This window comes from Chrysemys picta, chromosome 14 (genome assembly GCF_011386835.1).
Source record: "Chrysemys picta bellii isolate R12L10 chromosome 14, ASM1138683v2, whole genome shotgun sequence".
Taxonomy (NCBI): domain Eukaryota; kingdom Metazoa; phylum Chordata; order Testudines; family Emydidae; genus Chrysemys; species Chrysemys picta.
In genome coordinates, this window is record NC_088804.1 from 219,810 (window position 1) to 341,705 (window position 121,896).

The window sequence follows — 121,896 nt, forward strand, 5'->3', positions numbered from 1 at the left end:
CTGTGCATCGAGGATCCCATTTCTCCCCCAAGAGACCCACACGCCCCAAGGAGTAAATGGCTCCTACCTCCATGAGAGAGCAGGGTCTCCCATCTAAGCCTCTCTGACCCCCAGCATTGCTTGCTTGGATGGGACGAGGTGACCTGTCCCCACTGCTCCCTGACGTGGCTCAGCTGCAGGCTGTGCCCGTCTGGGAGGCTGTGCCAGATCCCAGGGCCTGGCAGACAGCTGGGAATGAGGCTCCGATTCATTTCACACCCAGAGACCCCATAGATGGGCCAAGGGGAGAATAAAGGGCAGGAGGTGAAGCTAGCCCTGAGCCTCTGTCCCACCCCCACCTCCTCAAAAGTGGAGATTTCCGAGCTTCAGTGGGGCTAGGGGTGGGGCCCTGACACAACGGCCTTTCTGCACCATATGGGGCAGGCAGAGCTCTGCCTGGGCGCAGGGGGAATGGGATGGGGGTATATCAAGGAAAGGGGGGAGGGGAATGGGTGTGAGGGAAAGAGCTCCTGTCCCAGATGAAGGAATTTGGGGGCAGAGGAAAGGACCCTGCTCCATAGAGAGGGGAGAGGGTTTCTGTGAGTGCCAGGGGGCTCCATTTCCCCTTCCACTAGCTCCCCATTTACAGAGAGTCAGAGCAGTACCTGCAGCAGAGAGCGGGAGTTGCTGGTGGCCTCAGAGGCACAGGCCCTGCAGCGCCTCGGGCACCTGGCGCAAGTGCCGCATGATACGGAGCTGGCGCATCACATTGGCCGTGACGTCCTCCTGCTGCAAGGGAACGAGAACCTGTCTGAGACTCAGACGCCTCCGAGGAATCAGGGGGGATTAACGGCCCCTGGAACCAGCAGCATTTCCACCCAGCCCCTGCCCACCTCTGAGGGATGGATTCCCCCTCCGGAACCCCAGTTTGGAGTCTTGTTGTCCTTCCTAGTGACCTCCAGTGGCAACCCCCCTCCTTGTACGGGGAGCTCCTGCCACTTCCCCCTCAGTGCCCCTGACAGCTGTTCCACCTCCAATCCACAGCTCAAGTTCTCAGACCCCTCTCCTCCAGCCCCACCCAGGTTGGGTAGGGAGGGGACTGTAGCGGGGGGGCAGGAGGGATTCTAGCAACAGTGAAGTGGCATGTGGGGAGGTTGAGACCTTTCCCCAAGTCACCCCAGCCACTAATGCTGAAGCCGCAGGATGGCAGCCCTGGTGAATGGGACGGATCGGCAGCCCCTGCTGACTGAATCCTCCTGTTCTCTCCAGCAGGGCCGGCTTTAGGAAGGGCGGGGCCCAATTCGAACATTTTTGGCGGGGCCCCGGCAGGGATGACTAACAAAAAAAACAATGTAAAAAAAAGCCTTTCATTTCTTCCATGTATTATTTACTTTTCATAACTATATAAATAATAAAATTATATATTATGTACATTGCATCATATATGCTGTTGATCGGTTATTAATGAGCTCCATTTCACATGTGTGGGTCCCCGCCATTCCCTGGGGGTGTGCTAGGGTGACCAGATGTCCTGATTTTATAGGGACAGTCCCGATTTTTGGGTCTTTTTCTTATAGGATCCTATTATCCCCCACCCCCTGTCCCGATTTTTCACACTTGCTGTCTGGTCACCCTAGTGGTGTGCACATGTGTGGGTCCCAGCTGCTCCCTGCCCCCCTCATTAAAGCAGGTGTGCAGGGTTACTACCCTGGGAACTGCAGGGCACCAGTGGACATGGGGCTGGCTGGAGGCAGGGCAGGGGCTCACTGGAGGTAGGGTCTGGCTGCAGGCAGGGCAAGGGGTGTGGGGCTGGCTGGAGACAGGGGTGTGTGGGGCTGGCTGGCTTTGGGCAGGGCCGCAGGGGGTGCGGCAGGGGTTGCCTGGAGACAGGGCAGGGGGGCGGGGCTGGTGCGGGCAGAACAGGGCGGGCGGGGCTGGAGGTAGGGCAGGGGTGCAGCAGGGGCTGGCTGCGGACAGGGGGTGCAGGGCTGGCTGGAGACGGGGCTGGCTGCGGGCAGGGCAGGGGGTGCGGGGCTGGTGCGGGTACGGGGTGCAGCAGAGGCAGCTGAAGCCCCGGCCCTTTAAATAGCCCCCGAGCCCCCCGCTATCCCAGGGCTCTGGGGGCTATTTAAAGGGCCCAGGGCTCCCCTGCTTCTACCACCCCGGCCCTTTAAATAGCCGCGGGAGCTCTGGGGAAGCAGCGGGGCTCCAGTGACTATTTAAAGGGCCGGGGCGGTAGAGGCAGCGGGAGCCCCGGACTTTTTAAATAGCCCCCAGAGCCCCGCAGCCCTACCCCAGGGCTCCAGCAGTGGGGGTCTGGTGGCAATTTAAAGGGCCTGGGGCTCCGGCCCCTGCTGGGAGCCCTAGGTCCTTTAAATTGCCCCCTGGGGAAGCCGGGCCACCCTGGTACAGCACACCGGCTCTTCCCGGTACACCGTACCGGGGCTTGGGCCCTGGGCCCGATTCAGGGGAATTGGTTGAATTGGCCTAAAGCCGGCCCTGGTGGGGGTATGGCCACAGAGCCGCAGGGAGGGGAACCCTGAGGTGTGGGGGCTGGGTGGATACTGGGAGTTCCTCCTGAAGGGACGGGGGTTGGCCAAGGTCACTCAGCCCCGGGGTGTGGGAGGGGACTGGCTGAGGGCACTCAGAGCCCCAGGAAGTGGGGGGGGCTGAGGGGAGGGACTGTCCGGGGGGAGAACTCGCAGCCCCAGGAGGTGTGGGAGCGTCTGAGGGGAGGGACTGGCCATGGGCACTCAGAGCTCGGGGGGGGAGGGGGGGGGCTGTCCGGGGGGGCACTCACAGCCCCAGGAGGTGGGTGGGGGAGGGACACACAGGATTTCAGGAATTCCCTGGCAGTGAAGAGCTGCTGGCGGCAGGGAGGAGTCAGCCGTGACAATCCCCACTTGGGATCCCTGGCTGGGCTAGTGGCTATGGGGGCCCGTGGCCAAGCTGCAGCGGAAGGTGACCTGAAGAAAATGCCTCGGCCTCCGGCTAGGAAGGGCCTGGGCCAGACAATGACCCACCGCGCAGTGTCCCAGCTCCCTGCCCCACACCTGCGGGGCACGGCCCCTCCTCTGTAGGGAGGTTGGCATGTACCTTAGTGCTGCTTCCTCCATCCCCAAAAGCCTCTCCCAGCCAGTCTCTCCTGCCGTTCAATACGCACATTACCCTGCTGTGCCATACCGGGGGGGGAACCCTTCGGGGATGGGGGGGCTGTCACACAGCTGGGCAATTTAACCCAGCTGGGCCGGGGTGTCTGTCTCCCTGGAGCTGGGGTCTCAGCCCAGGTGTCTCTCTGCCCTTCCCCCTAGTCACCCCTGGGCGAGGTGGGAGCGCCCCACGTTGCGTTCCAGCCCCACATTCGCACCCACAAGTGCTGGTGGGTTCCAATCCCAGCTGAACACGCCCACCCGGCCCTAGTGCGGAGCAGAAGGGCCCAGCGCTGCCCCACAGACCCTCTGGCTCTCCGAGCCCGCTCTTACCCATCACCGCAGCACATCTGGCCCAGGCTGAACGCTGCTGCTCTGTGCAGAGAGGCTGGCACTTCTCGCTCCTGCCGTACGAGGGGCAGGTGCTGCTACCGACTGCTCCCCCTAACCCCCGCCCTGCTGCGCTCTGGGGATGCTGCCCTGCTGTGGAGCTCTCAGGTGTCTTGAACTGGAATTTGTTTGGAGAGAAACTGCTAAGGAGCCTTATCAGCCCCGAGCAGAGAGTACCTGGGAGCCTGCCTGGGTCGGGCGGGTCTGGTACAGCCTCCCCCCAGATAAGGCTCTTCCCTGGACCTGCCACCCATTGGAATCTGGAACGATTCCCTCCGAGGTAACACCCGGGGCAGCCAGGGCAGGGCAGGGCACAGCCTGCTCCCCGGGAGCTTTAGGGCTTTCAAGAGTCAGAGGTGCCAGCAGAGCAGGTTGTATGTTAAAGCAGCGAAGAAAGTTGGGGGGGCAGAGGAATTGGGTGCTGTGGCCCCCCCCATGCCTGGGGCCTATTTGAAAGGCAGCTGTCACACTGTCCCCTTTATCGGGAGTGCCCACTACACCCATCTCATGTAGTCCTCGGCACGAGAAGGGGAAGCATGTTCCCAGCTGAACGGCGTTCGTCCAGGACTCACCGACCCCTATTCCAGGATGCGGGAGTGACCTGAGAGAGAGGTCACCATGTAGCCTGCAATTATCAGTGGCTTCTGGATTCCTCTGGGAAAGGGTTAACCAGGGGCTTAGTTTAGTCCACACTTGGCTTTCTCGGCAGTGCTGGACTCTGGTGGCAGGGAGGGGTCCAGCTCGCACCCTTTCACCTGGCAGGGAAAGTGCCCTAAAGGTTAGGATGTTCTCACAGGCTGTCGTAGTTACTGGGACCTTGGCAGGGAGGATTGGTGGCTTGTGGGGCATCGGATACCTCCCCTCCTCCTAGAGCTGTGCAGTAACCAGAACATTACCCCTGCGAGGAGAGGGTTTCGCGGACTCTGGGATCTTGGGAGCCAGGGCTTCTCTCAGCAGCCTGGAAGCCCAGCCCCCCATCAGCCTGTCAAGCAGGTGGGCAGGCGGGCGAGCTGGCAGGGAGCCAAGCAGTTTTCCGTGCGAAACCTGCCTGCTTTCTGTCTGAAGGTTTGTCCAAATCGACGTGTTCCCACGAAACGTTTGGATTTTGACAAGCTGGCAATTTCTGATGGAAAAACAGTTCCACTGGCAAATTCTGACCAGCGCCTCTCCTGACCGCATAGCTCCCTGCATCTTTGCTGAGCGTGGAATCAGAATGGACTTGACACCGGTGGTTGTGCCCTGGGATGCCATCTCAGGCCAGCTCCCCCAGTGCTCCGGCGCTCACATTCTCGTAGTGGTGACGTCTGACCCTGGGGAGATGAAAGGCCTCTGCAGGTTGTTTCCTGCAGTGTGAGCTTTGGCTGCAGGCTTCTGTCCCCAGCCATGGCACGAAGGAATCTGTCTAGCCAGGCTGGGCGTCCTCCCTCATCTGTGGTCAGAGGTCACACGGGCCCTTCCAGTGACAAGGTGGCAGCATCTGGCCCTGGGAAAACAGACATCTGCTGTGTGCTCACCCCAGAGATTTCTTTCTTTCTGCAAACTGAAGAGGCCTCTGTCCTGTAGCCTCAGCAGAGGCTGCGAGGAGGCCAGCAGGCCCTGTGGCCCCCCGCAGACTGGGGGAGGCCCTGACCAGTAGCTCTAAAGGCCAGAAGACCCCACAGGACAGGTGGGGAACGGGACTGTGACGTTATGTTGTTGTTCCATGGTTCCTTTCTCCTCAGCTGAAGAAGAAACTGAGCCCTGAAGCAAGGCACCAGACTGGCTTGTCCGTGCGGCTGACCCAGTATTCACCAGAGCGGGGAGAAGGAACAGTGAGGCTGGTGGGTTCCTTCTTCTAAAAAGAAAACAAATCAGAGCATGTTTTTACATCCGGCTTTTGACTCCCCGGCCAACGGGTGTGAGCATCCCAGGTAGAAAAGTCAGCCTGTAATGCCCGGCTCCTGCTGGCTGCCCCGATGGAGACTCCACTTCCCCTCTCCTCCCCGTAAGGCAGGGGAACTGCCAGCCACTGCCTGGTACTGTCTGCACCCAGCAGCAACACTCCTCTGCCTCCCGCCGCCCTCTCCTCTGCTGAGGTCCCCCGTGCCCTGCCCTGGCACCCTCTCTGCTATGGGGTCAGACACGCGGGGAGAGCAGGGCAGGTCTGTGCCCTCAGCCCCGGGGCTCTCGCACAGAGCTCTGCCCTCAGGCCCAGCCCTGAACATCACGGCGTCAAAGGAGCTTCTCCCACTATCACGGCAGCTCCTCCTGTTGGTGCCCAAAGCCCGGGACTCGCACTCAGCCCCTGAATGCAGGGCCGGCTCCAGGCACCAGCCGACCAAGCACGTGCTTGGGGCGGCACCTGGTAAGGGGTGGCCAATCTTGGGGTGGTGGGTAGTTTTTTTTGTGGGGGGGGAGTTTGGTCGCTGGGGGTGGGGTGGGTTGTTTTTGTTTCGTCGGCTGGGCGTGTAGGGGGCACTGGGGGGTGGGATTCGGCAGCAGTGCTCCGTGGGGCGGGGGTGGCACGGCGGGGCGCTCCGCGGGGGCGGGGGCGGTGTTTGGCAGCACAGCTCGGCGGTGGGGTGTTTGGCGGCGCGGCGCTCGGTGGGAGATATGTGTGGCGGTGGGAGGGTTCAGCCGCACGGCGCGGCACTCCGCGGAGGGAGGGGGGGTGTTCGGTGGCGCTCGGTGGGGGGGGGTTCGACGGCACGGCATTTGGCAGCGCTCCGCGGGGGGGGGGGGGTGTTCGGCTACGCGGCGCTCTGCGGAGGTGGGGTGGCGTCGCGGTGCTGAGGGCGTGTGTTATGGCGGCGCTATGGAGGGCGGCACTCTTTTTTTTCGCTTGGGGCGGCAAAAAAATTAGAGCCAGCCCTGCCTGAGAGTTGGGAACGTTGCAGCACGGCCCAACCCCGGCTGCTGGGAGAGGAAGGCCACCCCACCTCCCTGGCCGGGAGAGCTGCCATGATCCCCCCCATCCGCCAGCCCCAGTTGTTCCCTATGAATTTAAAGATGCGTTAGGCTCCTTGATTTCCTCGGCAGGAACAATGTTCTCATGAGTGTGTGCGCGCGTTCCCCTCCCTGACAAGCATGCAAAGCTGATCCGTCCACGGCCGAGTTCTCAGAACAGTAATGTTCTTCTCTCTCTATTGAGCCCTGATGTATTAGAAGGTAAAACTCCTGTGAAAGGTGCGCTAGTAATGTTCAAAGCCGGCCGGCAATGCAGGTACTGCCACCAGGCTGCACGGTGATTCATCTCAGAGACATCTCATTAATTTAGCAAATACTGCCTGAAAGGAAGAGAGCGTCGGCCACCCAAACTGTTCACACAAATAAAATCCATATCAGACGCCGCTCACCTTTCCGAGGCGGCTTTGCCTTCCCCTCCCCTCTCCTCTGAAATGTGCGTGGATATAGGTGAGTAAGCAAAGGTGCACTCACACACAAACACACCGTGACACATCTATAATCATACAGTGCATCACTCTGTTCCTAGGATCTCAACAAAGTTCACCTCCGCTCATTAAAGGTGACATGCTAAACAATTGGGTTTGAGCTCTTATTTTTTTCTTCTTTATGGTGGATAAAGAAAGCATGAAAAGGCTTTTTTTTTTTAATTGTTTCTTTCTTGTTTTTCACTTTAGACATACCCAGTCTTAGCTTCCCTGTATCTGTTGGTGGGCTCCAGAGGGAGTTTTCTAATCCCTCAAACCAAAGGAGCATGACCACTGAATATTTATCAAAGAGAGCTTTTCTCCCTACTGTGTGTTCGGCATTTGAGTGAAATGGGTGCCAACCAGAACAACCGACCTCCTCCCCATGCACCTGTTTCAAGCAGCCTGACCAAAACCCCCTTCCTTCCTCCCTTGATCACTCAGGTTTCATATCCTTGGTACTTGTGAGAAAGCTGTGCAAATCTGTGATCACACTGAGTGTACTGTGCACGTCTTAGTATACTTCTCTGTCACCCTGTTTGGACTGTAAGTTCTCTGGGGCACAGACTGTGGGTGATAGTTTTGCTTCTCTGGCACAGTAGGACGCTATAACAAGAGACAGGTTTCAGTGTGGTAGCCATGTTAGTCTGTATCAGCAAAAACAACAAGGAGTCCTTGTGGCACCTTAGAGATTAACAAATATATTTGGGCATAAGCTTTCGTGGGCTAGAACCCACTTCATCAGATGACTTCATTAGACTGACCTCCCACTTGGTAAGACAACTCCCATCTTTTCATGTGCTGTGTATATACCTGTTAGTCTCTAAGGTGCCACTAAGGACCATCCCAAACCGCCCCACCATCCGCTCCAATGCAAGGCATTTCTTTACAGCGCCTTCTCTGATATACACACACAGCAACGTGTGTGTGTGTATTATTAAAAAGCCCTCTTGATCGGGCACACTTCTCACCCTTGGGAGAGGACAAGGGAACAAATATGTGATGGGTGTTAGTCATGTAGCGTAATGCACCACTGGAAGGTGCTGTGATACTGTGGTGGTGAACGTGGTATAATGACCTGCACAGAACAGAATAGCACGGGAGTGACACTTGAGGTATGTCTGTACAGCCCCAGCAAAAGTAGGGCCCAGCTGATAATGGTCTTTCAGCACTACCACGAGAGAAACGTTAAATAATAATAAACCGACCTCGTCAACCCAGTAGTTCTGTCGTCACCCATAGAGCCAGCCACGAAAAAAGAAGGGTGGACAAGATCTGCATTTCTAATGTAAAAGCAAATCAAACCCCACAGGGCTTTAACAACAACTACCCTTTATTCAGCAGAAAGAAGCCAAAAGGAACGTGCCCTGTATTTGGTTCCGAGCACAGGTCCCCGTTTGAAGGATGTGCTGACCTCAGGATAGCCGTATAGGTTTGGTTGAGGGCACAGGCCTGGGCGTCAGGACACCTGGGTTCTATTCCTGACCTGCTCTTTAGCTTTGGTCACTTCATTTCTCCGTGCCTCTGTTTCCCCACCCACTTTTTGTCTGTGTAGACTGTAGGCTCTCTGGGGTGGGGCCAATCTCTCATCATGTGTTTGGACAGCGCCTAGCACCAGGGGGCCCTGGTCTCGTTTGTGGCCCCTAAGCCCTACCGAAATGCATTACCTAGGGAGGTGGTGGAGTCTCCTTCCTTGGAGATTTTTAAGTCCCGGCTTGACAAAGCCCTGGCTGGGATGATTTAGTTGGGAATTGGTCCTGCTTTGAGCAGGGAGTTGGACTAGATGACCTCCTGAGGTGCCTTCCAACCCTGATATTCTATGATTCTATGATTCTATGACTGTCCTCTGCGCACAAACCCTAGCCTCTCCCCTGCCCCCCACATCTCCCTGAGCCTCCCTCCTGCCTCCCTTAGCCTCCTTCCTGTCCCCATCCCCCTGTACCCCCCTCAGCCTCCCTCGGCTCCCCACAACCCGGCCCCCTTAACCTTCCCCCACATTCTTCTGCCCCCTGCCCCCACATGCCCTGCACCTCCCTCAGCCGCTCTTATATCCCACATGATCACCTCCAACCCCCTCAGCCTCCCCTCTGCCCCATCCCCATGCCCCCCTCAGCCTTCCCCCTGCCCCCCACACTCCCTGGCCCCCTCAGCCTTCTCCCTGCCCCCCACACCCACTACCCCTGTCAGCGTTCTCCCTGCACACTCTGTCTCCCTCATGCCCATATCCCTCTGTCCCCCTCAGCCTGCCCCCTATCCCTGCCCCCACATCCCCCTGCAACCCGCTCAGCCTTCCCCCGACATCCCCTCACAGTCCCCATGCGCTGTCCAGGCCCTGAACCATGGCCTCAGCCAGTCTGCCTGTGGGCTCGGCTTCAGCCTCCTGGAGCCCAGCGGGAGGTGGCAGCCAGCGTCAGGAGGGCAGCCTGCCTGCCACATGCAGACAGAGCGTGGGGACGGGGCGGCCCTCGCGCAGGCCTCAGCCCCGCTGGCAGCAGTGGGAGATGGCGCCATTTTGATGAAGGGACAATTGGCGCCTTTGGCCACGTTTCCATGGGACAGGTGAGAAGCTCCCACAATCCCGAGTCACAATCAGAGCGCGAGGGCGGCCGCGCTGCTGCCCCTGTTGTGCATGGGGTCAGCCCAGCACGCCCAGCTGATGGGGGTGATCCTGTCACGGAGTGTGGGGGGACTCAGGGCCCTGCACCCCCGGCTTCCTGCGATTCACCATGACTCTCAGCCAGCCAGTAAAGCAGAAGGTTTATTTAGACGACAGGGACACAGTTCAAGACAGGTCCCGCAGGCACAGAAAACAGGACCCCCTCAGTTAGGTCCATCTTGGGGTCCTCGGGCACCCCAGCCCCCTTGGGAGGTCAGAGCCCTGTCTGCCTCCCAGCCATTCCACCAGCCAGCTCCTGAAACTCTCCCTTCAGCGACCCCTTCCCACAGCCTTTGTTCAGTTTCCCGGGCAAAGGTGTCACCTGGCCTCTAACCCCTTCCTGGGTTCTCATGTTATATGCTCAGGTATTCTCCGGTCAGTCTTCCATCCCCCAATGCAGACTATCCCAGCCACACTCCCCTGTCAGCATTCAAAGACCACAGTAAGAACAGTCCCAATTCGTTACAGATGCGTAGCCAGAATCAGCCAGAATCCACTGGAAGCTGCTTTACCAGTTTGTTGGGGCAGCCAGACTTATGGGGCCGGCTGCAGCTGGCATTCGGGGTGTGCGGGCGGGGGGGAGGAGGCAGCATGAATTGCATGTGGGAGATTCATTCGTTGTTTGTGTGACAGCACAAACTCCCCCTCGTCCCAAAACCTGGTCCCCAAATGAGCAGACTGGAGCACATCACACTAAGCAAACTGGTGCCACGTGCAACAAAATAAACAGGTCCCATCTCGTGTCCTTTGTTGCACATTTCGATGGCGTGTGCCAGGTGCTGGCAGGTTGCAGGGTCGAGAAGCGTGCATGCGGGTGAACCGCCTGGGTGCTCTTTTCCAGAACTATACGGACGTGGAGCTGTTCCCTCTAATGCACCAGTTCCTGCCCCCTGTATCCCAGCCAGAGAGCTGGGACACAGAGAGCAGCTGCCTTGACAGTCGCTGAATGAATCCAGTTTGATCCTCTTCCCTGTGGGACAGATGCAGCAGCAGCGCAGTCTCGCTCCAGCCCATCCCACTCAGGTATCTCCTCACCCGGCCGTGACCGGTCGGGACAATGGTGGGAGCAGGGGTTCAGTCTCTGTAACCTCACGTGCTAAGCAGGGGTTAGTGATACCAAATGGAACTGAAAGTCCGAGGGGGGTGGGGAGAGGGGTTCCCACCGGGTGTGTGGGTTTGGTGAAAGGTGCCTACAAAACGTTGGGTCTGCCCAGTGCTTAAAGACAGAGCTGACCGGACTCAGCTGGAAGTCCTGGTTTCTTCTCAGTGATCCCTAGAGCTGAAAACACTGTTAAGCCGGTTTGCCTGGGCACCATAGAGCCGGTGCTGTGGTGAAAGACAGTACAGGGGGGAGCAGCAGGGAGGTTCCCCCTAGCCAGGGAAGTCACTAAGAGCTGGACTCACTCCGGGCTGGAGGCCCCTCACAGCATGGCATCGCAGCTCCAGGCAGAGACGGCAGCATGGAGCAGCAGCGGTGCAGAGCAGAGGCAGAGGCATCACTGGCCCACCCCTTCTCTCCCTGGGGCAGGAGGCGAACCCCCACCCCGAACATCCCCTGAACTCTCAAACTCTGCTGAGCTGCGCCCGTAAACTGGGTGAGGGCTAGCAGAGGGAAAATGGGAGGGGTGTGCCAAAGGGACATTCGTCCATTGGACTCTCTCATCCCAAGCTGGGAAACTGAGGCAAGGGACTGCTGCCCAATGGATTGTAGGGTGGGCATTTCACTCACAGTTCACATACTGCTGAGTCACTCTTGTGGTGGTTTCCCCAGTTCATGCTGCGTTTCTTTCTCCTCTAAATAAAAGTTCTCGTGTGTTAGACACAGACTCAGTGCTCGCGACGGGGGAACAGCTGCCTGTTAAGGGGCGTGCTGGTCAGTTTCCCAGATTTCTGGAGGGGCGCTCCAGCTGGTTCTGCTTTGCAATGCTAAGAGGAACCCCGAGATCCTGATTCTCGTCCTTGTCACTGCCAATACCACCTGGCACAAGCGTTACACCCCCATCGCGTTCTGCACAACCCCCGTTCCTGCCATCTCCTCTGGCTTGATCCTCTCCATTTAGTGCGTCCTTCGTCTGGAAGGCCGATGGTACGGTAATGCCGCAGAGTCCCACTGAGAAATTAAATCCCTGGCTCACACCTGCCCGGCTTCAGAAACGTTGGCGTTCTCGGGGAGGAGGGAGGGAGCCCAAGAAATCTGGTATCTGCAGTAAATAAAGGCTGGGCAGACGTTCCGGAGGGGGCTTCCTCCCTGCCCACAGGCCAGGCTTGAGGCCAGCGGTTGAGAAAGCAAGATAAGCTGGGTGTGGAGTGGCGCTTTCCCCATAAAGGCATGGAGCCCCGGCTCTGGTTTCTGATGTGGAAGTGGGACGCTTCAGGTTGCTAACTCGCCCGCTCAGCTGCAGCGTTGGGATGGGTGAGTTTTATTGAAATGCCCAGTATTTCACACAGCCTGGAGATGTAGGGCCAGAGCCTGGTGGTGGGCACCAGAGCCCCAGGCGGTGTAGGCACGTGGGGGAGGTGCAGTGGCAGGGCATGCTATGTGGCCCCTGTGGGACACCATGTGCCCTGAGTGCCCGGGCACAGGAAGGAACGTGCCCAGACAGACACAGTAACTACCGCATAGAGAGGGGCAGCCTGCACTCCTCTCAGTGCCGCCCCTCAGCCCGGGCAGGTGCACAAGGGGGAGGGGAGCCCTGGTGCATCCTCTGCTTTCCCGACCCTGCCTGGCCGAGGCACAAGGGATGGGGGCGCAGTGAGGTACATGCTGCTTTTCCTTTGAAACGGAGCAGCATTTCCCCCAGCAAGTGCATGCTGCAGCATGAGCCTGGCTAGCTAGGAGTCTGGCAGTGCCTCCTGGTGAGTAAAGAGTGCCCCCGGGGCCATGGGGTACCAGGATCCTGGCGGGGATCCCCTGCCCAGCTCTCTGCTGGACCCTAGGCAGGAATCCTCCCGCCCTGCCCCAGGTACCTTTGGGCATTGGGGCCAAAGTACTTTAGAACACAAAGGAAACTAGCATAAACCATGTTTTAAAAATGGGGAAACTGAGGTATGGTGCAGTGTAATGAGTTTTCCAAGGTCACAGGTCGAACTCAGGCCCTCTGTGTCTTAGACTATTACAGTGTGTGAATGGCTGCTAGCTGGCAGCATCCCCGCTCCTCTGGGGCGTCAGGAGAAGGGGAGGCGTGTTTTCAAGGATTAGTGACTCCAGATTGTTATTTCACTTCAGTTCCAAACATTGTAGTTCTGGCTTGTCAGACTCACTGAAATCCTTCTCCTTTAAAGCTTTAAACCCTTTGCCTGCCATGGGTTACGCCTCTCTCCTCCCTCTCACTATGATACCTGAGATTGCTGGCAGCGTGTCACAGTTACTTGGGCTGTGACATTGTCTGAAGAATTTGGGGTCCAGGCAGCTCCAAAAAGAAGGTGTTTCCAATGAAATCTGTCTGGGGATCATGTCTGGGCAAAGTGTTTCCATTGCAACAGTGTGTTTCGGTGTGTCGTTTACACGGTGTTCTCTCTCTCTCTCTCTAATTCATTTGCACGTGTAAGCAGAGTCAGGATGAGCTCTACCCTGACATCTGGTGGTGAATTATGGTGAGTGTGGAAAAGAACTCCAGGGGCTGATCTTTGCATAGGCACACCCACCCGCCTGGCATGAAACAACAGCAACTCAAAGTGGTTACTTTGGCTGGTGTGGGATCCCCAGTTTTCTCTGTTATTGGGACAGGAAGAATAAAGTTTTGTTACCCTGATTCTGTGAATCAAGGCCAGTGAAACTGTTGTTTGACAGAAGGACTGAGTGAGTCCTTCACCATTACCTAAGTAGCACTTGCTTGACAAGGGGCATGGGTTACAAAACCTAGTGAATAGAGAGAGAATGGGGACAGGTGTTTGCATCTGATGGTATCCTTCCCCCCCCCCCCCCCCCCCCCCCCCCCCCCCCCCCCCCCCCCGAGGGTTGAAACACCAATTGCATTAGTGCCTCTCTCCACTGTTGAATATCAGAGCTAACTTTGATTCCATTAGAAGTCTAGTTACAGGCTGCTGAGCTGAATTCACTTTGGGCCAATGGTGCACTACACTGGGGCTCCCCTACTATGAGCTGAACTCACAAAAGAGCTGAAGTTATTAAGAGCTGAGATCACTGAGGCTGTGTTAACTAGTGGGGGAACCTGAAGCTATATTGCTAAGCGGCTGGTGGAGCAGCTAGCAGAGTGGAGCCTTGCGGGGACGGTTGGAGTGGAGCTGAGCGACTCACAGGTCGGTGAGCAGAGCAGAGCGGCTGGAGGAACAGCTAGCAGAGCAGAGCGGAGCCTTGTGGGAGTGGCCCAAGGTCGGCTGAAGTGGAGCAGAGCTGACCTGCTCACAGGTCGGTGAGCAGAGTGGAGCAGCTGCCAGAGCAGTTCGTGGGACGGCGGGAGCAGCTCACGGGGCAGCTGGTGGAGTGGAGCGGCTCGTGGTGAAGGCTGCGGCGGAACCCCGTCGGCCTCGGATCACGTAAGGTGCCCCTTAACACCCTGCGTGCCCCCCCCGAACTCTGGGGCTGCACTGACTAGGGACAGAGACTTTGGGGGGGTTGTTGGACTTTTGGGACTTTGGTGATCCTTGGGTTGCTGGTTTCAAGAACCCAAGGGAAAGGACACAGCCCAACTTGCTGGGGGGGGGGGGGGGTTTGTGTTATGAATCCTGTTTGTGGTGTTTTTCCAATTTAATGCTGATGTCGTTTACCTCATGTTATTAAACATTTTCTGTTACACTCAGACTCCGTGCTTGCGAGAGGGGAAGTATTGCCTCTTAGAGGCACCCAGGGGGTGGTATGTAATTGTCCCAGGTCACTGGGTGGGGGCTCGAGCCGGTTTTGCATTGCGTTATTGAAACGGAACCCCTAGATACAGAACCCGACCCTTGTTGCTGCCAACTTAGATGGGCAGAAGGGTTACACACGTTTGTATCACGGTCACTTTTGGGGTTAGTTGTGGACTTTCTAACTTTGCAACACCACATGAATACAATGATGGCTGACAGAAAGCACGGTGCCGGACTCCAGTGCGGCTTTAGCCTGTTCTGGTTTGACACACACACACACACCCTGCCCGGCCCGCCCCGCCCCGCCCCACCCCGACTCACCCCACAAAAAGCTGCCATTTTGCAACTGTTATGGGCCGGCAGCAGCTATAATCAAACTTGGGACCTCTGGAACTTCACACGTGAGCCTCTGCTGTAGGGTTCTTAACCTATTTACCATTGGGGGCTGCATATGCAGTGCTCTGCGTTCTGTGGGCTGTAGCTACACAAGATGTAATACCAGGGCCGGGATAGATATACCTGGGTGGGAGGGCGGGGGGTGAATGAGCCGGTTTCTGGCCAAGAGTCTGGATTGCTCTGGGCTGCTGATCCCGGCAAGGTCATTGTGAATCCCTGCGCTGAGTGCTGAAGGTGGCCTGGGAAAAGCATGTGTGGGGAGGGGGAGGGGTGTCTATGTTAATCCCGGCTGAAATAAATGGCCATGCCCTTGCTAGGGCAGCGCTTACAGTGCACCCCTCAGGGACCCAGCTCCATTTTGAACTCTTTTTGGCCAGGACTGTGGCCCCTGGCGACTCTGCCCACTTTAAGCCTGGCCTGAGCTGGGCCCACAGAACAGCTGCAGTGTCAGCAGCGTGTCCCCCTCTGGGCTGCTGGGCTGCAGTGCAGGGGGCAGCATGCCTGGCGTGGGGCACACAGCAGCCCTGGGCCCCCAGGGCCGGCTTTAGGCCGATTCAGCCGATTCGGCTGAATTGGGCCCCGCGCCAAGAGGGCCCCGCGCTGCAGCTGTCCGCCCCGCCCCCAGCTCACTTCCCCCTCCTCCCCTCCCCTGCACGACGAAGCAGGGGCGGGCCAGGAGCATGAGGTAAGCTGGGGTGGGGGCGGGAGAAGGGCTCCGGGGACGCGCGGCGCGTTCCCGCAGGCCCCAGCAGCTCTGGCCCGGCTTGGCTCCAGCCCGGGGCCCGGCTCCGGCCCGGCCTGGTCCCCGCGGCTCGGGTCCCCCCCATCCCCCCCGGTGCGGCTTCCGCGGCGCGGCTCGGATTCCCCCCCCCCCCGGCGCAGCCTCCCCGGCGCGGCTCGGGTCCCCCCCGTCCCCCCCCGCGGCGCGGCGCAGCACGGCTCGGGTCTCCCCCCCCCCTGTCCCCGCGGCGCGGCTCGGGTCTCCCCCCCCCCCGTCCCCGCGGCGCGGGTCTCCCCTCCCCCCGTCCCCGCGGCGCGGCTCGGGTTCCCCCCCCCCGTCCCCGTGGCGCGGCTTGTGTCCCCCCCCCCGTCCCTGTCCCCGCGGCTCGGGTCCCCCCCCCGTCCCTGTCCCCGCGGCTCGGCTCCCCGTCCCCGCAGCGCGGCGGGGCTCGGGTCCCCCCGTCCCCCCCCCCCGCGGCGCGGCTCGGGTCCCCCCGTCCCCCCGCGGCGCGGCGGGGCTCGGGTCCCCCCGTCCCGTCCCCCCGCGGCGCGGCTCAGGTCCCCCCCGTCCCGTCCCCCCGCGGCGCGGCTCGGGTCCCCCCGTTCCCCCCCCGCGGTGCGGCGGGGCTCGGGTCCCCCCGTTCCCCCCCCCGCGGCGTGGCGGGGCTCGGGTCCCCCCGTCCCCCCACGGCGCGGCGGGGCTCGGGTCCCCCCGTCCCCCCACGGCGCGGCTCGGGTCCCCCCGTCCCCGTCCCCCCCTGCGGCGCGGCGCGGGTCCCCCCGTCCCGTCCCCCCGCGGCGCGGCTCGGGTCCCCCCGTCCCCCCCCCCCCCTGCGGCGCGGCTCAGGTCCTGGGGGCGGGGCTTGCAGCAAGCCCCGCCCCCAGGAATCGGGCCCCGCTCTTGCTAAAGCCGGCCCTGTGGGCCCCTCTCACCTGGCACTCATCTGAGGGGGGCAGAGCCCTGCCGGAGGCTGCCCAGCTGCTGTCTCTGTGTGGGTGAGCGGGCACTGCCCCTCCGGCTGGTGGTAGTGACTGTGGACGGGGGGAGCTGGGACAGAGGGAGTTGCTTCAAGCAGCACTCCCCTTGCAGCGGTGCAGCGCGGGGAGAGAGGCAGCAGCTCCTTCCCCACCACAGGGAGCGCTCCAGCCGGCCCTGACCCACCCGGGAGCCAGGCAATCGGAGCCGCAATCTTTGAATGGTTTTTACCATGCAGCTGGGTCCCAGCTGTGTGCTAATCGGACCGGCTGTAGAGATGGAGACAGTGGCCGGGCCGGGGGAGAGGTGAATGGTGGGCTTCACCCCGTCTCCAGAGACTTGGGCCCACCACCCCCATGCTGAGCCCCTTTGAACATCCAGCCATGTCCTGCGGTGCCTACCTGGGCGCTGAGCTCTTCTGAAAATCTGGCCCAGTAGTTGAGCCCTCTGAAAACTCTGGCCTTAGCGTCTAAGGGTAACATTTTCAAGAGTGGCTAAGTCACTTAAGTGCCTAAATCCCAGTGACTTCTAGTGGGATTTAGGCACTTGTGAAACTCTCTCCTGGTATCATGTCCAGTGGTTTCTGTCCCCTGCAGGGTTCCAGTCCAGCTCTCTCGTGCTTCTGTCTGCGCTGTCCATGATGGCGCTCCTTTGCGTAGCCCCCGTGCAGGGCAACGGGGCCCAGGCCCACAAGAAGGTCGAGAGGGGTGAGTAGAGAACCTGTCGGAGAGCTTCTATCATCTGCCATATCCGAGATCAGGGCATCGTGGGCCTGATTCTGTTCCTCTCCCCCATGCCGGGGTCACCCCTAGATCCACTTATCCACTGAATGCACCTTCCAGCCCCCCCGCCAGCACTGGGCCCAAAGAAACGCTGAGTTCTCCAAGGGGATCGCAAGGCCGGCCTGCGCTAGTGAGCCCACTACTCCCATTCGCAGGCCTCCAGCGCCTGGGAATGGGCCAGCCGGGGTGGGGGAGGTGCTGCTCGACTGGCTGTTTGCTTTACACAGCTTCGTTATCCCTTTCTCCGGTAACGGCTGCCAAGCCGCCGGCAGTGACTGAAGAGCGCTGGTGCCAACCGCAGGGCAGCGTTTGGGAACCAGGCACCCCCCCCAAATTGGCTGGGAGTTCTACCCTTCTATCTCACCAACTCCTATACTAGGGCTAGCCCCGGCTAACAGCTGGGGATCTCTCGCTCATGCCTAGAAGCCTTGCCCCCAGAGTCCAGGCAGCAGGGAGAGCCAGTTCCTCCTTGTCAGGGGTTTTCATTCCCTTCTCCCCACACCTCCAGCGGCTCTGGGAGCTGCTCAGGGGCTTGCCCAGGCAGGCCAGGGGCCGAACCAGCTCCAGAGGTGGCCCTGAGCCCCTGCCCCCGCAGTGCTCAGCAGCTCCTCCCCCTCGGCTCAGCTATGGGGGAGGGGCACACAGGGGGATTGTCTGGGGGGTAGGGGAGCTGGGGGGCTCAGGCTCGAGGGAGGACCCTGGGGAGGGGAGGGGCAGTATAACCACAGTGCTCTCATTCTACCAGGATAGTTCGGGACAATTTCCGCCCCAAAGACAAGCCCCTCGATAGGATGTCTGGAATTTTCAAAGGCACCACAGGGAGTTGGGTGCCTAAATCCCACTGAATTCCAATCACAGTCGGGTGTCAAACTCCCTTAGGCTCTTTGAAAACTCCCATTTAAATTGTCACTGATGGATTTCATAATTGACATTCGCTGAGATGGATCTGGCAGCGTCTCCCCCACCCTCCCCAAACGATTTCTTCAGCAGTACGGACTCAGGAAGGATACAGAGCCTTGGTTTACACTTGATTCATCTCTTCAAGGTTTCTTCAAAACCAGCAGAGCAAGAAACTATTCTTATTTTATTTTATTGGTAAAATGAAAGTGTAAGATCTGGAGCCGGATTCTGTGGCCAGGAATGGCCGGGGCGGATTCTGTGGCTGTAGTATTGTGAAATACACAGGACCTGCCTCTAAAACCCAGCCTCCAGTTACCCCAGGCTGATTTGATCGAGCTAGCTAGCGCTCACTCCCCCACCCCCACCTGCCCCCTTAACCTGATGTTCATGGCATTTCAGGATTCCCCAAAGACTGCAGCAACATTCCCAGGGACAGTCCCAGCGGCATCCATGTCATCCAGCCGGCAGGCTCTCCCCCTCGAGTGGTGTGGTGTGACATGGACACCGAAGGCAAAGGCTGGACCATTGTCCAGAGAAATTCTCACAACACAGATATCACCTGGAAGGAGTCCTGGAGCACCTACAAGTACGGCTTTGGGAACGTGCAGCAGGATTACTGGCTGGGCAACGAGTACCTGTCCCTGCTCACGCGGCATACAGAGTCCTGCTTCTCCAAACACAGCAGGAACCAACAGCAGGGATTAGCCTCCCTGCTCTCAGCTCCAAGCCTTTTTAGCCAGCTCCTGGCCCAAAAGCTCTCTATGCTCCTCCCACGATCACACCATGCTCACAGGCTCTGCTCGGCTTTCCTGCTCTGCCTCCGTGTCCTGGCTGCACTGCCCGGCTTGTCTCTGTCACACACGCACCAGCTCAGAACGATACTCGGTGGCATCCTCTGCCCACCTGGGGCTAGTTTCTGGGCACACGCCATCATGGCTTGTTCTACACGAGGCCCCCTTACCTGTTGCTTCCAGCTGTCTTAAATGAAGAGTGCATCCTCACAGCTGTGTCAATGAGATTTTAACTCCACCCATAACATGGTATAATCCAGCTCCTAGCAGTGTATTTATCTGTCAGGCTGACGTCCTCTGAGCATCTCTGAGCATTTCCTGCCTGTTTGGCTTCAGTCACTTCAATCAAAGTTCATTGTGACCAGATGCTGAACACCATAAATGCTAACAGCCAGGGGCAGGAGCACCCCCGCCCCCCCCCCCCCCCCCCGCCCCCGAACAGGGAAAGAACAGGCTAAAGAACAAGTCAGCTGGGCCGGATGAAGTTCACCCTCGGGCAGGGCTCCCAAATCGTGGGCTGTAGCCCAAAGATGGGCCATGACGTAGTCCTGGCTGGTCCACTGGCAGGGGTGAAGATGGGGGGGAATGTGAAGGGGCATTGCCCCCCCCCCCCAAACTGCATCTTTCCAGTCCCCTCCTGACCATGGCCCTTCAGTGCATCCCCAGGACACAAGGCCCTGTCTAATTGGCCTTCCTGACAGAGCCTGCGTGGAGAGCGTGCGTAGGGGGGAGTTTGGGGTGCAGACGGGGGGAGGGGGTTGCTATTTTGCAGTTGGGAGTATCAGGGACCCCGCCCCCCCCCCGTGCACTAAGCTGTTCCCTCCATCTCGGTTGCTGGTGGTGAGGTGGGGGTGTGCTGTTTTGCAGTGGGGGAGCGGGGGATCCCCCTGCCCAGGGCACTGACCTCTCCCCTTCCCGCCTCCCATCTCCGCTGTCCGTGCTGGGAGCCACCCCCACCCCCCACTCTGCCCATTGCAGGCTGTGCTTGGTGCCCTCCCCAGCCAGCCATCCCTCGCCAGGCTGGAGCATGACGCTGCAAGCGGGGACATCCTCAGCCTGTCCCGGGCAACCAGCTCGCTCAGCCGTTTTGCTGCCTGGGGGCTCCCTGCCAAACCCAGGGTTCCCCTGCACCATTCCCCCCAACTTGGGGTCCCACCCACACCCCAACTCCCCCCTGAACATGGCTACCCCAAAACAACCTGAACTCTTCATACGCCACAGCCCACCCCCGCCCCTCCCCATGAGCCACCTGGCAGCAATGCTCTCCATCGGACCAAACTGCTCTCCATGTCGCCCTCCCACCCCACCCCCCAGGGCCAGGCTGGCGCTCTCTGGGGCTGGACCCCGGCTGTGACTGGGGTTTCATCACTCCTGCTTCACAGATGTATACAGAGCACTGTATAACCAGAGTTGTCATAACTATAAAGGGAAGGGTAACAGCTCTCCTGTGTACAGTACTATAAAATCCCTCCTGGCCAGAGACTCCAAAATCCTTTTACCTGTAAAGGGTTAAGAAGCTCGGATAACCTGGCTGACACCTGACCCAAAGGACCAATAAGGGGACAAGATACTTTCAAATCTTGGTGGGGGGGAAGGCTTTTGTTTGTGCTCTTTGTTTGGGAAGTCATTCACTCTTGGGACTGAGAGGGACCAGACATCAATCCAGGTTCTCCACATCTTTCTGAACAAGTCTCTCAGATTTCAAACTTGTAAGTAAACAGCCAGGCAAGCCGTGTTAGTTTTTACTTTGTTTTCTCAACATGTAAATGTACCTTTTACTAGAGTGTTTACCTCTGTTTGCTGTACTTTGAATCCGATTTCTAACGCAGCGTTTTGCTCTGGCCTATTGCTCTTTAAGTTTGATTATCCTGTAAAGTTATTTTCCATCCTGATTTTACAGAGATGTTTTTTACCTTTTTTCTTTAATTAAAAGCCTTCTTTTTACGAACCTGATTGATTTCTCCTTGTTTTAAGATCCAAGAGGTTTGGAACTTGATCCACCGGGAGTTGGTGGGAGGAAGGAGGGGGATGGTTAATTTCTCCCTGTTTTTAGATCCAAGGGGGTTGGATCTGTATTCACCAGTGAATTGGTGAAAGGTTTCTCAAGGCTTCCCAGGGAAGGGAATCCACTTGGGAATGGTGGCAGTGGACCAGATCTAAGCTGGTAGTTAAGCTTAGCAGTTTTCATGCAGGCCCCCACATTTGTACCCTAAAGTTCAGAGTGGGGAAGCAGCCTTGACAAGAGTCTAGTGACTCTCTCACCCTGGGCTCTCCCCAGTATAGACTCTTGTTCACACTAGTCAAATGATGTTCAAATGCTGAGAAGGAGCAGGGAAGAGGCACAGAAATGACTTGTGGCCTGGCCAGCACACCTTCGAGCAGGCAACCCGAGGGGGCTGCAGCTAGTCAGCTTGACGAAGCAGTTCCGAGGTCTGTCATTAAGGTCTATAGTCACCCAGCAGGAGGAGGTAGCTGCATTTCAGGTTTTTGCTCTAGCAGACAAAGGTGTAAGGAGAGCTGGCAAAGCTGATGTTAGAAACATTGACATTGGAAATCCATGTAAGTGTAGAAGAGTGACGGAACCAATCGTGCGGGGACGTGGGAATTCACTCTCACCTGGCCTCTGGGGATGGAGGCAGCACGTGGCTGGCACTTCTCGCTCCTGCCGTACGAGGGGCAGGTGCTGCTACCAACTGCTCCCCCTAACCCCCACCCTGCTGCGCTCTGGGGATGCTGCCCTGCTGTGGAGCTCTCAGGTGTCTTGAACTGGAATTTGTTTGGAGAGAAACTGCTAAGAAGCCTTATCATCCCTGAGCAGAGAGTACCTGGGAGCCTGCCTGGGTCGGGCGGGTCTGGTACAGCCTCCCCCAGATAAGGCTCTTCCCTGGACCTGCCACCCATTGGAATCTGAAACGATTCCCTCCGAGGTAACACCCGGGGCAGCCAGGGCAGGGCAGGGCACGGCCTGCTCCCCTGGAGCGTTAGGGCTTTCAGGAGTCAGAGGTGCCAGCAGAGCAGGTTGTACATTAAAGCAGCGAAGGCAGTTGGGGGGCAGAGGAATTGGGTGCTTTGCCATTGCACTTGATCAGCTCAATTTGAAAATTCTTTCAAAGGAAATCCAGATGTATACATCTGACTGGGGTACATGTACACACATACACACGCACACTCATATGTGCACACACTCGTGCACATACACGTACACACATACATACACACATGTACACATACATATATATATATATACAGACGTACACATACACGCACACACGCTGTCCCTGGAGCGCCCCAGGATGCGACTGACGGGGTGGCTGGCTATTATGGAGGCAGAAGGGGGTTGGGAGAAAATAATCAAGAAGAACTTTTGCTGAAAATACAAACCTAAGCTGGAAATCTGTGCAGGGCTGGGCTCAGCAAAAATGATCTTTTGAGCTGCTCTTATTAACCGTGGTCCTGTACTTCCTGGTTTGCGTCGGACCCAGGCAGGAGACTGGGCTGCTCTCAGCTGTAGAAGCCATTGGAATGAGCCAGGTCGGAATGAGCCAGGCCCTCAGAGCCTTCTGCCACCAATCGCCCCAGCAGTCACTGATCCACACCAAACCACGTCCTTCCAGTCAGGCAGTTTCATATGCAGACATCAAACCCTTGGTTTGCCACTCAGACACCACGGTGATGGGCACAGTAAGGACCGAGAGACGCTAAACAGGCAGGCAGACAAGGAAATAGTGGCCCTGCCTACAGGTGTGTGTGTGGTGCAAACAGATGAACACCAGTTGCTGGCTGAAGGCACAACCTTAATTCCCGCATCTCCTGTCTGTCAGCTATAGTTCGCTTGGCAGCCTGAGCTCCGATTTCTAACGCAGCGTTTTGCTCTGGCCTATTGTGGTTCTCATGTCCGGGGGCGCCTTGGCCCCTGGTATCAGGAGCGGTGCTAAGGAGGCTGCTTTTCAAAGGTCCTTAAGTAGAGTTGCCAACTTTCTACTTGCACAAAACCAAACACCCTTGACCCAACCCCTTTCATGCCCTTCCCCCAGGCCCCACCCCCACTCACTCCAGCCCAGCCCACCTCCCTCAGTCGCTCGCTCTCACACCCTCACTCACTTTCACTGGGCTGGGGCTGGGGGTTGGAGTGCAGGGAGGGGTGAGGGCTCCGGTGGGGATGCGGGCTCTGGGATTGGGCTGGAGATTAGGGGTTTGGGATGCCAGAGGGGGATCCGGGCTGGGGCAGAGGGTTGGGGTGCGGACTCTGGGAGGGAGTTTGGGTGTGGGAGGGGGCTCAGGGCTGGGGTAGGGGATTGGGGTGCGGGTGGGGGTGTGGGGTCTGGGAGGGATTATGGTACAGGAGGGGGTTCCGACCTGGGGCAGGGGGTTGGGGTGCCGAGTGTGAGGTCTGGGAGGGAATTTGGGTGTGGGAGGGGGTTCCGACCTGGGGCAGGGTTTCTGGGCGTGAGCTCCGGCCAGGCGGCGCTTACCTCAGCCAGCTCCTGCTCAATGGCACACCGGTGCTAATGCAGGCTCCTGACCCCTGGTCTCCCTCCGCTGGCAGGCTCTGAGCAAGGCCTGCCCAGAGAACATAGATGACGAGCTCTTGATCCTGCTGACAGCACCCCCCAGCACAGACAAACTCCAGCACATCTTGGAGGTGAGCAGAATGGGGAGGGGCAGCAGGGGTTTTACCTTAGCCCTGGGGACTCCTAGAAAGAAGAGACTGGAAAATCCATGTTTCTATTGGATCCTTCCGACTATGCATTTGTGATATAAACTCACTGGGTGACCTTGGGGTAACTCACTTCCCCCTTACGGCATCAGTCTTCTCCACTATCAAATCTACACTGGGGAAGAAGGACAGAAGCCCCGACAACCACCGTCACCTCTGGGTGTCTGGTCTTCGGAGCTGAAACCAACTGGACTATCTGCCCCATCTCCTAAACTGCCCTGTCTTTCCCTCCTAGGGCCTTGTTCTTAGTGCTCAGCCTGGCCCCTTCCCAGCTTGTCCCTGACCTTTAAACGACTCTCCCAGCCCCTCCCATGCCTGCTTCCCTTGGGGTCTCTCTCCTGGCTGAGCACAGGATGCCCTTCTATCTCTCAGCAGGCCTGGGTCCTAGTCACAGGCTGCATCTTGTCATGTGACCCCCACACTTATTCCCTTCACCCTGGGGAGCTGCATCACCTGGGCCAGGTGCAGTTGAGCTCCAACCCCTTTCCTGGCCATCTCACCCTGGGACAGGTTAAAACTGGTAACCTGTGGGTAACAGTAACTGGTTGCTCGCAAAGGTGCTGAAGACACAATGGAAGAGGAAATCCTTTGGCCTGGATTGAAATTATTCCGACTGAAAGTGAATGAGAGAAAATAGGTCCAGAGTTCTCTTCCTAGCAGCAGAAAATGTAGCGATTGATAGAGGTTCAGGTCAGAAAGGACCATTATGTGCATCTAGTCGCCCCTCCTGTATAACTCAGGGCCTAGAATGTGACCAAGTGGTTCCTTCAGCCAACCATAGCATGGGACTGAACCAGAGCACGTCTTTTGGAACGACATCCACATGCAGGAGAGCCAGCTGGCTACCAGAAAATCTCTCTTCTGCAGTGAGGTGGGGTTAAGGGACACGGGGGAAAAGACATGGAGGCTGTGACTAAACTTAGAGCAGCAAGGCCAGAAAAACCAGGGTTAGGTCCCAGGCCTGGCTATCAGATCTGCAGTTTTCTATTCCTGGCTTTGGGACCATGAGCGAGTCTCTGCACCGCTGGGTGCCTCGGTTTCCCCAGCTATCAAATGGAGCTAATCAAGGTTTTGTTTGTTCTCCCCATTTTACAGGGTGGGAAACCGAGACACAGTTGGGACCTGTCTACACTACAGGTCTGTCGTGCGTTTGTAATCTGCTGACCCCGACATATTGTTCAGAGACTATGGACAACACAGCTCCTAAAGGTACATTTGTTCTGTGCTTATCCCCTATGTACCAGCAGGGCTGGACAGCATTTCTCACTGTGATGTGGGGAGCAGGTCCTGGGTACTAAGGGTCTGAAGAAGCTCTCAAGGACTAATTCTTTAAAATAATTGTTATCAATGAATTGAGAGAAAACATACAATCACTGCGGATAAGATTGGGGGGTGACAAAATACAGGCAGAGTGGTAATTCCTGATGGGGAGAGGGCAGTGATACAGAGCGATCTGGCTCATTCGGCCAGCTAGACCCATTCAAAGAAAACAAGTTTGAGCAGAGCCCAATGCAAGGTCCTATGCGTGGCAACAAGGCACGCCGGCCACACCTCCAGAATGGGGACGTGTATCCAGGAAAGCAGTGACTCTGAAAAGGATTTAGGGGCCAGAGTGGAGAAGCCACTCAACATGAGCTCCCAGTGTGATGCTGTGGTGAACAGGGCTAAAGCCATCATTAGACGTAGGAGCAGAGCCGTGAGTAGGATAGGGAGGTGACACAGCAGCAGTGAGACTGCTATTGGAATACTGCCTCCAGTGTTGGTGTCCTCCTTTGAAAAAGATGGTCCTAGAAATTGGAGCTGGGGCAGCAAAGAGCCACCAAATGTTCTGAGGGCTGGAGAAAAATGCCTTCTAGTGAGCTATTGAAAGAGCTCAACCTGTTTAGCTTATCAAAAGAAGATTGAAGGGGACTTCATTGAAGTGTTGAAGTGCCTTAATGGAGAGAAAATACTGGGTATTAAAGGGCTCTGTAGTCTAGCAGAGAAAGGCAGAACAAGACCCAATGGCTGGAAGGTGAAAAGAGACAAATGCCTATGACAAATAAGGCACAAATATTCAACAGCGAGGATGATGGAACACAGGAAGAAGCTACCAAGGAAAGTGGTTGATTCTCCGTCTCTTGATGTCATTAATAAAGACTAGATGCCTTTCCGGAATGTGTTTGCCCCAAAAGTAGCTATTGTGGTAGACAGGAGGCCTGTGATATGCAGGGGGTCAGGTTAGATGCTCTAACTGTCTCTTCTGGCCATAAAGTCTACTCATTTCTGAGAAACCGAGTGTAGCATTGGGAGCAGCCTCTGCTGTTTTACTGTCTAGCCGGCTTGCTTCCTAGAATGAACACTCATTGAGCGGGGTGATCCACAGGGAGTAGCTCAAACCTCCAAAGTGTCTGCCCTGTGGCAGGACATTAACACTGCAGGGGAGGGGTGGGTGTGGCAGTGACATCACAAAGGCCTTTTGCAGGACCTCAGCCTATTGGCCAAAGGTGCAGGGGAGGTGGTGACCTCACAGAGGGATGCTGACATCAGCCAGGCAGGACAAGGGCGCAGGGCCAGGGAAACCTGAGAGACCCCTGTGGCTTTGCTTCAGCACGTCTCCTTCTCGAGGTCTCTCTTTGAGGTCTGAGAGAGTATTTGGGTTCATGTATGTGAGCACCAGGAGGAACCACTTTTGAGTTTTCTCCTTTCTTTTTCCTGATTTCACTAGAAAACTGACGTCCCTGTTTAGAAGGTAAGAGCCTCCGAGAGGTTTGGAACCTGTTCAGTCTGATGCATCTGGCGCCAGCTGAATTTTAGGCATGGAAAACACTAGCTTAAGGTGGCCAAATTTTATTCCCCACCTGGGATTTTGTCCCTTAGAATCTCTGGGGACATTAAGGTTTGTCCTTTTTCTTTTACCTTTTCCTCCATCCCTCCCTCCTTTCTCTTCATCTCTTACTTCTTTTGTCCTTTCCCTGTTCCCCTCCCACCACCAGGAGGGGTGTGTGTGTGTCGTGGGGGGTGCTCTACAACTCCCATTGTGGGAGGTCCACCGAAAAATGTGGGGCTGAAATAGTGCTCAGACAGTGATCCCCAGCGGTGACCTGGGCCATCCTTTGGGCTCTCTGGAGAGAACCCTCATCCTCCCGCCCCTCGGTCTCTACCCTGATTGGCTGAGCAGGGGGTTATTGACAGGGAGGAGACTCAGGTCCCTGTTGTTTTCTTTTAAGACCAAGTAAATAGTCATAACCAGTCATATGTTCAACAGATTTTGCTGCTTCTCTGCAGTTCATTATTTTCTCTACCATTCCAGTTCTCCTAAAATACTTGCTGAATAATTACTATGAACTCTTGCTGGTCTGGAACTCACTTGAGAGCACTTTATTCAGGTCATTCAATGTCTGAAATTCAAGATCCGATGGTTAGTTTGAAAATCAGGGCTCTTGGGTCCTAGTCCCAACTCTGCCACGGACTGGCTGTGTGACCTAAGACAAGTCAATTCTCCTTTCTCAGCATTAGCTTCTCCCTCTTTCAAGTAGGGATAACAATCTGCCCCTACCTAACTCCCGGCAGGTGGAGGATGGGGATCTATTGGAGACTGTCACTAGGAGCAGTGCATAAGATGAGGTGTCCTATCATGTTTACTCAGATCAGATTATGACATAATAGAATGGCTGAAATAGTCTATTTTATTTGTATTTTATTATGTTGCAATTGTTAAGAGCAGCAACTACTTAGCTCAGACTGAAACATCTCATCTAATTTTTGAGATCTAAGTGTCTCCTCTTTGTGTAGCTCAAACCTCCAAAGTGTCTGCCCTGTGGCAGGACATTAACACTGCAGGGGAGGGGTGGGTGTGGCAGTGACATCACAAAGGCCTTTTGCAGGACCTCAGCCTATTGGTCAAAGGCGCTGGGGAGGTGGTGACCTCACAGAGAGATGCTGACATCAGCCAGGCAGGACAGGGGCGCAGGGCCAGGGAAACCTCAGAGTCCCCTGTAGCTTTGCTTCAGCAAGTCTCCTTCTCGAGGTCTCTCTTTGAGGACTGAGAGAGTATTTAGGTTCACGTACATGAGCGCCAGGAGGAACCTCTTTTGAGTTTTCTCTTTTCTTTTTCCTGATTTTACTAGAAAACTGACGTCCCTGTTTAGAAGGTAAGAGCCCCCTGAGGTTTTGAACCTTTTCAGTCTGATGCATCTGGCGCCAGCTGAATTCTAGGCATGGAAAACACTAGCTTAAGGTGGTTGAATTTTATTCCCCACCTGGGATTTTGTCCCTTAGAATCACTGGGGACATTAGGGTTTGTCCTTTTTGTTTTACCTTTTCCTCCATCCCTCCCTCCTTTCTCTTCATCTCTTATGTCTTCTGTCCTTTCCTCTGTTCCCCTCCCACCACCAGGAGGACTCTGTGTGTGTGTCATGGGGGGTGCTCTGCAATGGGAACAGGGACAATTCTCCAGTGTTCTGCACCCCCTGCTGCTGGCCGAGTTTCTCTGTCCCTTGGCAATAAGACAGACTCTTGTTTTCACAGCCAGTCGATCGCCCAGTGCTATCACATTGCCTGCTGGCTGGGCAGGGTAACTCCTCAGGTCACCACCACCCTCTCCAGCCTGCCTTGGCTTTGGGGAGTGAGGAGAAGGGCGAGGGATGACACTGAACATCCTCCATCCATCGCTCCATCAGCAGAGCAAGTGAGTGGCATTAGGGTTCCCTATTGGCGTCCCCTGTCTGTCTGGGGAGAGGCAGAAAGAGGGGGAAAGAATCTCTCCCAAAGGAGATTGGATTTGCAAACCGCCCCCAGGAGTCCCTCGCTCTCAGACTGGGGAGGGACTTCTCCAGAGCCGTCTCCAGTGTGTTTGGAAAGGTCCCAGCAATGGGGCTCCCAACCCTTCCCTTGTGGGAGACCATTCCCCAGGCTGAGCGTCTCTGAGCTGGGCCAGACCCTGTGAGCTGCTGAGCATGGAAATCAATGGGAAAGGCGGGGGCCCTGGCCTTGCTCTGCCTCGGGACTTTGACGTGGGGAATGGTTTCCCAGGAGAAGTCCGGACTCCTGGGTTCTGTTCCTTCTCTAGCCTGGGGGGGAGTGTGGCCTGGGACGGCAGGAGGGAGCTGCTTGTCCAAAGTGACTGAGCCCAGTGATGGAAAAGGAGGAGACTCCCTGGGCATTGCAGCCCCAGGGGTGATGAGGGGGAACGCTGGAAGCAGATCATGCAATGAACTCCTGCCAGTGCGTGTAGATTGCATTACGTGCACCGCTGTGGGGGGGAGGAAGAGCTGCTCTGGCTGGGGCAGGGATGGGGAGGGACCAAACAGGCTGGTTAGTGAGAGGCTGCCTTGACCCCAGACTCACGCTCGCTCCCCGCTCGGTTCCAGGATGGCCAGGCTCCTGAGGATGTTCAGGAAGAAGGCTCTGCAGGTGGCCCCAGAGCCTGAGGGAAGCAGCTGCCATCTTCCCCAGAGCAGAGCGACTCCTCCGTCCCCACTGGCGGGGAAGGAGCTCCCGGCCAGGCCAGGAGGTGGAAGTGCCCAGCCTTCTGGCGGAGAAAACCCGCTCCCAGCGCAGGCGCCGAGGTGGGAGAGGCCAGGTCGAAATGGAGCTGGGCCAGGATGCGGCTGGGCAGGCAGGACCCAGCGCAGGAGGGGAGCTGGACTGGGTGACTCTGGGACATGTTGTGTGGGCAGCAGCGGCCCCAGGAGCCCAGCCCTGATTCCCAGCAGGAGGCATCGCCCTGCCCGGTCACTGAGGACCTTCCAGCCTCCCCAGAGCAGGAGGTGGAGGATCCCTGTCCCACCACCAGCAGCTCGGCCCGCTCCCCATGGGACAGCAGCAGTGCCTGGGACTCGGGCAGCAGCGAGGCCGATGGGCGCCGCAGCTTTGTTCCAGGTGAGAAGTCAGGCTGGGCTCAGGGAGAGGTGAGGGCGGGGCCATGAACTCCCTGGGCCCAGGCCCTCGATCAGTGCTATTGGGGCGGGTCCCCAGCCCAGGGGTCTGGCCTGAGCCACATGAACCCCACTGACACTAGATGCTGCCACTTTGGTCCTTGGTGCTCCAGTTGGGGGGAGGCACCTCTCAGGGAGTCCAGGACAGTCTGGGGGGGGGTCTCTTTGCTATGGGCTCCTGAAGGAGTTGGGGGCTGAAGGCATCACTGAGAGGGGGGAGTGTGGGGCCCGATCTGCCCTGGGTCCCGGTGGTGGGAAGGGGGCACATTGCCCCCACCGTGCCCCTGTCCTTCCCCCGAGTGGCAGCAGGCGTCACCCTGTCCCCTTCTCTCCCTGGTGCAGGGACCGCCAGGGACTCAGGGGACGAGGAGGAGGAATGGGTGGACGTGGCCACAGAGGAGGCTGCTCTCAATAACAGCCGAGAGCAGCTCCAAGGCGGAGAAAAGGTACAAACGTACCCCAGCTGTGCTGGAACCGAGACTGTCCTGCCCCTTCCCAGCACCTGACCCCCTGCAGAGGGTCTTGTCCCTGATGATCCACCAGCCCTAATGGGGACCTTTCTCCTCCATGATCTGGGACCCCAGAGGTGGGGGTGTCTGTCACACACCAGCCGGGTTTCCTCCCCCCACAGGCACTGTCCCAGTTCCTGACCCTGCTTGTGGTGGAGTGGTGGGTGATTTGGACAATGGGCGGGTCCCCACTATCCCCCATTCAGGCCTGAGTCCTGCAGCTGCTGTGTGGGGGCAGGGAGGTCCCTGGCTAACTGGCTCTCTCTCCCCTAACCCCACTCCTGGTGGGTGCAGGAGGAGGCCCAGCAGCTCGTGTTCCTGCACGCCATCCACCCCGCGTCTCGCTGCACAGCAGAGAGGGCAGGACACATTGGAGCCGCACTGCTGCAAGGCGGCTGTGGCGGAGAGGATTGTGGTGAGCAAGACACAGTGCCCAGCAGCTGGAGGAAAGACAGAGACATGGGAGGGGCAGGGGTCTCCCCAGGCCAATGGATGGGGGATTGTTGGTGCTGGAGGGGCAGCAGAGGGCAGGGATTGCTGGGGCTGAAGACTGGGGAGAAGAGACGGGAGAAATTCGGAGAGTGGTCACTATTGGGCAGGAATCGGAGGAGCGGGAGGTAGGTGGGGGATCCTGCTGGCTGTGTGGGGCCCTGGCTGTGTAATCTCCTCACTGAGAAGTGTCAGTGTGGCCCGAATCTCACACGCTCCTTTGTCTCCTTTGGGTCTCACAGGAGCGCATTGAGGAGCTGCCTGATAACTCTCCACCCGGCGCCATCCTCGCTAACTCCCTGATTGCTGTGGGCAACCTCAGGTACCGAGACCCTCCGGCCCGGTTCCCCTAACCCCAGTGCTGCTCAGGCCCAGGGCTGGGAGTCACTGCCCCTCCCACTCCCAGGTCACTGCCCAAGGGTGGCTCCTCTGGCAGAGGTGCGGGGAAGGTTCACTCTCTCCTGGCTGGGCTGTTCTTTTCACTCCAGTAACATTGCAACGGCTTTGGGGAGAGGCTCACTCCCAGGATCAGATACAGGAGGGGCAGCAGGGTGCAGGGAACAGGGGCTATTCCTGCCCTGCCACTGTCTGTCTGAGAAACCTTGGCCTTATCATTCCCTGGCTCGGTGCCTCAGTTTCCATTCTTGCCAGTCTGTGCCCATTTCCCTGCAGTTTCACCTGCGTGTTGGTGCCAGTCCCATCCCCGCACTGCACAGTCTAATGCCGGCTCCTCTCTCTTGCCAGCACCATGACGCCTGCCCTGGAGCCAGAGCTGGAGACACACCTCCTCCGAGCTGCCCTGCACGCCTTCACCCTGGGCATGGAGAAGGACACCACCCAAGTGCAGGTAGATCATGCTAAAGTCATGGATTGAAGAGCCAGCTGTCATCCTGCCATGAATCCTTGCTAATTGCCTGCAGTGGGATGTGAATGAGAGAGGCCAAGATATGTGTTTGGGGTCTCACCAGTGCTTCCCAGAGACCCGTCTTCCCATCCTGTGGCAGGTGTAGCCCCAGTTTCCCTAACTCTGACCCATGGCTCTCCCTTGCTTTCAGGATCTGCCTAGGGTCTTGCCAGACCTCCTGGACGCCATGCTGGGGAACCTGCTGGCAGAGTCCCCAGACACCGACAGGCTCCAGTACATCTTGGAGGTGAGCCCGATGAGAGGGGTGGGGGCAATTTTACCTTCACTCTTAGATCCATTTTCCAGTCTGTCCTCCTAGCCGGGCCCCCAGTGGGCATCCTTGGTCAGGGCAGTCAGTGCAATGCCTCCTTTCCCCAAAGCACATTAACTACTGGATCGTGTCCAGGGTGCCGCGAGAGAGAGCCAGGGCCGTTAAGAGCAGCACGGCCCTGCTCAGATTCACCATCACCCTCCCTGAGTTTGAGATAAGTGACCCCTGACCCCAGCTTCCTGACTCCAGGCGTAGGTGATCTGGCTCCGACGGGCTGTAGGATCTGCTGCTGCAGGGGCTGTGGGTTAGGAGTGTTCCTCTTGGGGAGGCAGAGTCAGAGCAGAGAGTGAGCCTGGCTTGAGTCAAGTTCTCTTGTCCTAGTTAAGTGGTGACTCTGGGCTTTTAAGGGGACTGTGCTCCAGGTTCATGCCTCCCTGTCATCCTGGAGCAGCTGGGGAAGCATGTCCTCATGGAGGGCCCTGCCCACAGCCCTGTGCTCCAGGCTTCCTTGGGGGCAGAGGAAATGAAGGGTCTGGCTCTAGCCTCCTGCAGAGGGGATGAGGGGAAGGAGAGTCCTGGCCCGGGGGGGACTGGGAGCTGACAGGAAAATGCTGATGGAGTCCCCTCTCCCTCTCCCGTCCATTAGAACTCAGCGGAATTCCCCAGGATGGGTCATCACATGGCACAGCTAGCTCTGTCCGTCAGTGACCCAGCCAAGGACATCAGCCGGGAGGCCAGGGAGGGGGTTTACCGGCTCTACCAGCTGCTGCTGCACCAGAGGGGTAAGGAACCCAGCTGGGAAATGGCACCTGCTAGAAGAGTGAGACTGGGACCCGAGCCAATTTCTCTCAGACTGACCCCGGCTGGAGGATGAGTCTCTCTATCTCTTTCTGTGTTCCACACCACGCCCTGCAATTCTGTTGGGCCGGGCACGCAGCGAGGACTCTGCCCACTGTGCAGCCACCAATGGGATTGGAAGGACACAAGCCCTGCAACCAGAAGGACAAATGTGTGTGTGTCTCTCTCCCTGTCACCTACTCCCTCCTGGGGGAAACCCAGCAGCTGATGGGGGACAAGGTGAGCAGCTGCATTAGACTCAGGAGATTGGGGCGGGGCCCAGGCCTCATTCCCATCCTGTGGCCATTCGCTGGCCTGGCACAAGGAGCCTGGTGGGGAATGAAAGGGAGAGCAGGTGCTCCTGGGAAGGGAGATGAATTCACCTCCATGAGCAGGAACGAGCCAGCTTGTCCCCGGAGCAGCTCCACCCAGCTCTTTAGTCAGGCTAATTAATGTCAAGCTTTGCCTCATCCCAGACAGGGATGTTCTTAGGACAGGGTGCTATCGCTCTTGGGAAGGGCAGGAGAGTCCCCCAAGTGCCCTCTGCGAGACTCTCCTGTCCCACAGGGCCGCACCCAATTCCTAGTGGTCTGGTGTCTGTGTCACCCGAGCCACCACCCAGAGTTGCTCCCATCACTGGCAGCCTGGGAGGCCAAGGACTAACGGGTGATGGCGTCTGACCAGGCAGGGCTGAGGCACATGGGCAGGGGACGCTTGTCCTGCTGCTGGCAAGGCTGGACCCGTTCTGGAGAGAACAGGAGGATTCAGTCAGCAGTAGGGTTACCATGTCTAATAAATAAAAAAAGAGGACCCTCCACGGGCCCTGGCCCCGCCCATTCCCCGACCCCCTAGCCCCGCCCCAACTCTGCCCCTTCCCCACCCTAACTCAGCCCCCTCCTCCCTCCCACTCCCAGCCATGGGGAAAGGGCTGCCCCAGCGCTACCGGCTTCACGGTTTGCCGGGCAGCCCCCAGACCCTGCGCCCCCGGCCGGCGCTTCCCCAGAGCAGCTGTAGCCCGGGAAGGGAAGTGCCTGGCCGGCGGCTGGGGGTCCGGAGGCAGGGGGGGCTGCCCGAAGCCGGTAGCGCTGGCTCGGGCAGCTCGGCTCTTAAAGTCTGAGAGGGGAGGAGCGGAGCAGAGCAGCCGCGGGAGGGGAAGTGCCCGGCCGGCATTTTCCCGGACATGTTTGGCTTTTCGGCAATTCCCTCCGGACGGGGCTTTGATTGCCGAAAAGCAGGACATGTCCGGGAAAAAACGGACGTATGGTAACCCTAGTCAGCAGGGGCTGCCGATCCATCCCATTCACCAGGGCTGCCATCCTGCGGCTTCAGCATTAGTGGCTGGGGTGACTTGGGGAAAGGTCTCAACCTCCCCACATCCCACTTCACTGCTGCCAGAATCCCTCCTGCCCCCCCGCTACAGTCCCCTCCCTACCCAACCTGGGTGGGGCTGGAGGAGAGGGGTCTGAGAACTTGAACTGTGGATTGGAGTTGGAACAGCTGTCAGGGGCACTGAGGGGGAAGTGGCAGGAGCTCCCCGTACAAGGAGGGGGGTTGCCACTGGAGGTCACTAGGAAGGACAACAAGACTCCATCCTGGGGGTCAGGAGGGGGAATCCATCCCTCAGAGGTAGGCAGGGGCTGGGTGGAAATGCTGCTGGTTCCAGGGGCCGTTAATCCCCCCTGATTCCTCGGAGGCGTCTGAGTCTCAGACAGGTTCTCGTTCCCTTGCAGCATGAGGACGTCACGGCCAATGTGATGCGCCAGCTCCGTATCATGCGGCACTTGCGCCAGGTGCCTGAGGCGCTGCAGGGCCTGTGCCTCTGAGGCCACCAGCAACTCCCGCTCTCTGCTGCAGGTACTGCTCTGGCTCTCTGTAAATGGGGAGCTAGTGGAAGGGGAAATGGAGCCCCCTGGCACTCACAGAAACCCTCTCCCCTCTCTATGGAGCAGGGTCCTTTACTCTGCCCCCAAATTCCTTCATCTGGGACAGGAGCTCTTTCCCTCTCACCCATTCCCCTCCCCCCTTTCCTTGAACTACCCCCATCCCATTCCCCCTGCGCCCAGGCAGAGCTCTGCCTGCCCCATATGGTGCAGAAAGGCCTGTGATATGCAGGGGTCAGATTAGATGCTCTAACTGTCTCTTCTGCCCATAAAGTCTACTCATTTCTGAGAAACCGAGTGTAGCATTGGGAGCAGCCTCTGCTGTTTTACCGTATAGCCGGCTTGCTTCCTAGAATGAACACTCATTGAGCGGGGTGATCCACAGAAAGTAGCTCAAACCTCCAAAGGGTCTGGCCTGTGGCAGGACATTAGCACTGCAGGGGAGGGGTGGGTGTGACAGTGACATCACAAAGGCCTTTTGCAGGACCTCAGCCTATTGGTCAAAGGTGCTTGGGCGGTGGTGACCTCACAGAGAGATGCTGATATCAGCCAGGCATGACAGGGGCCCAGGACCAGGGAAACCTCTGAGTCCCCTGTAGCTTTCCTTCAGCAAGTCTCCTTCTCGAGGTCTCTCTTTGAGGACTGAGAGAGTATTAGGGGTCACGTACGTGAGCGCCAGGAGGAACCACTTTTGAGTTTTCTCCTTTCTTTTTCCTGATTTTACTAGAAAACAGATGTCCCTGTTTAGAAGGTAAGAGCCACCGAGAGGTTTGGAACCTGTTCAGTCTGATTCATCTGTTCCACAAGTTCTTCAGTCCAATCCACTTCCCTAACTAATTTCCTTAATTTTTTAAAGTTAGCCCTTTTGAAAAAAAAAACCCTAGTCACAGATCTATTTTTGTTTACCCTTCCATTTAGTTTAAACTGAATTAGCTCATGATCGCTCAAACCAAGGCTGTCCCCTACAACCATTTCTTCTAAGAGATCCTCACTACTCACCAAAACCAAATCTAAAATGGCATCCCCTCTTGTTGGTTCAGCAACTACTTGGTGAAGGAATCCATCAGAAGAGGTCTCTATCCCTATCCAAATTAGACTCTTGTTCTAACAGACAGCAACCCCCCCCACCCCCGCCGAAAGGCAGAGATAGAGCCCAGGAATCGAGATGGTGGGGAAATTTCATTGAAACCGTTTCTGACCAAAAATCCTATTCAAACTAAACCAGTTTGTTTCTTGAAATCATAACAAGTGGCAATGAAAATTCTTTGTCACAATGTGTTAAATTGTCTCGTGGCACTCAAAGAGGAGACACTTAGATCTCAAAAATTAGATAAGATGCTTCGGTCTGAGCTAAGTAGTTGCTGCTCTTAACAATTGCAAAATAATATAATACAAATAAAATAAACTATTTCAGCCATTCTATTATGTCCTAATCTGCTCTGAGTAAACATGATAGGACACCTCATCTTATGCACTGCTCCTAGTGACACTCTCCAATAGACTAGGGTTACCATTCGTCCGGATTTACCCGGACATGTCCTCCTTTTTGTGCTAAAAATAGCGTCCAGGGGAATTTGTAAATCACTCAAAATGTCCGGGATTTCCCCCCCCCCCCCGGCAGAGCAGAGCGAGCGGCTGGGAGGGCTGCAGGAAAGTCACGGGCTGGACTCCGGAGCAGCTGTAGAGGAGCTCCTCCCCCGCCCCCTCCCTGCATTCTGAGCCGGCAGCTCCTCCTCCCCGGCAGCCCCGCGCCCCGCTCCCGCAGCACTGTGCAGGGCCAGGGACCGGGTTGTGTGTTGTGCTGGGGAGCGCAGCCACGTGTCCGGCTCGCACAGAGCCCAACACCCTGTTCTGAGCAGCAGGGTAAGGGGGCCAGGGGGCAGGAGAAGGGGCAGGGAGGTTCTGGAGGGGGCAGTCAAGAAACGGGGGGGTCGGGAGTTCAGGGGGGGCTTTTTGGGGGGAGTGGAGAAAGTTTTGGGCAGTCAGGGTACAGGTAGGGGGTAGGGTCCTGGGGGGCAGTTGGGGGGGTCTTAGGAGGGAGCAGTTAGGGGACAAGGAACAGGGAGTCTTAGGTAGGGGGTGGGGTTCTGGAGGGCAGTTAGGAGCAGGGGTCCCAGGAGGGGGCAGTCAGGGAACAAGGAGCGGAGGGGTGGGGGGCTGGGAGTTCTGGGGGAGAGCTGTCAGGGGGCAGGAGTGGGGAGAGGGATCAGAGCAGTCAGGGGACAGGGAGCAGAGGGGTTTAGATGGGTTGGGAGTTCTGGGGGGGGCTGTCGGGGGGTGGGGAGTGGTTGGATGGGGCGTGGGAGTCCCAGGGGTCTGTCTGGCGGTGGGGGTGTGGATAAGGGTTCGGGCAGTCAGGGGACAAGAGGCAGGGAGGCTTAGGTAGGGGGTGGAGTCCTGGGGGGCAGTTAGGGGCAGGGGTCCCAGGAGGGGGCAGTCAGGGGACAAGGAACGGGGGGAGGGTTGGAGGTTCTGGGGGAGCGGGAAGTGGGAGGGGCAGGGGCGGGGCTAGGGTGGGGCTCCTCCCGTCCTCTTTTTTGCTTGCTGAAATATGGTAACCCTACAATAGACCCAGCAGTCCTTATTTCCAGGCCCCTTCACTAACCACTGCTGCACACTCCCTCCCACAGCTGGCAATTAGAACCAGGCCCTCATGTCCGGTCCCCCTGCTTTGAGAGGGAGTGTGCTCCGCTGGAGTGATTGGAGCAGGGAACTGGGAGTCAGGACTCCTGGGTTCCATTGCTGGTTTCCTATTGACCTGTGGGACTTGGGGTAAGTTGCTGCCCCCTCTAGGCTCTGTCCCCAGCAGTCAAATGGGGATTTCATACTTTCCCACTATTGGAAAGTGCTGGGAGAATCCCCCAGCAAAAGCTGCTCTGACAGTGCTAAGCAGCATCTGTTTGCTTGTGAGAATGTCCTATGGGACTGTGTCAAAAGCCTTATTAACACCAAGATAGATCACATCTACTGTTTACCCACCTCCACTAGGCCCCTAACCCTGCCAAAGAAGGAGGTAGGATTGGTCTGGAATGATTTGTTCTTGACAAGTCCATGCTCACTAGTCCTAAGAACCAAATTGTCCTGCAGGTGCTGACAAACTGATTGTTTAATAAGCAGAGGCTGCTCCCAATGCTACACTCGGTTTCTCAGAAATGAGTAGATTTTATGGGCATCGGAGACCGTTAGAGCATCTAATCTGACCCCCTGCATATCACAGGCCTCCTGTCTACCACAATAGCTACTTTTGGGGCAAACACATTCCGGAAAGGCATCTAGTCTTTATTAAATGACATCAAGAGATGGAGAATCCACCACTTTCCTTGGTAGCTTCTTCCTGTGTTCAATCATCCTCGCTGTTGAATATTTGTGCCTTATTAGTCATAGGCATTTGTCTCTTTTTACCTTCCAGCCATTGGGTCTTGTTCTGCCTTTCTCTGCTAGACTACAGAGCCCTTTAATACCCAGTATTTTCTCTCCATTAAGGCACTTCAACACTTCAATGAAGTCCCCTTCAATCTTCTTTTGATAAGCTAAACAGGTTGAGCTCTTTCAATAGCTCACTAGAAGGCATTTTTCTCCAGCCCTCAGAACATTTGGTGGCTCTTTGCTGCCCCAGCTCCAATTTCTAGGACCATCTTTTTCAAAGGAGGACACCAACACTGGAGGCAGTATTCCAATAGCAGTCTCACTGCTGCTGTGTCACCTCCCTATCCTACTCACGGCTCTGCTCCTACGTCTAATGATGGCTTTAGCCCTGTTCACCACAGCATCACACTGGGAGCTCATGTTGAGTGGCTTCTCCACTCTGGCCCCTAAATCCTTTTCAGAGTCACTGCTTTCCTGGATACACATCCCCAATCTGGAGGAGTGGCCGGCATGCCTTGTGGCTACGTATAGGACCTTGCATTGGGCTCTGCTCAAACTTGTTTTCTTTGAATAGGTCCAGCTGGCCGAATGAGCCAGATCGCTGTATATCACTGCCCTCTCGCCATCAGGAATTACCACTCTGCCTGTATTTTGTCACCCCCCAATCTTATCCGCAGTGATTGTATGTTTTCTCCCAATTCATTGATAACAATTATTTTAAAAAATTAGTCCTTGAGAGCTTCTTCAGACCCTTAGTACCCAGGACCTGCTCCCCACAGCACAGTGAGAAAGGCCGTCCAGCCCTGCTGGTACTTACGGGATAAGCACAGAACAAACACACTTTAGGAGCTGTATTGTCCATAGACTCTGAACAACATGTGGGGGTCAGCAGATTACAAATGCACGAGAGACCTGTAGTGTAGACAGGTCCCAACTGTGTCTCGGTTTCCCACCCTGCTCTAAGTTTAGTCACAGCCGCCATGTCTTTTCCGCCATGTCCCTTAACCCCACGTCACTGCAGAAGAGAGATTTTCTGGTAGCCAGCTGGCTCTCCTGCATGTGGATGTCGTTCCAAAAGACGTGCTCTGGCTCAGTCCCATGCTATGGTTGGCTGAAGGAACCACATGCTGCCCCTCCCCATTCTGCTCACCTCCAAGATGTGCTGGAGTTTGTCTGTGCTGGGGGGTGCTGTCAGCAGGATCTAGAGCTCCTCATCCGTGTTCTCTGGGCAGGCCTTGCTCAGAGCCTGCCAGCGGAGGGAGACCAGGGGTCAGGATTATGGAACCTGGGGTGACACCTGCCAGGATGACAGCTGGCTCTGTAGTCCTTGCCCAGAGCAGCTCTCTGCAGAGGGCCTGTTGCACAGCAGTGTAGGGAACAGCCAAGCTGCTAGGGATGGGAGCTGGGCTTCCTGGCAGAGTCCAGCACCCAAAGCCCAGCATCTGCAAGGAAGGGATTCCCCACAGAGGGGCAACATCATCTCCCACACACAGGGAGTCTCCCCCTGACACTTGGTTCATCCTATGGCCTGTTCCCATCTCTGGGAACCAGAGGCCTTCCTGCTCCTGGGACAGAGGAGCAGGTTGATGATCTACCTGGATGTGAGCGTTGGCCTTCCCCATGCCCAGGGTCTAGACTCCATTCAGGGCAGCGCACAGGAACTGCGATTCCTATTCTGGATCTAGTGGCAGCTTCAGTTTGCTGGCAGGAGACTGTACATGAGACCTTGCAGTTGCGGGGGTGACACAGGCACTAACATGTGCATGGGAGTTTGAGCAACAGGGCAGAGGCCTGTGTGGGGCAAGGAGGGCAGGGATTTGGGAAGCAAGAGCAGAGGATCAAACCCTTTCTTAATGTGGGTCGGGATGATCCCCATTTCAAAGACAGAGAAAGTGAGGCACCAGGTGGGAGAGTGACCTGGCCAGGATCACGTTACCGCTCAGTGGCAGGACTGCAAACAACCCGTTCCCTGATCTCCTCACTGGATGCTGCTGCCCCTCCTGTATGACCCCTCCAGCCATCCTCGCCCACAGGCCATCCCCACCACTCTCCAATACCAGGCTGTTTCCACAATGGAAGCAGGCTTGTAACAGAGTTCACTCACCGATAGGTGCCCCTTCCTTCAAGGCCTGGGGTCACAGATTTCTTGGGCTAGCACGCCCGCCAGCAGGTTTTGGGCTGGGAACTCAGCCCTTCGGCCAGGCGACCATCTTTTAGTCCCACTCCTTCCTGGGTCGCGCTCATCCCAAACTAAAAGTCAAAAAATTTCTTTAACTGAAACAAGATCCTCTGTCCCTTGGGGGCTTTTCCTCAGCCTGATTTTGGCTCGGCCTGCCCTTGCTGGCCTTGGTAGCCCTTTCTATGGCCCTGTACATCCCCTTCCTTAGAGACCGTGGGAGAACCAGTCCTACCCTGGATTCTAGGTTCTGCCCCAAGGCCATGTACCGAACAGCTAGGCCTGCTCCTGTACCTTTGTTGCGGTTTCCCCTGGTTTCCCCTCAGCTGGAGCTCACTCTGTAATCCATTTGGCCTAGCTCCAGGCTTTATAGCCCACAGGCCAAGCCCCCCGTTATATACCCTCCTCCTTAGAACCTGGCCCATGCGGGGGCAAGTTCTATTCTTCTCCAAGCTTCATCCCTCCTCATCTCATCGCTGTCACCGGCTGCGCGCTTGTACAGCCTGTGCGCAGTGTCTGCAGCTCCACTGCCAGCTCGCTCGGGGCAAACCTTCTCTTCTGCAGTATCCCCACGCTCTTCCTGCAGCCACTCAGTCTCATGAACAGCTGCTTGCAGAGCCTCTTCTGAAGCCTTTAGCGTCTTCTGTTGCCTTTTTGCTACTGCCGCTGCATCTGCCAAAACCTTTTCGGTCAGGGTCTGAGAACCCACCATGGACTGCTCCACCCTTGTGTTTGTCCCTCCTCCAGTCTGCTTCATCTCTGGGCCAATCATTTTGTCCTTCATCTCCCTGCAGCACCCGACAGGGTGTGTTGGTGGAGGGTCTGCAAGGTCCATGGCCACCCCAGCCACCTCCACCTTGCCTGCCTCATGGGGGTTTGTGTCAGAGAACACCTTCTCCTTTCTTTCTAACTTCTTAGGGCCCTGGCCCCTCGTTCAGCCACTCAGCAATTTCCTAAGCAGGCCGTGTCTTTTGATATGGCCCGCTTCTCTGCCCCCAAACCAAAGAACTCTTGCTCCCATCTTGGCATTAGGCCACGCTTGTACACTTTCTCATGCCCTTCTCCCTGGGCTAACCTTCTCAGCACAGCCCAGGCATGCTCTCCTTCTCTGCTCTTTTTGTCCATGGGCATAGCAGACCCTGGGTTGATTTCTCTTTGCAGGATCTCTCACAGGTATTGCTGCTGCTGCGTCTGTAGCTCCACCTGCACTTCCTTCCGCGTCTGTTGGTTTTCTAGGAGCTGCTGGAGAAACCCCTAGATCTGCTTTGGCTGCTTAGCCAGTCCCTGGAACTGAAGTGGGAAATCCAGCGACCAGCTTGGTCCCTTGATACACCTGCTTGGGGGAGGGATAGCTCAGTGGTTTGAGCATTGGCCTGCTAAACCCAGGGTTGTGAGCTCAATCCTTGAGGGGGCCATTTAGGGATCAGGGCAAAAAACTGTCTGGGGATTGGTCCTGCTTTGAGCAGGGGGTTGGACTAGATGACCTCCGGAGGTCCCTTCCAACCCTGATATTCTATGATTCCTTCAGCAACCAAAACTTCCCTCACGGATCACAGGGGGAACTCAATCCTGCCGACTATGCCAATCATAAATGAATCTACTCATCGTTAGGTGCCCCCCGGCGGCCAGGCATGGCATCACAGCCCTCTCGCTGGGCTAGCGTCCCCCATCCATGGTCGCTCCAGCACCACGGCAGTTTCTCTGCCTGGTAACTCTGGCCAGGTCACCACCTTTAGTCCACCCTTCTGGGGCCCAGCTTGCCTCACACTAAAAGTCCAAAGAGGTCTTTCCACAGACAGAAGTCCTTCTGCCATCGCTGGGGCACTTGCTCAGCCTGTAGCCCCCTTGCTGGGCTTGAGAACCCTCTCCAGGTGCGTGTACGCCGCCTCCTCTGGGGCCGGTAGGGGAACCCAGTCCCACCCTGACATTGATAGCAGCTCAGGGCCCTGGACCCAACAGCTAGGTCTGCACCTTTCTCTTTGCTGCACTTTTCCAACCTCTCTTCTCAAGTTCCCCTCCAGGCTTTCCTTGCTGCTCTGAACTTCCTACCTCGTTCTCAATCCTGTTGCTACCCCAGCTGGGGTGTATCATCACTGAAATCTGGCTCTTTAGGGGGGCGGATATGGTGCCTCTCAGTTCGGGCTCATTCTGTAATCAGCTTTCTGTGAGTGCCAGGGGGCTCCATTTCCCCTTCCACTAGCTCCCCATTTACAGAGAGCCAGAGCAGTACCTGCAGCAGGGAGCGGGAGTTGCTGGTGGCCTCAGAGGCACAGGCCCTGCAGCGCCTCGGGCACCTGGCGCAAGTGCCACATGATACGGAGCTGGCGCATCACATTGGCCGTGACGTCCTCATGCTGCAAGGGAACGAGAACCTGTCTGAGACTCAGACGCCTCCGAGGAATCAGGGGGGATTAACGGCCCCTGGAACCAGCAGCATTTCCACCCAGCCCCTGCCCAACTCTGAGGGATGGATTCCCCCTCCTGACCCCCAGGATGGAGTCTTGTTGTCCTTCCTAGTGACCTCCAGTGGCAAACCCCCTCCTTGTACGGGGAGCTCCTGCCCCTTCCCCCTCAGTGCCCCTGACAGCTGTTCCACCTCCAATCCACAGCTCAAGTTCTCAGACCCCTCTCCTCCAGCCCCACCCAGGTTGGGTAGGGAGGGGACTGTAGCGGGGCGGGGCAGGAGGGATTCTGGCAGCAGTGAAGTGGGATGTGAGGAGGTTGAGACCTTTCCCCAAGTCACCCCAGCCACTAATGCTGAAGCCGCAGGATGGCAGCCCTGGTGAAAGGGATGGATCGGCAGCCCCTGCTGACTGAATCCTCCTGTTCTCTCCAGCAGGGCCGGCTTTAGGAAGGGCGGGGCCCAATTCGAACACTTTTGTCGGGGCCCCGGCAGGGATGACTAACAAAAAAAAATGTAAAAAAAAGCCTTTCATTTCTTCCATGTATTATTTACTTTCCATAACTATATAAATAATAAAATTATATATTATGTACATTGCATCATATATGCTGTTGATCGGTTATTAATGAGCTCCGTTTCACGTGTGTGGGTCCTCGCCATTCCCTGGGGGTGTGCTAGGGTGACCAGATGTCCTGATTTTATAGGGACAGTCCCAATTTTTGGGTCTTTTTCTTATAGGATCCTATTATCCCCCACCACCTGTCCCGATTTTTCACACTTGCTGTCTGGTCACCCTAGTGGTGTGCACATGTGTGGGTCCCAGCTGCTCCCTGCCCCCCTCATTGAAGCAGGTGTGCAGGGTTACTGCCCTGGGAACTGCAGGGCACCAGTGGACATGGGGCTGACTGTAGGCAGGGCAGTGGCTCACTGGAGGTAGGGTCTGGCTGCAGGCAGGGCAAGAGGTGCGGGGCTGCCTGGAGACAGGGGTGTGTGGGGCTGGCTGGCTTTGGGCAGGGTCGCAGGGGGGTGCGGCAGGGGTTGCCTGGAGACAGGGCAGGGGGTGCGGCAGAGGCTGGCTGTGGGCAGGGGGTGCAGGGCTGGCTGCAGGCAGGGCAGGGGGGCGGGGCTGGTGCGGGCAGAACAGGGGCGGCGGGGCTGGAGGTAGGGCAGGGGTGCAGCAGGGGCTGGCTGCGGACAGGGGGTGCAGGGCTGGCTGGAGACGGGGCTGGCTGCGGGCAGGGCAGGGGTTGCGGGGCTGGTGCAGGGACGGGGTGCAGCAGAGGCAGCTTTAAATAGCCCCCGAGTCCCCCGCTATCCCAGGGCTCTGGGGGCTATTTAAAGGGCCCAGGGCTGCCCTGCTTCTACCGTTCCGGCCCTTTAAATAGCCGCGGGAGCCCTGGGGAAGCAGCGGGGCTCCAGTGGCTATTTAAAGGGCCGGGGCGGTAGAGGCAGCGGGAGCCCCGGACTTTTTAAATAGCTCCCAGAGCCCCGCAGCCCTACCCCAGGGCTCCAGCAGTGGGGATCTGGTAGCAATTTAAAGGGCCTGGGGCTCCAGCCCCTGCTGGGAGCCCTAGGTCCTTTAAATTGCCCCCTGGGGAAGCCGGGCCACCTTGGTACAGCGCACCGGCTCTTGCCGGTACACCGTACCGGGGCTTGGGCCCGGGGCCCGATTCAGGGGAATTGGTTGAATTGGCCTAAAGCCGGCCCTGGTGGGGGTATGGCCACAGAACCGCAGGGAGGGGAACCCTGAGGTGTGGGGGCTGGGTGGGTACTGGGAGTTCCTCCTGAAGGGACGGGGGTTGGCCAAGGTCACTCAGCCCCGGGGTGTGGGAGGGGGACTGGCTGAGGGCACTCGGAGCCCCAGGAAGTGGGGGGGGGGCTGAGGGAGGGACTGGCTAGGGGCACTCAGAGCTCGGGGGAGGGGCTGTCCGGGGGGGCACTCACAGCCCCAGGAAGTGGGTGGGGGAGGGGCGCACAGGATTTCAGGAATTCCCTGGCAGTGAAAAGCTGCTGGCGGCAGGGAGGAGCCAGCCGTGACAATCCCCACTTGGGATCCCTGGCTGGGCTAGTGGCTATGGGGGCCCGTGGCCAAGCTGCAGCGGAAGGTGACCTGAAGGAAATGCCTCGGCCTCGGCCTCCGGCTAGGAAGGGCCTGGGCCAGACAATGACCCACCGCGCAGTGTCCCAGCTCCCTGCCCCACACCTGCGGGGCACGGCCCCTCCTCTGTAGGGAGGTTGGCATGTACCTTAGTTAGGGTTACCATATTTCAGCAAGCAAAAAAGAGGACGGGAGGAGCCCCGCCCTAGCCCCGCCCCTGCCCCTCCCACTTCCCGCCCCCCCAGAACCCCCAACCCTCCCCCCGTTCCTTGTCCCCTGACTGCCCCCTCCTGGGACCCCTGCCCCTAACTGCCCCCCAGGACTCCACTCCCTATCTAAGCCTCCCTGCCTCTTGTCCCCTGACTGCCCCAACCCTTATCCACCCCCCCACCCCCAGACAGACCCCTGGGACTCCCACGCCCCATCCAACCACTCCCCACCCCCTGACAGCCCCCCCCAGAACCCCGACCCATCTAAACCCCTCTGCTCCCTGTCCCCTGACTGCTCCGATCCCTCTCCGCACTCCTGCCCCCTGACAGCCCCCCCCAGAACTCCCAACCCATCTAAACCCCTCTGCTCCCTGTCCCCTGACTGCTCCGATCCCTCTCCGCACTCCTGCCCCCTGGCAGCCCCCCCAGAACTCCCAACCCATCTAAACCCCTCTGCTCCCTGTCCCCTGACTGCTCCGATCCCTCTCCCCACTCCTGCCCCCTGACAGCTCCCCCCCAGAACTCCCAGCCCCCCACCCCTCCGCTCCTTGTCCCCTGACTGCCCCCTCCTGGGACCCCTGCTCCTAACTGCCCTCCAGAACCCCACCCCCTACCTAAGACTCCCTGTTCCTTGTCCCCTAACTGCCCCCTCCTAAGACCCCCCCAACTGCCCCCCAGGACCCTACCCCCTACCTGTACCCTGACTGCCCAAAACTTTCTCCACTCCCCCCAAAAAGCCCCCCCCCCGTTTCTTGACTGCCCCCTCCAGAACCTCCCTGCCCCTTCTCCTGCCCCCTGGCCCCCTTACCCTGCTGCTCAGAACAGGGTGTTGGGCTCTGTGCGAGCCGAGCCGGACACGTGGCTGCGCTCCCCAGCACAACAAAACCCGGTCCCTGGCCCTGCACAGTGCTGCCGGACCGGGCTGCAGGGGAGAGCTGCCGGCTCAGAATGCAGGGCGGATCCGGCTCCTCTACAGCTGCTCCAGAGTCCAGCCCGGGACTTTCCTGCAGCCCTCCCAGCTGCTCGCTCTGCTCTGCCGTGGGAGGGGGGAAATCCCGGACATTTTGAGTGCTTTACAAATTCCCCCCGGACGCTATTTTTAGAACAAAAAGGAGGACATGTCCGGGTAAATCCGGACGAATGGTAACCCTACCTTAGTGCTGCTTCCTCCATCCCCAAAGGCCTCTCCCAGCCAGTCTCTGGCAACCCCTGCCGTTCAATACGCACATTACCCTGCTGTGACATACCGGGGGGGGGGACCCTCGGGGATGGGGGGGCTGTCACACAGCTGGGTAATTTAACCCAGCTGGGCTGAGGTGACTGTCTCCCTGGAGCTGGGGTCTCAGCCCAGGTGTCTCTCTGCCCTTCCCCCAAGTCGCCCCCGGGCGAGGTGGGAGTGCCCCACGTTGCGTTCCAGCCCCACATTCGCACCCACAAGTGCTGGTGTGTTCCAATCCCAACTGAACATGCCCACCCGGCCCTAGTGCGGAGCAGAAGGGCCCAGCGCTGCCCCACAGACCCTCTGGCTCTCCGAGCCCGCTCTTACCCATCACCGCAGCACGTCTGACCCAGGCTGAACGCTGCTGCTCTGTGCAGAGAGGCTGGCACTTCTTGCTCCTGCCGTACGAGGGGCAGGTGCTGCTACCGACTGCTCCCCCTAACCCCCGCCCTGCTGCGCTCTGGGGATGCTGCCCTGCTGTGGACCTCTCAGGTGTCTTGAACTGGAATTTGTTTGGAGAGAAACTGCTAAGGAGCCTTATCAGCCCCGAGCAGAGAGTACCTGGGAGCCTGCCTGGGTCGGGCGGGTCTGGTACAGCCTCCCCCAGATAAGGCTCTTCCCTGGACCTGCCACCCATTGGAATCTGGAACGATTCCCTCCGAGGTAACACCCGGGGCAGCCAGGGCAGGGCAGGGCACGGCCTGCTCCCCTGGAGCGTTAGGGCTTTCAGGAGTCAGAGGTGCCAGCAGAGCAAGCATCTGACTGGGGTACACGTACACACATACATACACACATGTACACATACACATATAGACAGACATACACATACACGCACACACGCTGTCCCTGGCTGGCTGAGAGTCCCGGTGAATTGCAGGAAGTGGGGGGTGCAGGGCCCCTGGGCACCATTCTTTAATTTAAACGAAGTGCTGCAGAATCCAGGGACCTGGCCGCAGCATTTAGGCCCAGCGTGATACCCCATAGATGGCTCCAGGGGTCTGCACATGGCCAGGCAGAGCTGCGGGTAGAGCCTTCAGTGGTCTGGCCGTGCAGAGGGTGTTTGAGAAGCTCCCGCCATGCTTGGGATTTCACCTTTCCAGTGACCTCTAGGCCTGCTCATTGCATCGCTCCTGGCCGGCCCCTGCCTGTCGCCACGGGCAGCTTCTCACACTCCCCTCAGAGCACACGCGGGGATGGGGACCTGGGACGTTAGACAATGGTCTGGCCAGCGAAATCCCTGTTCTTTGTTCCTGAGCACTGATGCCAGTCCCATTCCCAGGCCGTGAGGTTACATGCAAGCTGCCAACAGAAAAGGGGCATGTTCATCTTCCCTCTTCAGCAGCATTGGCTGATCCCACTGCGCCCTGCAGAGCCACAGTGAGCCAGGAAGGCTGGCTGGGCAGCACGGGGCGTGGGCTGGGCCCTGGGAGACAGGGGTGGGGGCAGGCAGGGCTAAGCAGGGCTCTGGAAATCTGGGGGGAGGATGTCTGTGTGTAGAGGGATGGACGGGGGAGCCTGACTGTGGGATTGGCCTGAGCTGGGAATCTGGGCTGGGCAACAGTGACTGTCTCCACAGCAAGGCAACTAGGGCTTCCCATAGGGCTGTGCCAGGGAACAGAGGCTGCAGCTTCAAGCAACCATGCAGGGGGCTCCCCAGAACCACAGGTTCCCCACAACCCTGGTCCAGTCCTCCAGACACTCCTCCCCCAATGCTCTTCTCTCCCATAATTCCCCTTATCCCGGTCACCACCTTGCCCCCTCGTTCCCAATCGCCCCGCCTGGCTCCCCAGCTCCCCTCCCCTCTGGGCTGCTGTGAGCGCGGAGCCGCGGAGCAGGCTCTTAGCTGGCTGCTCCAGGGGGCACTGTCCTGGCAGAGGGAACTGGGAGTCGCGGCTCCTGAAGGGCGGGTTTGTGTTCCCAGCTTCTCACCGGCTCTTCCCTTTTGCAGCTGCCCGGTGCCCTCGTCTCCTGCTCCTCACCGGCCTCCTGGCCCTGTCAGCCCCAGTTCTCACCCTGGAAATACACAACCTGAACATCTTAAAGGGACCCACCCATGCAATCAGGAACATCCACCCAAAGCACCTGAAGGCAGGTGTGTTGTCTTGTCGTCACATTCCCAGCTTTACCCAGCTGGCAGAGCGTTTGTGGCTCTCAAGCGCTGTCTCTGTGTCTCACCCCACATTCATCCAGCAGGGATGGGGAGGAGCTTGTGGCTGTGGTCACCGTGTGATTGTGCTCAGTGGCCCCTTGGCCTGTGGTTTGGGGTCCGGCCCTGCCAGCATTTCCTGAAAACTGACAGGAGCCAAACCCCCTCCAGGCCAACCATCTTTGTGGGGGTCTGTCCCCTGTGGGGGGGGAGAACAGGCCAGGATCGCCGGGCCATGAGGCTGGGGTCAAGTCAGAACATTGGTTATATGCCCAGTGCTCGGCCCTCGGCTGACAGTCAGATCCAGGGTGTGCCCAGAACAGGGCGGCCCGGGTGGGCTCCATGTGGCCAGGAGATCACACACGCATGTGTCCCTGGCACTGGTCACACGGACGCTGAGCTCCCCCAGGATAACAAACCTGCGGGATTCCAACCCCATTAGACACTGTGGGACACAAGCAAATCCGCAGCATGGACCCACCCAAAGCCGGAGGACAGATAATGATAACACGACTCAGACAGTAATAACAGCAACCCGTGACATCTTCCTACTGCAGCGTTACCCGGAGGCCCCAGTTGTCACGGAGAATGGGGGAGTCAGGGCCCTGCACCCCCCACTTCCTGCAATTCACCGGGACTCTCAGCCAGCCAGTAAAACAGACGGTTTATTCGATGACAGGAACACAGTCCAAAACAGAGCTTGTAGGTACAGAGAACAGGACCCCTCAGTCAGGTCCATCTTGGGGGTAGGGAGCCCAGACCCCGGTGCTGGGCCTCCCTCCGTTTCCCCAGCCAGCTCCAAACTGAAACCCTCCAGCCTTTGTCTCTTTCCTGGGCCAGGAGGTCACCTGATCTCTTTGTTCTCCAACACCTTCAGTTGGCACCTTGCAGGGGAGGGGCCCAGGCCATCAGTTGCCAGGAGACAGGGTGTCGGCCATTCTCTGTGGAGACCCCTGCACAGCCCTGCCCTCTCGGGCTCTACAACAATCACACCCTTATCCCATCACCTAGATACTTAAGAAATGCATAGGGGAAACTGAGGCACCCACAGTATTCAGAGAAAACATTAAGACCATTCCCACTTTGTCACACCCAGTCTATAGGCAGGGTGCCTGGGACTGGACACTGCACCCCCAGGGACAAGAGGACAGGCCCTGTGGCAGGGAACTCACGCTCTAGGGTCACAACACCCCACACCGGGCAGATGAAGCAGGTAAAGGGGGTGGGGTGGGGATGGGGTGCAGGAAAAGGTTAAGGGAGCTCATTTAGCGCAGGAGGCTGGAGGCTTAGCTCACTCACAAATCAGGGCCTTCGACACAGGGTTGGCAGGTGTTGGGTTTTCGACCGGAACGCCTGCTGGAAAAGGGACCCTGGCAGCTCCGGTCAGCACCGCCCACCGGGCCATTAAAAGTCTGGCCGGTCGGCGGCACAGCGGGGCTAAGGCAGGCTCCCTTCCTGCCCTGGCTCCGCGGGGCTCCCGGAAGCGGCCGGCACGTCCCTGCAGCCCCTAGGCGCAGGGGCGATCAGGAAGCTCCACGCGATGGCCTCATCCCGAGTGCTGGCTCTGCAGCTCCCATTGGCCAGGAACGATAGCCAATGGGAGCTGCGGGGCCTGTGGGCGCAGGCAGCACACAATGCTGCCTGGCCATGCCTCCTCCTAGGGGCTGCAGGGACGTGCTGGCCGCTTCTGGGAGCCCTACGGAGCTAGGGCAGGCAGGGAGCCTGCCTTAGCGCTGGTGTGCCATTGACCAGGAGCTGGCTGAGGTAAGCGCTGCCTGGCCGGAGCTCGCACCCAGAAACCCTGCCCCAGGTCGGAACCCCCTCCCACACCCAAATTCCCTCCCAGACCTCACACCCGGCACCCCAACCCCCTGCCCCAGGTCGGAACCCCCTCCTGTACCCTAATCTCTCCCGGACCCCACACCCCCACCCACCCCCCAATCCCCTACCCCAGCCCTGAGCCCCTCCCGCACCCAAACTCCCTCCCAGAGTCCGCACCCTAACCCTCTGCCCCAGCCCGGATCCCCCTCTGGCATCCCAAACCCCTAATCTCCAGCCCAATCCCAGAGCCTGCATCCCCACCGGAGCCCTCACCCCTCCCTGCACTCCAACCCCCAACCCCAGCCCAGTGAAAGTGAGTGAGGGTGTGAGAGCGAGCGACTGAGGGAGGTGGGCTGGGCTGGAGTGAGTGGGGGTGGGGCCTTGGGGAAGGGCATGAAAGGGGTTGGGTCAAGGGCGTTTGGTTTTGTGCAAGTAGAAAGTTGGCAACTCTACTTAAGGACCTTTGAAAAGCAGCCTCCTTAGCACCGCTCCTGATACCAGGGGCCAAGGCGCCCCCGGACATGAGAACCACAATAGGCCAGAGCAAAACGCTGCGTTAGAAATCGGAGCTCAGGCTGCCAAGCGAACGATAGCTGACAGACAGGAGATGCGGGAATTAAGGTTGTGCCTTCAGCCAGCAACTGGTGTTCATCCGTTTGCACCACACACACACCTGTAGGCAGGGCCACTATTTCCTTCCCTGCCTGTTTAGCGTCTCTCGGTCCTTACTGTGCCCATCACCGTGGTGTCTGAGTGGCAAACCAAGGGTTTGACGTGAGCATATGAAACTGCCTGACTGGAAGGACGTGGTTTGGTGTGGATCAGTGACTGCTGGGGCGATTGGTGGCAGAAGGCTCTGAGGGCCTGGCTCATTCCGACCTGGCTCATTCCAATGGCTTCTACAGCTGAGAGCAGCCCAGTCTCCTGCCTGGGTCCGACGCAAACCAGGAAGTACAGGACCACGGTTAATAAGAACAGCTAAAAAGATCATTTTCGCTGAGCCCAGCCCTGCACAGATTTCCAGCTTAGGTTTGCATTTTCAGCAAAAGTTCTTCTTGATTATTTTCTCCCAACCCCCTTCTGCCTCCATAATAGCCAGCCACCCCGTCAGTCGCATCCTGGGGCGCTCCAGGGACAGTATGTGTACATGTGTGTATGTATGTGTGTACGTGTATGTGCGCATGAGTGTGTGCACATGTGAGTGTGCGTGTGTATGTGTGTACATGTACCCCAGTCAGGTGTATACATCTGGATTTCCTTTGAAAGAATTTTCAAATTGAGCTGATCAAGTGCAATGGCAAAGCACCCAATTCCTCTGCCCCCCAACTGCCTTCGCTGCTTTAACGTTCAACCTGCTCCGCTGGCACCTCTGAGGGCTGGTCTACACTTAGTCCGGACTTCGGACTAAGGTACGCAAATTCAGCTACGTTAATAACGTAGCTGAATTCGAAGTACCTTAGTCCGGACTTACCGCGGTCCAGACGCGGCCGGAAGTCTCCCCCCGTCGACGCCGCGTACTCCTCTCGGAGAGCTGGAGTACCGGCGTCGATTGTGGGCACTTCCGGGATCGATCCGGGATCGATTTATCGCGTCTTAACCAGACGCGATAAATCGATCCCAGAACATCGATGGCGTGCCTCCGGACCAGCCGGTAAGTGTAGACTAGCCCTGACTCCTGAAAGCCCTAACGCTCCAGGGGAGCAGGCCGTGCCCTGCCCTGCCCTGGCTGCCCCGGGTGTTACCTCGGAGGGAATCGTTCCAGATTCCAATGGGTGGCAGGTCCAGGGAAGAGCCTTATCTGGGGGAGGCTGTACCAGACCCGCCCGACCTAGGCAGGCTCCCAGGTACTCTCTGCTCGGGGCTGATAAGGCTCCTTAGCAGTTTCTCTCCAAACAAATTCCAGTTCAAGACACCTGAGAGGTCCACAGCAGGGCAGTATCCCCAGAGCGCAGCAGGGTGGGGGTTAGGGGGAGCAGTCGGTAGCAGCACCTGCCCCTCGTACGGCAGGAGCAAGAAGTGCCAGCCTCTCTGCACAGAGCAGCAGCGTTCAGCCTGAGCCAGACGTGCTGCGGTGATGGGTAAGAGCGGGCTCGGAGAGCCAGAGGGTCTGTGGGGCAGCGCTGGGCCCTTCTGCTCCGCACTAGGGCCGGGTGGGCGTGTTCAGTTGGGATTGGAACCCACCAGCACTTGTGGGTGCGAATGTGGGGCTGGAACACAACGTGGGGCACTCCCACCTCGCCCTGGGGCGACTAGGGGGAAGGACAGAGAGACACCTGGGCTGAGACCCCAGCTCCAGGGAGACAGTCACCCCAGCACAGCTGGGTTAAATTGCCCAGCTGTGTGACAGCCCCCCCATCCCCGAGGGGTCCCCCCCCCCGGTATGTCACAGCAGGGTAATGTGCGTATTGAACGGCAGGGGTTGCCAGAGACTGGCTGGGAGAGGCCTTTGGGGATGGAGGAAGCAGCACTAAGGTACATGCCAACCTCCCTACAGAGGAGGGGCCGTGCCCCGCAGGTGTGGGGCAGGGAGCTGGGACACTGCGCGGTGGGTCATTGTCTGGCCCAGGCCCTTCCTAGCCGGAGGCCGAGGCCGAGGCCGAGGCATTTCCTTCAGGTCACCTTCCGCTGCAGCTTGGCCACGGGCCCCCATAGCCACTAGCCCAGCCAGGGATCCCAAGTGGGGATTGTCACGGCTGGCTCCTCCCTGCCGCCAGCAGCTTTTCACTGCCAGGGAATTCCTGAAATCCTGTGCGCCCCTCCCCCACCCACTTCCTGGGGCTGTGAGTGCCCCCCCGGACAGCCCCTCCCCCGAGCTCTGAGTGCCCCTGGCCAGTCCCTCCCCTCAGCCCCCCCCCCACTTCCTGGGGCTCTGAGTGCCCTCAGCCAGTCCCCCTCCCAGACCCCGGGGCTGAGTGACCTTGGCCAACCTCCGTCCCTTCAGGAGGAATTCCCAGTACCCACCCAGCCCCCACACCTCAGGGTTCCCCTCCCTGCGGCTCTGTGGCCATACCCCCACCAGGGCCGGCTTTAGGCCAATTCAGCCAATTCCCCTGAATCGGGCCCCGTGCCCAAGCCCTGGTACTTTGTACCGGCAAGAGCTGGCACTGTGAACGGGGAACAAATATGCCCAAGGAGTAGAAGGCTTTGCCCCAGATATCCCCTTCAGAAGACATCCCCAGCCTGGATTAGGGATACTGGTGTGACCTCACCTGGCAGCCCCCAAAGAAAGAATTGGGTGGACTAAATGGACAGTGCCCCTCTCTATCTGAAGCCTAGCAAGGGAGGTATGTGGATCCCACTAGAATTTAAAATGAAAAGTAAGGGAGGGGAGGCTCTGGACCTGGGCAGCTTTAGATACAGTACCAGGCACGTAGGAGGATTTCCACTTCTGAGCCATGGAAGCAGAAATTGACTTTTCCTTTCCAGATATAGCTAATATTCAGAAAGGGAATCTAGCACCTGCCTTCCAGATTTGAACACCTCAAAATTCAGGAATGCTCAAGCTCAATTTGGGCAGCTGTTACTTCATTTCCCCCAAATCAAATATACTGATCCACTGGAACTTGCTGTAGAAAAAGTAGGGTAAAATTGAGCAAGAAATGCTTCCCAGTGGTTATTAGGACTGGAATTGCTATTTTCAACAGCCATTGCCATTTTTTTTTTTTTTTTAGTTTTATTTGTTTAAAAGGAAGACAGTGATATTGCATTGGCAAATTCCCCATAGAAAGAAAGAGTGGACCAAAAGAATAATAAAGGCACCTCAACTTTTCCTCATTTATGGAGGACAGTCTTATAATATGCATCCAGATATCCTCCAATCACACAAGCTGAAAATTGTTCCACTTTATTGCAGTTCTGTAACCATATGGGAACCAATCCTGTCCGTGTTCTGTGCACGCCTAAAATTCCTGCTGAATGACCTGCCCTGGGAGTGCGTTACCAGTGACCCAGGTGTTACCATATTTGCTGATTACTTTGGGGTATGCTCATTTATTCGGGTTACTCTTCTGGGGAAGAGGATTCTGTAATCCTATCAATGTACTGCTTGTGTCACTTGTGTTTTCATATGGAGCTCTACTTCTCCCTTCTGCAAGTCCCCTCCCAATGGAGCTATCCTGCAGGAGCTAGGCTCCCTAGGGCTGGGTTACTCCAGCCCCAGAACTGGATGAAAAGCACACACACACACACACACACACACCCAAGTCTGAGTGGACCGGGTCAATCAGCACTGTCAAGCTGATCCCTTATGTGTCTCTGGACTCACTGGGCTGGATGAAGCAGCACTTTCAAGCTGCCTCTCCTTATATGCCCCTGGGCTCCATGGACTGGGTCAAGCAGCACTTTCAAGCTGTTACCCTTATGGGTCCCAGATTCAGCACGTCCCTATCCCCACTCTCACATCACAATTGTATCAGAGGGGTAGCCGTGTTAGTCTGAATCTGTAAAAAGCAACAGAGGGTCCTGTGGCACCTTTAAGACTAACAGAAGTATTGGGAGCATAAGCTTTCATGGGTAAGAACCTCACTTCTTCAGATCAAGTAATGGAAATCTCCAGAGGCAGGTATAAATCAGTCTGGAGATAACGAGGTTAGTTCAATCAGGGAGGGTGAGGTGCTCTGCTAGCAGTTGAGGTGTGAACACCAAGGGAGGAGAAACTGCTTCTGTAGTTGGCTAGCCATTCAGTCTTTGTTTCATCCTGATCTGATGGTGTCAAATTTGCAAATGAACTGGAGCTCAGCAGTTTCTCTTTGGAGTCTGAGATGGAAGGAGGGTGCAGTTGGCGGGGGAGAGCCCAGGGCTGGGGCAGCAGGGGGTGCGGGTGGAGGGGGGAGAGCCCAGGGCTAGGGCGGCAGGGAGGTGGGGGGGTAGACCAGGGCTGGGGTGGGGGGCAGCCAAACATTTTTTTTGCTTGGGGCGGCAAAAAACCTGGAGCCGGCCCTGCTTACAAGAAACCTTTTGCATGAAGCATATTCCAATTATATTAGCATATTTTCATAAAATCATATAGAGTGCAACGTCACAAGCACTTTGAGCTCCACGGCTTTTCCGCAAGGTTCCACCAAGATTTGAACTCAGATTGTAGGAGGCAGAGTCCTGAGTGCTGACCATTAAAACATGGGACCAGCTTGTGCTGGCTTTGTTGGACATCTGTGACCCTTACGGGGCTGGCTTGTGTAAGGGGACTGTTGGCCCCTTATGCTAAAACTTAGTGGGGTTTTTTGGTTGTCTGGTTCCCAGTACCAATAGAAGGGGGAAGGGACAATGGGAAATGAGGACCCTGAGACTACACAGTCCTCAGGGTCAATGGGGAGAGGCCAAAGCTCCAGGTCAGCCTGACTGACAGGGCAAGCAGTCTAATGTGGGAGTCACCAGGCCAGAGGGTCCCATCCTCCATGTCAGCTGGAACTACCTGGGCCAGAGTGGGGCCAAGCTAAGGAGAGAGCAGGAGCCCAAGAAGAGCCAGGGAGGAGAGCTGCACAGGTGTAGTGCCAGAAACATGTAGGGATTTGCTACCTGTAGCATTTACTGATATCTGAGGTTGTTCTTATTTGCTGACTTGTCCTAATTTGCTAAAACTTGACAGTGGTGTGGGATGGAAACATAAAGTCTTCGGCTTCCAAACGACCCTGCCTGGTGTACATCTGTGTCAATTACCTCTTAATGCAGGATTGTAAAAAATAGACTAAGGTCATTTAAACATCATTGATTTTGCAGCTTCATTTACTGTGCTAACAATGTAGCATCCTGACATTGATACTTCTGCCCAAGTGACCTGTGGGTTGGATTTATTTTAGTGGGACATGTGGAGGATAACCTGGGCCATGTCCTTGCTAGCTCTCACTTTCCCACAACATTTTGTCTCCAACTTCTGTCAGTAGCAACTTCAGTGTCCCATACTCCTCGACTCTTAAGCTCCAAACTTAACTGCTACTTATTTCTTAATCTTCTTTTCTGGATCTGGGTCTGCCTTGCTTGCTGCCAGCCTGTCTCCCACCCCTGGGCAGCCTCCTTCCAGATTTTCCTGGATTACTGGGTAGAGGCTGGAGCCAGTTCTCTTTTGAATTGCACAAACCACCCATTAGAGGGGAGCTGCAATAACCATTTGTTTGCTGTGGGGCAGGTTAATGGCCGGACGGTTTAGAGCTGGCACCCTCTGTTATCGCGCTGGGGCCGGCGATGCTGACACTTGCCTGGTCCCTGATGCAGCGGACACAGGGGGGCCACAATCTGCCAAGCCACTATTGCCGTGCTGTCCTGGCTGGGATGAACAGAGCCCGTTAGTCTGCTGGGGCTTAGTCACGCAGCCCACATTGACTTTAATGGATAAAACCCACCCCTAGTACACTGGTGGAAGGGATGTGAGGAGAGCCCCTATCAGCTGACTTTATACCCCTGCATTTCAACGGCGGCTCCTCAGGAGCAAGACCCACTTTACACATTCACTGTGTGCACTCAGGTCTCCTTTTGCCCACCATAGAAATGCGTGATGCAGAATTTCGCAGAATTCCCTGTTTCCCTCGCAAAATTGGGGCTGCAGAGCTGCTGGTCACCACTAGGGGCCACTGGACTCTGCAGCAGAGTCCAGCTCACAGTGAGAGGAGCTGGAGTGCCCAGCCTGGCTGGGCTGGAGGCTGCATGCTCTGCTTGATACTCATTCTCCTGAGGACAGGAGAGGGCCTGGGAGATCCAGCCAGCTCTAGAAAAGGGCAAGGAAGGTCAGGGCTGCACCACACCACGTCCCCTGGCGGACAGTAAAAAAGCTGTGGGGGGTAAAGGCTTTGGGGGGCCTGGTGTCTGGGGCGGGGGATGCCCCACAGCTGGGCTCTAGCAGGATGGAGGTGTCTGGGCTGTGGGGTTCCCCACAGCTGGGCTCTGGGGGGAAGTGAGTGCAAGTGTCTGGGCTCTGGGGGCCCCACACAGCCTCCTCCATCACCCCCCAACTGGAACTGGGTTGACATAGGGGTTTCTTTAACTCTCTGCTCCTGGGGGAATCTTTATTGCTGTTGTCTATATTGTTGACATACTTGTTGACAAGTATTTTGAAATAAATTACAAAAATAATTGAAACTGGAGTGATTATATTGTGTTATTTTGACAAATAAAATGCAGAATTTTGCAAAATTGTAAAATATTTTGCGCAGAATTTTTAAATGTTTGGCATATACTTTTTATTTTTTTGGTGCAGGATTCCCCCAGGAGTAATCATTTGGAGGGTTTGCTCAGCACCTTGGAACCCTTCAGGTGAGCAATAGGGTGGCTGAAAAATATTGGTCTTAAAACAAAGCTTGGGGTGTTGGAGAGAGCAGCAGAATGCACATGCAGGAAGAAATTCCATCAAGATGGCCACTGGACGCATGGTGAGAACATGCCTGTTGGGAGCTCAATGCACATGGGCATTTACAAGCTGTGGGGTGGAGGCAATAGGAGATTGTAAGATCAAGAGACTTAGCATCGTTGGAGCCAAGTGTGGTGGAACTTGTGAGGGCAGCGAACTTCCCAGGGAGAGTATGAAGATTCCAACGTCTTTGTAGTTCCACATCCATCTCGCTTCAGAAGAAGTCTGGCCAGTATGGTGGATTATAACTGCTTGAGGATGGTCCCTGTTATGCCACCAAGGAAAAGGGGGCAATACTTTACATCCCGTCCCAGAGTGAAATCGATAACTATGTACTCACAGTCAGTGCTTATAGCAGTCTGAAAAAAGTGTGTGGGGGTCTATCATCACCCCCATCTCTGTAAAGCAATTAATTCTGCCCCCCAAGCCTGACATCAGTTCTGCTCCCCATCTGACCACTGCTCCATCTGCAGGACCTGGGGTTCTTAGAGGGAGAAGGTTCAGGAATTCTTTGTCCCCCTCTGCCTCTTCTCTCACTGGGTGTTGCAGGGAAGGTTATTCTGTTATATGGACCAGTCATGAGAGGTGGACAAAGACCCACCTTTCCTATTGGGGGTTAAATACACTCCATTTGGGGGCATTGTGGGTGTAACTATTTCAGAATGGTCATTACCTTCACTCATTATCTTCAGGCTGAGAAATATGAGATTCAGTGACTATCCCATGGCTGGTTAGCCTGGGGGAGACATACCTTGCTGCAGCGGTAGGAGACTACTGGCATGAAGGAGAATGTTTCAGGAGTTTTCTCAATGGATCCCAGAACAGTGGAGATGTTGACAATGGCTGCCTTGCTGCAGCTCATCCCTTTCTGGTTGCTTCCCTGGGCAGCCTTCTTCAGCAAGGGCAGGAACGCCTGGGGAGACACTGGGTCACTTTGTACTTGATAACAAACTTACCTGCTTCTCAGACCTAAATCTGCCTGCACCTGAGTCCCACTTCCTGTGATCCCCCCAACCGGCTCCCCCCTTTGCTTCCTCCTCCCACTCCCCATTTCCCACCTGCCTTCACAGCACCTCTATTGCTAGGAACAGCTTCCTAATTAGCTATCCTTGAGCATCTCCACCTTCAAGCCGCTCCTTAACCACCGCCTGCTCTGTTCCTTCTACCACCTAGAATGTCCCTAAAATGCCACTGTCTGTCCTGAATCTGTTTGTGTCTTCAGACTATAAACTCTTTAGGGTGAGAGCTACATTCTATTCTGCTCTGCATGTTGCCAGCTGTAAAATGCCGGGTCCAATTACAATGCTGTATAAGTAATAATAATACTAATTGATAAATAATAATAAGCATCTAGATGAGGCTTGCAATGTCTGGATCACCAATGGCATAAAAAGTGGGTGCACTAAATTCTCTTCTCTGTTAGGCCTGTGTCACCCCATTAAAGTGAATGGAGCGAGTCAGTGTTACCAGGGCAGCTGCACCTTTGACCTCTTCTCTGGTCTCTGAGTGCCCCCCATCAGGTGTTATACCTCATGCCGTTACCTCCCCAGGGTGGAATCCTGAGATTCCCCAGGTCTCAGAGCGGGTCTGGTTTGGCACCTGCAAGCAGAGCTGAGCAAAAGTTTTTGACCAAAACTTGTTTTCAGTGAAAAATGCAGATTCAGTGACACTGCAATATTTCACAAATTCATGTTGATTTCACAGAATTGTGCTTTTTGGAAAAAAAATGCAAAGTTTCTGAAAAAATTGAAACATTTTAATTTTTCATTTCAAAATCACATTTTGGTTCAAACTTCCTTTCCTTTTCTGTTAAAGAAATCCAAAAATATTTTAAAATGTTCAAAATTGAACTGTTTTGTTTGACCAAATGATGAAGTAATAATAAAATAATAATAATAATAATAATTAGTGTTAGTTTTTACTTTGTGATTTGCCAGTAATTATCATTTTTGTACTGATCCAGAATGACTTTTTTTAACTTTTCAAAATTGCCAACGAACCAAGAAATCCATATTTCACCCAGCTGTATCTGCAAGTCTTCCCTTTGGGAAGCAATGTTCAATACAATGCCCCAAAAGAGCCTTCTGAAAAGGAAGGAGAGTTTAACTTTCGCAGCAGGAACATGGCAAAGCATAACAGAGAGGGTGTTTAACACATCAGGTCTATGTGCAGGTCTGTATTACCTAAGCGTTCAGGGGAAGCCTCAACTGCTTCAGACTCTTCTGCAGGGTTTGTGTCTGTCTGTTCCTCTGAACACCTCCCTGACAACCGCCCCCCACCTCTGTATTTGTACAGCACTGAGCACAATAGAGCTCTGAGCCTGACTGGAACCTCTGGGCTTTACCAGAACACAGAGAAGTCTAGTCTAATGAAAACAAATGGGCCACTTCCTTTTAAAGCAGGGTGGGGTGAAATATTAGATCTCTCCAGCTAATTATCTTGTCTTAAACCAAAAATCCTGTCTAAGTATTCTCAGCCGAAGGTGGACTCTTACCTGGGTCACTAACAGTGGCCCAATAACATTTGTGTTATAGACGCTTAACATATCTTCAGGAGTGGCTGACTCAAGTGTGCTTGGTGGCATAACGCCAGCATTATTTATCAGCAAATTTAGGCCAGTTCCTCCCAGATGGGCCTCAGCTTTCTTTGCAGCGCTCTCGATGCTCGCTGAGTCTGTAGCTTCTGGACAGAGAATACAGGACTGGTTATGAGCATGGTTTGGTTCCATTCCTGATACTATATGAAATAAAAACAACAAGGAGTCTGGTGGCACCTTAAAGACTAACAGATTTACTTGGGCATAAGCTTTCGTGAGTAAAAACCTCACTTCTTCGGATCCGAAGAAGTGAGGTTTTTACTCACGAAAGCTTATGCCCAAATAAATCTGTTAGTCTTTAAGGTGCCACCAGACTCCTTGTTGTTTTTGTAGATACAGACTAACACGGCTACCCCCTGATATATGAAATAAATACAGCCACAATTATGGTAGCCTGGTTAAAAGCCCATCTCTAGAGACAGCTGAGAGAGAATTCAGTTAAAATGTTGAGCAGAGGCTTGTGTCACTCCTAACTCTGATGGATTGATCCAGTCCTGCTCCCGTGCTGGAATCAGCGGCAGAACACTTCTTTGATTTAAAGGGAGCAGAACCAGGTGCAGAGTTTGGCACAGATTACCAGACGAGGCAGGCAGCCTCTGTAACTGCGCTTTATGCATTATTCAGTGATGAGGAACTACGATCCACTGACACTAGCAGTGCACTAACAAGTTGTGGTCTGTTTAGCTGCACTAGTGATTACGATCTAGTCAGGTGTTAGGAAGCTGGAAAAGAATGGATGTGGAAAGGGTCATAGAGAACGTAGAGCCGAGACTGCGAATCAGAAAGCAGCTAACGGAGAGCTGGCCATGCAGTGTCTGCAGCGTGCTGGTTGGTAGGACAGATGCACCGAGGATGTACCTAGCTGCAGAATCACAACGTTTGGGTGCTTGGAAGCCAATTTTTTTAGTTCCTGGAAGCAAAAAAAAAAAAAAAAAAAAAAAAAAAATGCATTATGTGCATCACCCCATCAGACAGAGCCCTGGCACCAAGAACACCCACAGCCCTATGGCACAGATTCTGCTGTCACCCACATGCAATCCCATTCATTTAAATGGGGGTATGTGAGCTTAACAGAGAGCAGAAGCTGACCCTGTGGCTGGCAGTTAATAATGCCTGGGAGCGCCAAGACACTGCTCTGAGTGAAGACCATGGGAACAGCATGGGTCATCATGGAACCAAAAAATCAGAGTGGGTGCATATGAAGTCCCAGCTTTTCCCCTGTCTAGGGCCTTTACCACATGTTGTTCCCCATCCATTCTGTCCTTCAGCTGGCTTTCCCTTTTCACACACCTTGCATGTTGTTCACTCCCTTTTTCTGTCTGTCACTCCTCTTCCCCCATCCATCCTCTCTTCTAACCTGCCTCCTGTTTCTTCTTCCTTCCCCATCCCCTCAGCCTCTCTCCATCAGTTCTCCTCTTTCCCCCATTCTCCCAACTCTGCCCCAGCGATCACTCACCTGGTCTCCCATACCTATCACTCACTCCTGTTGACAGATTTTTCTCTTATTCCAGAGCCCCCAGGAGCAGGCACTGGGGATCAGCTCATGTTTTAGTAATTGCTCTGTGGAGCCCCTGAGAAACAGCTAAGGAACCTCCCAGATCTCCTACCTACGGGCTGCTGTGAAGTAGTAAAGGTGCATCTTTTAGCACCAGGTAGTGATAAAGTAGCAACGCAGAAACCTTTCTTGCCCCATTGGTGTCATATGGGGATTGGGGGACTGGTTGGGGATATCAGTAGAGCTGGGTGAAAAATTTGGCCAACTCCTTTGAGCAAAAGTTGCAGATTCGATAACACCAAACGAGCTTGGGAATTTGTGTTGATTTCTAGAGAAACCTGAAAAAAATCAAAATGTTTCAATATTTCTGTTCAAAACAACTTTTGTTTGGAAATTTCCTGTAATTTTATTTTTTAAAAAACCTTCCAAACCATTTAAAACTGCTCAGAATCAGAACATTTTGTTTCAGATCGAAGCAAACATTTCATTTGACCTGAAATAGATTTTTTTTTTTCAAATTTCTAACGTTTTTGTAAAAATTGTTTTTAGTTTGACCCATAACAATATTTTTGTCTGTCTGCTTTTTTGGAATTGCCAGCAAAACAAAATATCCATTATTCACCCGACTCTAGATATTGGCTTCTGGCCTGCCCCTCCATGACAAGCCATGGGCAGATACGGAGAGGCGGGGTCACTGGGAACCTCCCTGAAGACAGTTGCTGGAGAGCAGTAGCCATTTAGTACCAATATTCCCTCTAATTTTTTACGTCCATGTGCGGAATTAATTTTGTTATGTGCACCAATATGGAGGTGATGTGTGGCAGGGGTGGGGCTGAGGGGTTCAGAGTGCAGGAGGGGGCTCAGGGCTGGGGCAGAAGGTTGGGGTGTGTGTATGTGGGGGTGCGGACTCCAGCTGTGTGTGCGGGATCTGGGGTGGGGCTGGGGATGAGGGGTTTGGGATGTGGGCAGGGCTCAGGCAGAGGGTTGGGGTGCAGGGGTGAGGGCTGTGGGGTGGGGCTGGGGATGAGGGATTTGGGATTCAAGCTGCCCTGGGGCTGCATCGGGGAGAGAGGACTCCCCCCAGTTCTCTCTCGCCGCGGCAGCTCTGGGGACAGTGGACAGGGGAGAGGTGTCTCTCCCTGCTGGGGCAGCTATGAGGCCGGGGCCAGCTTAGAGGGAACTTAGTTTATTACCCTCGCAGGGTTTGTCTGCACTGCAATTAAACACCTCTGGGTGGCCCATTCCAGCAGGCTGCTTAATTCTGGTGTAGATGTTCATACTCGGACTGGAGCCTGGACTGTAGGACCCTGTGAGGTGGGAGGGTCCCAGAGCTCAAGTTGCAGCCCGAGCCCAAATGTCTATAGTGCAAGGAGCCAGAAAGGAAGAAGCATCACAGGGAGACCTCCCACTATAGGAAGGATTATGGGACACCAGGCAAATCTCACTTCCCCCACAGCTACATCAAGGGTTAATGGGTGGTCCCAGCACTGTTGGGGAAGGAGGGCTGGGGTCTCAGAGGAGGTGAGGTGGTCTGGCAGAAATCCTTCCCCACGCCAAGCCTGAACATCAGCCAGGTCTGCCTTGGACCCCTGGCATAACAGGCCTATGGATGTGTAACAAATCGGGTATCTGATTGGGCAATGTGCCAGGCTCCCTGCCATCATTACAGGGTAACATAACTGTGACATTCTAGCTGCGGCTCTGCGAGGGGCCAATACTTTACATGATAATGGGGACAAGCGAGTGATACAACGCGCACTAGAGCTGCGTATAGTTAACGTGCAGCAGTAGAGTTGCATAAGTGTCAAGGAGAATGTAGGAGCAATGTCTGAGCAGCAATGACTGGGGGTGATCTGGGTGCAGAGGGAGGGCAGAGGCGGACAGAATGTCTGTCTGTGTGTTGGGGGGAGCTAACAGAATGGCAGCACCTCACACCCACTCTGCACAAGGCGCAGGGCAGTGGAGGATCTGGCCCAGTAGTGTTAGGGTTGGGTAAAATTGGGCTCAGTCCAAATCAGGCCTCCTCCTGAAACTTGCAAGATTCCCTGTTTTAAGAGGGCAGGTTTCAGGGGTGGAGGGGAACATACAGCTGGGAAACCGTGTTACAGACTCAGTCATGGGATCTGCCACCTAAACCTGCTTTTATTCCATGCCCTTTTGGAGAACATTTTCTAAAACAAAGTTCAGCTAAGTAAAAAAGCTGCTTCTCACCTGCGCTCACACTCCCTGTGGGTCCCGGCAGGTGGCAAAGATCACTTCTGGTGGGTTCGGTTTCCCAATAAAATGCTTGATCAGCTCCAGGCCAATTCCCCGATTGGATCTTGTCACCAGGACACTATGGACATGAAACCCTGCCATGGTCTCTTCACAGCTGCCTCTAGTCTCTCTCTGTCTCGGTCTCTTTGCAAGTTCAGTTAAATATGGGCTGTGTCGTTTCCCCTGAGCTGATTTCACTCAGTCGAGTCCCCGCCTACCTTTTTTGTTAGTTTCATTGGAGGAGTATGTTTGTTTTTTTGAAAAACTTATGCCATGTTTGAGAAAATGACTCCATTGATGAATATCCAGAATAAACAAGAGCTGAGTTGGTGGACATGAGGGTGAGACACGAGTTCACTGTCTGAACAGCTGCAAGTCATTGGGACAGAAAAGCCCTGTTATTTTTCTTAGCATTCTTAAGGTCTTAGGATACCCCAAAGCCTTTTCTTTCATCACTAACTTCTTTGTGGGGTTCTCTCTTGCTTTAGCTGTATGCTCAGTTGAGTACATTGGCATAGGTTCCCTGAAACTGCAGATCCAGTGTGCTACGTAGCTCAGCGGACTTGCATAGATCTAGAAAGGATAGGAGGGGAAATGTTTGTTAAACAAAACAGTAATCAGAGAACTGGAAAGGAGAGTCACTGCAAAAACCTGTCCTAGGGTAGTGTTAGCTACAGAAGGGGCTAAAACACAACAGCCAGATCCATTCTGAGTGCCCCAGACAGAGCCGTAACTAGGTATTTTTGCGCCTGAGGCAAGAATATAAAATTGCGCCCTCCCCCAGGGCCGGCTCTTCGGCGGCAATTCGGCGGCGGGTCCCTCAGTCCCTCTCGAAGGGAAGGGCCTGCCGCCGAATTGCCGCTGAAGAATGAATGAAGCGGCGGCGGTAGAGCCTGTGATTTTGGGGGGTCAACTCATGATTTTTGACTGCTTGGGCTGGTAATGTTGCTTCCAAGATGGTCTGTCAAGGTTCCTTCCCCACTCTGAACTTTAGGGTACAGATGTGGGGACCTGCATGAGAACTTCTAAGCTTAACTACCAGCTTAGATCTGGTTTTGCTGCCACCACTCCCAAGTACTAACTCCCTTCCCTGGGTAGCCTTGAGAGACTTCTTCACCGATTTCCTGGTGAACACTGATTCAAACCCTTGGATCTTAACACAAGGAGAATTTAACCATCCCCCCTCCTTTCCCCCACCAATTCCTGGTGAGTTCAGATCCAATCCCCTTGGATCTTAACACAAGGAAAAATCAAATCCGGTTCTTAAAAAGTAGGCTTTTAATTAAAGAAAGAAAGGTAAAAATCATCTCTGTAAAATCAGGATGGAAAATAACTTTACAGGGTAATCAGATTCAAAGAGCCCAGAGGACCCCCATCTAGCCTTAGGTTCAAAGTTACAGCAAATAGAGGTAAACCCTCTAGCAAAAGGAACATTTACAAGTTGAGAAAACAAAGACAAAACTAACACGCCTTGCCTGGCTGTTACTTACAAGTTTGAAATATGAGAGACTTGTTCAGAAAGATTTGGAGAGCATGAATTGATGTCTGGTCCCTCTTAGTCCCAAGAGCGAACAACCCCCAAAACAAAGAGCACAAACAAAAGCCTTCCCCCCACCAAGATTTGAAAGTCCCCTTATTGGTCCTTTGGGTCAGGTGTCAGCCAGGTTACCCAAGCTTCTTAACCCTTTACAGGTAAAAGGATTTTGGAGTCTCTGGCCAGAAGGGATTTTACAGTATTCTACAGAGCAGGGCTGTTACCCTTCCTTTTATAGTTATGACATGGTCTTTGGTTCCAGTCCAGTTCCAATCCAGAGAGGGACTCACAGGTTAAAAGAGGAGGGAGGTGCTGGATATCAGCAGTGGCCACTAGGGTTCAGCATGTGTCCTGAGAATGCTGGGAGTTCAGGATTGCAGGGCAGGATCAGGGGTGGCAGGTTTGTAGAAATTTTGGTGGTGCCCAGAACCTGCCCCCACCCAAACTCCACCCCCCCACCCACCCAAGGCTCTGGGAGGGAGTCTGGGTGAGGGAGGAGGTCTTGGATGCAGGCCCTAGGCTGGGGCAGGAGATTGGGGTGCGGGTTCTGGGAGGGAGTTTGGAAATGGGAGGGGTGCAGAGGGATGCAGGGGTGAGGGCTGTAGGTGTGGCTGCAGATGAGGTGTTTGGAGTGTGGGAGGGGCTCAGGGCGAGAGTAGGGGTGAGAGCTCTGGCTGGGGATGGGAATGGGAGGTTTGGGGTGTGGGAGGGGATCAGAGCTGAGGCAGAGGGTTGGTGTGTGGAAGGTGAGGGCTCTGACTGGGACTGGGGGGTTTGGGGTGTAGGAGGGGCTCAGGGCTGGGGCAGAGGGTCAGGGTGTGGGGGGATGAGGGCTCTGGCTGGGAATGGGGATGAGGTGTTTGGGGTGTGGGAGGGGCTCAGGGCTCAGACAGAAGGTTAGGGTGTAGGGGGATGAGGGCTCTGGCTGGGAATGGGGGGTTTGGGGTGTGGGAGGGGCTCAGGGCTCGGGCAGAGGGTCAGGGTGTGGGGGTGAGGGCTCTGGCTGGGACTGGGGATGAGGTGTTTGGGGTGTGTGGGGGGATGAGGGTCTAGCTGGGACTGGGGATGAGGTGTTTGCGGTGCTGGAGGGGGCTCAGGGCGGGGCAGACGGTTGGTGTGTTGGGGGGATGAGGGTCTGGCTGGGACTGGGGATGAGGTGTTTGGGGTGTGTGGGGGGATGAGGGTCTGGCTGGGACTGGGGATGAGGTGTTTGCGGTGCTGGAGGGGGCTGAGGGCTGGGGCAGAGGGTTGGTGTGTGTGGGGGATGAGGGCTCAGGATGGGCCTGGGGATGGGGTGTTTGGGGCGTGGGAGGGGGCTCAGGGCTCGGGCAGAGGGTCAGGGTGTGGGTTGATGAGGGCTCTGGCTGGGACTGGGGATGAGGTGTTTGGGGTGTGGGAGGGGGCTCGGGGAGAGGGTCAGGGTGTAGGGGGATGAGGGCTCTGGCTCGGAATGGGGGGGTTGGGATGTGGGAGGGGCTCAGGGCTCAGGCAGAAGATTAGCGTGCAGGGGGATGAGGGCTCTGGCTGGGACTGGGGATGAGGTGTTTGGGGTGCTGGAGGGGGCTCAGGGCTGGGGCAGAGGGTTGGTGTGTGTGGGGGATGAGGGCTCTGGCTTGGACTGGGGATGAGGTGTTTGGGGTGCTGGAGGGGCTCGGGCAGAGGGTTGGTGTGTGTGGGGGATGAGGGCTCTGGCTTGGACTGGGGATGAGGTGTTTCGGGTGCTGGAGGGGCTCAGGGCTGGGGCAGAGGGTCAGGATGTACGGGGATAAGGGCTGTGGCTGGAACTGGGGATAAGGTGTTTGGGGTGCTGGAGGGGCTCAGGGCTCGGGGAGAGGGTCACTGTGCGGGGGGATGACGGCTCTGGCTGGGAATGGGGTTTTGGGGTGTGGGAGAGGCCTAGGGCTGGGGCCGAGGCTTAGGGTGTAAGGGGATGAGGGCTCTGGGTGGGACTGGGGGGTTTGGGGTGTGGGATGGGCTCAGGGCTCGGGCAGAGGGTCAGAGTGTGGGGGGGTGAGGGCTCTGTCTGGGAATGGGGATGAGGTGTTTGAGGTGCTGGAGGGGCTCAGGGCTCGGGCAGAGGGTTGGTGTGTGTGGGGGTGAGGGCTCTGGCTGGGACTGAAGATGAGGTTTTTAGGGTGCTGGGGGGCACAGGGCTGGGGCAGTGGGTCAGGGTGTAGGGTGATGAGGGCTCTGGCTGGGACTGGGGATAAGGTGTTTGGGGTGCTGGAGGGGCTCAGGGCTCGGGCAGAGGGTCAGGGTGTAGTGGATGAGGGCTCTGGCTGGGGCTGGGAATGGGTGGTTTGGGGTGCTGGAGGGGCTCAGGGCTCGGGCAGAGGGTCAGGGTGTAGTGGATGAGGGCTCTGGCTGGGGCTGGGAATGGGTGGTTTGGGGTGCTGGAGGGGCTCAGGGCTGGGTCAGAGGGTTTGTGTGGAGGGGGATGAGGGCTCTGGCTGGGAGTGGGGATGAGGTGTTGGAGTGTGGGAGGGGCTCAGGGCTCGGGCAGAGGGTCAGGGTGTAGGGGGATGAGGACTCTGGCTGGGAATGCGGGGTTTGGGGTGTGGGAGGGGCTCAGGGCTCGGGCAGAGGGTCAGGGTGCAGGGGGGTGAGGGCTCTGGCTGTGACTGGGAATGGGGGGTGTGGGCTGCTGGAGGGGGCTCAGGTCTTGGACAGAAGGTTAGGGTGTAGGGGGAAGAGGGCTCTGTCTCGGAATGGGGGGTTTGGGGTGTGGGAGGGGCTCAGGGCTTGGGTAGAGGGTCAGATTGTATGGGTATGAGAGCTCTGGCTGGGACTGGCGATGAGGTGTTTGGGGTCCTGCAGGGGGCTCAGGGCTGGGGGAGAGGGTCAGGGTGTTGGGGTGAGGGCTCTGGCTGGGAATGGGGGTTTGGGGTGTGGGAGAGGGCTCAGGGCAGGGGCAGAGGGTTAGAGTGTAGAGGGATAAGGGCTCTGGCTGTTAATGGGGTGATGGGGTGCTGGAGGGGGCTCAGAGCTGGGGCAGAGGGTCAGGGTGTAGGTGGATGAGGGCTGTGGCTGACACTGGGGGGTTTGGGGTGTGGGAGGGGGCTCAGGGCTGGGGCAGAGGGTCAGGGATGTAGCGGGATGAGAGCTCTGGCTGGGAATGGGGGGTTGGGGTGCTGGAGCGGGCTCAGGGCTGGGGCAAAAGGTTAGGGTGTAGGGGGATGAGGGCTCTGGCTGGGGCTGGGAATGAGGTGTTTGGGGTGCTGGAGGAGCTCAGGGCTCGGGCAGAAGATTAGGTTGGAGGGGGATGAGGGCTCTGGCCGGGAATGGGGTTTTGGGGTGTGGGAGGCGCTCAGGGCTCAGGCAGAGGGTCAGAGTGTGGGGGGATGAGGGCTCTGTCTGGGAATGGGGATGAGGTGTTTGGGGTGCTGGAGGGGCTCAGGGCTGGGGCAGAGGGTCAGGGTGTAGGGGGATGAGGGCTCTGGCTGGGCGTTGGGATGAGGTGTTCGGCGTGCTGGAAGGTCTCACGGCTGGGGCAGAGGGTCAGGGTGCAGGGGGTTGAGGGCTCCGGCTGGGGCTGGGAATGGGGGGTTTGGGTTGTGGGAGGGGCTCAGGGCTTGGGCAGAAGGTTAGGGTGTAGGGTGATGAGGGCTCTGGCTGGGACTGGGGATAAGGTGTTTGGCGTGCTGGAGGGGCTCAGGGCTCTGGCAGAGGGTCAGGATGTGGGGAATGAGGGCTCTGGCTGGGGCTGGGAATGGGGGGTTTGGGGTGCTGGAGGGGATCAGGGCTCGGGCATAGGGTTTGTGTGTGGTGGTGTGAGGGCTCTCGCTGGGACTGAGGATAAGGTGTTTGAGGTGCTGGAGGGGCTCAGGCTGGGTCAGAGGGTTGGTGTGTGTGGGGGTGAGGGCTCTCGCTGGGACTGGGGATGAGGTGTTTGAGGTACTGGAGGGGCTCAGGGCTGGGGCAGAGGGTTTGTGTGCGGGGGGATGAGGGCTCTGGCTGGCAGTGGGGATGAGGTGTTGGGGTGTGGGAGGGTTTCAGGGCTCGAGCAGAGTGTCAGGGTGTAGCGGGATGAGGGCTCTTGCTGGGAATGGGGGGTTTGGGGTGTGGGAGGGGCTCAGGGCTTGGGCAGAGGGTCATGGTGCAAGCTGGGTGAGGGGTCTGCCCTGGGATGGGAATGGGGGGTTTGGGGTGTGGGAGGGGCTCAGGGCTGGGGCAGAGGGTCAGGGTGCAGGGGGATGAGGGCTGTGGCTGTGACTGGGAATGAGGGGTGTGGGCTGTGGGAGGGGGCTCAGGTCTTGGGCAGAAGGTTATTGTGTAGGGGGATGAGGGCTCTGTCTCGGAATGGGGGGGTTGGGGTGAGCGAGGGGTTAGGGCTTGGGTAGAGGGTTGGTGTGTGGGGGGTGTGAGGGCTCTGGCTGGGCCTGGGATGAGGTGTTTGGGGTGCCGGAGGGGGCTCAGGGCTGGGGCAGAGGGTCAGGGTGCAGGGGGGTGAGGGCTCTGGCTGGGGCTGGGAATGGGGGGTTTGGGGTGTGGGAGGGGCTCAGTTCTCAGGCAGAGGGTCAGAGTGTAGGGGGATGAGTGCTCTGGCTGGGAATGGGGATACGGTGTTTGGGGTGCTGGAGGGGCTCAGGGCTGGGGCAGAGGGTCAGGGTGTAGGGATATGAGACCTCTGGCTGGAACTGGCAATGAGGTGTTTGAGGTACTGGAGGGGCTCGGGCAGAGGGTCAGGGTGTGGGGGGATGAGGTCTCTGGCTGGGAGTGGGGATGAGGTGTTTGGGGTGCTGGAGGGGGCTCAGGTCTGGGGCAGAGGGTTGGTGTCTGTGGGGATGAGGGCTCTGGCTGGGAATGGGGGTTTGGGGTGTGGGAGGGGGCTCAGGGCAGGGGCAGAGGGTCAGGGTGTGTGGGGGTGAGGATTCTGGCTCGGACTGTGGATGAGGTGTTTGCGGTGCTGGAGGGGGCTCAGAGCTGGGGCAGAGGGTCAGGGTATAGGGGGATGAGGGCTGTGGCTGGGAATGGGGAGTTTGGGGTGTGGGAGGGTCTCAGGGCTGGGGCAGAGAGTCAGGGTGCACGGGGATGAGGGCTCTGGCTGGGGCTGGGAATGGTGGGTTTGGGGTGTGGGAGGGGCTCAGGGTTGGGGCAGAGGGTCAGGGTGTCGGGGGATGAGGGCTCTGGCTGGGACTGGGGATGAGGTGTTTGGGGTGCTGGAGGAGCTCAGGGCTCGGGCAGAGGGTCACGGTGCGGGGGGATGAGGGCTCCTGCTGGGGCTGCGAATGGGGGTTTGGGGTATGGGAGGGGCTCAGGGCTCAGGCAGAAGATTAGGGTGGAGGGGGATGAGGGCTCTGGCTGGGAATGGGGTTTTGGGGTGTGGGAGGGCATCAGGGCTTGGGTAGAGGGTCAGAGTCTGGGGGAGTGAGGGCTCTGTCTGGGAATGGGGGTGAGGTTTTAGGGGTGCTGGAGGGGCTCAGGGCTTGGGCAGAGGGTTGGTGTGGGGTGTGTGGAGGGGTGAGGGCTCTGGATGGGACTGAAGATGAGGTGTTTGGGGTGCTGGAGGGGCTCAGGGCTGGGGCAGAGGGTCAGGGTGTAGGGGAATGAGGGCTCTGGCTGGGCGTGGGGATGAGGTGTTCGGTGTGCTGGAAGGGCTCAGGGCTCGGGCAGAAGGTTAGGATGTAGGGTGTAGGGTGATGAGGGGTCTGGCTGGGAATGGGGGTTTGGGGTGTGGGAGGGTCTCATGGCTCGGGCAGAGGGTTGGTGTGTGCGGGGCATGAGGTCTCTGGCTGGGAGTGGGGATGAGGTGTTTGGGGATCTGGAGGGGGCTCAGGGCTCGGGCAGTGGGTCAGGGTGTGGGGGTGAGGGCTCTGGCTCGGACTGGGGATGAGGTGTTTGGGGTGTGGGAGGGGGCTCAGGGCTCGGGCAGAGGGTCAGGGAGTGGGGGTGAGGGCTCTGGCTGGGACTGGGGATGAGGTGTTTGGGGTATGGGAGGGGCTAAGGGCTCGGGCAGAGGGTCAGGGTGTGGGTGATGAGGGCTCTGGCTGGGGCTGGGAATGGGGGGTTTGGGGTGCTGGAGGGGCTCAAGGCTCGGGCAGAGGATTGATGTGTGGGGGTGTGAGGGCTCTGCCTGGGGATGGGAATGGGGGGTTGGGGTGTGGGAGGGGCTCAGGGCTGGGGCAGAGGGTCAGGGTGCAGGTGGATGAGAGCTCCGGCTGGGGATGGGAATGGGGGGTTGGGGTGTGAGAGGGGCTCAGGGCTCGGGCAGAGGATTGGTGTGTGGGGGTGTGAGGGCTCTGGCTGGGACTGAGGATAAGGTGTTTGGGGTGCTGGAGGGGCTCAGGGCTGGGGCAGAGGGTCAGGGTGTGGGGGATGAGGGCTCTGGCTGGGGCTGGGAATGGGGGGTTTGGGGTCCTGGAGGGGCTCAGGGCTCGGGCAGAGGATTGGTGTGTGGGGGTGTGAGGGCTCTGGCTGGGACTGAGGGTCAGGTGTTTGGGGTGCTGGAGGGGCTCAGGGCTGGGTCAGAGGGTTTGTGTGTGGGGGGAATAGGGCTCTGGCTGGGAGTGGGGATGAGGTGTTGGGGTGTGGGAGGGGCTCAGGGCTCGGGCAGAGGGTCAGGGATAGGGGGATGAGGGCTCTGGCTGGGAATGGGGAGTTTGGGGTGTGGGACGGGCTCAGGGCTCGGTAAGAGGGTCAGGGTGCAGGGGGGTGAGGGCTCTGCCTGGGGATGGGAATGGGGGGCTTGGGGTGTGGGAGGGGCTCAGGGCTCGGGCAGAGGGTCAGGGTGCACGGTTGTGAGGGCTCTGCCTGGGGATGGGAATGGGTGGTTGGGGTGTGGGAGGGGCTCAGAGCTGGGGCAGAGCGTCAGGGTGCAGGGGAATGAGGGCTCCGGCTGGGGCTGGGAATGGAGGGTTTGGGTGTGAGAGGGCCTCAGGGCTCGGGCAGAAGGTTAGGGTGTAGGGTGATGAGGGCTCTGGCTGGGACTGGGGATAAGGTGTTTGGGGTGTGGGAGGGGTTCAGGGCTCCGGGAGAGGGTCAGGGTGTGGGGGGTGAGGGCTCTGGCTGGGACTGTTGATGAGGTGTTTGTGGTGTGGGAGGGGCTCAGGGCTCGGGCAGAGGGTCAGGGTGTGGGGGTGAGGGCTCTCGCTGGGACTGAGGATAAGGTGTTTGCAGTGCTGGAGGGGCTGAGGGCTGGGGCACAGGTTTGTGTGTGCGGGGGATGAGGGCTCTGGCTGGGAGTGGGGATGAGTTGTTTGGGATGGTGGAGGGGCTCCGGTCTCGGGCAAAGGGTCAAAGTGTTGGGGGGTGAGGGCTCTGGCTGGGATTGTGGGGTTTGGGTTATGGGAGGGGCTCAGGGCTCAGGCAGAGGGTCAGGGATAGGGGGATGAGGGCTCTGGCTGGGAATGGGGGGTTTGGGGTGTGGGAGGGGCTCAGGGCTCGGGCAGAGGGTCAGAGTGTGGGGGGATGAGGGCTCTGGCTGGGAATGGGGGGTTTGGGGTGTGGGAGGGGCTCAGGGCTCGGGCAGAGGGTTGGTGTGGCGCGGGTGAGGGCTCTGGCTGGGACTGGGGATTAGGTGTTTGGGGTGCTGGAGGGGCTCTGTGCTGGGGTAGAGGGTTGGTGTGTGGGGGTGTCAAGGCTGGATCCCCACTTTGAACTTTAGGGTACAAATGTAGGGGCCTGCATGAAAACTTCTAAGCTTAACTACCAGCTTAGCTCTGGTCCGCTGCCACCATTTCCCAATTAGATTCCCACTCTGGGAAGCCCTGAGAAAACCTTTCACCAATTCCCTGGTGAATACAGATCCAATCCCCTTGGATCTAAAACAAGGAGAAATTAACCTTTCCCCCTCCTTCCTTTCACCAACTCCTGGTGAATACAGATCCAAACCCCTTGGATCTTAAAACAAGGATAAATTAACCATCCCCCCTCCTACCTCCCACCAACTCCTGGTGAACACAGATCCAATCCCCTTGGATCTAAAACAAGGAGAAATTGACCTTTCCCCCTCTTTCCTTTCACCAACTCCTGGTGAATACAGATCCAACCCCCTTGGATCTAAAAACAAGGAAAAATCAATCAGGTTCTTAAAAAGAAGGCTTTTAATTAAAGAAAAAGGTAAAAATCATCTCTGTAAAATCAGTATGGAAATTAACCTTACAGGGTAATCAAACTTAAAGAGCTCAGAGGACTCCCCTCTAGTCTTAGGTTCAAAGTACAGCAAACAAAGATAAACACTCTAGTAAAAGGTACATTTACAAGTTGAGAAAAACAAAGGAAAACTAACACGCCTTGCCTGGCTATTTACTTACAAGTTTGAAATAGGAGAGACTTGTTTAGAAAGATGTGGAGAACCTGGATTGATGTCTGGTCGCTCTCAGTCCCGAGAACGAACACTCTCCCAAAACAAAGAACACAAACAAAAGCCTTCCCCCCCCCCCAAGATTTGAAAGTATCTTGTCCCCTTATTGGTCCTTTAGGTCAGATGCCAGCCAGGTTACCTGAGCTTCTTAACCCTTTACAGGGAAAAGGATTTTGGAGTCTCTGGCCAGGAGGGATTTTATAGTACTGTACACAGGACAGCTGTTACCCTTACCTTTATAGTTATGACAGGGGGGGATGAGGGCTGTGGCTGGGAGTGGGGATGAGGTGTTTGGGGTGCTGGAGGGGCTCAGGGCTCAGGCAGAGGATCAGGGTGTGTAGGGTGAGGGCTCTGTCTGGGAATGGGGGGGTTGGGGTGTGGGAGGGACTCAGGGCTTGGGTACAGGGTCAGGGTGTGGGGGGTCAGGGCTCTGGCTGGGACTGGGGATGAGGTGTTCGGGGTGCTGGAGCGGCTCAGGGCGGGGGCAGAGGGTTGGTGTGTGGGGGGTTTTGGGTCTGGCTGGGACTGGGTATAAGGTGTTTGGGGCGCTGGAGGGGCTCAGGGCTCGGGCAGAGGGTTGAGGGTGCAGTGGGGGGGTGAAAGCTCTGACTGGGGGTGTGGGCTCTGGGGTGGGGCGGGGCTGGGGATGAGTTTGGGGTGCAGGCAGGCTGCTCCAGAACAGGGCCAGAGAGGAGGACTCCCCCCAGCCCTTTCCCTGCCGGCAGCAGCAAGCGCTGGTGGAGGAGCCCCCCTTTCCTGCCCCCCCCAGCAGCACAGTCACCCCCACCACTGTCACTGCATGTGCTCCTCGGGCCCCTCTCAGGTCCAGGAATCTCCCTCGCCTCCCCTGTGGTGGGTGCCGGGGGGTGCTGCGTGCGCCTCCTCCCTTGCTGTTGCCCCTGACTGTAGATTCACTGGGGGTGAGGGATGGGGCTGCCTCCTTGCCCAGTGTGGGGCAGGAGTGGTGACTGTGCGCGGTGGGGCCCCTGTTCTGCTGGAGGGTCCTGCCGGAAAAGGGAAGGGTTTGAGGGGGAAGGGCAGGCTCAGAGTCAGTCTGCCCTGGCAGTGTAGGTGGGGGGCATTAGGACCCTGCGGCAGCAGTTGCTGCAGGGAGGCAACATGAAGCTGCTCTGCTCCGGGCTGGGAGGAGAGCTGGGAAGGAAGTCAGGCCGGGAGACACTCGGGGGAGGCACAGGGGGGTGGCAGGTGGGGCTGGGGGCGGTGGGGAGATCACCTGGGTTATAAATATCTCCGTGCCAGCAGCTTTTTTCTTTCTCTCTCCACATTGGGTTACCATATTTCACAAATAAAAAAAGAGGTCCCTCCACGGGGCCCTGGCCCCGCCCATTTCCCAGCCCAGCCCCAACTCCGCCCCTTCCCGCCCTAACTCCGCCCCCTCCTCCCTTCCACTCCCAGCCACGCGAAAAGGGCTGCCCGAGCGCTACCGGCTTCATGGTTTGCCGGGCAGCCCCCAGACCCTGCGCCCCCGGCCGGCGCTTCCCCAGCGCAGCTGGAGCCCGGGAGGGGAAGCGCCCAGCCGGGGGCGCAGGGTCTGGAGTCTGCCTGGCAAACCGTGAAGCCGGTAGCGCTTGGGCTTCAGGCAGCCCCTATGCCTCCGGACCCTGCGCCCCCGGCCGGGCACTTCCCCTCCCGGGCTCCGGCAGCGCAGGGTCCGGAGCAATGGGGGCTGCCCGAAGCCCGTAGCGCTCGGCTCTTAAACAGAGCCGAACAGTCAGGGGAGGAGCAGAGCCGCCGTGGCCGGAGGCTCTGCTCCTCCCCTGACTCTTCGGCTCTGTTTAAGAGCCGAGCTGCCCGAGCGCTACCAGCTTCAGGCAGCCCTCATGCCTCCGGACCCTGCGCCGCCGGAGACCCGGAGGGGAAGTGCCTGGCCGGCGTCTGGGGTCCGGAGGCAAGGGGGCTGCCTGAAGCCCATAGCGCTCGGGCAGCTCGGCTCTTAAACAGAGTCAAAGAGTCAGGGGAGGAGCAGAGCCGCCGCGAAAGGGGAAGTGCCCGGCCGGCATTTTCCCGGACATGTTTGGCTTTTTGGCAATTCCCCCCAGACGGGGGTTTGATTGCCGAAAAGCCGGACAGGTCCGGGAAAAACCGGACGTATGGTAACCCTATCTGCACCACCTCCCCAGCTTTGTGTGCCTGAGGCAAATGCCTCACTCGCCTCGCTCTTGTTACGGCACTGGCCCCAGAGTACAGGTCATGGCTGTGGTTTGGTCCATCGATAATTGTGATTGAAATATGTAAAAGTCATGAAGCTCAAAGAGACGGGGGTCTGATTCTGCTCTTATTTATGCAGGTGTAAATTAGGAGCAACTCCATTAGCTTTGGAGATGTGGCACCAGATTAAATCTGCCATGGGTCAGAATCCACCCCAGGGGTTTCACAGCAGATAGAAAGCTGCCCTCTTTGCTCTGCTTTGTGAAGGTTAAAGGGCTTGTGCCAGTGAGCAATTGCACATGTTTGATTTGCTCACAACACATGTTGTGGCCTTTCCTGCTCAGTATTAAGCACCAGTGTGTTCCTTGTGGGAGACCGTAATGGGTTGCACAGTGAACATAAGAACGGCCATACTGGGTCAGACCAATGGTCCATCTAGCCCAGTGTCCTGTCTTTCAATAGTGGTCAATGCCAGGTACTTCAGAGGGAATGAACAGAACAGGGCAACTGATCTTGTCATCCAGTCTCAGCTTCTGGCAGTCAGAGGTTTAGGGACACCCAGAGCATGGGGTTGCATCCCTGACCATCTTGACCAATGGCCATTGATGGTCCATGAATTTATCTAATTCCTTTTTTTAATCCAGTTATACTTTTGACCTTCACAGCATCCCCTGGCAATGAGTTCTACAGGGTGACTGTGCATTGCACGAAGTACTTCCTTATTTAGGTGTATTCTTATCACTAAGCTAGTTATAGAGGTATAAAAGAAAGAATCAAAATCCCAGTCTGCCTGTGTAAGGGCCTTTTCTCACTGTGACAGTCTGAGGCCCTGTTCTTAGGCTAAGGCAGTGGTTCCCAAAGCGGGGTTCGCGAACCCCTGGGGGTTCACAGAACGTTTCAGGGGCTTCGCAAGAAAAATTTCATTAATGGCGGCCAGAGGACTCTGCTGGGACCCAGTTGCAGGGCAGACAGCCCGAGTCCCAGGGAGAGTGGGGCCGGGCAGTTTGAGCAGGCAGCCCGAGCCCCTCCCCTGTCAGCCAGGGAGCCGGCAGCCCGAGTCTCATGGAGAGCGGGCAGTTTGAGCCGGCAGCCCGAGCCCCAGGGAGAGCGGGGCCGGGCAGTTTGATCCAGCAGCCCGAGGCCTCCCCTGTCAGCCAGGGAACTGGCAGCCCGAGTCTCGTGGAGAGCGGGCAGTTTGAGTCGGCAGCCCCAGCCCTCCCCTGTCAGCGGGGGAGCCGGCAGCCCGAGCCCCAGGGAGAGCAGGGCTGGGCAGTTTGAGCTGGCAGCCCGAGCCCCTCCCCTGTCAGCCAGGGAACTGGCAGCCCGAGTCTCGTGGAGAGCGGGCAGTTTGAGCCGGCAGCCCGAGCCCTCCCTGTCAGCGGTGGAGCCAGCAGCCCGAGCCCCAGGGAGAGCGGGGCCGGGCAGTTTGAGCCAGCAGCCCCAGCCCTCCCCTGTCAGCGGGGGAGCCAGCAGCCCGAGCCTCGGGGAGAGCGGGGCCGGGCAGTTTGATCCAGCAGCCCCAGCTCTCCCCTGTCAGCGGGGGAGCCAGGAGCCCCAAACCCCAGCACTCCATGTGGGGTGCAGGTGGCAGCTCAGATTCCTGTCCCACCTTCCTCGGTGGAAGAAAAGCTGTTTGCGAGCCAAACCAGCCAGAAGCACGTTGTAGCCAGTGTTGGAGTGTTAAGGTGTCTCAGTAATTGTCCTTCTCTCTGGAGGGCTGATTTGCTTCAGTGAGTGAATCTTCTCAGTTTCTAGTTTGTTGGTTGTTAGCAGTCTCTCTCTGTTATTTTTATTAGAACTTTTGTACACAAGTTCAATGGATAAGTGGCTGAAAGAGGAAAGTGTAAAGACGCTGGAATCAGCTAGTGTTTCCTCAAGTCCACACTGTGGAAAATCTAAGTCTAATGATCATGATGGTCCTGGAAAGTCACTTACAAAGAAAAGAAAATATGACGATGATTATATAAAATATGGCTTTACATACATTGGTGATCAAGAACATCCACAACCACTGTGTGTGATTTTTGGTGATGTTCTAGCAAACAGCAGCCTCAAACCTTCTCTACTTCGGCGCCATTTAGAAACTAGGCATCCTGCACAACTCGACAAGCCTGTTGATTTTTTCAAGCGAAAATTAGCTGAGAAGAAAATTGACATTACCAGTTTTATATCCAAAGCAAGTATTGATCATGAAAATGCACTTAAAGCATCATACCACATGAGCTACCGAGTAGCAAAAGCATCAGAAGCCCATACCATAGCAGAGAGCTTGATTGGTCCATGTATAAAAGACGTAGTTCATTGCATGCTCGGAGAAAAGGCTGCAAAAAGGATTGACATGGTACCTTTGTCCAATAATATGTTGTCACAAAGAATTAATTACATGTCAAATAATGGAGAGACCACAATTGTACATAGAGTGAAAAATAGTCCATATTATGCTATACAGTTGGATGAATCAACTGATGTAGCTAATCTAGCTATTTTGCTACTGTTTGTACGTTATGTGAATGAAGGTCTGGTTGAAGAAGACTTGTTGTTTTGCCGACCACTGGAAGAATGTACAACTGGAGAAGATATCTTCAATCTGACTAATGCATATTTTCAAGAAAAGGAAATAGATTGGTCTCATTGCCTAGGCATTTGCACTGATGGGCCACATCAATGACGGGGAAGTATACTGGATTTGTAGCTCGAACAAAAAAGGTTGCATCAAAAGTCTCTTGGACTCATTGCAGCATCCATAGACAAGCCCTTGCAACAAAATGCATGCCAGAGGGACTGAAGGAAGTGCTGGACAATGCAGTGAAAATGGTGAATTTCATAAAATCATGGCCAACAAATTCCAGAATATTTCACGTACTTTGTGAAGAAATGGGTAGTATACACGACTGTATGTTGACCCATACTGAAGTTAGATGGCTCTCAAGGGGTAAAATCCTTGTGCGCTTGTTTGAGTTTAGAACGGAAATCCTAGGTTTTTTTCAACAGCCACCCTTTCCATCTTGCCAGCTGTATGGAAAATAATGTCTGGGTCCAGAGGGTAGCTTATTTAGCAGATATTTTCTCAAGAATTAATGACCTAAATTTATCTCTTCAAGGCCTCAATATAACAGTTTTCAATATGCAAGAGCAAGTTGAATCCCTGATAAAGAAGTTGCAGTTCTGGGAAAGTTGTTTGGAAAACAATCAAGCTGAGTGTTTCAGTAATCTTCATGACTTCCTGGCAGAACATAAACTTCAGTTGGATCAGTGCACTAAAACCAATATAACTGCACACCTAAAAGGACTTTGCACAACTTTCAGGGAATACTTTCCAGCTATGTCAGGCGATAATGATTGAATTCGCAACCCTTTTGATGATATCACTTTCTCAACACAGATATTAAACACCAAGGAAAAAGAGAAAATGATTGAGATCTCCTGTGATTACGAACTGAAAAGGAGTTTCAGAAATCTATCATTGATCAACTTTTGGCTGAGTTTAAGAAACGAGTACCCCTTTCTGGCAGAAAAAGCTGCTGCAGTTTTGTTACCATTTTCAACAACATACTTATGCGAGAAAGCATTTTCCTCGTATGCACATCTGAAAACCAAATACAGAAACAGACTTGATGCCGAACCAGACCTGAGACTTTATCTTTCTCCAAACTTTCTCCAAACTTCCAAGAGCTATGCAGAGCAAGGCAAGCGAATCCATCACACTGAGGAAATTTAAACTTAAATCCCTGGAAATATTCATTTTTAGGAGGGGGTTCACGAGATGTCACAATTTAGTGAAAGGGGTTCGCGGGCTGTTAAAGTTTGGGAACCACTGGCCTAAGGCCTTTGGCGAAGCAGCAGAGGCAGCCATAAGCTGGGAAGTGTACGGTCACATCCTCACATTCCAACTAGTCACATGGAAATAAGGTGCTCTGGGGCTGTTAGGAAGGTGATCCGATCTATCACCTCCAGAGAAAGGGAAGAGCCTAGAAGATGTAAAAGGAAACTTAGTTTTATAGCATCCTGGCTGGCAAGAACTCACTTATCAATAACTGGGATGTGAAATCCTCATTTCTGTATTGTTCTATCACTGTAGTCTCCACTTCCCTATTGTTTGTCTGTATAATCTCTGTCTGGTTCTGTGATGGTTTCTGTCTGCTGTATAATTAATTTTGTTGGGTGTAAACCAATTAAGGTGGTGGGATATAATTGGTTAAATAATCATGTTACAATATGTTAGGATTGGTTAGTTAAATTTCAGTAAAATGATTGGTTAAGGTTTAGCTAAGCAGAACTCAAGTTTTACTATATAGTCAGCAGTCAATCAGGAAGTAAGGGGCGGGAATGGGAACAGGGACACAGGCAACGCTCTGTGGTATCAGAGCTGGGAAAGGGGACACTGAGGAAGGAAACTGGAAGCATGCTTGCTGAAAGTTCACCCCAATAAACATCGAATTGTTTGCACCTTCGGACTTCCGGTATTGTTGCTCTCTGTTCATGCGAGAAGGACCAGGGAAGTGAGAGGGTGAAGGAATATGCCCCCTAACAACCTGAATCTGGTGTTACATGAAGGGGTAAATAACACTTCCCTATTCATGTCTCCACACTCGTGATTTTATAGTTCTCTATCATCTCCCCCCTTAGTCATCTCTTTTCTAAGATGAACAGTCTCAGTCTTTTTAATCTCTCCTCATATGGAAGCCCTTATAATTTTTGTTGCCCTTCTCTGTACCTTTTCCAATTCTAATATATCTCTTTATTAATAAAATAATAAAATAACAGTGGAAAGTGCTGGGGGTTCCCCACGTCACTCAGAGGAAGGAAGAAAGAGTTGGTGCCCCAAGCCCTAACCCACTTTCATACTCACACACGCACTACCCGGGGCTGGCCAAGCCCGGGTGTAACATATGAAGAATGGGGGGAAGAGGTGGATGGGAGTTCTGTCCTGTGCACAGGTCGTCCGGGGTCTGCTGTTGATCTCCGAGGTGCTTTAGCTCCCGGGAGGGTTTTAAGTCCTGGAGTCTCTTGGAGACGTCTTGTTCAGGGACCTCTGTCCTCCATGCTCTTTGTACCAGTCCAAACTGGCCTTCCGTGGCTTGCTCAGCTTTCCCAAAACCTCAGCTTTCAGGGACGCAAAAACTTGTTCGGGGCGCCAAAACCGTTGTTTTCCCCCTCACTGGCCTTCACTCTCTCCCTCGTTTTCGCAGCCCCTGCAGGTCTGTTCAGCTGAAGCCTCCTTTCTCATGGCTGGTTGAGGTTGGAATCCAGGCCCCCATCTGTCTTGGCAGGCAGCCGACAGTCAGTTGTGTGCTGTGGCCTTGGGCTGAAGTCAGCGTCTTATCTCTGCTGGACCTAGCTGGAGCGTCAAGTTAACCCATTCCTGTCTCTCTCTTCCTCCCCCTTCTGCCTCTCACAACCTGCAAAGGAATATTTCACTCCACACTCACACCATTAACCCTTCCCAAAATGCCTTGCAATAGTGTTAGCAACATACAATCCTGATTTGCCTCCCCAGGGGACCCCCTGAGGGAGGGGGCCATTGAGTTGTGATATCATCCTATCAGATGAGCTGAAGGCCCATCACCAAAATCCCAGATCTTTTACCTCTGGGAACCATTCATTTTCTTCATTTAATGGCACTGGAAACCAGCCACAGGGAGTGCCAGCAACTAGCCCACCAACCACACTGGCTGGTAACACCACCCCAATGTACCCCATCGTCCCTGAAAACTTTGGCCAATTGCAGTAGCGGATTTACCATGGCATGGGCCCCCTCTCCCAAGGGGCCCCGGCCCGGACCACTCTTCTTCGCCCCCTGTCCCCCATTCTCTCCTGTGGGGGCAGAAGCTTGGTGCCGCTGGCTCCTGGAGCTCCTGCTGCAGCAGGGCAGGCTCCGCCGGCAGCCAAGCTCCTCCCCTGCCTCTTTCCCCCGCCCCTCCCACTCTCCCTGCCAACGAACAGCTGTTTGACAGCACGAGGGAGTGGGAGGAGCGGAGCCACAGCTCACTTGCCGCTTGGGAGAGGAGGCGGAGAAGAGGCAGGAGCGGGGCCTTGGGAAGGGGGTGGAATCAGGGCATACCCCCTCCAGCCCCCTGCCATGAGCCGCTCAGGACAGGGGAGTGGGAACACCCCCATGACCCCAGCCCTCTGCCCTGACTCCTGCACCCCCTCACAGACCCCCAGCCCCCAGTCCTGACTCCTGCACTCCCCCACATACCCAGCCCCCCAGGTCCCATGCCCTGACACTTGCACACATCCCCACTGCCACCCTGAGCACCAAACGGGACCTCCTGCACACACACATCCACATTCCCACTTGCACCCCTTGCACCAAATGGGAACTGCCCCAGGTAAGTGCTCCACACCCCAACCTGCTGCCCCAACCCTGAGCCCCCTCCCTCACCCTAGCTCCTGGCCAGACCCTGCATCCCAACCCCCAGCCTGCTCCTGCACCCTAACTCCCTCCCAGACCCTGCACCCCCAGCCCTGCACTTAGTGCACCCCCACCCTCAGCTCAGTGCAGAGAGAGAGACGAAGAGAATGGGCTAGAATCAGGGAGAAGGTCGGTACCTGCTCTATGTGGGCAGGGGCGGGGGGGGGGATCCTGTTTACCCCCTCCCCAGCCCCGCTGCACTTGCAGTTTACCCCGGCCCCTCCCTTGCTCCAGGGACCAACCCTAGCTTCCGCCTCGCTGTGCTTTTGCCCCCAGCCCCTGCCTTGCTCCAGTCAGCAGGGACTAATCCTCCCCCCATGCCCCACTGTGCTCATCTTGCCCCTGGCCCCTGCCTCGCTCTAGCTGGGGACCAATTCTCCCCCCCCCCCATGCCCCGCTGTGCTCTTGCCCCTGACCCCTTCCTCGTTCCAGCTGGGAACCAATCCTACCTCCCCCCCCACCATGCCCTGCTGTCAGGGTGGATAAAAATCAATGACTTTAAAAAAAAATCAAAAAATCGGATTTAAAAAAAATTTGAATCGGATAATTAAGATACATTATATCTCATCATGGAATAGGGATTATAAACTCTAATTCTATAGTATGAGACAATATATTCATGTAATGTTTAAGAAAAGTTTTGTAAATTAGTTCTAATAGTTCATGGATTAGGGACCCAATTTGATGGGGTTCCACAGGCTTTGGTAAAGATTATTTAGCTTAATCTTTCTATCTACCCAATAGGACTCAGTTCTCAGTCTAGAAGAAACCATCAGAGATGATTAGTTTTGCAGTTCTCAAACAGTGAATTTGTGTCTCCAGAGGTAACATGCTTGTTAACAGCAAATATGTTTTTAAATAAATAAATAATATATAGATGTGAGAAATAACAGACCTCAACGCTATTTGTGTATACAGGGTCAATCTCTCTTTAAAAGTGGAAAGTTTCAAAAAGTTCAATGAATAGAAGATTGTTGGGGGCAGAATAGATCTGGACAAGGAGAAGAAGTCTGGAGATAAATGTGAGAAGCGAGGGACATATGCTTTTTTGTTAAAATATTATGTTTGCTGTTGAAGAAAAAAATCCAGAATACTTAATATTGTTGTTTTAGTTAAATAAAACAATTTAAATGTCTGTCTGGTGATGTTCTCCTTCTAATATACAGCCTGGCAAGAAAATCCCCCAAATATTAATGATTAACCTGTTGAATTGGAGATAGTTCACCTCCCAATGGCTTCATAAATATCTGTTTCAATTATCTTTGGTAAATGAAATAACCAAACAATCATTCATTTTCTGATACAGCTGTAAAACTCATCTGAAAAGTTTTCAAAATAAATCACTGTTTAAAAATGTATAGTGTGTACCTTCTAAAAATGAAACCTACATCTATCTCTGAGTTGTGAAGAATATGTATTAAGGTTATAACAACCAACAAGTATGCACTTGTATGTAGAAAATCATGATTAAATTGAGTCTTCATGACTAGTGATTTAAATCATGATTTAAATCAAATCCACCCTGCCTGCTGTGCTCTTGCCCCTGGCCCCTTCATTCCCTGGGGCGGGGGGGGGGGGGGGGGGGGGGGCGCACAAATATGTTTCGCACTGGGCCCACAAAAAGTTAATCCGGCCCTGGCCAATTGTAACAGAAGTCCCCCTGCTGGATCATTGAATATCTTGGTGACCTACTTTCCTTCTAGCCCTGTCCATGCAGGTTGAGTCTGCTCCCAGCCTTGGCCTGTCAGAGCAGAAGTGCAATGAGTTGATCCCACTGCATACCTCTTCTGGATGTGTTCTTTGGCCCTGAAGCCAGATGAGATCCAGCTGCTAGCCTGCCTGCCCTCTTGTGGGGCCAATGCACTGTGGAGTGCCCACATGGTGCATACACTCTGGGTATCTCCTGAAACAAACAAGTGCTGTTACATTTTTGGCATTCCCTGTCCTCTTTTCCTCGGTGTGGCTGTCAGCCCTGTAACACCTTAATTTCCAGTGCCCTATGGCCTGCACTGCCATGTGCCAAACCCCCCTGCAGCCTCTCCAACCCTGAAAGAATAAGTACCAAATTTACCCAGGTAAAGGCCGCAGTAGTGCAAGGTTTTCCTCAGTACTGCATTAAATTGGTACCTTGTCAGGAAGCTGCCATCGCCGTGTGTGAACAACGGGTCTGACTGCAGGCCCTGGATTTTTAGTAAGGCTCTTATTGTCTTTACTGGGCACAAGCACTCATCTGCACATTCCTTCCACACCACCTCAGCCCCCATTTTCCTTCTGGTCTGCTTCGAGTACTTTAAGTGCAAGGACAATGCCCCTGCAGATAGTTGCACGTCTGTTAGGTTGAGTGCACGCTGAGACCTGTCCACAGCTGCCTTAGGCACCAGCTCGCTGACTCTAAAAGCACCAAAGAAGGCAACAACAAATGCCACCTTAAATAAAATGGCCCCTCCCACAGCTGCAGACTGCGCCCTTGATAACTCTGTCAGGGTTTCCAGTGTTACTCTGGTGCCCAACGCCTCTGGTCGCTTAGGAGGGGCTTTTTAAAGCCTTGGTCTCCCTGAGTAGCCCTGAGTAGCCCTGCCCCCTGGTTAAGGGATGCTAAAAGGCTTAGGGATTACAGCCTCGTTAAGAAGCTCTCAGCTCTCAGCCTTGCCTTGCAGGCCACTACATGGCTATGAAGAAATACATTACTTAGAGTAAATGGAATAAGTGAAATTGCTATATTGTCTTTCATTAGCGTCTGTCTATCATTTTTTAAAGATGAATGCTAAAGGCATTATGTAGAAAGAAATGAGGAACAGGTATGAAAGCTTTATTTAATCATATTGTTCTAAGGCACCCAATAAATATCAATGAAACCAACATTTAAAAAATCTTTTTTTTCAAAATGGCCAACAGCACCAAATATGCACATATCCAAAAATGAGACCTGGCGGGGAGGGGTGAGCCATAAAGCAAAAAGGGGGCATGGAAACATGTCAACACTTATATGAGAAAAGGTATAGAGATACAACTACTCTGGAAGGCCCTAATGGACAGAAGCTGCTCTCTCTCTTCCGCCATTTTTCACCAGTTTAAGATGATGGAAGCTCCTGCTGGATCAGTTGGATGGTGGGGGGACCCGGCCTGCTTGAACACAGATGGTCCACAAGTTGTGGTGCAATCTAAGGCTTTAATGTGAATGCATAGTCTTTAGATAGCCAAGATTCAAACTGTACTAACTGCTATTCTAACACCCTGAAGTAGCTTGTACCAAACAGTGGAATGTCTAAATGTATCCTATATGTGTTATGCTGCATCCACAGGGCTGCCGTTATTAACCTTGTACCCCTCTCTACTGATAGCTCAGGCTTGGGTTATCTTGGCCACTACAGACTCCTTACCAAGAGTCTGAAGGGAAGAAAAGCAGGCTGAAATGAGCTATGTATAGTAACATAAGAAACATAAGAACGGCCATACTGGGTCAGACCAATGGTCCATCTAGCCCAGTATCCTGTCTTCCAGCAGTGGCCAATGCCAGGTGCCCCAGAGGGACTGAACAGGATATTCATCAAGTGATCCATTCCCTGTTTCCCATTCCCAGCTTCTGGCAAACAAAGGCTGGGGACACCATCCCTAATAACCATTGATGGACCTATCCCTCCATGAATTTAGCTAGTTCTTGTTTGAACCCTGTTATAGTCTTGGCCTTCACAACATTCTCTGGCAAAGAGGTCCACAGGTTGACTATGCATTCTGTGAAGAAATACTTCCTTTTGTTTTAAACCTGCTGCCTATTAATTTCATTTGGTGACCCCTAGTTCTTGTGTTATGAGAAGGAGTAAATAACACTTCCTTGTTCACTTTCTCCATACCAGTCATGATTTTATAGACCTCTATCATATTCCCCCTTAGTCATCTCTTTTCCAAGATGAACCGTCTGAGTCTTATTAATCTCTCCTCATATGGAAGCTGTTCCATATCCCTAATCATTTTTGTTGCCCTTTTCTGAACCTTTTCCAAGTCTAATATATCTTTTTTGAGATGGGGCAACCACATCTGCACACAGTATATGGAGATATACCTATCTCATAAGAACTGGAAGGGACCCTGAAAGGTCATTGAGTCCAGCCCGCTGCCTTCACTAGCAGGACCAAGTACTGATTTTGCCCCAGATCCCTAAGTGGCCCCCTCAAGGATTGAACTCACAAGCAGGCCAATGCTCAAACCACTGAGCTATCCCTCCCCCCATTCAAGATGTGAGTGTACAATGGATTTCTATAGAGGTAATATGATATTTTCTGTCTTCTTATCAATCCCTTTCCTAATGATTCCCAACATTCTGTTAGCTTTTTTGACTGCCACTGCACATTGAGTGGATGTTTTCAAAGAACTATCCAGAATGACTCCAAGATCTCTTTCTTGTGTGGGAACAGCTAATTTAGACCCCATCTTTTTATATGTATATTTGGGATTATGTTTTCGAATGTGCATTACTTTGCCTTTATCAACATTGAATCTCATCTGCCATTTTGTTGCCCAGGCACCCAGTTTTGTGGGATCCTTTTGTAACTCTTTGCAGTCTGCTTTGGACTTAACTATCTTGTAACCAGTCCCCTTTCCCACTTATCTCCAATATCTGAACAGCACAGCCCATGTCCAAAATATGACTTGCTTGCATAAGTGACCTTGGATTTTGTGGGGTACAAATTCATTTGTTTAAAAAAGTCACTTGTGCCACGGGGCTTGGGTCAGGTACACTCAATATCTTAGGCCTTGTTTTCACTTACCGGCGGGTCCGGCGGCACGCCATCGATGTTCTGGGATCGATTTATCGCGTCTGGTTAAGACGCGATAAATCGATCCCGGATCGATCCCGGAAGTGCTCACAGTCGGCGCCGGTACTCCAGCTCGCCGAGACGAGTACGCGGCATCGACGGGGAGAGACTTCCTGCCGCGTCTGGACCCCGGTAAGTCCGGACTAAGGTACTTCGAATTTGCGTACCTTAGTCCGATTTGGGGACTTAGTGGGGACCAGGCCTTAGAATCTTTTCTTTATGGGTGTCCCTAGAAACTGGCGTTCCAGACATCTGTGGTGCCCCCTGTGCTTGTGTTCCCACTCCTGTGTTTGGATTCCCTCAAGAGCTTAACAGAAAAGGCACCATGATAATCTGACATGAAAGCCGAGAATCTGCAGGTCTCACAGGAGGACAATCCAGGGGAGATAGATGAAGCTGGAGAGCAGGTGCCCTCACCTATGCAGCTGGTTTTGTTGAACCAGAAGTCCCCAAATCCAGAGGGCTGGAGAGGAAACTTTGTTGCCTGCTGCTGACTCTTCCTGTAGGGATGTGAAGGAAGCATGAGTGGGAGATGGGAGATGGTGCCAAAAAGTTATAAAAGATCTCTTGGCTCACAGGTAGCGCCATGCTGCTTTCCATTGCCACTCACTAGCAGAGGGGATCTTTGTACTTTTGACTGTTAATAATTGCTGTGGTTTGGACTTGAATGAAACAAGCTCTTAGTTAAGGGCTAGAACAAACATGAGGATAAAATGGCTTAGAGCAACTAGAGGAGCTGGAAAACCTATTTTCTACCTAGCTAATCTTGTTAAGTAGCATTTTTTGTCTGTTTAGCTTGAATGGTTTGAATATGCATCTTCCTTACGGGGTTGGGTGTTGAATGATTGTAGTGAATGATTATAGTTATCTGAATTTGCTTGGGCCCAGAAGTTTTCAGGGAGTGGTCTTAGCATATAAAGGTGACTCTGAAACCTGATCAAATACTGAGCCCAATGGGCAAGGCTGTTCATATCATGCTGGTGATAACAGAGCACTTGTATAGTTTCCTGCTGTCTTCAGTGGTCGCAGACCTTATTCTCCACACCCTGTTGAAACAGGGGAGACACCATTCTATCCCTCCTCTCCCACATACTAAACCCAACCCAAAAGGAGCAGCTTTGAGCTGATGTAGCAAATCCTTTATTAAAAACAATTTCTCTTTCTTGCTCTGCCTTTTCCCTCCCCACCCTCATCAAATCTGCTTACTCAGCTGCTTCTTAATGTCCTTTTAAAGTAACCTAAACCAGTAGAAGAATCTCAGTTAATCTTCAGCTGGTGCAAATGGGCATAGTGTCATTGAAATGAATCAAGCTAAGCTAATTTACACCATCTGAGAATTTGGCCCTCAGCCAGTATATAAAAACATTGGGGATGAGGGTAGAGATGGAGGGAGGTGGTGAGAGAGCGAGGAACTCCTTAACTGAAAGAGCGAATGGACCTAAACTCATGAGCAGCTGCGCCCCTGAAAGCTCTGCACCTTGCAGAATGTGACTCCACGTTTGCAAGGCTCCAGCAGTCTCACCGCCTTCTCTAGTTTGCATCTGATTAATTTTTAAAAGGATCCCAAGAGCCAATGAAGACAGTGCAAGAACAGGTCATGCCCAGGAGAAAGTAACTCTTTGTCACCAACCTCTTATCAAAGGTCTGTGCAGCTGTTGCATGGGACTGTTAAAATGACACAGGTTTGTTTTGGTGCAGTGCAGTTCCCACTGCATCATGGGGCAAAATGACCAAAAATGTGAGAGGACAGGTGCTGTCAACTGACTGTTGAAGGTGCATTTCACCCTAGTCCAGAGGGCCTAATCAAAGGCGTAGGTGGAACAAAGAGCCTGGCAAGAGGCCTTCTGCACTGGAGTTATTTCATGTCTGGAGCAGAGGTTCATGGTCCTGCTGTTCATGTGTGCACATACTGTGTGCTGGTTTGATTCACGTCAGCCTCCCTTTGTATTTCACTAATTACTATAGTCAATATGAACATATCTTTGTATAATGGACAACAATAATGTAAAGGTACATTTAACTTTTCTGCCGACACTTCTAATGCTGGTGTTGCTGTTTACCAATAAACTCTTTAACTATCACTGTGAAACAGCCTGTTTACATCCTCTTTGTGGAGGGATAGGAGGGTGGATATTGGTGCTTCACATTCATGTGTTTCATGTTCCTTTTGTTTTCTTAGTGAGCTAATACAGATAGAGAATTAGACTAATTTCCTTGTTAAAGCCCAATTTCTGTTGTCTAGGGAAATCCACGCTACCTACCCCGTGCCTGGAGTCTGTTACTCAAGTAAGCTCCGCTGGATGGTGCAGTTAATTTTGTATCTATAACAGCTATTGTAATACTTTGCTTTTAATATGTCTCATCAGAGGCTCTCCAACTGCTACACAAGGATCAGGCAGCATTAGGGGAAACTAAGACTAAGTGATGTGCCCAAGGGCCCAGCAAGTCAGTGGCAGAACTGTCTCTCCTCTAACTACGAGGCAATGCTTTCCTTTAAAGGAGGTATCCTGAATCCATAACCCAAAAGAGTCCTGTGAGGGGAGAGACTCAGTAACAGCGCTAGTTCAGGCAGAGATGTTTATTCACGAGATGCAGACGGGTGCTGGAGTGTCCTATGAACACTGCTGGTGAAATCATTCCTGTAGGCCAGGCTCTCACCATGGTACATTTCTTCCTGTCCAGTCCACTACAATCCCATGGTGTTTCTCAGAGAGGGTGGAGAGCACCTTCAGAATCCCCTGCACGCTGTCCTCCACCGTCAGCTCTGCCTGCAGCCTGCACATGAAAGGGGGAGAATGAAACTCCACTTGTGTTTGAAGCACCCGCCCCAGGGAAGTGGGCTCCTGGCCTCGGTGGCAGCTGGCCCACACCTTCCTGTGCTCGCTGCTTCCTTCTGGATCACAGCTAGCAAATCCAGGCTGTTGCTGGGCGTGAGTAGGGATTGGGCAGTAGTTGCCTTTCTGGAAGGAAGGGGGAGCACAGATCTTGTGAACCTGTGTGTGTGTGTGAGGGGGAGATAGGGATTGGAAGAGAAGCTGCTGCTGGACCTCCTGAGCAGATTAAGTTCTCGAGGCACAAATAAGAACAGCAGCTAGGTGGCACAGGAATATTGGGGAGGGAAAGCGGGGAATAATAGGACCTGGGGAGTGGGAGGGGGGATGCAGCTGGAGAACATGGGACCCAAGGCCACATGTGGGATAAGATAGAGAGGGTATATCTACCCTGCATTAGAACCCGCAGCTGGCGCGTGCCAGCAGACTCAAGCTAAGGGGCTCGGGCTAAGGGGCTGTTTAATTGTGGAGTAGACATTCAGGCTTGCGCTAGAGCCCGGGTTCTGGGACCATGCGAAGGAGGGTCCCAGAGCTTGAGCCCAAATGCCTACAGTGCGATTAAACAGCCCCTTAGCCTAAGCCCTGTGAGCCTGAATCAGCTGGCGCGGCCAGCCGTGGGTGTCTAATTGCAGTGTAGACATACCCAGACAGGGACACTGGAAGATGAGGAGGAAACTAACAGGAGTTTAACCCCGTCCTATACAAACAAGCAAACAAACCATATCCTCAGGTTTTCCCCCATCCCTCTGCAAGAGTGTGGGTTGGACCAGGGACAGGCCAGGGTGGGAGGTCGAGTACAGTGGTCTTATGACCTTGTGATCCTGGGGCCTACCAGTGAAGTGACTACAAATGCTGGTTTTACTGGGACACTCCCGGCTTTCACAATGTTCTGCAGCCCTGCGAACGTCTGAGGACTCCAGAAATGTCCTGGCTTCTCACTTCATTAATCAAACCGTGTTTATTTTACAACTACAAAATGTTTGCTCAAAAGAGGGGAGTTTACTCCGTGTTTAGCAGGAGCAAACAGGGCAGTGGGTGCAAGGCGTGTTCAGCGCCAGCAGTGGCTGGAGTGCAGAGAAAAGCCTAATGAGCGGAGACATTATCAGAGCTGTTCATGTGAGCAACACTTGGCCAAGGGGATTTGATCTGGATCACATTAAATGTCTGAGTCTATCCAGTTTTTTCCTCGAGCAAACTTGTCTTGGTATCAGCAGCAAAGCAATGACACTCTGGTCTGAGCGAATGGCAATAGATGCAATGAGTGATAGTGCCTAACCCCAGCCACCATCTCACCCTCACGCTGCCAGGAGACTCTGGGCACATCTCTGGAAAGTCATTAGCTGCTGTACCTTGGCAGTTCCCAGCTCTGTTTTCACCCAGCCCGGATGCAGCGCAGTGCACAGGATCCCGTCTTCCTTGTATCTCACCGACTGGCACCTCGTGAGCATGTTCAGAGCAGTCTGGATGTGAAGCACGTCCAGAGCAGAGGCAGAGTCACGGGGGACGAGAATTAAATTTATGAGTTCCAGAAGTGGCACTTTGACGCTCCTTCAACTGCACATAATTGACTTGTGCTGCTGAGAAACCTGCATAACTTGTAGGCTGCACAGGCCAACTAGCTTTGCCCCTTTTCCTTTCTCCTCCCTTCATAAAACAGGAAAATGAAATGCAAACTAAGGCGAATTAAAGCACTAGATCAGGTCCTGACCAGTGAGGACGGTCCCAAAGCTACAGGTTACTCTGCTACATTAACTCAGCTGGGTCTCCTCCGGGTTATAGTTTTTATTCCTCTCCTCCTTGTTAACTGTGATCATGTGCATATTCCACTCCTTAAGGGAAGCAATTGGTTTGATTCCTAAATTTTGGAGCCAGAGGCCTGAGGTCCCTGAAAGCCACATCCTTCTTCCCCCAAGGTCTGGTGCCAACGCTAGGTTTGTCTTCACTGCAGACTTAACTCGTGTGTTGCCCCTAACCAGGGTCCCGTCGACACACTCACAGACCCTTCACTCAAGTGTGGGGAAGCTGTTAATGCTGGATGCCTGGCCCCTCATGGGGCACAGACCAAACCTCAAGTGAGCACGACTCATCAGCTGTTAACGTGCCAGTTCTGCAGCTCGAGTGCTGCTAAGCCACCAATGCCTTCCCATACTTTCCCCAGTATGCCAGCAAGGACAGACACCATCTCCCACAATCTCCTGGGCAAGTTCCTAGAGCAGCGCGGCTTACGCAGCACAAGGATGCATGGGCTATGCCCTCAGACATCTTAGAGCAGAGGTCCCCAAACTGTGGGGAATGCCTGCATAGGGGGGCATGGGGAAATGTTCCAGAGAGTATGGTGGGGCCCGCGCCAGCCACCAGTTCTGCTCCTGCCCCGCCCCCAGCTACGTCCCCAGCTTCTGGCCCCGTGCCTAGCCCTGTCTCCAGCCTTGGCGCGGCTTCGCTCCCGGCCCTGTGCCAGCTTCCAGCCTCAGCCCCTGGCCTCAGCCCTGCTCCTGGCCCCAGACCCACCCCCCAACAAGGGTTGCCAACTCTGACTGAAGCTATTCTGGGAGATTTTTTTTCCCAACATGCCATAATGTCATTGTCTTAAAATAGCCTATTAAAATCTCCCGGATTGCTTTCAATAGTCACTGGGAGATTGGGGACCACTGTCTTAGAGCCACACATGAGTGAGGGCAGCACCACTGGGGACACAGCAGTTTGAGTGTCACAGTTATTTTGCAGTGTGGCCATTCTCACTCGAGCTGGGCTAACTTGAGAGAAGTCATTTGAGTGCAGCTAACTCATGTCAATGGGGCAGTGAGGACAGACCCTCTCTTGTTCAGAACTGCCCAGTCTCGTGGTTTGTAATGGGCTGAGAACGATCCCTGGTATGTTATCAAGGAAAGAGAGGGGGAGTTTTATGGACACCTTAGCTACCTTTTACATCCCACGCCAGGGAGACAGCCAAACACACGCTGCCAGTGGAGGGCTCATTTCTGTCCCCTGCTCTTTGTGGGATGCTCTGAGTGCACATAGAGAATCCCCTGTAAAAGTGGCTCCAAATTGGACTCAGATCCCTTTATTGGGGCAGGGGGCAGAAATTAAGAGTATTTGGCTGTAGGGATAGTCAGGGCTTAAGTCTTTTATGAAGGGGAATGCGCTCCGTCTGGGGGCAAAATGGGCATAGATAGTTCAGAATGATTTCCCCATGTTAAGTATCCTCACACCTTTTTGTCAACTGTCTGAAATGGGCCATCTTGATTCTCACTACAAAAGTTTTTTTTTCTCCTGCTGACAATAGCTCATCTTATTTAATTAGCCTCTTAGAGTTGGTATGGCAACTTCTAACCTTTTCATGTTTTCTGCATGTATATATATCTTCTTACTCTATGTTCCATGCTATGCATCTGATGAAGTGGGCTGTAGCCCACGAAAGCTTATGCTCAAATAAATTTGTTAGACTCTAAGGTGCCACAAGTACTCCTGTTCTTTTTGCGGATACAGACTAACACGGCTGCCACTCTGAAACTTTCCCTTTTCTGGTGCATGAATCAGCACGGGACATATCATCAGGGCATGTTTTATTTCGGGGTAACTGCAGAATTATCAGATAGGACATGCACCCCACCACCCCCGGATCCCATGACTTGTTAGCAGATGGGCCAGACCTTGCTGCAGCGGTAGGAGATGACTGGAAAGGTGGCCATGCTGGGGGTGTTCCCGATGGAGCCCCCTATAGTGGACACGTTGATAATGGCCGCCTTGCTGCAGCTGAGCCCTGTCTGGATGCTCTCCTGTGCAGCCTTCTTCAACAAGGGCAGGAACGCCTGGAGGGAGACAGACTGTGTCCGTTTGTCCTTGCTAATAAATCTGTAATGACAACAAGGACAGATCTCCCACCCTTGGCTGCTTGTCCAGCCACTGGCCCAGAGTAGCTGCTACAGCACAGCCGGGCTACCTGTGTGAGGTGCTGGGCCTCAAAACCTGCATACTCCTGGCCTCTCCTCCTCCCCAGTGTCACCCCAGAGATGCCCTCCATGGCATGTACAGTGTTGGGCCCTCCACGGCAGTTCAGGGGGGGGGGGGGCAGGCATCGGAATCACTTCTTCCTTGTCCCATCCTAGCTTCTCTTCCTCACTGAGGCTCCACTCCTGCCTCTGGCTCAAACCTAATCTTGCTGCAAACCTGTCCCACTTCCTGCGCTCCACCCCCTGCTTGCCCTTTTTTTCCCTCCATCCCATCCCTATTTCCTACCTGCCTTCACTGCACCCCATCTGCTAGGAACAGCTTCCCAATTCGCTCTCCCTCATCGCCATCCCTCTCCTCCTTCAACCCACTTCTCAACCACCATCTGCTCTGCTCCACCTACCAGCTCTAATGTCCCAATGACATCTGAACCAGTTTGTGCCTTCAGACTACAATGCTCAGACCCACAAAAGTACCTAGGTACCTAAGTCCCAGTTGCTATCCATCAAACTCCCGCTGAACCCTGTAGGCACCTAAGTTTCTGCCTCTGGGCATGCGCATGGCTGCCTCACTCTAGGCATCAAAAAACCTATCTCCACCTAAGCCCCTCATTTCATGAATTGGGGGAAGATAGGTGTTCATCTGCCTAGAGCACTTGCCAGGCCTGACCTGGTAGTCATGCTCAGAGGCTGCCTACTAGATTAGTCCTCTTCATAGTGGTTAGCATACACACCTGGGATGTGGGAGACCAGGGTGCAATTCCCACATCTGCCAGAGGGGGAGACAGGATTTAAACAGGGTCTGTCACTTCCCAGGCAAATGCCACTGAGCTATGGGAGGGTTCTGATGAGACATTCTTCCCTGGTGAAGCTGTTCCACTGGGGCTAAATAATAAAAGAGTGATTGGAAAAGGGCAACCGGACCCTCAGGATCCCACGTGGGTGCCCTAATCACTAGACAACACAGCCGCTCTCTCTCTTCTCTCTCGCTGGCCACTGTGGATAAATACTCAAATAGCCATTGGGCCAGAGTGAGAGGGAGTGCATTTTATTCTCTGTATTGTGAAAGTGACCCCCCCCTTAACAGAGCAGCCTTTATGTCAACCAGTGGCCATTAGGGGGAAGCAGGCACTTCAAGTACACAGTAGCCTGAACTTTTCAACTGTCTTCCCTTCAAGGCCTTAAGGTAGTTGGAGCTGGTCCCAAGCCGGTTTTCACTGACCAGATAGCAAAAGCACGGGTCTGACAACCACCAATCAAGTGTTAACACTGCAAGGACCTTTGTCTGAATGTGTATAAAGGATCTGTAAAATGTGTGTAAGACAGAGTTTTTGTACTAAGGTGCAAAGCTCTCCTTTCTTCTGCAGAATAAAGCAACTCTTCCTTATCCCTGTCTGGCTGTTATTGGCTCTCAGCTAGGTGGACCTGATATTTCGGTAACAGTATGTTCCCACCTGCAAAGTGCTGGGGCCATCTGTAATGCTGCATAAGCACCAATAAAAGCTAGGAAACATCTGGATGAGTGTGTAATGCCAGGGTAGCCAACATCATCAAAGAACCTTGGGCTAAATTCTGTTCTCTGCTACACAAGTGCCACTCAATTAATGTCACAGGGATGGCACAGGTGTAACTAAGGCAAGATTGGGTCCCTTTGACTTAGAACAGAGATGAGTGAAATTCTAGATCTCATCAGCTGCTTTTCTTCCCTGCAAACCGAAGTAGAAGCTACAAATTCTCAACTGAAGCCCTGTGTCAGGCAGACTCTTACCTGGGTCACCAACATTGGTCCCACAACGTTGATTTTATACACGGCCAACATATCTGCAGCAGTTGCTGACTCCAGAGTGCTCTCTGGCATAACACCAGCATTATTTATCAGCAAATTCAGGCCAGATCCTCCCAGATGGGCCTCAGCTTTCTTTGCAGCGGCCTGGATGCTCGTGGGGTCTGTAGCTTCTGGAGAGAGTGGCTGGTTCCTTCAAGCTATCGCATTCAAAAAACTGCACACAAACAAAGTTATTAAGGTTGCAAAGTCAAGCCCTCAAAAGTAAGATTTGCAGTTTTACAATTGTCTGCACAACCTTAATTCTTTTCCCTTGCCCATCCAGCTGTGCACTGAAGGAGTCAGGCAGCCTGTGGAAAAAACACACTGTGATCATGTAACTAAAGACTGCATCATAATGTGTAAACACAAGGGGGCCAAACAGAGGTTGCACAGATAATCTCTAATTCTGGCATCTCCTGACTTTCCACTAGCTGGTTTTGCAATCTAATTAACATTCCTTTAATGTAGGTTTTTTTTTTAACTGTAATTTCCCAGGTTGCTTTTTTTTTTTAAAGGAAAAAGCTAAAAAAACCCAAACCCCATTATTTGCACTTGTAACCACCCCACTTCATGATCATCAGGAGGCTTTGAACTGTGAATCTTCAGCATGAACATCTACCACTTGGGCTACAAGACTAAATACATTTGCTAGCAGCAGGAGACGGTTGTTATACTGGAAGGGGATGAGTTGGTGTCACCACATTCTAGGGCCACAGAGTGGCCCAGGAAGCCTGGTTTGCTTTCTCTCCTCCCCCCACCCCCCAAAAGTGTGGGGCTCTTGCCACATGTGGTGTCCCCAGAGAGGGAGCTGCGCTGGTGCTATGTATCAGATCAGAGGGATGGTCAGACAGGGAGCCCAGCTGGCTCCCTCCTATCCCCTCCCCACCTCGCCCTGCTACAGCAGCTCAGGCATCTCCTGGTCATTTGGCTGTGAATCCCCACAGAGGGGAGATTGGGGCTGACTCTGAGAAGGGAATCCCACCCCCGAATGCCCTGGCTGATAGCCACAAGACGTGAGTGGAAGCTTTGACTCAAGGGACAGATTCCAGGAGTCAGACTGGGGCTGGGACCTGCCGCTAATGGGCAATTCTTTGTGACTCCAGGAGCTGCAGTCAGCTGTGTCCCCTTGATCAGCAGAGGGGGGAAGCAGAGAACATGCCCTGGGCTGGTTGTAAGGGGGGAGATGTAACAGGCTGGGCTTTGCCCCAAATGCTCCATTCTTTCACCAGGTGGCACTTTTCTGCTGGCAAAGGGAGACGTAGGATTTGCTGACACGCTGGTGCAGCTGGCGTTTGCCCTGCCCAGAACCCCTAGCCCAGGCTCAGCCATGGTACAAAGGCTCTGTTAAAAAGAAGCAGCCATACGTGTAACCAGTGGCAGGTGTGCTGCCAGAGTCCCTTTCTGAGAGCTGGGTGGGGACCACAAATCCGGCCAGGGAGATGCCGGTTACTTGTGCAGGTGAAAAGTTAATGCGGGGCAGATCTTAGAATCATAGAATCATAGAATATCAGAGTTGGAAGGGACCTCAGGAGGTATTAGGGTGACCAGATGTCCCGATTTTATAGGGACAGTCCCGATTTTTGGGTCTTTTTCTTATATAGGTTTCTATTACCCCCCCACACACACACACACCACCTGTCCTGATTTTTCACACTTGCTGTCTGGTCACCCTAGGAGGTATCTAGTCCAACCCCCTGCTCAAAGCAGGACCAATTCCCAGCTAAATCATCCCAGCCAGGGCTTTGTCAAGCCGGGCCTTAAAAACCTCCAAGGAAGGAGACTCCACCACCTCCCTAGGTAACGCATTCCAGTGTTTCACCACCCTCCTAGTGAAATAGTTTTTCCTGATATCCAACCTGGACTCCCCCCACCGCAACTTGAGACCATTGCTCCTTGTTCTGTCATCTGCCACCACTGAGAACAGCCGAGCTCCATCCTCTTTGGAACCCCCCTTCAGGTAGTTGAAGGCTGCTATCAAATCCCCCCTCATTCTTCTCTTCTGCAGACTAAACAATCCCAGTTCCCTCAGCCTCTCCTCATAAGTCATATGCTCCAGACCCCTAATCATTTTTGTTGCCCTCCGCTGGACTCTTTCCAATTTTTCCACCTCCTTCTTGTAGTGTGGGGCCCAAAACTGGACACAGTATTCCAGATGAGGCCTCACCAATGTCGAATAAAGGGGAATGATCACGTTCAGCTAATGTAAAGTGTCACTGTTCCACGGCAGTTGCTAGAGCTATGGCAATGTACCCCACCTGAGGATCTGCCCCATACGGCATCCCAAGAGAAATGTCAGGCAAGCGATCCTACTCTATTATCGTTGGACTGTTTCCGCAGACGCTAGGCTTGTGTGAGATTTAGTTTGTCTTCTGCTCTCACAGCAGTTCTCACAAAGCTGAGCATAAGCCGCTCCTCCTTCCATTGGGCCCTGCGGCAGAACTCCCCTTTGACATAAAGGCAGCAGAATCTGGGCACAGATTACCAGACTAGGCAGGCAGCCTCTGCGACTGAGCCTACCTTGGTATCCCTAGACCTTTGCCTCTTTCACCCATCAAGTGGCAGGGCGGCAGGGCTGTGGTTTGACAGATGGGTGCGCAGGAAATGCCGAGGGCCCGTGAGCAAGAACCACGTGGAAAGGGGATAAAAGTAGTACATGACAAAGTTCTGCCCTAGCTTGGGCTGTTACTGTGGGGACATTTGTAGATTTACTGGGGCTATAGCCTCTGCACCATGCCCATGTGGCTAGACAGAGAAAGGGCCATTGTCCCAGTGGACTCAGGGAGGGACATTGGTGCAGAGAACTGGTCTGAGCTGAACTCCTTCAGGGGATGGAGTTTGCCCAGGTCCCCTGCATGCACAGGGGCTGTGAACCCCCACAGGGGGGCTGACTCTGAGGAGAGAGCCCCACCCCTGAGATCCAGGTCGATAGCCACAAGACGTGAGTGGAAGCTCTGACTCTAGGGACAGATTCAAGATGTCAGACTGGGGCTGGGACCTGCTGCTAATCAGCTGTGTCCCCTTGATCAGCAGAGGGGGGAAGCAGAGAACATGCCCTTGGAGGGAGGTAGCAGGCTGGGCTTCGCCCCAGATTCTCCATTCTTTCAGCAGGTGGCACTTTTCTGCTGGCAAAGGGCGCTGTGGGATTTGCTGACTCACTGGTGCAGCTGGCGGTTTGCCCTGCCCATTGCCCACAGCCTGGTTCAGCCAGGTACAAAGGCACCTTTCAGTGATAACAGACAAGCCTGGACCTAGCACCATCTCTGGGCTGCATAACTCTGGGGCTTGGTACAATCAGGGGGAGTTTACCGTTGCCACCTACGTGCAAAGCCAGAATCAGGTGCGATCACTTACTCTGCAGGGCTTTGTATTCGCTGCTGCACAAATAACAGCTGCTGACAGCAGGGATTAGCACTGGGTGCAGCTGAACTGGGCTGGGCTCTGACTCAGCTGCAAGCGTAGGAAAGGAAAACTGTTCTGCCCCAGGTCAGATATTTTTGGGGGGACAGTGCAGGTTTAGATGCAAGATAAGAACGGTTCCCCTGGGAAGAGAACACAAGAGGGAAGAGTTGGAGTGAAACTGTGCAGTGGCCACATGGGGGAGTCACAGCACAACACCTGGGTGTGCTCAGCTGCACAGCCTGTAGTTTGAACTGCTGAGCCATGTAGACATAGAATCACAAAGGGCCAAATTCCCTGCTGGTGGAAATTGGTTGATGTAAAAGCTCAACAGAGCTGAGTCACTTACACCAGCAGAGAATTGGGCAAAAGGATTGTCAAGGAGAGTTAGAATGTAGGGCATTTCCAGGGTGTTTGGAGAGGGAGATGTAGAAAGAACATACCTAGCTGCAATATCACAAGGTTTGGATGCTTGGAAGCCAAATTCTTTAATTCCTGGAAGGTGAAAGATATTGCATTATGGAGCCAAAGTGAAAACACTGTCAAAACTTAGCGGGGGAAAATTACAGAAAATTCAGTATTCCTGCCTCCCACCCCCCCATTTAGCAGGTTTTGAAATCGAGTCATTTGAAATTGTTTTTAAATTTAATTTTCACTTCCCCCTATGTCTACCCCCTTTTTGCCACAGAATTCAATTCAATTAGTAATATCCAGGGGTTGGCTGGCTGGTTTTGTCCCTCTCTGTAACATTTCAAAAGGAAAAAGCTAACTGTGGGATTCTGGAACTTTTCAAAACTAACCTCAACTTTTAAAAAATTCCAGAGTGATAAAGTTCCAGGCTTTCCTTTTTCCACTCTGTAACTCTTCCAACGTTGAAAAAGATTTTAAAATTTTCAGAGTGGAAAAGGGAAAAAAGAGAGAGAGAGAGAAAATGGATACCTCTGACCACCCCCCCAACTATTCATACATCAGGGGGGAAAAGCAAAGAAAGGGGGGGAAATATAAAATTTCCAGCTTGTTGGGGTTTTTTAGAAAACCGAAAGGAAATTTTTCATTTTGTTTCAAAAATTTCTGACAAAAAATGGCATTTTTACTATGAAAAGATTCATTCCCTATGAAAATCCCCCTTTTTTGTTCGGAAGATATTTTGGTTGAAAAATTTTGACCAGGTCTAATGGGGAGAGAGCCTCAGTAAGGCTAAACCCCACTGTCCTATGATGCTGATTCTGCTGTTATACATGTGTGATCCTCTTCATTTGAATGGGGTCACATGAGGGTAAGTGAGAGCCCACTTTGACCCTGGGTCCAGTGATGTCTGGGAGCTCCAACCTAAATGCCAAATTTGCACAGGCTCTTTAGAGCACCTCCCTACGGGGTTGTGCAGCTGTTGGTACCCGATCCCAGTTTGCCAGGCTGCTACAGTATATCGCAATAAACAGATATGTGCTTGGGACTGATGTGGAATGAGTCAGTATTTTGGACTTTAATGGGGGTGAGTTAATAAAACAGGGATTAAGGCTACAGAATCCTGGCCGTGGGAGCCAGAGTTGCATAAGAGCAGGGGGTGGGGGAGCAGCATCCAAGCAGCAGGGTCTGGAGGCGCTGGAATTGGCAGAGGACAGAATGTCTCTGGGGCGTGGGGAGTCACCAGAGCAGAATGGCAGCACCTTGCACCCACTCCACACAAGGCACAGGGCAGTGGAGAATCAGGCCCAACACAGAGTTGGGTAAAAGTGGGGTCAGCCCAAATCTGACCTCCTATTGTAACAGGCGAGGTTCCTGGATTTAACAGGGCCAGGGTTTCTGGGGTGGAGGGGAACATGCAGCTGGCAAACTCTGTTACAGATGAGCTCAGTTCTCATGGGCTCCTGGTTTTCTTCTGTTGATTCTTTCAGAACATTTTCTAAAACAAAAGGCAGCTAAGCAAAAAAAGGCTGCTTCTCACCTGTGCTCGTGCACCCTCCAGATCCCGGCATGTGGCAAAGATCCATCCTGGTGGGTTGGGTTTCCTCACAAGCTGCTTCACCAGCTCCAGGCCAATTCCACGATTGGCTCCAGTCACTAGAACACTCTGGACGTTCCCCCCAGATGCCATGTTCTCTGTGTTTCCCTGACTGAGTTCAGGTTACAGGGACTGTGTCATTTTGCTTGGGGCTGTCCCATATCCCCGCCTCCTTCTGTGCTAATCACATGGGAGGCTGACAGCTTTGTGGTCCTCCTTACAAAGGTTCATGCTTATACAAAGTCTGAGGCAGCCCAGAAACATCTGCTTGAAATAAACAGTGGAGTGTTCGAGTGAAACCCGAATCCACAGGCTGAGCAGCCCCAAAATGAAACATGGCCCAAAGAGCCTATTATCCTAAGATTTTCAGATCCCCTGGAGCCTTTCCTCCCCCTGTACCTCTGTGCTCTCTCTCTGGGGTGCAGTATGGGGTCCTGTTATGGTCCTCATGCAGCTGCATTGGCAGCATACAAGGGCTGTATTATCCCCTGAGACAGCCTGGGAAAAAGAGACAGGCTCTGGTTGCCCTACATGCCCATCTCTGCCCCCTAGACCCAGGTGCAGGGTGCATGCTGGGAGTGTGTGGAGGAGCCAGAGGTGAGCTGGGGGAGAGGAGTAAGCAGCAGCACTGTCATCCATCGGGCAGTGCAGGGGGGCTGCTGGTTGCGTCTGGTGCTGCATGGGCTGGTTCAGCCCTCGACTGCAACGGTATAAAGGTGACATAAAACCACCTTCCTCCACCCCTGCCCCCTTTAGTAGATCTGTGAGGTTTATATTAGATCACCTGGGACAGGTTCCCTGGGGTGCAATCTGGAACTGGGGTACCGCTGAGCCCTCTGGCTTACCAACCTGGGCACACTCTCACACTGTGATGCTGTGACCAACTGCAAACCCCTCCAGATCCTGCCCTCACACAGCCATCCACAGGCAGGGACACACCCAGCTGAGTTACATGAATGCTTCTCCTAGTCACTCATGAACTAAGGGCTTCAGCCAATTCCTCCAGCTCCCCAGCGTTGCACCCCAGAGCTGTCCCGTCTTGCCCTGGTCAGAAGCCTGACCAGTGTACGTTTATTACCCAGTCCGCCCCTCCCTCAATGTGGAGAGGACGTGCACCAGCTTTTGTACACTGAACAAATTTCCCAAGCACCTCAACCAAAACACCCTGTTTAAGGTAAAATATAAAACAGATTGATTAACTACAGAAAGACAGATTTTAAGTGATAAGCGTGCAGATCAGCCTTGGTTACCTAAGAAATAAAAGTAAAATTGCAATCTGAGTTCTATAAACTAGACAGGATTTAAATCAAGCAGTGGCTCCCCCTGATAGACAATACAAGCAGGTCACAGATCTTCCATACAAGTTTGGTCTTTGTCCTCCAGATGTGTTTCCAGGTGTTGAGTGGTGGGTGGAGTGAGGACAAATGATGATGTCACTTCCCCTCTTTTATACTTTCTTCCAGCTTGGTGGAAAGACCCTTTGCTATGACATGAGTCAAGCAGTCTCCATTGTCTACGTGCTCTCTCTGAGACGTCTCCATTGTATACAGTTCCTGGGGCAGCCCTTGTGAGTGCGGATTCCCCTTAGTGGGCCATCGTCAGTGTCTGGCTGCTCCATTCTGAACCGGAAAGGTGGTTGTGGGTGTTCCCAACCGCACAATATATTTCAGTAACGCACACATAGCAAAACTTCATAACTTCCCATACAATGATAGCACATACAATCCAACAGGACATTAATGTTCAACAGATCAAGCCTTTTAAAATGATGCCTCACAAGGCATACTTTGTACACAACATAGCATAATTATATGACAGTGTTGAGTACGGGGGTTCCAGGGTGCTGCTTTGAGGTACAGAGTGTCAAACCATCTCAACAAGCACAGCAAAAAACAGCACCCCCTTAATCTCCGTCCTTGTCTAGATGAGAGAGGTCAGTCAACTGAATTGTCCTCTAATGAGTAGAAAATGCTTTTACACCCACACACAAACCTCGTGCAATTGGTGTTTCACTGGCCATCAGTTACCCCAATAGTTTGCAGGGGTCACCTTCAGCTGATGCTAGCTCAAGCCGCAGAATGACCATGTGGACGTATCTCCCTATCAAGATAACGCTATTGACGCACATGCCAGCCACCTGCACCAACAGGTGGGGGAACTTGATGGGGCCAGCGGTGATAGCAGGACAGTCCCAGCAGCAAGGGAGACACTTGCCAAGGAACCATAGGTAGCCCCTCCCACTGGGAGTCTCTGGCACCCATTGGCCATCTGGGGGAGAGGGGTGCTGATTGGCTAGCATTCCCCAGATTTAACTCGGGGGGCGGGGGAGAAAGTGGAGAAAGGGTTACTCACCAGTTTGAAGCTACAGCAGCCCTCAGGATGCAGAGGAAGGCACTTAAGGATTCTGGGGATCCTCATACCCCTGTCCCCCAGGATGGGGTCTCTGCCCATTATCAAAGCAGGTGCCCCCTTGGGGATGGATACCATATAGGCTCCCCACCTACCATCTCTGCTTGGGGAAGCTGCTGTGGCCGCCAGGTTCCAAAGCGGTGCAGCCCAGATCTGGCCTGAAACCAAGGCCCCCACTGCTTGAGGGGCAGGAGACCAGAGGCCACACAGTGCTGCTACAGCAGCTGGGAGTGGCCCTGCTGGAGCCAGATTTCTTGCCATGGTGCCCCCCCCCCCACTCTCCCTGCTTGACAGGACTTGCTCTACCCCCCACCCCCTGTCCCCTGGTGGGGACTGTAGGGATCACACAGTGCATTTTCAACTGTAGGGAGGGGTATTGGGTCCCCGGGCAGCCATGCAGAGGAGAATTGGCCCCGTGTATGCACTGCTTCTTCTGTTCTGCTTCACCCCAGCCCCTGCTTCTGGTGGCGGGGAGGGGAAGGGCTTGTGGGGTGTTGGCCATGCAGAATGATCCGACCAGCCCCTTCCCCCCCATCACTTGGGGCAAGGCAGCAAGAATCGGGGTGTAGGTAGCAGGAGTGTCCTCCCGCAGGCCTGGGAGGGACATCCTGCCCTGATGGAGGCACTGAGAGCAGTGGCCTTGGAGGTGGGTGAGGGCTTCTTCAGGCAGTTTTGCCAGGGGATTGTGGGCTCCGGAGCACAGCCCCATGGGGAAAGATGTGCTCTGTCTTCACAGGACTGGAGATCAGGCGTGGACCACCAGCCTGCAACAGGCACAGAGGGGAGCAGCTGGGCAGGAGCTGGGGCCTCAGAGTGGGGACTGTTCATTTGGCAGATGGGGTGAGTCTGAGTGCATTCCTCCCACTGGGACCTAGAGCCCCTCATACAGGAGGTGCCCAGGGTGGATTAAGGATCTGAGTTTGAGGATAGTGAGGGTCCAAGCCTCGCTGAGGTGGATGAAGATGAGGAGAGGGTGAGTGGCCCTGGGCCTGGGCCTCCCATAACCTGCCAGGAGTCCAGCAGACATCCTCAGGAAGAAGTGGTGGGGCTCGTCAGCAGCCCTCAGACATTGAAGGAGGGTCTCAGGGGTGAGGGTGCCAGCCCAAGTCCTTCTTCCTTCGGACTCCCCCACCCACGGGATATAGGGGGTGTGAAGCATTGGATCTCAAAGTAGCGGCTTGTAAGCCCCATATTCATCATTTGTATATGGCTGTCATATTTCATACAAAAATGCCATGTAACAGGAGTGGCCAAACTTGCTGACTCTCTGAGCCACATATGACAACCTTCAGAAATTCGAGACCCAGGGCACACCTGCTGGAGCTCGGGGCTTCAGCCCCGTGGGAGGCACCTGACGGAGCTTGGGGCTTCAGCCCAGCTCCTGCTGAAGCCCTGAACCCCAGCAGGTGTACCCCGCAGGGCTGAAACCCCAAGACTCCCCTCCCCACTGGGCAGAAGCATCTACCCCACCACCCTGTTGCAAGTCAGAGGTCCCAAACTCCTGCCCACCAAGTCTGAAGGTGAAGAATGGGTTGGAATGGGGTGGGGGAGGGGGCTCTGCGAGGCACACTTTAATGGTAGAAGACAGTTTGGTCACCCCTGCCAGGTCAGAGACCATATGGAAGATCCTGATCTGCTGAAACTCATTGTTCTGTCAAAATATGGATATCGTTAGTGTCTATGAAATTATGATATTTTGCTATATGGTTGTTATTGAAATATCTTGTGAGTCTGGGAGATGCCCACAGCTAGCTCTCCAGTGATTAAGAGGATGGTGACCCACACCCAGGTGGGTGTTAAGGAACCATTGATCAGCAGGGGAATTGTAAACAAGAGATTTACAATTCTATAAGAGACAGCTGTGCAAGCACCACACAATGAGGATTGCTCAACTCTGTGACTCAGCAAGGCCCACCAGGACATGTCTGGGACAGTATCTTTCCAGGGACACGGAAAATATAAAATAAAGGACACATCATGAGATGAGCAGGTCCTCAAGGAATCAATTCTGATGCACTTCCACTTATAATCACTTAAAGTCTATCTTTCTGTTAGCTAATAAACTTATTTTAATGTTTTATCCTTACCAATGAGTTTGTCTAAAGTGCTTGGGGAATCTGCTCAGATTACAAAAGCTGGTGCATGTCCACTACATATATCGTCACCAGGCTCTGAAGGCAGAGTGGAGAGCGGCAGCTGCTGGCTGGGCACCCAGCTCTGAAGGCAGCAGCGCTGAAGTAAGGGTGGCAATGCAGATTTAGTGCTTCCCCTGAGGGAATGGTGGGGGGAGGGCAGCCCAAGCCCAGGCTGCCTCACAGTGAGGAATTGAGGGGCAGCAGGGCTCTGGCAGTCAGCCCCAGGGCAGCAGGGGAAGAGACAACCGTTGGGGGTCCTGTGGGGTCAACCACAGAGTCCTGCACTGGGAACATAATAAATAAATGGAGCTATCCCATCTCCTAGAACTGGAAGGGACCTTGAAAGGTCATTGAGTCCAGCCCCCTGCCTTCACTAGAAGGACCAAGTACTGATTTTGCCCCAGATCCCTAAGTGGTCCCCTCAAGGAGTGAACTCACAAACCTGGGTTTAGCAGGCCAATGCGCAAACCACTGAGCTATCCCTCCCATCATCTCCTGGGCAGGTGAAAGGAAGGGAGGGGTTGAAACCCGCACCCCCCCCATCACCTTGGCAACCCTCAACCAATGGAAGGAGAAGAGACAACAGCAGCCAATTAAGAGGACAGACGACTCAGCATTGGGTCCAGTTCAGGTAGAGATTTTTATTCATGATGCACGCACAGAGAGATGCCAGAGTGCTCCGCAGATGCTGCCGCTTGATTCCTTCCTCCTGCATGCCAGGTTCTCACCAGGGCAGGGTGTTTCCTTCCCAGCTCATCAGGACACCATGGTGTTTCTCAGAGAGTTCACAAATCACCTTAATGAGCCCGCTCACGCTCTCGTCCACCGTCAGGTCTGCCTGCAACATTCATGTCAGAGTGTGAGATGGAATACAGCTGCACTTTCCTCTCCAAGCACAAAGTACCCAAGGCTGGCTGGAAGTTCTCAGCCTCTTCCATATGGTGACCCCATGTTCCAACAGAAAGAAATCCAGGGTATCTGGCCATCTAGGATGGGAGGGTGGTTGTGACCCTCTGAAACTGGTTTGGATCTTCCTCGCCTGAAGGGGTCTGAGAACTTCTGCCCTAAAGAATCTTCTTTTCCATGTCTAATGTCCATGTGTATATAGGTTGCTGTCCAGGAAGGCCTGACCCATGCCCACAGTCTGTAATTTGGCCCTTTTCTATGAGCTTCAGCTTTGACTTCCACATAAAACTAGTGCCACTCATCAGCGAATTATGTTACGTGCCTATACACAAATGCAAGAAGCCTGGGAAACAAGCAGGGAGAACTGGAAGTCCTGGCACAGTCAAGGAATTATGATGTGATTGGAATAACAGAGACCTGGTGGGATAAATCACATGACTGGAGTACTGTCATGGATGGATATAAACTGTTCAGGAAGGACAGGCAGGGCAGAAAAGGTGGGGAAGTTGCATTGTATGTAAGAGAGCAGTATGACTGCTTAGAGCTCCAGTATGAAACTGCAGAAAACCTGAGAGTCTCTGGATTAAGTTTAGAAGTATGAGCAATAAGGGTGATGTCATGGTGGGAGTCTGCTAGAGACCACCAGACTAGAGGGATGAGGTGGACGAGGCTTTCTTCCGGCAACTAACAGAAGTTACTAGTTTTCATGAGGGACGTCAATCACCCCGATATCTGCTGGGAGAGAAATACAGCAGTGCACAGACAATCCAGGAAGTTTTTGGAAAGTGTAGGGGACAATTTCCTGATGCAAGTGCTGGAGGAACCATCTAGGGGCAGAGCTCTTCTTGACCTGCTGCTCACAAACAGGGAAGAATTAGTAGGGGAAGCAAAAGTGGATGGGAACCTGGGAGGCAGTGACCTTGAGTTCAGGATCCTGACACAAGGAAGAAAGGAGAGCAGCAAAATACGGACCCTGGACTTCAAAAAAGCAGACTTTGACTCCCTCAGGGAACTGATGGGCAGGATCCTCTGGGAGAATAACATGAGGGGGAAAGGAGTCCAGGAGAGCTGGCTGTATTTTAAAGAATCCTTATTGAGGTTGCAGGAACAAACCATCCCGATGTGTAGAAAGAATAGTAAATATGGGAGGCAACCAGCTTGGCTTAACAGTGAAATCCTTGCTGATCTTAAATACAAAAAAGAAGCTTACAAGTAGTGGAAGATTGGATAAATGACCAGGAAGGAGTATAAAAATATTGCTCAGGTATGCAAAAGTGAAATCAGGAAGGCCAAATCACACTTGGAGTTGCAGCTAGCAAGAGATGTTAAGAGTAACAAGAAGGGTTTCTTCAGGTATGTTAGCAACAAGAAGGTCAAGGAAAGTGTGGGCCCCTTACTGAATGAAGGAGGTAACCTAGTGACAGAGGATGTAGAAAAAACTAATGTACTCAATGCTTTTTTTGCCTCTGTCTTCACGAACAAGATCAGCTCCCGGACTACTGCACTGAGCAGCACAGCATAGGGAGGAGGTGACCAGCCCTGTGTGGAGAAAGAAGTGGTTCGGGACTATTTAGAAAAGCTGGACGAGCATAGGTCCATGGGGCCGGATGCACTACATCTGGGAGTGCTAAAGGAGTTAGCGGATGTGATTGAAGCGCCATTGGCCATTATCTTTGAAAACTCATGGCGATCGGAGCGGGGGGGTCCCGGATGACTGGAAAAAGGCTAATGTAGTGACCATCTTTAAAAAAGGGAAGAAGGAGGATCCGGGGAACTACAGGCCAGTCAGCTTCACCTCAGTCCCTGGAAAAATCATTGAGCAGGTCCTCAAGGAATCAATTCTGATGCACTTAGAGAAGAGGAAAGTGATCAGGAACAGTCAGCATGGATTCACGAAGGGGAAGTTGTGCCTGACTAACCTAATTGCCTTCTATGATGAGATAACTGGCTCTGTGGATGAGGGGAAAGCAGTGTATGTGTTATTCCTCGACTTTAGCAAAGCTTTTGATACGGTCTCCCACAGTATTCTTGCCACAAAGTTAAAGAAGTATGGGCTGGATGAATGGACTATAAGGTGGATAGAAAGCTGGCTAGATCGTCGGGCTCAACGGATAGTGATCAATGGCTCCATGTCTAGTTGGCAGCCGGTTTCAAGCGGAGTGCCCCAAGGGTCGGTCCTGGGGCCGGTTTTGTTCAATATCTTCATTAATGATCTGGAGGATGGCGTGGACTGCACCCTCAGCAAGTTTGCAGATGACACTAAACTGGGAGGAGTGGTAGATATGCTGGAGGGTAGGGATAGGATACAGAGGGACCTAGACAAATTAGAGGATTGGGCAAAAAGAAATCTGATGAGGTTCAACAAGGACAAGTGCAGAGTCCTGCACTTAGGACGGAAGAATCCCATTCACTGTTACAGACTAGGGACCGAATGGCTACAGCAGTTCTGCAGAAAAGGACCTAGGGGTTACAGTGGATGAGAAGCTGGATATGAGTCAACAGTGTGCCCTTGTAGCCAAGAAGGCTAACGGCATTTTGGGCTATATAAGTAGGAGCATTGCCAGCAGATCGAGGGACATTATCAATCCCCTCTATTTGGCATTGGTGAGGCCTCATAGAATCATAGAATCATAGAATATCAGAGTTGGAAGGGACCTCAAGAGGTCATCTAGTCCAACCCCCTGCTCAAAGCAGGACCAATTCCCAGCTAAATCATCCCAGCCAGGGCTTTGTCAAGCCGGGCCTTAAAAACCTCCAAGGAAGGAGACTCCACCACCTCCCTAGGTAACGCATTCCAGTGTTTCACCACCCTCCTAGTGAAATAGTACTCATCTGGAGTACTGTGTCAAGTTTTGGGCCCCACACTACAAGAAGAATGTGGAAAAATTGGAAAGAGTCCAGCGGAGGGCAACAAAAATGATTAGGGGGCTGGGGCACATGACTTATGAGAAGAGGCTGAGGGAACTGGGATTATTTAATCTGCAGAAGAGAGGAATGAGGGGGGATTTGATAGCTGCTTTCAACTACCTGAAAGGGGGTTCCAAAGAGGATGGATCTAGACTGTTCTCAGTGGTACCAGATGACAGAACAAGGAACAATGGTCTCAAGTTGCAGTGGAGGAGGTCTAGGTTGGATATTAGGAAAAACTTTTTCACTAGGAGGGTGGTGAAGCATTGGAATGGGTTACCTAGGGAGGAGGTGGAATCTCCTTCCTTAGAGGTTTTTAAGGTCAGGCTTGACGAAGTCCTGGCTGGGAGGATTTAGTTGGGGCTTGGTCTGCTTTGAGCAGGGGGTTGGACTAGATGACCTCCTGAGGTCCCTTCCAACCCTGATATTCTATGAAGCGTCCCTTCCTCATAACTTGAGGTCTTCTGTAGGGGGCCTGTCTATTCCCTAAAGGTTTCCTTTCAACAGGCCCCTTGCCAGTGAGTTATACCCTGCTCCCAGCAGCAATTCACCTTGATCCAGGGGCTTCCCACCAGTCTCCCTGCACCTAGCAGCTCTCCACGCCAACTGGGCTACCTGCTGGCTTTTCTAATCACTGGTCCCTAGCTGATCAATTTCAGCTGGTGTGTAACTGCTCTGCCACAGGTGAGGCTGGGTCCAGCTCCCCTTAAAGGCTCAGCCAGCCAGTGACACCCATGGTTAACATTTTCGAAATCCCAGTGGCTAGACAGACAAACAGACAGGGGGAGCTCTGCAAATACATAGAAATGGTGGGCCCATACTGTTGGAAAACACTGATTTCAAGACAGAGTAAGGATGACTCTGAGGCTGCATTTTGAGACTTGCACCATTGCATGAGGGCCACTTCAGCTTCTCCGGTGCTAAGAATTGTGAGCACCCCAGCATGCACTGGCCCACAAGAGCAGCCTGCTGATGGGCGGGGGGGGGGGGGCAATGGGGGCAATTGCCCAGAGGCCCGGGAGCCCCCAGCTGCCGCTGGCAGCGCAGAGGGGCTAAGGCAGGCTTCCTGCTCGCGCTTGTTGTGCATCACTGCTGGAAGCAGCCAGCATGTCCCTGTGGCCCCTGGGGAGGGTATCTCCATGTGCTGCTGCCTCCACCCCAAATGCCAACTCCTCAGCTCCCACTGGCCAGGAAGTGTGGCCAATGGGAGCTGCGGGGGTGGTGCCTGAGGGCAGCGGTGCACAGAGACCCCCTGTCCACCCGTCTAGGAGCTGCTGCCAGAGGAGTGTGTCGGTTGCTTTCGGGATCCGCCCAAGGTAAGCGCTAACCCTCTGGCCCCCTCCTACACCCCAACCCCCTGCCCCAGCCTAGAGCCTGCACTGAAACTTCCTCCCAGAGCCCAACCCCTCACCCCCTCCTGACCCAAACTCCCTCCCAGAGCTCGGCTCCGCGCTCCCTCCCATGCCCAAACTACCTCTCAGAGCCTGCACCCCAACCCCTTGCCCCAGCCTGCTGAAAGTGAGTGAGGGTGCCCTGGGGCCCGGAATTGGTGTCAGCTGGCCTGCACGAGAGAGACAAGCTAGGGGAGGTAATCTCTTTTCTCAGACCAACTTCTGTTGGTGGAAGCTACAAGCCGAGTGGCCCACAGTATTTTTACCATCCTTTTGTCTAACCCTGCCCAGAGCAGGTCTCCATGATACAGCCGTAGAAACACTGGCAGTGGGGTGTGTTAGCCGCACACTGTTGCTTAGGTCGGGTGGAGATGCACTTGTCCTGGATTTCCTGAATAGCCTCAGGAATACTGTGTCCTGCAGAAGGCTCTTTCTCCCTGCATCAGAAGCCTGTTTTTGTGAATGATGTGGCCTGGAGACTGCTGGTACCTCTGTGAATGTTGCATTTTTCTCCTAGGCATTTCATTACTGCTGTATTAAGTATCTGTGTCTAGACAGATTTTCCTGCTAACAAACTTGCGCAGCAGCAAGAGGATTGAGATGCGTTGGTTTTGTGAGGCTGAGTAACAGGAAATGCAGGAGCATCCCCATCATTCCCAACACAATCTCTCTGCTCGGAGGTGTCGTTACCTGCATGTTGACCTGGAAGGTCATTAGCCCACCTACCTGAGCACTTCCCAGCTCGGTTTTCACCCAGCCCGGGTGCAGCGCACTGCACAGGATCCCATCTTGCTTGTATCCCATCGACTGGCACTTTGTGAGCATGTTTAGCGCTGCCTGGAGGCGAAGCACATGGTGAGCCGAAGCAGAACCACAGCACCCCCCAGGCACAACCCACCAAACCCGGCTCATTCGCGTGTGTGGGACGCTGCATCTGGGAATGATGAACATTCACCGCCTGAATAACCAGGAACTGAGGGATTCAGCCAGGGTCGGGGGAGGGGGGAAGTGCTGCAGTGGCAGGGGAAGAAGATCCTGGGGCACGGGAAAGGCAGGGGAGGGGAGAAGAGAAGAAGGAGCCTTCCATGGGAGGTGGGTCAGAGCAGGGAGAGGGAGGCCCAGTGGTCAGAGGGGCATTTCCATGGGAGTTCGGCAGGAGGAGGGTGTGGAATCCTAGCCATGTTCAGCAGAGCAGTGGAAATAAAGATCCTGTTTCTCAGTTGAGATGACCCTTGAAAGATTCCAACATGCTGTATACACAAGCCATCTGCAGGCACCTGTGTTGGGGTGTATGGGTGCCTAAGTCAGGTGCTTGAGCTTTTGCATGCACCAGACATAATGTGCATCATTTGCAGGGTTTGCTCAGCACCTTGGGACCCTTCAGATGAGCAATAGGGTGGCTGAAAAATATTGGTCTTAATACAAAGCTCAGGTTGTTGGAGAGAGCAGCAGCGTGCACATGTGGGAGGAAATTTCCACCAAGCTGGGCACTGGGCTCGTGGTGAAAACGTGCCTGTCGGGAGCACAACACCCGGCTGTTTGGTGGTGGGCATTTACAAGCTCTGGGGCAGAGGAAGGAGGAGATTGTAAGATCAAGAGACTTAGCAGCATTGGAGCCAAGTGTGGTGGAACCTGTGAGGGCAGCAAACGTCCCAAAGAGAGACTAAAAGGCTCCCAACACCTTTGTAGCTTCTCATCCACCTTGCCTAAGAATGAGCCTGGTCAATGTGATGGATTGTAACTGGCTGAGGACGGTCCCTGTTATGCTACCAAGGAAAAAGTGGGTGAATGTAATGGTAACTTTAATGATATTGTACATGCTGTCCCAGAGTGAAATAGACAAACATGCATGTAGAGTTAGTGCTTAATGGAGTCTGAAAAAAGTGTGGTATCTCCCACACACACATCTCCCATTCACCTGCCCCACATCAATTATGCCCCTACTATACCCCTGCAGCTCCTGGGTTTCTTCACCTCCCCCCGCAAGGCTGAAGGGGGGCAGCTCCAACAGCTCTTCATCTCCCTCTGCCTCTTCCCTCGCTGGGTGTTGCAGGGAGGGAGGGTTATTCTCTTATTATGGAGTAGTAATGAGAGGTGGACAAAGACCCAGCCTCTCCCAGGGGGGTTAAATATACTCTGTTTCAGGGGATAGTAGATAGAGCTATTTTAGAAGGGTCATTACCTTGATTTCCAATATTGCTGGGTCAGTTCATATGTCCTGGCACTTTGTGATTGGTTTCTGTGTTGGGGTTACTTAAGCAGCTGAGAAATATGAGATTCAGTGACTATCCCATGGCTGGTTAGCCTGGGGGAGACATACCTTGCTGCAGCGGTAGGAGACTACTGGCATGAAGGAGAATGTTTCAGGAGTTTTCTCAATGGATCCCAGAACAGTGGAGATGTTGACAATGGCTGCCTTGCTGCAGCTCATCCCTTTCTGGTTGCTTCCCTGGGCAGCCTTCTTCAGCAAGGGCAGGAACGCCTGGGGAGACACTGGGTCACTTTGTACTTGATAACAAACTTACCTGCTTCTCAGACCTAAATCTGCCTGCACCTGAGTCCCACTTCCTGTGATCCCCCCAACCGGCTCCCCCCTTTGCTTCCTCCTCCCACTCCCCATTTCCCACCTGCCTTCACAGCACCTCTTTTGCTAGGAATAGCTTCCCAGTTACCTATTCCTGAGCCTTCTTGCTCCATTCCTTCTATCACCTAGAATGTCCTAGTGACACCTGCCACTGTCTGTCCTGAACCTGTTTGTGCCTTCAAACACTATATTTCTAAGCTGTTTAGGGCAAGGACTCCATTCTATTCTGCCTTGTATGTTACCAGATGTAGAATGCTAGGTCCATCTACAATAAGCAATAATAATACTAACTGATAAATAATAAGCATCTAGATGAGGCTTGCAATGTCTGGATCACCAATGGCATAAAAAGTGGGTGCACTAAATTCTCTTCTCTGTTAGGCCTGTGTCACCCCATTAAAGTGAATGGAGCGAGTCAGTTGTTACCAGGGCAGCTGCACCTTCTCTGGTCTCTGAGTGCCCCCCATCAGGTGTTACACCTCGTGCCGTTACCTCCCCAGGATGGAATCCTGAGATTTCCCAGCTCTCAGAACAAGGCTCAGGCTACAGCCCCCTGGGCACCAACTGTGATCTCCCGCGTCACCACCTGCAAGTAGAGCTGAGCAAAATTTTACGACCAAAACTTGTTTTCAGTGCTACATGCAAATGTGGTGACAATGAAACAATTCACAAAGTCATGCTGATGTCACAGAATTGTTCTTTTTGGAAAGAATCCCTAAAACGTTCTGGAAAAAAATGAAACATTTTGCTTTTTTCTTTTCAAAATCACTTTGGATCAAAATTTCCTTGAATTTTATGTTTAAAAAATTTTAAAATATTTTAAAAGCTTAACATTGTAATGTTTTATTCAACCAGAAATGACTTTTTAAAAGTTTTTGATTTGTCAAAAATTGCCATTTTTGGTCGGAGGCAAAATGTTTTTTGACTTTTCGAAATTGTCAATGAACCAAGAAATCCGTAATTCACCCAGCTGCATCTGCAAGTCTTCCCTTCGGGAGCTGAGAGCAGTGGTGAATACAGTGCCTCAAAAGAGCCTTCTGAAAAGGCTTTGCAGCAGGAACATGGCAAAGCATAACAGAGAGGGTATTTAATACAACAGGTCTATGTGCAGGTTTGTATTATCTAAGCATTCAGGGGAAGCCTTAGGAAGCCTCAACTGCTTCAGACTCTTCTGCAGGGTCTGTGTCTGTCTGTTCCTCTGAACACCTCCCTGACAACCGCCCCCCACCTCTGTGTTTGTACAGCACTGAGCACAATAGAGCTCTGAGCCTGACTGGAACCTCTGGGCTTTACCAGAACACAGAGAAGTCTAGTCTAATGAAAACAAATGGGCCACTTCCTTTTAAAATGCGGGTTGGGGGTGCGGGTGAAATTCTAGATCTCTTCAGCTAATTATCTTGCTTTTAAAACTAAAATCCAGCCTTAGGATTCTCAGCCAAAAGTGGAATCTTACCTGGGTCACTAACAGTGGCCCAACAACGTTTGTGTTATAGACGCTTAACATATCTTCAGGAGTGGCTGACTCAAGTGTGCTTGGTGGCATAACGCCAGCATTATTTATCAGCAAATTTAGGCCAGTTCCTCCCAGATGCGCCTCAGCTTTTATTGCAGCAGCCTTGATGCTCGCTGAGTCTGTAGTTTCTGGAGAGAGAATACGGGACTGCTTATAAGCACGGGTTGGTTCCATTCCTGACACTATGTGAAATAAATACACCAAAGTTATGGTAGTTGTGGGTTATGAATAGAGATGCTTGACCCCTTACCAACCTGGTTCAGAGAGGAGGTGTTTATTGTTTTTCAAACTTTTCATATTATGCATTCAGGGCTGGATCCAATTTTCACTGACTTCAATGGGAGTTGGGTCAGCCCCTTAATGTTACTTGAGAAACAAAGCCTACAAGTTAGACCACAGTAACTAGGAAAGAAGCAAAGAAAACAGAAGGGCAAGAAAATCACCATGTCCTTTCTAGTCTGCAAGATCTAAACAGCCCACAGTTTTGTAACTGGAAGTGGGAGCAGGTCTGGGAATGTGGCAGAGGGCCAAGAATGACATTGAGAGAGACAAAGTCACAGCAGCATTACCTGCATTTCCATGTACTGCCAGCTGTAACTGACGTTAACACGCTGCTCTGCTCTGAAAACTTCTGTTGGTGCAGTGGCTCAATGGGGCTCCTTGCTTGTTGCTTTCTGACGTCAGAGCAAATGTGCTCTGTTTACAAGTTATAAAAAACAATACAGGACTTGAGTCTTGTTTTACCCTAGTACCCCTGGATGCTGCCAGAGCGCTGGAAAGGGGCCTTGGTGTCAATGAGAGTCAAGCCCATTTATTCTAGCTGCTAGCCTGGGATCTGAGAGTCAGGCTGGCTCCTTCCCTCTCACACTTCATCATCGCTCTGTGTGTGTAAAGTTCGACTGACAAGATCTTGCCCTCCTTTCCGCTTGTGCTACCCCATTAATCCGCGTGCTGGTGCTTGGCTCTCAGGCCCCAGAGTGAATGGTGAGACTGGCAGCTAGAAAATCAAATCCTGAGCACACTTGATCTGGAATTGCTGAGGCATAGTAAGCAGAGTGCTGTGGGGCCCTTGCTACAGGGACGTTGTTCAGAGTGAACATACAGGGGAAGCTGCCAGTCATTTGGTGCTTCCTTCTAGGACCATTACAGCCAATGTGTGCTTTTTGCCTTTGACTTCAATGGCCGCAAGTTCAGGGCTTTTCTGCCAGAGTAACAGCAAAAGGAAAACATCCCAAAGTCCAAACCCAGACAGCTGAGTTTAGCAGCCCTTAATCCCATTCGCCCAAAGGATTCTGCTCAGCTGGTGATTCCTCTGCAGGAGACTTGCCCGTGCACCTCTCATCTGACTTCTGCTAGAACAGGAAAAGATGGAGCCGAAGCTGCATGGTATAATCTGTAATGAATCCTCTAGCCCCAGCCTGGATTCCCTACCCAAACATGTAGCCGATCAAGCATGCAATTGAGAGAGTGGGTTTCCGTGGCAAATTAAAGAAAATAACAACACAGACCCACATGATGGAGATGGCTGAGAATCTGAGCATGCTGATTTGGGACCATGGAGCTATGGGAGGCATGTCAGACAAAAGATCATCCTGATTAAACCAGACATTAGCATAGTCCAGCAACAATTGGTGATCTTTCAAGAACATCCTGTATTTTCACATCTCTAATAGTTCAAGGATCTTCCACCTGGTCTTTCTCCTAACAAGGGTTCAGCTCTATAAGCATGGTTCAAACCCTGTCTCTAGAAACAGCTGACAGCGAATTCAGTTAGTGTGTTGAGCAGAGGCCTGGCTCACTCCTAACACTGATGGATCGCCTAGAACCTGAAGCCCAATTTTAGCCACCTTACTGTTAGAATGTGCCCTCCATTGCTGAGGTGACGCAGGGAGCACAAATCCTGCCAGGGATTTCCTGTTGCAGGTGAAAAGTTCATAAAGTATTTCCAGGAAGGTCATCTTTCTAGTGCCAAGGCTCTTTTAACTGACAACAAGCAAGTCCTGACCTGTGCCTTCCTGGCAACATAACTAGGTTACTGAACTGGGGACTTCAGTGCAATAAGAGTTTATTGAGTAGATCTTAAGTGCAAAGTTAGAGTCAGATAATGCCACTTACATCTAACAGTGCAGATCTGGATGCAAGCTAAGGAAGGATCTTCTGGGAAGAGAAGGGAAAAGGGAAGATTTGGAGTGTCTGCTTTCATGGCTGCATCTATCCTCATTAACTCTGCATTATATTATTACACATTCTATAAGTGAGGATGTGATGGTGGTTTGGGCAGGCGAGATGAAAAGGGTTGCTGTTGACTCTTGGCCAACTTGAAGCTGTTTTTCAGAACTAGCTTTGTGTTAATTTACAAATGAACTGTAAGTTCATGAATGTTAATCATGGACAACCTCAGCTGAGAACTTCCAAGTGTTCTTGTGTTTCAGTTTTATGCTACATATGGTCAAACTTGAGTGGCTAAAGTTAGGCTCCTACAGACATATTTTGGCACCTGAATATTAATAGCTTGATCGATTACTGAAAGCCAGATCATGTCTATTCAGGTGCCTAAATATGGATTTAGGAGCAAAATGTTAGGGTTTGAAAAAGCTAGCCTGTAGCTGCAGCATTCATTTAGAATTGATGGCCTGTGGTTAAAACACTGGGTTAGGAACCAGGTGGTCAGGATCCCAACTCTGCCTTAGACTTCCTGTATGATATTGGCCAAAAGCGTCCACTAATTTTGCGTGCCTCTCTTGAGACACCATTGGGCCTGATTTTCAGAGGTGCTGAAAACTCTAGTTAAAGTCACCAATAGATGTAGGTGCTCAGCTCCTCTCCTGAGCAGGCTTTCAGTGACTCCAAGTGGCCTCTTTGAAATTCAGAACCATTTTAGCCAAAGACATTTTTTCAACCCAGGCCACAACCTAAAAACAAATCCGTATGTGCATGAAGATGAACAACAGACCAAAAAAATCAAACCACTTCTGCATGGAGACCAAAGTTGAGAATATTCAGGCCAAAGGAGATTTATTTTTGAGAAGATTAAAAGATGGGGAAACTGCACTAAGACTGGAATGGGTCTGACAAGCATAATTGCCTAATCTCTATTGAGTAATTCCATAATATATTCAACACCTTGGTCTATTGTATGGTCATGTATTAGTAGATGAGTTCTGTTGCTATGACAGCCTCACCCCACCTTAGGGCATGTTGTATAAGGAACATTCAGGCATATTCTACCCTATTATTGTCAATCTAGACTGTTCTCGCAGACGCTAGGCTTGGCTGAGATTTAGTTTGTCATCTTCTCTCACTGCAGTTCTCACAAAGGTGAGCATGATCCAGTCCTGCTCCCACGCTGGAATGAACGGCAGAACACCTCTTATGCTTTATGCATTGTTCAGCGATGAGGAACTACGATCCACTGACACTAGCAGTGCACTAACAAGTTGTGGTCTGTTTAGCTGCACTAGTGATTACGATCTAGTCAGGCGCTAGGAATCTGGAAAAGAATGGATGTGGAAAGGGTCATAGAGAACATAGAGCCGAGACTGCGAATCAGAAAGCAGCTAACGGAGAGCTGGCCATGCAGTGTCTGCAGCGTGCTGGTTGGCAGGAGAGATGCATTGAGGACGTACCTAGCTGCAGAATCACTACGTTTGGGTGCTTGGAAGCCAAATTTTTTAGTTCCTGGAAGCAAAAATAAAATAAAAAAAATTGCATTATGGAACCTAAGTGAAAACACAGGCACAAATGCTGCATCACCCCATCAGACAAAGTCCTGGCATCGAGAACACACACAGCCCTATGGCACAGATTCTGCTGTCACACAACACAATCCCATTCATTTCAATGAGGGTATGTGAGCTTAACAGAGAGCAGAAACTGACCCTGTGGCTGGCAGTCAGTAATGCCTGGGAGCTCCAGGACACTGCTCTGAGTGAAGTCCGTGGGAACAGCATGAGTCATCATGGAACCAAAAAATCAGAGTGGGTGCATATGAAGACCAAAATTTTCCCCTCCCCAGAACCTCTACCCCACACTTTCTTGCCCTGCTGCTGCCATATGGGGATCCGGGGTCAGGTTGGGGATATTGGAAGAGCTGGGGGGGAAAAGGCCAAAACTGTTTTTTTGTTGCTAAAATGCATATTCGGTGACACCAAAACATTTTTTCGAATATGTGTTGGTTTTGTTGAATCTAGAAAAAAATAAAAATATTTCATTTTTTCAGTTCAAAAACTACTTTCCTTTAGAAATGTCCTTTCATTTTTTTTTTAAAAAAAAAAACCTCAAAACCACTGAAAAATGCCAAGAATCAAAATATTTTGTTTCAGGTCAACCAAAATATTTCATTTGATCTTCAGTGTTTTTCTTCTCATTTAGTAGGAAAAAAATTGAAATTATTTTTGGTTTGATCCAAAACAATTTATTTAGTTTGGTTTGGTTTAGGAATTGCCTGCAAACCAAAATGTCCATTCTTCACTGAGCCATAGATATTGGCTGCTGGCCTGCCCCTCCAGGAAAAGCCTCTTGCAGATTTGGGGAGGCAGGATCATACTGGGCACCTCCCTCAAGATAGCTGATCTGATGCCCTCTAAGGAGCCAGAAAGGAAGAAGCATCACAGGGAGAGCTCCCACTATAGGAAGGATTATGGGACACCAGGCAAATCTCACTTCCCCCACAGCTACATCAAGGGTTAACGGGTGGTCCCAGCACTGTTGGGGAAGGAGGGCTGGGGTCTCAGAGGAGGTGAGGTGGTCTGGCAGAAATCCTTCCCCACGCCAAGCCTGAACATCAGCCAGGTCTGCCTTGGACCCCTGGCATAACAGGCCTATGGATGTGTAACAAATCGGGTATCTGATTGGGCAATGTGCCAGGCTCCCTGCCATCATTACAGGGTAACATAACTGTGACATTCTAGCTGCGGCTCTGCGAGGGGCCAATACTTTACATGATAATGGGGACAAGCGAGTGATACAATGCGCACTAGAGCTGCGTATAGTTAACGTGCAGCAGTAGAGTTGCATAAGTGTCAAGGGGAATGTAGGAGCAATGTCTGAGCAGCAATGACTGGGGGTGATCTGGGTGCAGAGGGAGGGCAGAGGCGGACAGAATGTCTGTCTGTGTGTTGGGGGGAGCTAACAGAATGGCAGCACCTCACACCCACTCTGCACAAGGCGCAGGGCAGTGGAGGATCTGGCCCAGTAGTGTTAGGGTTGGGTAAAATTGGGCTCAGTCCAAATCAGGCCTCCTCCTGAAACTTGCAAGGTTCCCTGTTTTAAGAGGGCAGGAGGTTTCAGGGGTGGAGGGGAACATACAGCTGGGAAACCGTGTTACAGACTCAGTCATGGGATCTGCCATCTAAACCTGCTTTTATTCCATGCCCTTTTGGAGAATATTTTCTAAAACAAAGTTCAGCTAAGTAAAAAAGCTGCTTCTCACCTGCGCTCGCACTCCCTCTGGGTCCCGGCAGGTGGCAAAGATCACTTCTGGTGGGTTCGGTTTCCCAATAAAACGCTTGATCAGCTCCAGGCCAATTCCCCGATTGGATCCAGTCACCAGGACACTACGGACATGAAACCCTGCCATGGTCTCTTCACAGCTGCCTCTAGTCTCTGTCTCTGTAAAGTCAATTTAACATCTGCTGTGTCATTTCCTCTGAACTGATTTTGCTGTGATGAATCCCCGCCTACTTTTTTGCTACTTTCCCTGGAGGCTTATGTTTGTTACAAAAGTTTATGTCATGTTTGATAAAATGACTCAGTTGATGCATCTCTGGAATAAACAGGAGCTAAGTTGGTGGAATGACAGTGAAACACAAGTCCTCTATCTGAACAGCTCCTGCAAGTCACTGTGACAGAGAATGCCTGATTTTTAATTCCCACAAGCTCTTAAACTGCCCTGAAGCCTTTTCTTTCATTACTAACTTGTTCATGGGGCTACCTCTAGTTTCAGCTGTGTTAGTGTAAATTGGCATAATTTCCCTGAAGATGCAGATTTAGTCTTCTACATGTCTCAGCAGATCTCCAGTTGCTAGATCTAGAAAGGGTACGAGGGGAAACGGAGCAAAGTTAGTTAAAGAAAACATTGATCAGAGAACTGGAAAGGAGAGTCTGAAAAAAACTGCCCTAGGGTAGCGTTAGCTAGAGAAGGGATTAAGTCACAATAGCCAGGTCCATTCTAAGCATCCCAGAGTACAGGTCATGGCTTTGGTTTGGGTCCGTCAAACATTGTGGCTGAAATGTGTAAGGTATGTCTGCACTACAAAATTAGGTTGAATTTATAGAAGTCGATTTTTTAGGAAGCAATTCTATACAGTCGATTGTGTGTGTCCCCACTAAGCGCATTAAGTTGGCGGAGTGTGTCCACAGTACCGTGGCTAGCGTCGACTTCCGGAGCGTTGCACTGTGGTAGCTATCCCACAGTTCCCGCAGTCTCTGCCACCCATTGGAATTCTGGGTTGAGCTCACAATGCCTGATGGGGCAAAAACATTGTCGCAGGTGGTTTTGGGTACATGTCGTCAGTTGCCCCTCCCTCCGTGAAAGCAAAGGCAGACAATCGTTTTGTGCCTTTTTTCCATGGGGGTGCCATATTGCTTTCAGCAGACGGTGCAGTAGTACTGCTAACTGTCGTCATCGAACGACTGCTTCCACTGCCACTCTACTTTCCTGCTCTGGCCGCAGACGGTGCAATAGGTCGGAAAAACTGGCATTCCAACCACCGCTTCCGCTGCCACTCTGCTCTCCTGTCTCGATCGATAGCGAATTTCTCCATGTTGGCTGTCATGGGCTCCTGCTTCCGCTGCAACTCTGCTCTCCTGCTCTCATGAATTCACCTCGCAGGTCCTCTCGTCGTTCTCTATAAATATCTATTCTCGGTGGCATCTCTCTATAAATATCCATTCCGTCATCCACCGCTTCCGCTGCAAATCTGCTCTCCTGCAGACACCATACCATGGCAAGCATGGAGCCTGCTCAGATCACCGTGGCAGTTATCACCGTTGTAAACACCTCGCATGTTATCCTGCAGTATATGCAGAACCAGAACCTGCAAAAGCAAAACCAGGCGAGGAGGCGACGGCAGCGCGGTGACGAGAGTGATGAGGACACAGACTTCTCTTAAAGCATGGGCCCTGACAATGTGCACATCATGGTGGTAATGGGGCAGGTTCATGCCGTGGAACGCCGATTCTGGGCCCGGGAAACAAGCACAGACTGGTGAGAC

The 121,896-nt window shown here is 53.9% G+C and overlaps 4 protein-coding genes and 1 pseudogene across 10 annotated transcripts in view; 1 reads left to right on the forward strand and 4 right to left on the reverse strand.

Annotated features, from left to right (window-relative positions):
- Nucleotides 1–3,804, reverse strand: part of LOC112061722 (fibrinogen-like protein 1-like protein) — an 82,701-nt gene extending 78,897 nt beyond the window's left edge. The window contains exon 1 of the transcript XR_010592707.1: nt 3,462–3,804. The gene's annotated coding sequence lies outside the window, so the exon portion shown is untranslated. The remainder of the gene's footprint in view (nt 1–3,461) is intronic.
- The window catches only part of LOC135975714 (angiopoietin-related protein 4-like), a 136,603-nt gene extending 117,217 nt beyond the window's left edge, over nt 1–19,386 (forward strand). Inside the window, exons 1-3 of one of the 3 annotated variants that reach the window (XM_065567761.1) lie at nt 11,845–11,997; nt 17,079–17,189; nt 18,564–19,386. In XM_065567761.1, coding sequence (XP_065423833.1) covers nt 11,994–11,997; nt 17,079–17,189; nt 18,564–19,147 — 699 coding nt within the window. In that variant the 5' untranslated portion in view covers nt 11,845–11,993 and the 3' untranslated portion in view covers nt 19,148–19,386. Of the gene's footprint in view, nt 1–11,844; nt 11,998–13,546; nt 14,082–17,078; nt 17,190–18,563 lie in introns of those variants that run through there. The other 2 variants (XR_010592713.1, XM_065567760.1) reach the window with 2 other exon arrangements.
- Nucleotides 19,387–55,864: 36,478 nt separating this feature from the next.
- LOC101936447 (uncharacterized) lies at nt 55,865–81,480 on the reverse strand (annotated as a pseudogene).
- A 7,919-nt stretch (nt 81,481–89,399) lies between these two features.
- Nucleotides 89,400–101,020, reverse strand: LOC101949471 (C-signal-like). Of its 4 annotated transcripts, none has more exons than XM_065567765.1 (6): nt 100,781–101,020; nt 99,279–99,330; nt 95,383–95,570; nt 93,318–93,476; nt 90,961–91,127; nt 89,400–89,604 (listed from the first exon to the last, which is right to left on the reverse strand). In XM_065567765.1, the coding sequence occupies exons 1-5, from the start codon at nt 100,928–100,930 to the stop codon at nt 90,963–90,965; spliced, it is 714 nt and encodes a 237-aa protein (XP_065423837.1). In that variant the 5' UTR covers nt 100,931–101,020; the 3' UTR covers nt 89,400–89,604; nt 90,961–90,962. The 4 variants fall into 4 exon arrangements, with proteins under 4 accessions (XP_065423837.1, XP_065423835.1, XP_065423836.1 ...); XM_065567763.1 differs by having other exon boundaries at nt 91,017–91,127; nt 100,781–101,019; XM_065567764.1 differs by having other exon boundaries at nt 89,400–89,611; nt 91,017–91,127; nt 100,781–101,019.
- A 4,982-nt stretch (nt 101,021–106,002) lies between these two features.
- Nucleotides 106,003–120,338, reverse strand: LOC101949648 (C-signal-like). 2 transcript variants are annotated; one of them, XM_065567762.1, is made up of 6 exons: nt 120,114–120,338; nt 118,309–118,360; nt 114,623–114,864; nt 112,906–113,067; nt 111,312–111,422; nt 106,003–106,219 (listed from the first exon to the last, which is right to left on the reverse strand). In XM_065567762.1, the coding sequence occupies exons 1-6, from the start codon at nt 120,258–120,260 to the stop codon at nt 106,106–106,108; spliced, it is 828 nt and encodes a 275-aa protein (XP_065423834.1). In that variant the 5' UTR covers nt 120,261–120,338; the 3' UTR covers nt 106,003–106,105. The 2 variants fall into 2 exon arrangements, with proteins under 2 accessions (XP_065423834.1, XP_005314219.2); XM_005314162.4 differs by having other exon boundaries at nt 114,623–114,810; nt 120,114–120,333.
- Between the last annotated feature and the right edge of the window lie 1,558 nt (nt 120,339–121,896).

What these genes read in the sequence shown, in the direction of transcription:
- LOC101949471 (XM_065567763.1), bottom strand. Translation starts at nt 100,930, where the DNA reads ATGGCATCTGGGGGGAACGTCCAGAGTGTTCTAGTGACTGGAGCCAAT. An exon ending in CCTTGTGATATTGCAGCTAG is followed by an intron (nt 95,571 to 99,278) that starts GTATGTTCTTTC and finishes CACTCTCTCCAG; the next exon opens with AAGCTACAGACCCCACGAGC. An exon ending in GACCAATGTTGGTGACCCAG is followed by an intron (nt 93,477 to 95,382) that starts GTAAGAGTCTGC and finishes GTCTCCCTCCAG; the next exon opens with GCGTTCCTGCCCTTGTTGAA.
- LOC101949648 (XM_065567762.1), bottom strand. Translation starts at nt 120,260, where the DNA reads ATGGCAGGGTTTCATGTCCGTAGTGTCCTGGTGACTGGATCCAATCGG. An exon ending in GGCCACTGTTAGTGACCCAG is followed by an intron (nt 113,068 to 114,622) that starts GTAAGATTCCAC and finishes GTGTCTCCCCAG; the next exon opens with GCGTTCCTGCCCTTGCTGAA. An exon ending in CCGAGCTGGGAAGTGCTCAG is followed by an intron (nt 106,220 to 111,311) that starts GTAGGTGGGCTA and finishes TGAATGTTGCAG; the next exon opens with GCAGACCTGACGGTGGACGA.